This window comes from Ovis aries, chromosome 21, assembly GCF_016772045.2.
Source record: "Ovis aries strain OAR_USU_Benz2616 breed Rambouillet chromosome 21, ARS-UI_Ramb_v3.0, whole genome shotgun sequence".
Taxonomy (NCBI): Eukaryota; Metazoa; Chordata; class Mammalia; order Artiodactyla; family Bovidae; genus Ovis; species Ovis aries.
In genome coordinates this window covers 12,290,196-12,434,374 of record NC_056074.1, presented here as the reverse complement: position 1 = coordinate 12,434,374, position 144,179 = coordinate 12,290,196, and the positions used below count along the sequence as shown (strand labels likewise).

General features: G+C 39.6%; 2 protein-coding genes across 8 annotated transcripts; one reads left to right on the top strand and one right to left on the bottom strand.

The window, feature by feature from the left end:
- Positions 1 to 33,449: 33,449 nt before the first annotated feature.
- On the bottom strand, positions 33,450 to 121,141 carry PRCP (prolylcarboxypeptidase). 3 transcript variants are annotated; one of them, XM_004019422.6, is made up of 10 exons: positions 120,675 to 121,141; positions 119,543 to 119,725; positions 78,272 to 78,412; positions 69,617 to 69,718; positions 65,819 to 66,000; positions 65,400 to 65,557; positions 64,481 to 64,653; positions 45,341 to 45,505; positions 44,213 to 44,400; positions 33,450 to 34,195 (listed from the first exon to the last, which is right to left on the bottom strand). In XM_004019422.6, the coding sequence occupies exons 2-10, from the start codon at positions 119,708 to 119,710 to the stop codon at positions 33,979 to 33,981; spliced, it is 1,494 nt and encodes a 497-aa protein (XP_004019471.2). In that variant the 5' UTR covers positions 119,711 to 119,725; positions 120,675 to 121,141; the 3' UTR covers positions 33,450 to 33,978. The 3 variants fall into 3 exon arrangements, with proteins under 3 accessions (XP_004019471.2, XP_042094215.1, XP_027815058.1); XM_042238281.2 differs by having other exon boundaries at positions 120,709 to 121,141; XM_027959257.2 differs by lacking the exon at positions 120,675 to 121,141 and having other exon boundaries at positions 119,543 to 119,738.
- A 73-nt stretch (positions 121,142 to 121,214) lies between these two features.
- On the top strand, positions 121,215 to 139,278 carry DDIAS (DNA damage induced apoptosis suppressor). Of its 5 annotated transcripts, XM_012101700.5 has the most exons (7): positions 121,215 to 121,289; positions 121,401 to 121,520; positions 125,898 to 125,998; positions 126,273 to 126,401; positions 133,945 to 134,106; positions 135,166 to 135,283; positions 136,379 to 139,278. In XM_012101700.5, the coding sequence occupies exons 4-7, from the start codon at positions 126,289 to 126,291 to the stop codon at positions 138,983 to 138,985; spliced, it is 3,000 nt and encodes a 999-aa protein (XP_011957090.3). In that variant the 5' UTR covers positions 121,215 to 121,289; positions 121,401 to 121,520; positions 125,898 to 125,998; positions 126,273 to 126,288; the 3' UTR covers positions 138,986 to 139,278. The 5 variants fall into 5 exon arrangements, with proteins under 5 accessions (XP_011957090.3, XP_042094212.1, XP_042094214.1 ...); XM_042238278.2 differs by lacking the exon at positions 121,401 to 121,520; XM_042238280.2 differs by lacking the exon at positions 126,273 to 126,401.
- The last annotated feature ends 4,901 nt before the right edge of the window (positions 139,279 to 144,179 follow it).

Sequence of the window (144,179 nt, the reverse complement as noted above, 5' to 3'; positions counted from 1 at the left end):
AAAATACATATACATGGAAAAATAATTCTAAAGGTATGAAAGATTGCAACAGAAAGGAAATTCTGCCTGTTCCCAAGCCACTCACGTTTATCCCCTCAAGTCACTACCAGTTTCTTGTTTATCTCTAAAAGTGAATATATTATCTTGGAAAAATATGTTCTATACTAATAAAATGTTGTTTGTTTAATTCCTTTTATTTACAATGATGTTATACTATATCAAACATAAAGAAGAACTAATACCTTTCCTTCCCAAACTATTCCAAAAAACTGAAGAGGACGAAACACTCCCAAATTCATTCTGTGAGGCCACCATTACCCTGTTACCAAAAACTGACAAAAGTCCTACAAAAAAGGAAACTTACAAATATCTTTGATTACTACAGTTGCAAAAATCCTCTACAAAATACTAGTAAACCAGATTCAACACTATATAAAAAGGATCATATACCATGATCAAATTGGATTTATTCTAGGGTCACAAGGATGGTTCAATATTTGCACATCAATCAATGTGGCACACCATATTAACAAAAGGGAAGACAAAAACTTCATGATCATCTCAATAGACACAGAAAAAGCATTTGACAAAATTCAACTGCTATTCTTGGAGGAAAAAAAAGTATCAGAGTGGGCATAGAGAGAACATATCTCAACATAATAAAGACCATTTATGACAAACCCACAACTAACATCATACTCAATGATGAAAGCTGAATGCCTTTCCTATAAATTCGGAAACATGACTAGAATGCCCACTCACACCACTTCTATTTGCCAAAGCATCGGAAGTCCTAGTCATTGCAATCAGACAGAAAAAGAATAACAACAATACAAATGAAGGGAAGAGGAAAACTTATTTTTGCAGATGACATGATACTTTATACAGAAAACCCTAAAGTCTGCACATACAAAAAACCTTTTAAAACTAGTAAATGAGTTTGGCAAAATTGCAGTTATATAAGCTTAATATAAATAAATGTTTCTTTTCTGTACACTAATAATAAACGACCAGAAACTTTTTAAAAATCCTGTTATAATCACATCAAAAAAGAATAAAATAGCTAAGAATAAGCTTAACAAAGGAGGTGAAAGACCTATACTCTAAAAACTATAAAACATTATTGGGGAAATTAAAGATGTTATAAAGAAATGGAAAGATATCCTGTTCTCTTGGATTGGAAGAATTAATATTGTTAAAATGGCCATATTGCCTAAAGCAATCTATAGATTTAATGCAATCCCTATCAAAATAATGATGACATTCTTCACAGAACTAGAACAAATAATCTTAAAATTCATGTGGAACCATAAAACACCCTGAATTGCCAAATCTTGAGACAGTAGAACAGAGCTGGAGATATCACCCTCCCAGACCTCAGACTATACTGCAAAGCTATAGTAATCAAAAGAACATGTTATTGACATAAAAACAGATACATAGATCAACTGAGCAGGATAAAGAGCCCAGAAATAAACCCATACACTTATAGTAAATTAAGCTATGACAAAGGAGGCAAGAATATATAATGAGAAAAGACAGTCTCTTCAATAAGTGGTGCTGTGGACAGCTACAGGTAAAATAAGATTAGAACATTTTCTCATACCATATAAAAAATAAACTCAAAATAGATTAAATACCTAAATATAAGACCTAAAACCATGAAAACAGAAGAGCACATAGGCAGAACACTCTTTGACATAAGTTGTAGCAATATTTTTTAGATCTGTCTCTGAATGCAAAAGAACTAAAAGTAAACAAATATGACCTAATTAACCTTAAAAGCTTTTGCACAGCAAAGGAAACCATCAACAAAACAAAAAGATAACCTATAGAATGGGGAAAAATATTTGCAAATGATATGACTGATAAAGGGTTAATATTCAAAATACACAAACAGTACATACAACTCAATATCAAAAAGCCAAACAACTCAATTTAAAAAATGGGCAGAAGACCAACAGCCATTTTTCCAAAAAAGACATGCAGAAGGCTAAAAAGCACATCAAAAGACGCTCAACATCACTCATTATTAGAGAAATGCAGATCAAAACAAGAATAAGACACCACCTCATACCCATCAGAATGGCTATCATCAAAAAGTCTACAAATAACAAATGTTAGTGAGGATGATGAGAAAAGAGACATCTTGTATGTTGTTAGTGGAAAAGTAAATTAGTGCAGCCACCACAGAAAATAGTATATTTCCTTGAAAAAAATGAAAATATAACTACTACAGTTCAGTTCAGTTCAGTCACTCAGTTGTGGCCGACTCTTTGCGACCCCATGAATTGCAGCATACCAGGCCTCCCTGTCCATCACCAACTCCTGGAGTTCACTCAAACTCATGTGTATCAAGACAGTGATGCCAGCAAGCCATCTCATCCTCTGTTGTCCCCTTCTCCTCCTGCCCTCAATCCCTCCCAGCATCAGAGGCTTTTCCAATGAGTCAGCTCTTCGCATGAGATGGCCAAAGTACTGGAGTTTCAGTTTTAGCATCAGTCCTTCCAAAGAACACCCAGGACTGATCTCCTTTAGAATGGACTGGTTGGATCTCCTTGCAGTCCAAGAGACTCTCAAGAGTCTTCTCCAACACCACAGTTCAAAAGCATCAATTCTTCGGCACCCAGCTTTCTTCACAGTCCAACTCTCACATCCATACACGACCACAGGAAAAACCATAGCCTTGACTAGACGGACCTTTGTTGGCAAAATAATGTCTCTGCTTTTGAATATGATATCTAGGTTGGTCATAACTTTCCTTCCAAGGAGTAAGCGTCTTTTAATTTCATGGCTGCAATTACCATCTGAAGTGATTTTGGAGCCCCCCAAAATAAAGTCTGACAGTGTTTCCCCATCTATTTCCCATGAAGTGATGGGACCAGATGCCATGATCTTTGTTTTCTGAATGTTGAGCTTTAAGCCAACTTTTTCACTCTCCTCTTTAACTTTCATCAAGAGGCTTTTTAGTTCCTCTTCACTTTCTGCCATAAGGGTGGTGTCATCTGCATATCTGAGGTTCTTGATATTTCTCCTGGTAATCTTGATTCCAGCTTGTGCTTCTTCCAGTCCAGCGTTTCTCATGATGTACTCTGCATAGAAGTTAAATAAGCAGGGTGACAATAAACAGCCTTGATGTACTCCTTTTCCTATTTGGAACCAGTCTGTTGTTCCATGTCCAGTCCTAACTGTTGCTTCCTGACCTGCATACAGGTTTCTCAAGAGGCAGGTCAGGTGGTCTGGTATTCCCATCTTTTTCAGAATTTTCCAGTTTATTGTGATCCACGCAGTCAAAGGCTTTGGTATAGTCAATAAAGCACATGATCCAGCAATTCCACTCCAGAAAAAACAAAAACATCAAAAAAAATGCATCTCAATATTCACAGAAAGATTATTTACAATAGTCAAGATAAGGAAGCAACCCAAGCATCCGTTAACAGATGAATGGGTGAAGAAGATGTGGTACATATATACAATAGAATATTAAATCAGCCTTAAAGCCAATGAAATAATGCCAATTGCAGCAACATGGATGGACCTAGAGAATATTATGCTTAGCGAAATGTCAGGCGGAGAAAAACAAATACTCTACTGCTCATATGTGAAAATCTAAAAAATAAAATGAACGAATATAGAAAAACAGATTCACAGATTTGAAAAACAAAGTAGTAGTTACTAGTGAGGAGAGGGAAGAAGGAAGAGACAAGATAGAGGTGTGGTGTTAAAAGATACAAACTACTAGGTATAAAATAGATTAGCAATAAGAGCATATTGTATAGCTCAGGAAAATACAGGCATTATCTTGTAACAACTTTCAATGGCATATAGCCTGTAAAAATACTGTATCACTATGCTCTATGCTGGAGACTACTGGTGGCTTACAGTCCATGGGGGTCACAAAGAGTCAGACATGACTGACTGACGACTAACACTTTAGGGCTTCCCCAGTGGCTCAGATGGGAAAGAATCCACTTGCAATGCAGGAGACATGGGTTCAACCCCTGGGTCAGGAAGATCCTCTAGAGGAGGAAATGGCAACCCATACCAGTACTCTTGCCTGGAGAATCCCATGGACAGAGGAGCCTGGTGGGCTACAGTCCACAGGATCACAAAAGGGTCAGACACGACTGAGCAATTAACACACACACATACTCGCTCTATGCCTGAGACTACTATAATATTGTAAGTCAACTATACTTCAATTTTTTAAAAAAAGGAGTGAAATTGAGAAATTGGTTTAGAAGAAATCAACCTGCTGTCATCTCAAGCCAGTGAGTCCTTAGGCCCAGGGTAATTCCTATGAGTTTTGGGATCCCTTGGAGAATGCTGATAAAAGGAGTTTCATTTATCCAGATAATTGTCTTTTAGAGAATGTACCCTTGGCTGTTCTTGCTCTGTCCTTTCTCCCTCCTGCTCTTTCCCTGACCCAGTACCACTAATATATTTCATAAGAAAAATAACTGAGTGATTTAATTTCCAAAGGATATAGAATTTGAAAAAATCACTTGAATTCCAATCAAGAACAACTTTTCACTTGCCCATCAAGATTGGGAAATCAAGGCTCCATACAGTGACTCATACAGCTTTTTTCCATAGTACACAGACGCCAAACATTTGACCTTGGTTCCCTTCTCTGTACTCTTTATACTGTTGGGGAAATATAACTAAAAACAAAACATCTTCCCCTGCCCAGAACACTTCTCCATAAGGGCCAAAGAGAAAGAAAGCAATTTTATTATTGAATAAGTACTAAACCAGAATATGATGTAAGCACAGACAACCCATTAAAGAGTTTACTGAGATAGAAAGAAATCTCACCCATTTATACAGTTGTTAGGAGCTGAATCTTTTTCTCTTCAAAATTTAAATGTTGCAGTCCTAACCCCTTGAACTTCAGAATGTGACTATATTTGGAGACAGGGCCTTTTAAAAGATGATTAAAAGGAGGGCCCGTATCTAATCTGACCAATATCCTCGTAAGAAGAAATTTGTTTTAAAAATTGTTTCACAATGTTGTATTGGTTTCTGCTATACAACATGAATCAGCCATAAGTACATATATATTGCCTCCCTCTTGAGCCTCCCTTCCACCTCACCCTCATCTCACCTCTCTAGGTTGTCCCAGAGCACCAGGCTGAAGCTCCCTATGTTATACAGCAACTTCTCACTGGCTACCTATTAAACACCTGGTAAGATTCAGCCAGTCCATCCTAAAGGAAATCAGTCCTGAATATTGACTGGAAGGACTGATGCTGAAGCTAAAACTCCAATACTTTGGCCACCTGATGCGAAGAACTGACTCCTTGGAAAAGACCCTGATGGTGGGAAAGATTGAAGGCGGGAGGAGAAGGGGACAACAGAGGACAAGCTGGTTGGATGGCATCACTGACTCTATGGACACGAGTTTGAACAAGCTCCGGGAGTTGGTGACGGACAGGGAAGCCTGGCGTGCTGCACTCCATGGGGTCTCAGAGTCGGATTTGACTGAGCAACTGAATAGAACTGAATTTTTGTATTTCAATGCTACTCCCTCAATTTGTCCCACAGAAAAGGAAATTTGAACACACAAAAAGCCACAAGGCTGTGCGTGTGTACACAACGGAAAACCACGTGGGGACATGGCGAGAAGGCGCTATCGTCTGCCAGAGGCCTTGGAAGAGGCCACACTGGCCAAGGCCTTAGCTCAGACTCCCAGCCCACAGAACCCGGAGGAATTGATTTCTGTCATTCTGCCATCCTGTCCGTGGGGTTTTGTTATGGCAGCCCTAACAAACCAAGAGCCAAGCAGATGCAATCCGTTTCAAACATGTTCTCAGGTGAAACAAAAGCTAGTCCTCACATCAGAGGACTTGTCACACATAGTTTATCTTAGATTCACCTGGTAATTGAGGTGGCCATCTATAAACATTTGCTAACTGGCTTTATCCTAAGGAAAAATAAATTTCTCAAATCTTCATGAAAGAAGGTAGTTTTACAACTTGGAGCAGGGCACCCACTGAGGTTAGGCTCTTACCTTCCCCCAGAAACTGGGATGGACGGAGGCTGTCTCCCTTGATGGTTACCTGTTAAAGAGAAGGCTGCCAGGATGGGTGGTGCTGCCAGTACACAGCAATAAGAATATACTTAATGCCGCTAAACTACTCCCTTTAAAAACTTTAACATATTATATTATATATATTTCACCACTTTAAAAAGAGAGATGTTTTCCAAGTACTTGAAAGACATGCCTGGCAAAATGCTTTTTAAAAAGATTTATATACATCTCAAAGGGGTAGAGAATGAACTTATAATTTTTCTAAAGAAGGTGCTCTAAGGAAAAGGAAGGGGAGAAGTCTGTCTTCTTACTCTCAATAGGGAGAATTAAGTTCCTTGTTTTTAATTCGTATGTGTCACGAGTTGCAAAAGAAACAATCAAAAAAAATGTAAAGGGAAGCCCTGGATTAGGGAGAAAATATTTGCAAACCATACATCTCATAATAGGTTAAAAACCAAAAATATACAAGAAACTGCTACAAATCAGTAGCAAAAATACAGATAACCTAATTGTAAAGTGGGCAAAAGACCTGGATAGACATTTCTTCAGAGGAAAAAATATGTAAGATCATAACAATAAGAGTTCAACTAGAACACAAGCCATTAGAGACAGGAGACAGGATGCATGGTAATCTTTCTCAACAGGAGCCCCCTGATAAAATTAAATCTGTACATGGAAGAACAGACTGGTTTCAAATAGGAAAAGAAGTACGTCAAGGCTGTATATTGCCACCCTGCTTGTTTAACTTACATGCAGAGTATATCATGAGAAACGCTGGGCTGGAAGAAACACAAGCTGGAATCAAGATTGCTGGGAGAAATATCAATAACCTCATATATGCAGATGACATCACCCTTATGGCAGAAAGTGAAGAGGAACTAAAAAGCTTCTTGATGAAAGTGAAAGTGGAGAGTGAAAAAGTTGGCTTAAAGCTCAACATTCAGAAAACGAAGATCATGGCATCTGGTCCCATCACTTCATGGGAAATAGATGGGAAACAGTGGAAACAGTGTCAGACTTTATTTTGGGGGGCTCCAAAATCACTTCAGATGGTGACTGCAGCCATGAAATTAAAAGACGCTTACTCCTTGGAAGAAAAGTTACGACCAACCTAGATAGCCTATTCAAAAGCAGAAACATTACTTTGCCGACTAAGGTCCATCTAGTCAAGGCTGTGATTTTTCCTGTGGTCATGTATGGATGTGAGAGTTGGACTGTGAAGAAGGCTGAGTGCCGAAGAATTGATGCTTTTGAACTGTGGTGTTGGAGAAGACTCTTGAGAATCCCTTGGACTGCAAGGAGATCCAACCAGTCCATTCTGAAGGAGATCAGTCCTGGGTGTTCTTTGGAAGGACTGATGCTAAAGCTGAAACTCCAGTACTTTGGCCACCTCATGCAAAGAGCTGACTCATTGGAAAAGCCTCTGATGCTGGGAGGGATTGGGGGCAGGAGGAGAAGGGGACAACCGAGGATGAGATGGCTGGATGGCATCACTGACTCGATGGACGTGAGTCTGAATGAACTCCGGGAGTTGGTGATGGACAGGGAGGCCTGGTGTGCTGCAATTTATGGGGTCGCAAAGAGTCGGACGTGACTGAGCAACTGAACTGAACTGAACTGAACCGAAAAAAATTTTTCAATGACCTTCTTTTAAATTATCTTAAGGATGATGCATATCTAGGGCCATTTCTAACTACAATGGAGAAAAGTTAATTTATTACACATAATGGATACTTTAAGTATTGGGGCATAATCCCCTCATTAAATACATTTTTTTAAAGACTTAAAGTAAGAATCTGAGGAAGAGAGAATGGTCAAGAAGGAAGACCAAGCTTCAGGCTTGGCACCTGAGAGGCTAGGAGTTCTATTCACTGAAACAAGAAACACAGTCCTCAGGCTTTGCAAAGTTCTGCTGCACCTAGAATGATATTTCTTGCCCTTTCAGCCCAACCTGCCTGGATGTTCCACAAGCAGAATCACTCTCATGTCCCAAAACCAAGTTCTCATTTTCCATTTCCCTATTACCTCTTTCTAACCTCAGTTGGTTGGACTTTGACCTGGTGATGACAGAAAGTCGGTGTTTTCTAATCATCATTTCAAGGGCAGGGTCTATGCAGATGTTTCTGTGCAATCTCACAGTGCCTGCCACAGGGCAGGTGCTCTCTGTATATTCAGTTCGGTCACTCAGTTGTGTCTGACTCTTTGAGACCCCATGGACTGCAGCACACCAGGCTTCCCTATCCATCACCAACTCCTGAAACTGCTCAAACTCATGACCATCGAGGTGGTGATGCCATCCAACCATCTCATCCTGTCATCCCCTTCTCCTGCCTTCAATCTTTCCCAGCATCAGGGTCTTTTCCAATGAATCAGTTCTTCACATCAGGGGGCCGAAGTATCGGAATTTCAGCTTCAGCATCAGTCCTTCCAATGAATATTCAGGACTGATTTCCTTTAGGATTGACTGGTTTGATCTCCTTGCAATCCAAGGGACGCTTCAAGAGTCTTCTCCAACGCCAGCATCAATTCTTCAGTGCTCAGCTTTCTTTATAGTCCAATTCTCACATCCATACATGACTACTGGAAAAAACCATAGCTTTGACTAGATGGACATTTGTTGGCAAAGTAGTATCTCTGCTTTTTAATATGCTGTCTAGGTTGGTCATAGCTTTTCTTCCAAGGAACAAGTGTCTTTTAATGTCATGGCTGGAGTCACCATCTGCAGTGATTTTGGAGCCCCAAAAAACAATGTCTGTCACAGTTTCCACTGTTTCCCCAACTATTTGCCATGAAGTGATAGGACCAAATACCATGATCTTAGTCTTCTGAATGTTGAGTTTTAAGCCAACTTTTTCACTCTTCTCTTTGACTTTCAACAAGAGGCTCTTTCTTTAGTTCTTCTTCACTTTCTGCCATAAGGGTGGTGTCATCTGCATATATGAGGTTATTGATATTTATCCCAGCAATCTTGATTCCAGCTTGTGCTTCCTCCAGGTCAGCATTTTGCATATAGGTTAAATAAGCAGAGTGACAATACACAACCTTGACATACTCCTTTCCTGATTTGGAACCATGTGTTGTTCCATGTTCAGTCCTAACTGTTGCTTCTTGACCTGCATACAGATTTCTCAGGAGGCAGGTCAGGTGGTCTGATATTCCCATCTCTTGAAGAATTTTCCACAGTTTGTTGTGATCCACACAGCCAAAGGCTTTGGCATAGTCAATAAAGCAGATGTTTTTCTGGAACTCTCTTGCTTCTTTGATGATCCAATGGATGTTGACAATTTGATCTCTGGTTCCTCTGTCTTTTCTAAATCCAGCTTGAACATGTAAAAGTTCATAGTTCACATACTGTTGAAGCCTGGCTTGGAGAATTTTGGGCATTACTTTGCTTGCATGTGAGATGAGTCCAATTGTGTGGTAGTTTGAACACTCTTTGGCATTGCCTTTCTTTAGGACTGGAATGAGAACTGACCTTTTCCAGTCCTGTGGCCACTGCTGAGTTTTCCAAATTTGCTGGCATATTGAAGGCAGCCCTTTCACAGCATCATCTCTTAGGACTTGGAATAGCCCAAGTGAAGCTTTGTTCGTAATGAACAAAGGCCCACTTGACTTCGCATTCCAGGATGTCTGGATCTAGGTTGGTCATCACACCATCGTGATTATCTGGGTCGTGAAAATCTTTTTTGTACAGTTGTTCTGTGTATTCTTGTCATCTCTTCTTAATATCTTCTTCTTCTATTAGGTCCATACCATTTCTGTCCTTTATTGTGCCCATCTTCGCATGAAATTTTCCCTTGTTATCACTAATTTTCTTGAAGAGATCTCTAGCCTTTCCCATTCTATTGTTTTCGTCTATTTCTTTGCATTGATCTCTGAGGGAAGGCTTTCTTATCTCTCTGTGTTATTCTTTGGAACTCTGGATTTACCTTTCCTTTTATCCTTTGCCTTTCACTTCTCTTCTCAACTATTTGTAAGGCCTCCTGAGACCACCATTTATTTTGCCTTTTTTCATTTCTTTTTCTTGGGCTGATCTTGATCACTACCTCCTGTACAATGTCACAAACATCTGTCCATATTTTCAGGCATTCTATCAGATCTAATCCCTTGAATCTATTTGTCACTTAGATGATAGCTCATGGTGACTAGACCTACCTGGTGGCTCACATGGTAAACTGTCTGCCTACAATGCGGGAGACCCGGGTTCAATCCCTGATTGGAAGATCTCCTGGAGAAGGAAAAGGCAACCCACTCCAGTATTCTTGCCTGGAAAATCCCATGGATGGAGAAGCCTGGTAGGCCACAGCCCATGCGGTCCCAAAAAGTTGGACATGACTGAGCATCTTCACTTTATGGTGATTAGTGATCTAAGAAGAAGATTTAGCTTTGGAACCATGGACCAGGCTTGATCACTCAAGAGCTTTTGTGTAGCAGAGTTTTATTAAAGTATGAAAAGGTACAGAGAAAACTTCTGACATAGACATCAGAAGGGGGACAGAGAGCGCTCCCCTGCTAGTGTTAGCAATGGAGTTATATACTTTTTAATTGGTCATTGCTGCTGCTAAATTGCATCAGTCATGGCCGACTCTGCAACCTCAGAGATGGCAGCCAACCAGGCTCCCCCGTTCCTGGGATTCTCCAGGCAAGAATTCTGGAGTGGGTTGCCATTTCCTTCTCCAATGCATGATAGTGAAAAGGGAAAGTGAAGTCGCTCAGTCAGGTCCAACTCTTAGCGACCCCATGGACCGCAGCCTACCAGGCTCCTCCATCCATGGGATTTTCCAGGCAAGAGTACTGGAGTGGGTCACCATTGCCTTCTCCTAATTGGTCATTGAGTGTGAGTAAAAGTCGCTCAGTTGTGTCCGACTCTTTGTGACCCCATGGACTATGTAGTTCATGGAATTCTCCAGGCCAGAATACTGGAGTGGGTAGCCCTTCCCTTCTCCAGGGGATCTTCCCAACCCAGGGATTGAACCCAGGTCTCCCGCATTGCAGGCAGATTCTTTACCAGCTGAGCCACAAGGCAAGCCCTGATTTATTGTAATTGGTCATTACAATAAACCAAAAGAATGTCTCAAGGTTGTAAAGATCTTACTAGACCCACTCCTATAATTTACATTTTAAGATGACAAGATTAGAATTAACAATAGAAAGATCTTACCAGACTCCCTCCCATAATATACTTTTTAAGATAACAGGATTAGTCAGGTTTTCAAGAAGGAGAAACTGTCCTCAAGCAGGATATGTTGTTGTTATATAATTCTTAGTACAGAGTTTAAACTGAGTTGCTTGTTGTGTAATCATCAGTTTCAGGCTTAAATAAAAAAATGTTTTATGTGACTCAGACTAAGAAATGTAGAGAGAAAAAAAATCCTTTGTCCTTTCCTTCTCCTTGAGAATTCCAGACCTCTATTTCCTCCTTAAGAGCCCTAGGCCCCTTTCTCCTTCTCAGAGACCCCAGACTGCTCATCAACCTGCTGATGAGGAATTGACTATCCTCAACTTCCACTGTAAGGGATTTTATTTAGATCATACCTGAATGGTTTAGTGGTTTTCCTACTTTCTTCAAGTCTGAATTTTGCAGTAAGGAGTTCATGATCTGAACCACAGTCAGCTCCCAGTCTTGTTTTTGCTGACCATATAGAGCTTCTCCATCTTTGGCTGCAAAAATATAATCAATCTGATTTCGGTATTGACCATCTGGTTGATGTCCATGTGTAGAGTCGTCTCTTATGTTGTTGGGAGAGGGTGTTTGCTATGACCAGTGCATTCTCTTAGCAAAACTCTGTTAGCCTTTGCCCTGTTTCATTCTGTACTCCAAAGCCAAATATGCCTGTTACTCCAGATATTTCTTGACTTCCTACTTTTGCATTCCAGTCCCCTATAATGAAAAGAACATCTTTTTTTCGTGCTAGTTCTAGAAGGTCTTGTAGGTCTTCATAGAACTGTTCAACTTCAGCTTCTTCAGCATTACTGGTTGGGGCATAAACTTGGATTACTGTGATATTGAATGGTTTGCCTTGGAAATGAACAGAGATCATTCTATCATTTTTGAGATTGCATTGCAGACTCTTTTGTTGACTATGAGGGCTACTCCATTTCTTCTAAGGGATTCTTGACCACAGTAGTAGATATAATTGTCATCTGAGTTAAATTTGCCTGTCCAGTCCATTTTAGTTCACTGATTCCTAAAATGTCAGTGTTCACTCTTGCCCTCTCCTGTTTGACCACTTCCAATTTACCTTGATTCATGGACCTATATATATATATTGAGTCAATAATTAGTTATGCACTCATGATGATTAAACCATCTGGAACTTAAGCAAGAAAGCCACTTAAGATTTGTATTTAATAGGATTATTCTGGCTTCAATTTGCAGAATCTCTAGAGGTTTTCTTAACCTCAGCACTATTGATATTTGAACTGGTTAATTCTTTGATGCGAGGGACTGTCCTTGCATTGTAGGATGTTTAGCATCCTACATTCCTGGCCTCTACCTACTCATTATTATTAGCTCTCATCCCCAGTTATAAAAGCAAAAATGTCTCTTCAGACATTGGCAATGTTCTCTAGGAAGCAAAATTGTCCCTTGATGAGAACCACTGTCCAAAAGGGAAAAAAAGATGAGGATCAGTCAGAGGCCAGTCACCAGGTAATCTCATAGGAGGAAGAGAGAAATACAGTCACATTGATTGAAAATGTCTACTATGAGCTGGGCACTTTACATATGTTATCATATTCTAAAGAGGGATATGGAATAAGAGAGCCCCACTCCCATACTGACTGCCCCCTGAAACCCCTTGACCTGAGGTCAAGCTCCCAAATGATTAAACCCTAGAACAGACACCATCACTTTCCCTGGCCCCATATGAGTGCAGTGGAGTCTAATTCCCACGCCATGTCAAAGAGGAGTGTTTGACATTGCTCCATGGATATTAATTTGGTATTCTGGGGAGGCCTCAAAATCACTTTCCAGTCAGCTCCTAGGGGAAACAGGGAGAGGTTCTTTGCACACGCTGGTCAAACTCCAGAACTTGGGTATACTATTCTTTTGCCCAAGCCCTCAGGCACCTTTGGGGAGCCTCTCCTGGGGATCACACAGCTGTAGGGCTAAGAGCTGAATGCTAGAGTCAACCAATTTTCCCGGTGAGGTTCAGCTCAGAGGGCCCTGGCAGGTGCCTATGCCTTCATTCAGCAGCCTGGCGACTTGGTTTGCTCTTCTCTGCTCTCACCAACGCCCGCTGATTGTTGCTGGTATTAATAACATAAGCAGCAGGAGGCTTCGCACCAGAATCAGGTCTGTCTGGATAATTATCTAGTGGCCTAGGACCAGTCAGTAAATTACTCTGTGACCTGAGAATTCAGCAGGTTACCACCATCACTCAGTCCTGCTCACTTTATTGCTCTCCCCTCCTGCTGCACTGACATTTATTTGTCTAGTTTACATTCAGAGCATTGATTTCATGCCTTTTGTTTTCTGGCTTAGAGACGAGAATTAGTTCCTTTGGGAAGGCTGGTTCTCAGGTCAGTAGGATGACTGTAGTGAAATGGGGAGGGGAAACATTGGAGTTTTTGTTTAGTGCAATTGTTTCATGGGCTCCCAGCACATCAACACCTGCTCTCTGTGTTACTCCCAAACACATTTGTTTTCGTCAAGAATTGTGACACTCTCTAGTAAACTGCCTGTATATGTAACCTTGCATATTGAAGAAGTTGAGGTCAGAGAAAAAAACTCACATCACCCCCACCTCACACACTACATTTCAGCTATACCAAATAGGAATGGTACAGTCAAACTACTTTTTCCAAATTATTAATACTTGGGATATTTGCATAAACTGTCCCCCTTGTCTAGAACACTCTTTGCCCTCTCCTATACTGCACTCTTGTTCATCTTTCAGGTCCTACTTTAGATGCTACTATCTGCCCACCCTCCACTCCCACCACCATCACAAGGAAGTTTTTCCTCACCAATCCAGAACACAGTTACTCATGCCCCTTCTAGACTGCCATAGCATCCTATACCTTATTTTAATGAGCAGTTCAAGTTGGTTGTGATTACCTGTTTTCTTGTCTGTCCCATCTTTTCAGACTATGAGCTCAATGAGGACAAAAACTAGTTCACATCTGTACTCAGCTCCCATTTAAAGTAGCCAAAAAGATTTAGTAAGTAGATGTAGGAAGATATCCCCTATGTCTATTTTCCAGGCAAACTCATTTTTCAGCTTCAGCTCAGCAAAGACATTCACTTTCATATTCAACACCACTCTTCAAAGAGACCTGTCATGAAGTTCCCAGCGGGGAACCTACAGCTTTGGCTAAGGATTTTATCCCCATTCCCTGGAATTATCTACTTCATCCAATCCTCTTTTCAATTCATTGGTAAACTGAAACTCTTACCCAGCACTATTAAGGGTTTAAACTGTTTGGTTAGCCATATTTGGGACTCTGATTTGGTTCACCACCTACCACTGTGGAAAAATGACTTAAATGATCTGACCAAGCCTCAGCATCCTCAGCTGTGAAATGAACATACTAGTTTCTACCTCATAGAGCTACAAGGATTGAATGAGGTGTAACCTTAGTAAAACGTATGACTCAGCTCCCAGCTGAGTGCTGTATAAGATTTAGTTATCACTATTGATGTCAGGTTAAAATTAATCACTTTTGATGCATTTATCAAGCTGAATTTTACATGCCTGTCTCCCCTACAAGATTGTGATCTCCTTAAAGTTCAGGAACTTATATTCGTATCTGTATTCCCAGACTGTGCCCAGGACATAGTAAGCTACAAACAAATGTTTTGCTATGTCAAATTGAATTATACATTTAGAAAAGAAAGGTATTCTTAGAAGTACAAGAATTTAAAATAATACTTTAAATTATTGTTGTTTAGTTGCTAAGTCATGTCCAACTCTTTACAATCCCATGGACTGCATCACAAGTGTTCTCTGTCCTTCACTATCTCCCAGAGTTTGCTTAAACTCATGTCCATAGAGTCGGTGATGCCATCCAACCATCTCATCCTCTGTCGTTCCCTTCTCCTCCAGCCCTGTCTTTCCCATCGTCAGGGTCTTTTTCAATGAGTCAGCTCTTCACATCAGGTGGCCAAAGTATTGGAGCTTCAGCTTCAGCATTAGTCCTTCCAATGAATATTCAGGGTTGATTTCCTTTAGGATTGACTGGTTTGATATCTTAAGTAGGATTTTTTTAAAAAGTGTACAACATGTTATCTGATCTGACCATACTCTAGAGTGACTGTGACATTTTCACTTTCATGTTCATGTTTTCACTTTGGTTCTCACAGTGAATTCATGTGGCAGATATTACTATTCTGAGTTCACAAATGAGAGAAAGAACCTTGATTTTGCTCCAAATTCAGAGCAATTAGCAGAACCCAAAACTGTTATCACTTTGCTCCCCTCTTATGCTTCCCTTGCCTACCCCTACCCCACACCCTCCCCATAGAAGGAGTAACTCAATCACTCTTAAAAGTCAGGTAAAAGATACTAAGCTTCCCCAAGTGATCCCTCGCCCAGCATCCAAGGAAAGCAGGCACCAGGCATGGGCCCTTCTCCAAGATGCCATTCCTGCTGGTTACTGCAGCCGCCACTTCTCCACAGGCTGGCGGAGAAAGCCTGTGTGTGCTGTATGTCCTGCCCTCAGCATTCAGGAGACACTTGGTTTCTCCCAGTGCTTTGGGCTCCTCCAGGCTTTTCCTGTGCCTTTGTGAAGCTGAGAAGGTGAAGCGTAAGGGTATCAAAAGCTGTAAACAGTCCCTACCTCTGGAGACAGGCATTTACTAGAAGAAAGGACGGACCACTGGCTTCCCAGAGCATTGTTCAGCCACATTAGAGAAAGGATTAAGCAGATACATTCAGCTATTCTAACAGATTTTCTTTAAGCTTTGAATACGCCTCTCACACTCACTCAGATAATCACATTAGTTTTGTCATTAAAAGATCCCTTTTATAGAAAGTACCTAAACCGCTTAAACCACCCAGAGAGGTTGCATACATTATCAAACACCAGGACAAACAAAAGGGATTTTCTATTCCACATCTCAGTTTTTCTTATTCCTCAAAAAATCTGGGAAATTGAGGTAGAAATAATTTTGCAAGTGGACAGTGGCAGGAGAGCAATTCTCACTCCTTCCTTCCCTGGCCAGTCCTTCGGCAATCAGAACTGGGAAAACTAAAACATTTCCAACTACAGCGCCAGCAAAAAACAGTTGTTAAGACAGAGATGAAGATAGCAGGGCAAAGAAGGGGTAGAAAGAAGTGTGCTTGCCTCTCTGACACAGGAAATTGCACTGGAACCAGGGCAGAGTAGAAATGCACAGGACTGGGGGTCAGACCACTGCCATTTACTAGATCTATGGCTAGTGGCTGGGGGTGGAAGAGTCACTTTGTTTTTCTTGGCCTCACGGTCCTTCTTATAAAATGGAAGTAGGTAATATCTGCCTTACTCTCCACACAGGGAGGTTAAGGGGCTCAAATGAGAAAAGGAAGGTGGCAGAGTTCATATAAACTGTGATACAAGCATTACAGAGTAGGTTTCTTTTGGCTTTCCTTTAATAACCCCCATGATGATAGTAACTACGCCTATTCTTTTCAGACATGATGGGTGTCTATCCTTTAGTATATGATGAGTAGAGCTTAATATTTTTTAAAATAGTGCTTTTACTGCCTTTCTCACCAAGCTGTATCCACCCTGCAAACTTCTATCCCTCAAGTCTCAGCTCAAATGTTACTTTTCCTTTAAAGCCTTCCTGAAACATTCACAATAAATTCATCACTTCAGCTTTCATGCTTCCACAAAATCCTGAATGCAACACAAATTCTTAGCCCAAAGCATTTAATCATCTGACATTGTGAACATTTCTCCCCATTAAGAGTGAGATTCCTGAAAACAATAAGGTTTTGCCTTTGAATTCTTACTACCTAACACTGTACAGCACAGAGTAGCCATTCAATACATGGTTGAATGAATCAATGATAAATGAACAAACAATCTCAAGAATTGCAGCTATTTGGCCCTGGGAAGAGAAATTCAAGGGGTAACTTAATAATTAGATTTCAAAATAAAGGTTGTTAAATTTTAAAGATGAATGAGTCTGTACCATACACTTTGCTATTGTGTTGTTTAGAGGGTAAGACTATTGGGTAAACTGAATTAACCACTGGATTTCATTTCCTTTGCTGGGTAAAACTTGAGGAAAGGGCCTTAAATTATAATGGAGAAGATTCAGATTAGACTAGAGTTTCTCAACACCAATATTATTTCCATTTGGGGTCAGATAATTCTTTGTTGTGAGAGGCTGTCCTTTGCATTGTAGGATGCCCACTAAATTAGATGCCAGTACAACCCACCCTCCCATTTCAAACACACACCCCTACTGCTATGACCAGTAACATCTCCAGACATTGTCAAATGCCCCTGGGTGGCAAAATTGACACTAGTTGAAAACCACTGACATGGACCTAAAGCATGAATTCCTGCAGGTGAGGGTTTTGTGGCATCATAAAAGGAGACAAAAGAGATGGTGTGGCTCTGACCATGAGTTCCTTAGAGATAAAACAGATGGTTTCCTTTACTGGTTTACATTGTACCTTCTATTCTGAAGGTAGGCAGATCAGTTAAATAAACTGATATTGTGATAACACATGAAGCGCCTCCTGTCGACCATGAGATTTCTGAAACAAGAATAATCCGATAGCCTGTTGATGAAAAAAGAGGCCATTTATCAAATCACTGTATTGCACTTACTCAAGGGCATTTAATATACATCCACAGTGTCAAAGCATCTTACATATCACCTGATCAAAACGAATCACATGGAGTTTAATATCTTGGAGCTACTGATGGTTTTCTGCATGCCTTTCTTTGGCTATTTACATCTAGATTTCAGGAGCTACAAAACAGAAAAATGGCTAAAGCCACTCTCCGAAAGCTAAAGAGGAAGTCTGGTAACAGAACAGATGCAAACATCTCTGCATAGACACACCTGATTCCCTATCTCTGCTCTGCCACCGCATGGCTGGTGAGCTATCAATGATCCCACAGTTCATCTGTGAGCCAAGTAAGGTGGAAAGTAAGTGAAAGTGAAGTCGTTCAGTCATGTCCGACTCTTTGCGACCCCATGGACTGTAGCCTACCAGGCTCCTCCGTCCATGGAGTTTTCCAGGCAAGAGTACTGGAGTGGATTGCCATTTCTTTCTCTATATTAAGGCAGATCATGAAACACACATACACACACTGACATATATACATACCAGTAGTTTATTTTATTACTTCATTATAGTATAATCATTATCCTTTGTATTATGACTTTCCTTTATACTCAAAGGAAAGTCATATAAGAATGAATATGATAAAGATCATATAAGAATGAATACAGGGAACTCCCTGGTGGTCCAGTGATTAAAACTCCGAGCTTCCAATGCAGGTAGTGTAGGTTTGATCGCTGGTCTGGGAACTAAGATTCTACATGCCACATTGTACTGCCAAAAACCAAAAATAGATAATTTTTTAAAATATGTTTTAAAAACAGAATGAATTCAGTACAATTTAGCAGTATGTATAGAGTCCACCAACTTGATGGACATGAGTTTGAGCAAGCGCCAGGAGTTGGTGATGGAAAGGGAAGCCTGGCATGCTGCAGTCCATGGAGTTGCAAAGAGCTGGACACGACTGAGCGACTAAACTGATAGAGAAACTGAAGATCTTATTCATTACATTTTTATTCTTTCAGTACGTTTCTGTGTGGGAGTCTCCAGGTTGATTGATCTGGTTTTATCTTAAGGACAGTGTGAACTATTTAACTGACTTTATTTTCCTCCTTGCAAATGGTTGATAAAAAGCACAGAAATTTCTTGGCTTCATTCAACAGAAAATGTCGAGAATTCCATGGCAGCATTTCCCGGAGAGTGTTTGGCAGAGCATTAGTTCCTCAAATGTTGTTGGAAAAGGGGCTCTAGATCAAATGAGTATGGGAAATGTCACATTCTTGTCAGTTCACAATGCACATGGCACATAGTTCTGAGAGATTCTGTAGTAAAGATAAATTGTTTAAATTTATTTTAGCCATGTTCAAACAGTTTGATCATGTACCTCTCTTTTATGTAACACCAACTTACATCTGGCCTTACTATCATTCTGTGGAAACTGTTTGACAAATGCTATTTTATGGTTTGCATTCCTGGATCCATTTTACATCAATCATAATCCCTTTTAAATCTCTCTGTCCGATTTATGCTGTGCTTACTATATATATTTAGATCACCTGAAATCCTTTCAGAACAAGATATGGAAAAACTGAAAAACAGGAGGTCAAAATGGCAAAAGAGGAGAATCTGGGGTTCACCTTTCCCCATAAGCATGTCAACAATACATCTGCAGGTAGAACAATTCACAGTGAGTACCTGCTGAACACTTGCAGAGGACCTCAAAAGTAAAAGATGCTCACATAACAAAAGAGAGAAAGGGAAGAAAAAGAAAAGAAGGGAACGAGATGGGTTGCATCCCTGGTGGGTGGAGAGCTGAAGGAGAGGAGAGGTTACCACACCAGGGAGGCTCCCTCACCACCAGTGAAGTACACCAAAATAGAGCGGGGAGCTTCAGGGGCTACTAGAAGAAAGTGCAGCAGCTGGTCTGTGTTGGGCAGGACAGAGTGAGACTTCCACTGATGGTGTGTGCTACAGCCCTGCATGCCCCAGCCTGAGACGTACATCCACCATTGCTGATGGAGGCTGGGTACTGAAGCATGCAGTTAGGAGAGTGGACCCATGGAGAGGGCTGCTGTTGGCTATATGAAGACAGACTAAGGGGATGGGAGAGAGGAGCTCAACTACATGAAGACAACCCGAGAGGATAGGTGTGAGGAGCTCTGCAGCCAGGAATGCTCCTGGAGGACGCACAGGCTGCCTTGGAAGCAAGGGGCCATTGCTGAGTGGTGCACAAGGGGCAGAGCTGCCATTGTAGACTCTCTCCCCACACACCAGCCCCTGCCTCCATGGGCACTAGACAGGGAATCCCACTGGAGCTGAGCACACACACCCCGGTCAGTCACTACCTCTTGCCTTTCCCACATAAGTGAGCAAGCCTGCCCCAGTCAGTCAATGCCTCCACTGCCTCTTGCCTGGGCAGATAACAGATGCCTGAGGGTGGCCCACATGCAGAGGTAGGGTCAAAACCAAAGCAGAAGGCTCAGGGGCTGTGCAACCAAGGAAGAGAGACTGAAATCTCTCTGTGCAGCTGCACAAGCCATGGATTAAACCCCCATGATGAGCTTGGTAAACCAAGCGTCCACAGCACATCTAAATGGACAAGTGCTTCCACAACTGAGACGTATCTAGCTTTAGCAGCTGCTTTGGGAGCATCCAGCTTGAGGAAAAGAGATCACAAAGACAGTAAGTTAGATAAAATGAGATGAAAAAGAGAAATATGTTGGTAAGCAAGGTAAAAACCTACAAGACCAAATAAATGAAGAGGAAACAGGCAATGTCCCTGAAAAAGAATTCAGAGTGATAGTAAACACAGTCCAAGATCTGAGAAACAGAATGGAAGTACGGATCACGATGCAAGATACATTCAACAAGGACCTAAAGTGGTAAACAACCCACTTGCTGATGCAGGAGATGCAACAGACACAGGCTCTATCCCTGGGTCAGAAATATCTCCTGGAGGAGGGCATGGCAATCCACTCCAGTATTCTTTCCTGGAGAATCCAATGGACATCTGTCCCATGGACAGAGGAGCCTGGCAGGCTACAGTCCACAGGGTCACAAAGAGTCAGACATGGCTGAGGTGACTTACTACCTTAGCAGCCCAGGTGGCTCAGTGATAAAGAATTCACCTGTGATGCAGGAGACCTGGGTTCGATCCCTGGGTCAGGAGGATCCCCTGGAGAAGGAAACGGCAACCCACTCCAGTATTCTTGCCTGGGAAATCTCATGGCCAGAGGAACCTGGCAGGCTACAGTCCATGGGATTACAAAGAATCAGACACAACTTGGTGACCAAACAACAGCAACAAGAACTAAAGAACAAACAAACAATGATGAACAACACAATAAATGCAATAAAAAATATACTAGAAGGAATCAATAACAGAATAATTGAGAAAGAACAAACAAGTGAGCTGGAAGATAGAATGGTAGAAATAACTTCCAGGGAGCAAAATAAAGAAAAAGGAATGGAAAGAAATGAGGACTGTCTCAGAGACCTCTGAGAAAATATTAAACATACTAACATCTGAATTATAGGGGTCCCAGAAGAAGAGTAAGACAAAAGGTCTGAGAAAATATTTGAAGAGATTATGGTCAAAAAACTTCCCTAACATGGGAAAGGAAACAGTAACCGAAGTACAGAGTCCCACACAAGAGAAACATATTAATCAAACTAACAAAAATTAAACATGAAGAAAAAATATTAAAAGTAGCAAGGGAAAAGCAACAAATAATATACAGTGGAATCCCCATAAGGTTATCAGTCAGTTTTTCAGCAGAAACTCTACAGGCCAGAGGGAGTGGCAGGATATATTTAAAGTGATGAAGGGGAAAACCTATAACCAAGAATATTCTACCCAATAAGGTTCTCATTCAGATTCAACAGAGAAATAAATATCTTTACAGACAAGAAAAAGTTAATAGAATTCAATACCACAGCTTTACAACAAATGTTAATAGAACTTCTCTAGGCAAGAAACAAAAGAAGAAAATGAACTACAAAAACAAATGAAAACAGTGAAGAAAAAAAGCAACGGGAACATACATATCAATAATTATCTTAAATGTAAATGGATTAAAGGCCGCAACCAAAAGACACAGACTGGCTGAATGGATAAAAAAACAAGACCCATGTATATGCTATCTACAAGAGACCCACTTCAGACCTATGGACACATACATACTAAAAGTGAGGGGATGGAAAAAGATATTGCATGCAAATGGAAATTAAAAAAATCTGGAGTGGCAATGCTCATATCAAACAAAGTAGACATTAAAGACCATTACAAGACACAAGGTAGGATACAACATAATGGTCAAGGGATCTATCCAAGAAGATATAAAAACTGTAAATATTTATGCACCCAATATAGGAGCATCTCAATGCATAAGCCAAAGGCTAACAGCCATAAAAGGGAAAATTTACAGTAACACAGTAATAGTGGAGGACTTTAACACTCCACTTCCACTAATGGATAAAGCATCGAGACAGAAAATTAATAAGGAAACACAAGACAAATGACACATTAGACCAGATAGACTTAATTGATAGTTATAGGACACTGCATCCAAAAGAAGCAGAAAACAATTTCTTCTCAAGCGTACATGGAACATTCTCCAGGATAGATCACATCTTGGGTCACAAATCAAACCTCAGTAAATTTAAGAAAATTAAAATCATATCAAACATTTTTTTCTGACCACAATGCTGTGAGATTAGAAATCAATTACAGGAAAAAAAACTAAAAAACACAAACATATTGAGGCTAAAAAATGTTATTAAATAATCAATGGATCACTGAGGAAATTAAAAAAAATAAAAGGACAACCCAAAACTTATGGGATGCAACAAACATAGTTCTAAGAGAGAAGTTTATAGCAATAAAATGCTACTTCAAGAAGTAAGCAAAATCTCAAATAAACAATCTATACCTACACCTAAAGCAACTAGAGAAAGAAGAACAAACAAAATCCAAAGTTAGTAGAAGGAAAGAAATTACAAATATCAGAGCAGAAATAAATGAAATAGAGACAAAGAAAACAAAAACAAAGATCAATGAAACTAAAAGATGGTTCTGGGACTTCCCTGGTGGTCCAGGGGCTAAGACTCTGAGCTCCCAATGCAAGGGGCCCAGGTTTGTGATCCCTGATCAGGGAACTAGATCCCACATGCTGCAACTAAGAGTTTGCATGCTGCAACTAAAGATCTTGCAAGTAGCAACTACAGATCCTGTATGCTACGCCACAACAAAGACTGAAGATCCCACGCTGCCACTAAGACATGGAGCAGCCAAATAAATAATAAATATACCATCCCGCCCTCGCCCTCTCCCACAGAGTCCAAAAAACTGTTCTATACATCTGTGTCTCTTTTGCTGTCTCATATACAGGGTTATCGTTATCATCTTTCTAAATTCCATATATATGCATTAGTATACTGTATTGGTGTTTTTCTTTCTGGTTTACTTCACTCTGTATAATAGGTTCCAGTTTCATCCATCTCATTAGAATTGATTCAAATGTATCCTTTTTAAAGGCTGAGTAATACTCCATTGTGTGTATATACCACAGCTTTCTTATCCATTCATCTGCTGATGGACATCTAGGTTGCTTCTATGTCCTGGCTATTATAAACAGTGCTGCGATGAACATTGGGGTACACATGCCTCTTTCAATTCTGGTTTCCTCAGTGTGTATGCCCAACAGTAGGACTGCTGGGTCATATGGCAGTTCTATTTCCAGTTTTTTAAGGAATCTCCACACTGTTCTCCATAGTGGCTGTACTACTTTGCATTCCCACCAATAGCGTAAGAGGGTTTCCTTTTCTCCACACCCTCTCCAGCATTTATTGCTTATAGACTTTTGGATAGCAGCCATTCTGACTGGCGTGAAATGGTACCTCATTGTCATGTCGATTTGCATTTCTCTGATAATGACCCAGAGGGATAAGATGGGGAGGGAGGGTTCAGGATGGGGAACATGCAACTAATCTACCATGTACACCCATGGCAGATTCAAGTCAATGTATGGCAAAACCAATACAATATTGTAAAGTTAAATAAAAGCTGGTTCTTTGAGAAGATAAACAAAATTGATAAACCTTCTGCCAGATTCATCAAGGAAAAAAGGGGAAGGACTCAAATCAATAAAATTAGAAATAAAAATGGAGAAGTTATAGTAGACACCACAGAAATACAGAAGATCATAACAGATTATTCAAACAGCTATATTTCAATAAAATGGACAACCCAGAAGAAATGGACACACTTTTAGAAAGATACAACCTTCAAAGACTGAACTAGGAAGAAACAGAAAATATGAACAGACCAGTCATAAGTACTGAAATTGAAACTGTGATTAAAAATCTTCCAACAAACAGAAGTCCAGAATCAGATGGCTTCACAGGCAAATTCTATCAAACATTTAGAGAAGAGTTAACACCTATCCTTCTGAAAATATTCCAAAAAATTGCAGAGAAAGGAACACTCCTAAACTCATTCTACAAGGCCACCATCACTCTGATACCAAAACCAGACAAAGATATCACACACACACACACAAAAACAAAACTGCAGGCCAGTATCACTGATGAACATAGATGTAAAAATCCTCAATAAAAAACTAGCAATATGAATTCAACAATGCATTAAAAGGATTATACACCATGATCAAGTGGAATTTACTCCAGGGATACAAGGATTTTTCAGTATATGCAAATCAATCAATGTAATACACCACACTAACAAATTGAAGAATAAAAGATATGATCATCTCAATATATGCAGAAAAAGTTTTTGACAAAATTCCACATCCATTTATAATAAAAACTCTCCAGAAAGTAGGGTTAGAGGGAACTACCTCAACATAATAAAGGCTATATATGACAAACCTACAGCTAACATCATATTCAACGGGGAAAAACTGAAAGCATTTTTTTCTAAGATCAGGAACAAGACAAAGATGTCCACTTTCATCACTTTAATTCAACATAGTTTTAGAAGTCCTAGCCACCACAATCAGAGAAGAAACATAAATAAAAGAAATACAAATGGGGAAAGAAAAAGTAAAACTGTCATTGTTTGCAGATGACATGACACTATATATAAAAAACCCTAAAGATGCTACCAGAAAACTATAGAACTCACAATGAATTTGGTAAACCTGCAGGATACAAAATTAATACACAGAAATCTCTTGCATTCCTACACACTAACAACAAAAGATCAGAAAGAGTGATTAAGGAAAAAATGCAATACACCATGTATCAAAAAGAATAAAATGCCTAGGAATAAACCAACCTAAGGAGGCAAAGACCTGTATAGAGAAAATTATAAGATATTGATGAAAGAAATAAAGGATGACACAAACAGATGGAGAGATATACTTTGTTCTTGGACCGGAAGAATCAATACTGTGAAGATGACTATACTACCCAAAGCAATCTAAAGATTCACTGCAATCTCTATCAAATTACCAGTGGCATTTTTTTTTTACAGAATTGGAACAAAAAAATTTACAATTTGTATAGAAACACAGAAGACTATGAATAGCCAAAGCAATCCTGAGAAAGAAAAAGAGAACTGCAGGAATCAGGCTCCCTGACCGAAGACTGTACTACCAAGCTACAATCGTCAAAGCAGTATGGTACTGTCATAAAATGAGAAACAGAGATCAGTAAAACAGGATAGAAAGTCCAGAGATAAACCAACACATTTATGGTCACTTAATTATGACAAAAGAGGCAAAAAATATACAGAAAAGACACTCTCTTCAACAAGTGATATGGGGAAAACTGGACAGCTACATGTAAAAGAATGAAATTAGAACACACCCTAACACCACACACAAAAATAAACTCAAAATGGATTAAAGTCCTAAATGTAAGGCCAGATATTATAAAACTTTTAGACAAAAACATAAACAGAACACTCTCTGACAAAAATTGCAGCAAGATCTTTTTCTATCTACCTCTTAGAGTAATGAAAATAAAAACAAAAATGAACAAGTGGGTCCTAATTAAACTTAAAAGCTTTTGCACAGCAAAGGAAACCATAAATAAGACAAAAAGACAACCCTCAGAATCGGAGAAAATATTTGCAAATGAAGGAACCAACAAGGGATTAATCTCCAAAATATACAAATAGTTCATGAAGCTCAATATCAAAAAAACAAACAACGCAATCCAAAAAATGGGTGGAAGACATTTCTCCAAAGAAGACATACAGATGGTTATAAAGAATATGAAAAGATGTTCCACATCACTAATTATTGGAGAAGGTAAATGAAAACTACAATGAGGTATGACCTCATACCAGTCAGAACGGCCATCATCCAAAAATCTACAAACAATAAATGCTGGAGAGAGTGTGGAGAAAAGGGAATCCTCCTAACTGTTGCTAGAAATATAAATTGGTACTATGGAGAACAGTATGGAGATACTTAAAAAACTGAAAATAGAGCTACCATATGATCCAACAGTCCCACTCCTGGGTATATATCTGGAGAAATCCATAATTCAAAAAGATATATGTGCCCCAATGTTCATTGCAGCACTATTTACAACAGCCAGGACATGGAAACAACCTAAATGTCCATCAACAGAAGAATGAATAAAGATGACAGGAGACACATATACGGTAAAATATTACTGAGTCATAAAAAAGAACAGAACAATGTCATTTGCAGCAACATGGATGGAACTAGAGATTCCCATATTGAGGGAAGCAAGTCAGAGAAAGATAAATATATATCTCTTATAAGTGGAATATAAAAGATGACCACAAGCAAACATACCTACAAAACCGAAACAGAATTAGAGATGTAAAAAATAAGCTTATTGTTACCAGGAGGTAATATGGGAAAATAAATTGGAAGATTGGGATTGACACATACACACCACTATAGATAAAATAGATAACTAATAAGGACCTACTAAATAGCAAGTGAAGTCTACTCAGTACTTTGCAAAGGCCTATATGGGAAAACGCTGGGCTGGATGAAGCACAAGCTAGAATCAAGATTGCTGGAAGAAATATCAATAACCTCAGATATGCAGATGACACCACCCTTACAGCAAAAAGTGAAGAACTAAAGAGTCTCTTGATGAAAGTGAAAGAAGAGAGTGAAAAAGTTGGCTTAAAACTCAACATTTAGAAAAAGAAGATCATGGCATCTAGTCCCATCACTTCATGACAAATAGATGGGGAAACAGTAGAAACAGTATCAGAACTTATTTTTCTGGGCTCCAAAATCACTGCAGATGGTGACTGTAGCCATGAAATTATAAGACGCTTACTCCTTGGAAGGAAAGTTATGACCAACCTAGACAGCATATTAGAAAGCAGAGACATTACTTTGTCAACAAGATGTCCATCTAGTCAAGGCTATGGTTTTTCCAGTGGTCATGTATGGATGTGAGAGTTGGACTATAAAGAAAGCTGAGCACCAAAGAACTGATGCTTTTGAACTGTGGTGTTGAGAAGACTCTTGAGAGTCCTTTGGACTGCAAGGAGATCCAACCAGTCCATCCTAAAGGAGATGAGTCCTAGGTGTTCCCTGGAAGGACTAATGTTGAAGCTGAAACTCCAATACTTTGGCCACCTGATGTGAAGAGCTGACTCATTTGAAAAGACCCTGATGCTGGGAAAGACTGAGGAGGAGAAGGGGATGACAGAGGATGAGATGGTTGGATGGCATCACCGACTCGATGGACATGAGTTTCAGTAAACTCGGGGAGTTGGTGATGGACAGGGAGTTCTGGCATGCTGCACTCCATGGGGTCGCAAAGAGCTGGACACGACTGAGCAACTGAACTGAACTCATATGGGAAAAGAAGCCAAAAAAGAGTGGTTATATGTATATGTATAACAGATACACTTTGTTGTAACACCACAATGTAAATTATACCCCTCAAAAAATTTTTTTAAGAAAATAAGTAATAAATAAACATGTTAGCTATAAACCTTGGGGAATAACTTTCACAGTCCAGGCCTGGGTTAAAGAAGCAAGCTATGTTAAACACACATGTAGAGCTAAATGATCCCAAGACTGCTTTCCAGTCTTGTATCTTGTCTTCCAATATTGTATTTATCTATTCCAGTTCCAATATTGTATCTATCTCCACTATTAAGCAGCAAAATCTATTAAAAACAGACCCTTCCTTCACCCACTTGCTTTAAAATGGGGACCCAGAGAAATCTAGCCATTTGCATGGCTGTTTCTTGTTCAGTTGCTAAGTCATGTCTGATTCTTTGTGACTGCATGGACTACAGCAAACTGTTTCTAGTCAGTGTTTTATTCCAACATAACATCATAGTTATATTCAGCTCCCTTGACAAAAAGTACCAGGCTCATGTAGTGGGAAAAGGAGCCTCGGGCATGAGTAGTTGAAGTGAGGGAAAATCAGTGAGTACAAGTTGTAGATGTGTTGCATACTTGGAGATCCCCTTTCCAAAAATCTAAGGAAGCCTAGAGGAGGAAGTCATATGAGAACATCAGAGCTGTGAAAGATGCTTGGCTACAGAGAGAGACAGAAAGCTTGGCCTCTTCACCTGGAAAGTGTTTTCATATAAATTTACTGAGGGCCTACTGAGACCAGCTGCCTGGCCCCATGCCATTACTGCTGCTGCTGTTGCTGCTAAGTCATTTCAGCTGTGTCCAACTCTGAGCGACCCCATGGACTGCAGCCCACCAGGCTCCTCCGTCCATGGGATTTTCCAGGCAAGAGTACTGGAGTGGGTTGCCATTGCCTTCTCCATACTAGAAGCTGATTACTAGAAGAAATGAGGCCTAGTCCCTGCTCTCAGATGGCTTGGTGAAACTAAAAAGAGAGTGAGAACATTTTGCAATATATCACAATTTGGGGTATGTGTACTAAATTAGAGGTGGTCAGGCACTGTTGAAAGCTACTGAAGATGCAGAAATGAACAAGACAGACAATCTATACCGTGATGAAGTTTACATTCTAGCTGACAACCTAGGTGTGAAACTTGTTCTGTGACAGCATAGATTTAAAAGAACTACTCCTTTGGGGAAGCTGAGAAAGACTTCACAGGAGAGATAATCAAGTTGATCTGGGCTTTGAAGGATGCAAAGTTTGCCAGTGAAAACATACTGCAGGGTAGTGATAAGAAGAGAAGAGTTTTAGAGTAACAGAAAATTTGGTGCGGCTGAAGTGCAGGGTGTTAGGAAAGTGAAAGACAGCAGTAAGAATGGGAAATGAATACAGAGACAGATCCCAATTTTAGCAAAGGTTGTATGAAGTGATGGATTGGCTCAGTGGAGTCAAATGTACTACAGCTGTAGAACTGGAGTGTTCAGAGTTTTCTTAAGAATGTGTCATGGTAGGTACAGTACAGCAGCAGCTCCTGAAGCATATTCCTGAACAGTAGCTCCTTGAGCTCACAGCTCATGCTGTGACTACCATCTATTCACCATGGCTCCCCAGCCCAGACTGGTTTCCAGATCTTTATATTCAATAGTCCAACTTGACAGCTAACGTGACTTGGTTATTTCAAAAGTATATAAAAGTCAGCATGACAAATTGAACTCATAATCTTCCTGCCATACCTGGTCACCCTGTGTAGCTCTCTTTCCAGTGTATGGCACCATCATCTATCCAAGTACACAAGTCAGAAATCATCAGCCTCGACATCTGCCCAACTCCCATCTCAAATGTGATCCATCACCAAATCCCAATGACATTTCTTACCAAATCTCTCTCAAATTCATCTACTTCTCATTTCCACCTCTACCACCCTAGTCAAAGCTTTCTCTTACTTAGACAACTACAACAGTGGTCTTCTATATAACATGCTTGCCCTCTCCAATGCACACTCCAATCTATCTGTGTGTGTGTGTGTGTGTGTGTGTGTGTGTGTGTGTGTGTGTGTGTGTGTGTGTGTTAGTCGCTTAGTCTTTTCTAACTCTTTGAGACTCCATGGACTGTAGCCCACCAGGCTCCTCTTTCCATGGAATTTTCCAGGCCAGAATACTGGAGTGGGTTGCCATTCCCTTCTCCAGGGGATCTTCCCAACCCAGGGATGGGACCTGGGTCTCCTGCCTTGCAGGCAGATTCTTTACCATCTGAGCCACCAGGGACAACCCCAATCTATAGCCAGAGTGGTCTTTTTAAACGAAAATCTGTTCATGTCACTCCCCTGAATAAGGACAGTCCGTGATTTTTCATTCTTTATATTGACTCCTCATCATGGTCTGCTTGAATGAGCTTCCTCCCTATCCAAGTCTCCAGATTTATCTTATGTCATTTTCTCTGTGGTTACATGGTCATGTTCTGTCCCATACAAAGGGCTTCTTTCAGTTCCTTGAATATACTATATTCAGGGCTTTTACACATGCCGTTTTCTCCACTCCTCTTCTAGTATAGCCCCATTTAGATAACACTAAAATGTCACATTTCAAAACAGCATTCTCTTATTCCCACAGACCAGCTCGGATTATTCCTTGCTAAATTTCCGACTAATCCCCACTCTTCATAGCATTTACAATTGTACACACTTTTTGTATAATTTGACATTTCATGTCTTCCTCCCACTGGAATATAAACCTTCTTAGGACAGATAATGTGTTTGCTTTTTCACCACTGTATCCTCTAGGTTTCACAAGAACATCTTATGCCTTGTAGGTGCTCTGTAGGTAAGACAGAGAGAAGTTGTATTCTTGATTACCAATTTGGAAAGTCACAATGCCTATTTACTTTAAAAAAAAAAACCTATTTAACTTTGTTTAACCCATCATTTTCCAAACTTGGATTAACTATGAATCTATTACATAAGTCATGTATTTTTGGGGGTGGGGGGACACCTGTATTCCAAGAAACACTGTTTGGCAGACACAATGAATTGCTTGAACTGCTCTTCCTTCATCCTTATCCTAAACACTGTGTCTCTCTTGCTGCTGCTGCTGCTGCTAAGTCGCGTCAGTCGTGTCCGACTCTGTGCGACCCCATAGATGGAAACCCACCAGGCTCCTCTGTCCCTGGGATTCTCCAGGCAAGAACACTGGAGTGGGTTGCCATTTCCTTCTCCAATGCATCAAAGTGAAAAGTGAAAGTGAAGTCGCTCAGTAGTGTCCGACTCTTAGCGACCCCATGGACTGCCGCCCACCAGGCTCCTCTGTCCATGGGATTTCCCAGGCAAGAGTACTGGAGTTGGGTGCCAGTGCCTTCTCCGGTGTCTCTCTGAAGTCATGCCTTTATGATTGCATCCCTCCCTAACCACCTGAGAGTTGTGAGCTTGTGAGGTGGTACAGTCCAAGGGGCCTGAGGACACCATTCTGGGAAGTCATTGCAGGTCTTCTATGAGCAGAAAAGAGGAAACTGGTGTGCAGAGATGAAGTAGCCATGGGGAAGGAAGAATCTGGCAAGGTTCCCATACTCAAATGGGATCATGTAGTTCAACAGGAGTGAGGAGAATTCTTCTTCCCTGTTAGAAGAAATTCAAATTCAGAATTCTCTTAACTACTGGTTCTTGAAGTGTAATCCCCCAGCATCGTGTGGAAATTTGTTAAAAATGCAACTTCTCAAGATCCACCCCAAGATGTATTATATAAATTCTGGAGTCGGGTTCAACAATCAATGTTTTAACAAGCCCTTCAGGTAACTGTGATGCACAAGCACATTTTAGATTGGTGGCCAAATAATAAGAGAACCAAATCTTACTCACAATTTGACAACTGATGACCTCTGCTGTGAGCAAGAGAAACAGAAAGTAACAATCTTGACTTTTAATGACTTTCCAGATCCTAATTCCATTCTTTCACAATTCCTAGTTACCCAAGTCCTGGAGCTATTCTTACATAGCTTCAATAAACTTTTTCTTTTGTTTCAGCTGGTTTAATGAGGGTTTGTTGCTTTAATTCAAACAAAGACTTAAGCTACACCAATAAAATGAAAACAACAGCAACAACAAAGAAACTGGGATGCAAGGCTTGGTTCTGCTAAAAAATGAGCTGTGAGGCCTTAGACAAGGCCCTTTTCTCTGGGTCATGATGGCATCACCTATGAATGATGTGATTGGCCTGGATGACACCTGCGATGTCTTCAGAACCCTCTAATATGCTCGGCTAGACACTGGCTCCTCTGGATAATCTCTTAACTTCACAGATCCCCTAAGAAAGACCTCGAAGTTTCTTTAGTTCCCATCAGTTCTACCTGTTACTCTAGGTAGTGAGAGTAACAAATACAGAAAATAAAAAACACTCCAACTCTCTCTCTTTCCTGGTCTTTCAAAAGCATCAATCATTAGAGGGATGCTTTAAATAAGGCTTATTTGATGCTTCAGTTGTTTTTCAATTTAAATTTTAAAATGTTAGTATATTATAATTGGGCCAGCTTTAGTTAAGGTTGCTATCTGTCATGAAATGTACATAGAAAAAACATGTACATACAACCAACTTATACTTGCAGAAAAATAGTCATTTGGGAGCAACAAGTCTCTCCACAAAAATGCAGTTCATGCAAACAATCAATATTAAGTGAAGTGGCAATGTATATTTTAAAGATTCTAAGTAAAAAAGGTTTCAATGAAAATATCCTATAATTAATATATCCTAAAATAAATAGTAAGAATATCCTCCATTAAGCCCATAAATGCTGCATTATAAAACTTATTAGTTGGCAAAGAATAAAAAGTAGTACTTTTTATTTTTGACCCTTAAATTCTCACCCCAGTAGACTTCTCTGATGCTGAAATGAAAATAGTGACCAAATGCTTTGATGGACAACTCACTACAATGAGAACTGAAGGCTTCTGAAACCAGATAAAGATTTTTCTGTATCTCCCATATGCCAGGCGAAGTAAGTGAAATATTTTGGTCTCCCATCCAAGAACAAACACTATATCTGCATTTTATTAAAAAAAAAATAAGTGCTTTAGAAATAATCAAGCTCAAGATACAGTTTTTTAAAAAGCAGAAAATGTTACCAAGGCAGAATGAAGAAAAAAAAATTGAGAGAAAATAAAAAGAAACAAGGGGAAAGAAATCTTTTAACAGAGTAGAAACTGTTAGAATCTCTGTGTCCCTGAAAGGTTTTGCTCCAACCCTATTTGTTATCCTAGAAAAGCTCTTCTGAAGAAAGGTCTCAGTGTAAGAACTGCTTAAAAGAAGCCAACCCCTTGGAAATAAGAACGGCTCAGCCATTTATTAATGTCAAATATGCTGCCTGCATGAATTAGTTAGCTTGTCTTTTGGAAGCTATACAGAAAAGTTCTTCTGCACCTGCCTCTTAGTGTCCTGACACTTCTGGCTTTAATGACAACATAACAACCACCAGAAAATGAAATTTAAAAAACAAAACACTAAACACTACTATGTTTTACCTTCTGAATAGCTGATAGATCAATTTTTAAAGGCTTCTTACTGAAGTATCATCAGCGACTGGAGAATATAAAAGCTTGCTTAGATGTAAAAAGAAAACGAAAACAGAGTCATTTTCCTAAACTGGCAAAATGTAACCAAATTACCACAAAACTTACCTTAGAAACAAAGAGAAATGGGGCAGAAAAGGCCAGATTTCTTACTGGCAGTACCAGTGGCAAATATCCCAGAATAAGAAAAGCTGCCAAACAGAAGAGAGAAAATTAAAGGACTTTCCTTTAAAAACAGCCAAGCCCAGCACACACAGCATTCCTAACAGCTGGAGCAAGTTTCAGAAGCAACACACAGGTATAAGGTTCAGCCCTATTCTTTATTTACAGCACAGTTCAAAGTCATTGAATCAAGCACAAAAGAAACGACTCCCATTTCCTGATTTGGCATTGGATATCCTTCCTACCAGCTGCAATTACATCATTTTTATCCATCTTCTTTTCCTTTTGGGAGGGTAGAAAAGGGACAAGTGACAAATGGGCCAAAGAGACTTCAACTTCAAAACCAAGAGAAATCCTTGCTTTCAGAGAAATAAAAGAAGGGATTCTCCCTCTTGTGAAAGGCAATCAATACTCTGCTCCAGTTATGAAGGCCGTGGATGGTGTGGGAAAGCTGTGGTGAAGAGATTCTTCCTGGAGGTGGCACAAGGATGGCGAGGACTCGGGTCGTGGGATGGCTGCTATCCCCACCATCATGTTTGCTCTATCTCAGTCTTCACCACACGAAATTTAATGAACAAGGGGAAGTAATTATGCACAGAAAGCCAAGGTGAATGGAAATGTAGGTGGAATGAACTTAAAAGAAGAAACTGAAAATGATCAAAAGTTACTCAGTTCATTTTTCTCAGACGGACATAGAAATCAGTGACCCACTGCTTCATGTATTTAACTTCCAAGGAGCGAGTTAACTGCACACTGACAGGATCCAAGGCATTGCTGGCTCGGAGATCTAGATGATGGGCTCCATTTGGGATGACGATCGCAAGTAAGGTGTCTGTGATATCCTTGGTTACTCCACCTCCTGACCAGGGGTCTAGTTCACCATTGCTAAGTGAGGGAAAGAAAAAAAAAAATCAGATTGCTAGTTTTTCATATCTACATAAAATATAAGATAGGAGAAACCTATTATATGCATAACACCTAAAATTATAAGCTTATGAACTAGGGAATATGATCTGAGGATTTAATCTGTCATATAGAAAGGTGCTTCATCCTGGAGTTTGACAATACTTCTGTAACCAGGGACAAGGAATAGGACCAGAGAACCCTGAAAGGGATGCCCCATCAATCAATTTAGACTATACTGGAACTTCTAATTGAGAAGACTCAATTCTAATCCTGGCTTCATTACTCAAAAGTTGTCTGACCTTACATAAGTTAGCTGTCTCAGTTTACTTATATGTAAAGCAGAGTTAACAAGGCCTACCTCAGGAGGTTGCTTTAAAGGTTAAATCAGATAGTACATGTATATATACTGAATAACTGTTAGGTACGAAGGAGTTCCTCAATTAAAACCTGTTTCCTTCCTTCCTAGAACCCAAATATTAGTGATAAGGGGAAAAAAAAAACACCTATATTTTAAAATGCTAATTATCTCTTCAGTCAATTAGGTCACACAGTTGTGTCTGACTCTTTGCAACCTCATGGACTGCAGCATGCCAGGCTTTCCTGTCCATCACCAACTCCCAGAGTTTGCTCAAACTCTTGTCCATCAAATCAGTGATGCCATCCAACAATCTCATCCTCTGTTATCCTCTTCTCTTCTGCCTTCAATCCTCACCAGCATCAATGTCTTTTCTAAGGAGTTCTTCGCATCAGGTGGCCAAAGTACTGAAGCTTCAGCTTCAGCATTAGTCCTTTCAATGAATATTCAGGACTCATTTCTTTTAGGATTGACTGGTTGGACCTCTTTGCTGTCCAAGAGCTATCAAAAGTCTTTTCCAACACCACAGTTCAAAAGCATCAATGCTTCAGGACTCAGCTTTCTTTATAGTCCAACTCTCACATCCATACATGACTACTGGAAAAACCATAGCTTTGACTAGACAAACCTCTGTCAGCGAAGTATTGTCTCTGCTTCTTAATATGCTCTCTAGGTTCATCAGAGCTTTTCTTCCAAGAAGCAAGAGTCTTTTAACTTCATAGCCGAAGTCACCATCTGCAGTGATTTTGGAGCCCCTCAAAATTAACTCTGTCACTGTTTTCACTATTTCCCCATCTATTTGCCATGAAGTGATGGGACCAGATGGCATGATCTTAGTTTTTTGAATGCTGAGTTTTAGGCCAGCTTTTTCACTCTCTTCTTTCACTTTCAACAAGAGACTCTTTAGTTCCTCTTCACTTTCTGCCATAAGGGTGGTGTCATCTGCGTATCTGAGGTTATTGATATTTCTCCCGGCAATCTTGATTCTAGCTTGTGCTTCATCCAGTCTGGCACTTCGCCTGATGTACTCTGCATATAAGTTAAAAAATAAAAAAGCAAGGTGACAACATACACCCTTGACATACTCCTTTCCCAATTTGGAACCAGTCTGTTGTTCCATGTCTGGTTCTAACTGTTACTTCTTGACATGCATACAGATTTCTCAGGAGGCAAGTAAGGCAAAATATAATAAGACAAGTGCCAGTCCTGAATTCATTGGAAGGACTGATGCTGAAGCTAAAACTCCAATACTTTGGCCACCTGATCCAAAGAACTGACTCACTGGAAAAGACCCTGATGCTGGGAAAGATTGAAGGTGGGAGAAGAAGGGGACAACAGAGGATGAGGTGGTTGCATGGCATCACCAACTCAATGGACATGAGTTTGAGTAAACTCCGGGAGTTGGCAATGGACAGGGAGACCTGGGATGTTCCAGTCCATGGGGTCACAAAGAGTTGGACACAACTGAGCGACTGAACTAAACTGATACAGCTTCTCCACATTTGGCTGCAAAGAATAGAATCAATCTGATTTCAGTATTGACCGTCTGGTGATGTTCATGTGTAGAGTTGTCTCTTGTGTTGTTGGAAGAGGGTGTTTGCTATGACCAGTGTGTTCTCTTGAAAAAACTCTGTGTAGCCTTTACCCTGCTTCATTTTGTACTCCAAGGCCAAACCTGCCTGTTACTCCATGTATCTCTTGATTTCCAACTTTTGCATTCCAATCCCCTATGATGAAAAGGACATCTTTCTTGGTGTTAGTTCTAGAAGGTCTTATGGGTCTTCATGGAACTATTCAACTTCAGCTTCTTCTGCATTAGTGGTTGGGGCACAGACTTGGATTACTGTGATGCTGAGTGGTTTGCCTTGGAAACGAACCAAGGTTATTTGTCATTTTTGAGATTGTACCCAAGTCCTAAATTTCAGACTTCTTGGTTGACTATGAGGGATACTCCATTTCTTCTAAGGGATTTTTGCCCACCATAGTAGATATCTAGTAGTAGAGGTCTTTCTTAGCCACCTCATCAAAAATTCAAACTCCCCCCCAACCCCCACTAACATTTCATAGCCTTCTTCCCTGGTTTATTTCCCCCTACCCCTTAGCATCTATCGCCTTCTAACATTCTTATAAGTGCTATCTTGTTTTTACCCATCTTTCAAACTAAAGCTTCCCAACGGCACGGTTTTTTGTCTGTTTTATTACTGTATCTTCAGTGCCTGGCATACACTAGGAGCTATACAAATATTTATTGAATGAATAAAAAAGAATAATCTAGTTATTTATAGTCTTATATCAGATGCCCTGCACAAAAGATGTCTATACATATATGCTTGTGAGTTCAGGAACATGTAAATCACTACAGTACTTTTTACATGGAAAAGTAGAGTTCACATAGGTAATGTGATTAATGTAAATATACAGACAGTGACATTCAGCTAGGTATAATACTGGCAAGAAACAATGAACTAAGTCAGCAGGTCTAAGTTTTATACCCCAGTAAGCCACATGACTTCGGGTAAGTTATCTGACCCCTCTGAATCTAATTCTCATGTGTATGACCAAAAAAATAACTTTTAAAGATAATGCCCTTCAATCACAGAGACACTGTGAGGTTCCACTTGAATAATACATTTGGAAATAAGGTATAAACTATAAAATACCACACGAATGTGCAGTATTATTATAATTATTATCACATTCTATAAGCATGAGAAGTGTTAATACTTCTGAGAGGTAAATGAAACATGAAAAGGGATGCCACAGCATTTCTCACAGAAATTTGGTCAGAAAAATGCATGCAATCAATTTTCTAGGTAAATGTTCAAGTTAAAAAGGAAATGAGGATTTAGGTACATTAAATATATATATGCTTGAAATACAAGTCTAAAATCCCTGTTCTAGCCTGACCACACTTTTAACCATATTTTTGGTTTTTTAAGAAATTAATTCAATTGCAACTTAACATCATTCTTGGGGGGAGAAATCACTCTGAAATTTTACCTTTTTTGGTTTTATTAAAAACAAGAGGAAAAACTCACATGCAAAATAGGATGTTAGTTTTCAACTATGAGATAAATTTTTTTTTTGAGATAAATTTTTAAAGTAAACTACACAAGGGGTTGGATTTTCTTAAATGAACAAGTGGCCTTTATCATTACTCCAATTTGACAGGACCAACCAAGATAGGAAACTCTCCATTATTTGCAAAACAAAAAAGCCATCCCAACAGCTACATAATAAGCAAACTGCATTTGATTTAAAAGGTCATCTGAATCCACCCAGTGGCTTAGCAACAGTGTTTGGAGTTGCTGAGAGACCTAAAATGCACATGGACTTGAATTTCTTGGTCCTAGACATGAGAAAGCTAAATCAGTCAATGGGAAATTTACAGGAGAAAAAAACCTGGCTTTCATGAGAGAACCTAGATGCGTGCATAAAATTCCCAACAGTGAGCCTCACTTAATTGCTGGCAACAATTAATTTCCCTGAAAAATTATGTTAAATTAACCAGCTTCTCAGGGACTCCTTTTTGAATTTACATTTAAATAACTAAAAATGACCATTGGTAAGATAATTTCTCAACAACTGGGTTTTGGGGAAAAAATAAATCCTTCCAACAAAAATACTGTGGAATAAGAAAATTGCTGAAATGGAACTATTAATAGCTACTATTAAATTCTTATTTGCTCAACATGTTTACTGACTGCCTACTATGTATCAGGTACTGACTCAGTACAGTTAACTCAACTGTGAACAGACAAAAATCTCTACCCTCATAGTGCTCACTTCTATGATTATCTACTCCTTGAAGTAACTCTGGCAGATAGTTATTATTTCTAACTGATATAAATTGGCAATTTGCCTGAAGGCACATGGTTAACAGAAGCAGAATGACACCTAGGTCTCTCCAACTTCAAAGCCCAAGCTCTTAACTTGCAGATATCTAACTCAACAGTTAAAAACAGACTGAACTTTCTAACTAAAAAAAGTAGTCACAGTTGGATGTGTGTGAGATGCCTTAAGGAGAGAAGTATGAACATAAAATATGCTTTCCACATGGTTCCTTGGACATTTTCTTATCGTCAACCATAAATATTTTGTAACTGATGGCCACTCAGTAGACAGAACCTAATGCTGCTTTTTTATTTTTGGAATGTGTTTTCCTCAGAAAAGCAATAGAAAATTTTGAATTTTTAAATAAGGTAAGTTTTACATTGAATTCTTCACACCTAGCAGTACATGGGAAAAAAATTTCTTTTTAAAAGTATATTTGCCACCGCAGGAAAATAAACCAGCATTTTTATATAGTTCTGCCTTTATACTTTCACATGCCTCTGAAGTTTTCCTGAGCTTTATGTCATTTCTCATCCTTATCAACACACACACTAATTGGGCATCTACTATGTGCCAGTCACTGTGGCAGGTGCTAAAGGCACAGAGATGATTAAGAAAAATTCTCTGTCACTGAGAAGTTCATAATCTCATTTCAACAGAGAAATGAGATTTCTCTGTTCTCTGAGAAATGAGTGAGGGGCAGAGAGAAACACAAACAGGTAAATTCCACACAGAGTGCTAAGGGACAGTCACAGGCTTTAGAGAAGCTAAGTGTGTCGGGGAAACATAACCTCCTTGGAGATGTCAGGGAAGGTTTCCTTGAGGATGCCGAGGTCTTAAGAAAAGGAAAAAAAGTGGAAGGAAAAAGACATTCAGAGACAAGTAGTTCCCTGCTAGCTCAAAGCTAAAGTACAGGGCTGTGAGTATACTTCCACTTATTCATTCAATGGGAATTTTTTTGGCATATAATTTGCCAGTTCAGTTCAGTTCACTTCAGTCACTCAGTTGTGGCCGACTCTTTGCGACCCCATGAACTGCAGCATGCCAGGCCTCCCTGTTCATCACCAACTCCCAGAGTTCACCCAGCTCATGTTCATCGAGTTAGTGATGCCATCCAGCCATCTCGTTCTGTCATCCCCTTCTCCTCCTGCCTCTAATCCCTCTCAGCATCAGTCTTTTCCAATGAGTCAACTCTTCGCATGAGGTGGCCAAAGTATTGGAGTTTCAGCTTTAGCATCAGTCCTTCCGAAGAAATCCCAGGGCTGATCTCCTTTTAGAATGGATTGGTTGGATCTCCTTATGGTCCAAGGGACTCTCAAGAGTCTTCTCCAACACCACAGTTCAAAAGCATCGATTCTTTGGCGCTCAGCTTTCTTCACAGTCCAACACTCACATCCATACATAACCAGTGGAAAAACCATAGCCTTGACTAGACGGACCTCTGTTGGCAAAGTAATGTCTCTGCTTTTCAATATGCTATCTAGGTTGGTCATAACTTTCTTTCCAAGGAGTAGGCGTCTTTTAATTTCATGGCTGCAATCACCATCTGCAGTGATTTTGGAGCCCCCCAAAACAAAATCTGATACTGTTTCCACTGTTTCCCCATCTATTTCCCATGAAGTGATGGGACCAGATGCCATGATCTTCATTTTCTGAATGTTGTGCTTTAAGTCAACTTTTTCACTCTCCTCTTTCACCTTCAGCAAGAGGCTTTTTAGTTCTTCTTCACTTTCTGCCATAAGGGTGGTGTCATCTGCATATCTGAGGTTCTTGATATCTCTCCCGGAAATCTTGATTCCAGCTTGTGCTTCGTCCAGCCCAGTGTTTCTCATGATGTACTCTGCATAGAAGTTAAATAAGCAGAGTGACAATATACAGCCTTGATGTACTCCTCTTCCTATTTGGAACCAATCTGTTGTTCCATGTCCTGTTCTAACTGTTGCTTCCTGACCTGCATACAGGTTTCTCAAGAGGCAGGACAGATGGTCTGGTATGCCCATCTCTTTCAGGATTTTCTAGTTTACTGGGATCCACACAATCAAAGGCTTTGGCATAGTCAATAAAGCAGAAATAGATGTTTTTCTGGAACTCTCTTGCTTTTTCCATGATCCAGTGGATGTTGGCAATTAGATCTTTGGTTCCTCTGCCTTTTCTAAAACCAGCTTGAACATCTGGAAGTTCACGGTTCATATATTGCTGAAGCCTGCCTTGGAGAATTTTGAGACTTACTTTACTAGCGTTTGAGATGAATGCAATTGTGCGGTAGTTTGAGCATTCTTTGGCATTGCCTTTCTTTGGGATTGGAATGAAAACTGACCTTTTCCAGTCCTGTGGCCACTGCTGAGTTTTCCAAATGTGCTGGCATATTGAGTGCAGCACTTTCACAGCATCATCTTTCAGGATTTGAAATAGCTCAACTGGAATTCCATCACCTCCACTAGATTTGTTTATAGCGATGCTTTCTAAGACCCACTTGACTTCACATTCCAGGATGTCTGGCTCTAGATGAGTGATCACACCATCGTGATTATCTGGGTGGTGAAGATCTTTTTTGTACAGTTCTTCTGTTTATTCTTGCCACCTCTTCTTAATATCTTCTGCTTCTGTTAGGTCCATACCATTTCTGTCCTTTATCGAGCCCATCTTTGCATGAAATGTTCCCTTGGTATCTCTAATTTTCTTGAAGAGATCTCTGGTCTCTCCCGTTCTATTGTTTTTCCTCTATTTCTTTGCATTGATCACTGAGGAAGGCTTCCTTATCTCTCCTTGCTATTCGTTGGAACTCTGCATTCAAATGCGTATATTTTTCCTTTTCTCCTTTGCTTTTCGCTTCTCTTCTTTTGACAGCTATTTGTAAGGCCTCCTCAGACAGCCATTTTGCTTTTTTGCATTTCTTTTCCATGGGGATAGTCTTGATCCCTGTCTCCTGTACAATGTCATGAACTTCCATCCATAGTTCATCAGGCACTCTATCTATCAGATCTAGTCCCTTAAATCTACTTCTCATTCCCACTGTAGAATCATAAGGGATTTGATTTAGGTCATACCTGAATGGTCTAGTGGTTTTCCCTACTTTCTTCAATTTAAGTCTGAATTTGGCAATAAGGAGTTCACGATGTGAGCCACAGTCAGCTCCTGGTCTTGTTTTTGCTGACTGTATAGAGCTTTTCCATCTTTAACTGTAAAGAATATAATCAATCTGATTTCGATGTTGACCATCTGGTGATGTCCATGTGTAGTCTTCTCTTGTATTGTTGGAAGATGGTGTTTGCTATGACCAGTGTGTTCTCTTGGCAAAACTGTATTAGCCTTTGCCCTGCTCCATTCCGTATTCCAAGGCCAAATTTGCCTGTTACTCCAGGTGTTTCTTGACTTCCAACTTTTGCTTTCCAGTCCTCTATAATGAAAAGGACATCTTTTTTGGGTGTTAGTTCTGAAAGGTCTTGTAGGTCTTCATAGAACCGTTCAACTTCAGCTTCTTCAGCGTTACTGGTTGGGGCATAGACTTGGATTACTGTGATATTGAATGATTTGCCTTGGAATCAAACAGATCATTCTGTCATTTTCGAGACTGCATCCAAGTACTGCGTTTCGGACGCTTTTGTTGACCATGATGGCTACTCCATTTCTTCTAAGGGATTCCTGCCCACAGTCTGGGCTAAATATTTCACTGGGTTAACTCTTTTAAGCATCACAGCAACTCTATAGGGTGACTGGCATTATTATTCTCATTTTACTTAAGAGAAAACTGAGGATCAAAAGCTTAAATAATTTAAGACAATTCACTCTAACTATGCATAGCTCTGTTAGGAAGTCCTTTCTTACACTAGCCAAAAGTTTCTTTTGTTTTTTTTAATGTTGAGCCATATTTTTTACCTACTCTTTCAGTTCTACTCCAAACTTTTTTCAACAAAATCTAACCTTTCCCCAATGATGACGATGACAATAACTTATTTTGATACCTGGAGGAAAATAAGTATAAAAGGATAAATGGGCAACTAAAATACTCATGTAATGGTTGAATCCAACAAAAAAGCAGAAAGTATTTGACCAAAACTCAGATATCAAAACCTTTATAGATAAGACTCAAAGACTTTACTTTACAAGTCAACTTGAACTTCAGCTTTATGAGGTCAAAGCAAATAAGGATGAGCTTATAGCCTCCACATGCCGGAGAAATCCATATAAGTACTATCTGGAGGTAAGTTTCTAAAAACAAGAAAATGACAAAGTATTTCCTTCTCTGAGGGAACAAAGATGAGCTTGATACCCAAGGCTTACATTTAAGCCTTTTCAGTCCTCTCAGTCCTTTCATGTTTTCCTGATTTCAAACATCCTAATTTGGTACAGTTTCCTACCCTAAATATACTTAATTGCTCAACTATCACCTCAAAAAGCTGAGCTGAAAGTATAGTTTTGAAGAATTCTACTGAGGACAAGGTAAATAATTCTAGGGAATTAAACAAAAAGAATCTTTAAGTTTTGCATTTAGTGTCTCACATTTGAGGGAGGGGAGGGTATCCTACACCCAACTCCAGTACTCTTGCCTGGAAAATCCCATGGGTGGAGTAGCCTGGTAGGCTGCAGTCCATGGGGTCGCAAAGAGTTGGACATGACTGAGCAACTTCACTTTCACTTTTCACTTTCATGCATTGGAGAAGGAAATGGCAACCCACTCCAGTATTCTTGCCTGGAGAATCCCAGGGACTGGGGAGCCTGGTGGGCTGCCGTCTATGGGGTCGCACAGAGTTGGACACGATGGAAGGGACTTAGCAGCAGCAGCAGCAGCAGCAGCAGGGTATCCTACTGAGTGAGAAACTAGCATGAATCCAACAAGAAAAAGGTTCTTTTGCAAAATGGGCAGTGTCACTGGCCTACACCCAGAGAGTGATCTTTCAGCTAAAATAGCATTGCTCCTTCCTAAGAGCTTTCAGTCATGTCTCAAAAGTCAAATGTGACTCTGTTTAGAAGAATTTGTAAAAGCATAACGTTTACAATTTAAACAATTGGTTAAGAGATATGTATGGATATCTCTCTACTATTTCCACATAAACTTGGGGAAATTTCTTATTAAATGGTTGCTATTTTAATAACTAACAACCTAATGTTCAAGCCAAAACACGGAAATTTTGAAGTCACAATCAGGCACATTTAGAGTCTACTTGATTAACTCCAATATGAACCAATACCAAATATAATTCTTCTAGAGAAACAGTTTTACAGAATAAACAGTTTTTGTAGTCAGATGGGCCAAGGTTGAAAACTGGCTTTATCACTTGGTAACTAAAACAAAACTGGATAAGTTTTGGCAAGTGACTGTACACACTGACTTTCACTTTCCTCCTCAGTAAAATAGAGACTGTAAAAACTTCTTTCAAAGTTTTTGTGGGAATTAAGTGATTTATTTAAAGTGCCTCATATAGTGCCTAGGACAGAACACAGTGGGCACCTCAAAAGTGTTTGTTAGGTATATACTGAAGATTTTTTATTATCATTGATAACAATAAAAACAATCATGAGATAAACTGAGAACAACAGATGATGCTTCCTTTTCTTTTGAGCACACTTTTAAAAATATTTTAACTTTGCTGCTGTTGTTTTTAAGCCTTTAAACATAGTGCAATCGAACAAAAAATCATATCACCTCTCAGAATCCTTTATCTTTCAAGGAGTAGAAAAATATGATAGATACCACTGCTATATTCTACATTGTTTTAACTGTGCAACATTTTCCTGGTTTTCTTTTCTCATCCATTCTACAAATGTCTCCATCAACCAGAATTTTCTTTGAATCAACAAAAATTCACCTGAAAATGATGTTTGTGTGTGAACTGATGTTCTTGCCTCCATACATAGTAGGGATCCAAGAGGGCCTCGGTCTCACACCCCACTGTTTAAAACAGTCATCAGAATATTCCTTCATGTTCCACGAGTGAGGTTCAAACATGTCATCAACACCATCAGAACAGGTGGGCATGACCATTTCTGTACAGGCCTGAAAAAGCAAATCAGGAAAGATTCTAGTGAGAAAATGAAGCACAAAGAGTGAAATAAATTCCCCAAGGTCATACAGCTCAGAAGCAAAAAAGTGAGGGCTTGAACTCAGCAGTCTGGCTTCAGAGCCCCTGTTCTCTACTCCATACCACCTCTCTTTATTCCTAAGGCTCAGCTGAGAAGTCACAGAAGTTGGGGCTATATATTCCTTCTTCACAAACTATTTCACTTCATATCTATTATCATATTGAATTCTCAAAACAACTCTGGAGGAACATATTGCTATTATTACTACTATTGTCATTGTACAGATGAAAAAAATGGAGGCTCAGATAGAATCAAGTTAGACTCCCTCTTCTTTTCTGTGTCCATAAAATGCTACCCTTATAGGACTTACTAAGATCTATTGTAATATTAGTTTAGCTACCTATATTTTCCACCAAGCTACATTCGATGATTAGATCATATTTTATTTATAATTAAATAAATTTATATCCAATTTGTATAGTTGGAGCCTGGAATAGTGCCTGACATGCAGTAAGTACTCAGAATATATTTGGTGATGTTTAAATACCAAACTGAAGTAGTATATATAGGATAGATAAACAACAAGGTCCTAAGATAGAAGAGGAAACTATATTCAATATCCAGCAATAACCCATAATGGAAAAGAATATGCATATATATAACTGAGTCACTTTGCTGTTTATTAGAAATTAACACAACATTGTAAATCAACTATACTTCAATAAAATTTTTTAAAAATTGAATTGGTATTTAATGAATCAATGAGAGAACTCATCCACAGTCTTGAAGTGTAAGGTAACAGAACCCAGATTTGGATCCAGGTTAGGTGACAAGATCTTGAGGATTCTGTTATAGTATGACCAGACCAAAACAGTGAAAAGTAAGCTCCAATTGGGGAAATTATACACACTTACCTGATAGCTCCAACCCTGGACTCCCAGACTGCTAGTTGCTGTCTCTGAAACATTCAGACATTTAGCCTGGCCTGAATAATTGTAATACACATTCAGAGCTTGGAAAATATTCCGCAGCAACAGGGTATCAGGTACATTGGAATATTTGAAATACTGGCATACTACCTGTCATTTTAGAGAGATAAAAGGGAGAAGAATCAAATATAAATATAAAATCACAGTTTATTAAAACAAAGAAGAAACATGATTCTGACTTGATCATAAACAATCTTTACAATCTAACTTCACTGCTTGACAATTTCTATTTATTGAGTATAACCACTTTCATAAATGAATAAACCTTTAAGATTAGTCCCCATGGGACTTCCCTGGTGGTCTAGTGGCTAAGACTCCACGCTCCCAATGCAGGGAGCCCAGGTTCAATCCCTGTTCAGGAAACTAAATCCCACAAGCCACAACTAAAGAGTTTGTATGCTGCAACTAATGATTCCACATAACCCAATTAAAAGAACCCACATGCCACAACAAAGACTGAAGATCCCATGTGCCACAACTAAAACTAGGCACAGTCAAAAAAAAATTAGCCCCCAAATTATAGAAATAAACCAAAATTATCTGCAAGGTATGCAAAGTCCTCCCCACCTACCACTCTAGTTTCATCTTCCATAGCTTTTGCTCTAGTCTAGCAAAACCATTTCTACCACACCAGCTTCTTGCCCTCCTCATTGCCATCGCTCACACTGAAATGCCCTGTTCCCACTCTCCCAATGCAGTAGTGCCTGGCAAACACCAACTCGTCTTCCTCGATGCAGCTCAAGCATGACCTACTCCTTGAGGCCACTTGCCTATGCCTTCAAGGCAGGAAGAACTAAATCACTTTCTTCTTTGTGCCTCCACTGCATCCTGTGCCTATTTCTATCAGAGCCCCTGTAATGCTGACACCATTTGATTCCTGAATGTCTCCCTCAGCACTTAGCAAGGCATCTGGAAACTAAGTGCTTGCTGATTAAATGACTATCTTTTTATGAAAATGAAAAATTTATTAAATTTCTTTTGGAAAAACTCCACCAAGCTCCTATATCTGTAGCATTATAAGAAGCATCTCAGGCAGCTCCCCAGGTCCAAATACTCCTAACACTTGACTATAGTCAGTGCTAAAAATCACAGGTAATACCTGGGGTTGGGAGTGAAGACAGGACTGACTAGTCAGGGACACAGGGAACTTTCAAGGATATGAAAATATTTCTTATCTGTAGGGGCCTAGTATACAACAAGTAGCACATTTATGATTTGTACATAAATTTCACTTCAAAAAATGATAAACAAATATTGAACTCTAGATAATGTTGTTAAAGCTGAAGTATATAGTCTATATTTCATTTATTTCTGCTCTTTCTTTCCTTCTACTGACTTTGAGCTTCACTTGTTATTTTTCTAGTTCCTTGAGGTATAAATTTAGGTTGTTTGAGACTTTTCTTATCTCTTGAGATAGGCATTTATCACTATGAACTTCCCTCCCAGAAGTGTTTTCACTACATCCCATAAATTTTGGTATGTTACATTTCCATTTATCTCTATGTTTTTTTTTAATTTCTCTTTTAATTTCTTCTTTGATCCATTGAGTGTTCAATAGCATGTTGTTTAATCTCCACATATTTGTGAATTTTTCCATTTTCTTTGTGTAATTTATTTCTAGTTTTATACCACTGCGGTTGGAAATGATGCTTCATATAATTTCAATCTTCTTAAATTTATTAAGATTTGTTTTGTGGCCAAACATTTGATCTATCTTAGAAAATGTTCTATGTGCACTTGAGTAGAATGTATATTCTGCTGTTTCAGAGAGAATGTTCTATAAATATCTATTAAGTTCATCTAGTCTAATGTGTTAAGGCCAATATTTCCTTATTGATTTTATGCTTGGATGAACTATCAATATAAGTGGAATATTAAAGTCCCCTTCTGTCATGTACTGTTGTCTATTTCCACCTTTAGGTCTGTTAATATCTGCTTTACTTATATAGGTGCTCCTATGTTGGGCACATAAATATCTACAAATGTTATATCTTCTTGTTGAACTGACTCCTTTATTATTATGCAACACACTTCTTTGTGTGTTAGTAAAGTCTTTATTTTAAAGTCTGTTTTGTTCAATATAAGAATAGCTACTCCAGCTTTATTTTGGTTTCCATTTGCATGGAGTATCTTTTTCCAACCCTTTACTTTCAGTCTGTGTGTGTCCTTACATTTAAAATGACTCTCTTCTAAGCAATAATATTGATGGGTCTTGTTTTTTTAATTCAATCAGCAACTCTATGTATTTGATTAAAGAATTTAGTCCATTTACATTAAAGTAATTATTGATATGTTATGTGCTTATTGACATTTTGTTCATTGTTTTCTGGCTGTTTATGTAGTTTCTCTAGCTCCTTTCTTTTTTCTCTTGCTCTCTTTCTTTGCGGCTTGAAGATTTTCTTTAGTGGTAGGCTTATATTCCTCTCTTTATCTTTCATATATTTACTGTAAGTTTTTGTTTTGTGGTTACCATGAGGCTTATATATAACAATTTATATCTACAACAGTCAAAGTTGATAACACTCAAGCTTGATCTCACTGAAAAGCGCAACATTATTACCCCCCTCATTTTATGATTTTGAAGTCACATTCTACATCTTTATCTTGTGCATACCTAACAAATTATTGTAATCATAGTTATTTTTATTACCTTTATCTTTTTCAGCCTTCATACTAGCTTTGTACATAATTAATCCCCTACCTTTACTACACAGTAAGTCCCCTACATATGAATCTTCAGATTGTGAACTCAAAGATGTAAATGTATTATAAACCTACTACAGTACAGTACTATGGAGCTAATTGTGCTTGTTGTTTACCTAGGCTAACTTTGTTGGATTTGCAAACAAATTGAACTTATAATTGTGCTCTTAGAATGGAACTTGTTTGAATGTAGGGGACTTCCTGTATGTATTTTTCTTTCCAGTGAGGTTTACTTTTCATATGAGTTCTCATTACTAATTAGTGCCATTTCATTTCAGCCTAAAGAAGTCCCTTTTAACATTTATTCTAAGGCTGGTTTAGCGGTAATGAACGCCTTTAGTTTTTGCTTATCTGGTAAACTCTATCTGTTCTATAGAGTGTTCCTGGTTTAAAGGTTCTTTTCCTTTTAACACTTTGAATATATTGTGCCATTCCCTTTAGGCCTGAAAACTTTCTGCTAAAAAATCTGCTCATAGTCTTATGGGAGTTTCTTTGCATGTAAGAAATTACTTTCTCTTGTTGTTTTTAATATTTTCTCCTTAATAGAACTTCCATATGACCTGGCAGTTTCACTGATGGGTATACACTATAGAAGATCATAATTTTAAAAGATACATGCACTCCAGTGTTCATTGCAGCACTATTTACAATAGCTAGGTCATGGAAACAACCTAACTGTCCATCAGCAGAGGAATGGATAAAGAAGCTGTGGTACATATATACAATGGAATATTACTCAGCTTTAAAAAAGAAGGAAATTGAGCCATTTGCAGAGACATGGATAGACTGAGAGACTGTCATACAGAGTGAAGTAACTTAAGAGAAAAATAAATACCATATATTAACACATATATGGAGAAGGCAATGGCACCCCACTCCAGTACTCTTGCCTGGAAAATCCCATGGACAGAGGAGCCTGGTAGGCGCAGTCCATGGGGTCATTAAGAGTCGGACACGACTGAGAGACTTCACTTTGATTTTTCACTTTCATGCATCGGAAAAGGAAATGGCAACCCACTCCAGTATTCTTGCCTAGAGAATCCCAGGGATGGGGGAGCCTGGTGGGCTGCCGTCTATGGGGTCGCACAGAGTCGGACACGACTGAAGCGACTTAGCAGCAGCAGCAGCAACACGTATATGTGGAATCTAGAAAAATTGTGTAGATGATCTTACTTGCAAAGCAGAAATAGAGACACAGATGTAGAGAACAAATGTATGGACACCAAGGGAGAGAAAGGGGTGGTGGTGAGATGAATTGGGAGACTGGGATTGACATATATACACTACTATGTATAAAATAGATAACTAATGAGAACCTACTGTATAGCACGGGACACTCTACTCGGTGCTCTGTGACCTAAATGAGAAGGAAATCCAAAAAAGAAGGGACAGATGTATACCTATGGCTGATTCATTTTGCTGTACAGCAAAAACTGACAAAGCAGTGCAAATTGTTTTTATACTCCCATTGCCAGTTTTTTTATACTCCAATTAAAAATAATAATATAATCTGTGTAAAAATATGTATAAAGTTCCTTCTTATCTTTAACTTCTTTTTTTTTTTTTTTTTGGTTGCACAAGGTCTTTGTTGCTGTGTATGGCTTTCTCTAGTTGCAGTAATGAGGGGCTACCTTTAATCGCGGTGCACAGGCTTCTCATTGTGGTGGCTTCTCTTGTTGCAGAGCAGAGGCTCTAGATGCATAGCCTTCAGAAGTTGTGGCACATGTGGTTAGGTACCCCATGGCATGTGGAATCTTCCTGGACCAAGAATCAAACCCACGTCCCCTGCATTGGCAGCCAGATTCTTATCCACTGAACCACCAGAGAAGTAAAGACTTTTGACATTTTAATTGTAATTTTTCTTGGTATTAGTCTGTTTGGATACCTCTTATTTGGAACTCTCTGAGATTCCTAGGTCTAGAAGATAGGGAAGCTTTCAGCTGTTTTGTCTTCAAATAAGATTTCTGCCTCTGTTTCTCTTTTTCTTCTGGGGACCCTATGATGTGAATGTTAGACCATTTGATGTAAATGTTAGTCTATAAGTCCCTTAAGCTATTTTCACTTTACTTCATTCTATTTTCCTTCTGCTGCTCTGATTCAGTAAGCTCTACTGCCCTCTCTTTGAGTTGACTGATCTTGTCTTCTGTTTCATCTAATCTGCTGTTGATCTTCTCCAGTGTAATTTTATCAGTTAGTATATTCTTGAGCTTTGTAACATCTTATTTGGTACATTTTTAATATTTTCCATGTCTTTTTTGAAGTTCTGTGTTCATTCATTCTTCTCCCCAGTTCAGTGAGCATCTTCATAATCATTACTTTTAACTCTTTATCAGATAAATTAATATTTCTCTCATTAAGATTTTTCTGAGTTTTATATTCTTCTTTCTTGGAACATATTCTTCTTGTTTCTTCATTCTGTTTGATTCTCTGTTTCAATTTCTATATAGTAGATGAAACAACCACCTCTCCCAGTCTTGAAGGAGTGGCCTCATATAGGAGACAAATCTTGTTGTTCAACTCTGCTTTAACTCTTGGTTGTCTTTCAAATCTCTGTGCTTATCCAAGCAGCCTACTATAGTCTTAATAACTCCAAGTAGTTGAAGACATGCCACAACCTGTCAACATCCCAAAAGGGAGAACCTTAGCTCTTTGATTCAGGCTGACTAGAAGCCAGACTCTCAAGCAACAGTTTTTAAAAATATGCAAATATATACAGTCCTGTGGGACTGCAAGCATGAGTCCTGTTGGCCACCAGAGCTGGATGATCTGTAAGTGTCCACTGGGCAGTCACAAAAAATGGGCTCCAGGTAAGTGTATAAGCTCTTTAATAGGTGATAACAGCAAGGCAGAATGAAAGCACCAAGATGGCATCCACAACCTACATTCTTTAAGAGCAGCCTTGAAGGCCGCTAAATATGTGTCAAATCTGAAGCCTGCCCTGCAGGCAGAAGCCCCAAACTAGCAAAGACGTCTCCTTCACAAAAATACTGGGCAATGTGCCCCAACCTGCTATCTGTGCAGTGCTCTGAGGGTGGCAACCTGTCAAAAATCATACCTCCAATTACACAGTCTCACGGGACCCAAGAATGCAAGCCCTAGTCCATCCCAGCCACCGGGGCCAGGTGATCAAGGGGTGTCCCAAGGGTGGCAGCCATAAAAACTGGAGCATCATATATAAAAATCAGGACACCAGACATATGTAAAACTCTCTTCCAGGAAACACCTGCAGTCTGGAACATGGCAATAGGAAAAAAAAAAAACAAAAAACAAAAAACAACCTGAACCCTTGAAAAGACAAAGAAAATTAACAAGTCTTTAGCCAGCATGACCAATGACCAAGAAAAAAAGAGAGAACTCAAATAAATAAAATAAGAAATGAAAGAGAAGATACTACAATTGATACCACAAGAATACAAAGGAACATAGCAAACAACTATTATAGTTTGTTATTGATGTTATTGATATAACTTAATGATAATTATGTCATCAAATTCAACAACCTAGGAGAAATGGATAAATTCCTAGAAACATTCAACCTATCAAGACTGAATCATGACGAAACAGAAAATCTGAACAGGCTGAATACTACACTAAAGAGACTGAATCGGTAACCAAAAACCTTCCAAAAAAACAAAAGTCTAGAACCAGATGGTTTCCCTAGTGTATTCTACCAAACATTCAAGGAAGAATTAATATCAATCTTTCCTAAATTCTTCCCCAAAAAATAGAAGAGGAAGGAACACTTCCAAGTTCATTTTACAAGGCCAGCATTACCCTGATACCAAAACTAGTAAGCCTGCCACAAGAAAAGAAAATTACAGGCCAATATCTCTGATGACCACAGATGCAAAAATCCTCAACAAAATATTAGCAAACCAAATTCAATGATACATTAAAAGCATCATACACCATGATTAAGTAGGATGTATCCAGGGATTCAAGGATGGTTCAACATCCACAAATAAGTCAATGTGAACCACCATATTAACAAAATAAAGGATAAAAATCATATGATCATCTTAATAGATGCCAAAGAAGTATTTGACAAAAATCAACAGCCATTTATAATAAAAACTCTCCACAAGGTGGGCATAGAGGAAACATACTTCAACATATAAAGGTTATACATGGCAAGCCCAGAGCAAACACCATACACAACAGTGAAAGGCTGAAAGCTTTTCCTCTAAGATCAGGAACAAGACAAAGATGTCCACACTCATCACTTTTATTCAACATAGTACTGGAAGTCCTAGCCAGAGAATGTAAGTTAAGAAAAATAAATAAAAGGCATCTAAATCTGAAAGGAATAAGTAAAACTGTCTCTATTTGCAGGTGACATGAAATTATATATAGAAAATCAAAAAGTCTCCATCAAAAACTGTTAGAGGAAATTCCCTGGAGGTTCGGCACTAGTTCAATCTCTGGTCAAGGAACTAAGACCCTACAAGCTCTGTGGTGTAGCAAAAAAAGAAAAGCTGTTAGAAAAATTAATGAATCCACTAAGAAAACTATGAATTTTCAAGATACAAAATCAAGTTTCAAGATACAAAATCAACATACAAAAATCTGTTGCACTTATATATGCTAATAATGAACTATTAGAAAGAGAAATTAATAAAACAGTCCCATTTACAATTACATTAATAAGAATAAAATACCTGAGAGGAAGTATTTTAGATATGGAAGACCTGTACATTAAAAAAATACAAGGGACTTCCCTGGTAGTCCAGTGATTAAGACTCCACCTTCCAATGTGGGGACAAAGGTTTGATCCCTGGTCAGAGAACTAAGGTCTCACATGCCACAGAGTGCAACCAAATTTATTTTTTATATACAAGACATTAATTTAAAAAATGAAGATAAATGAAAATATATTTCATGCTCATGGACTGGAAGAATTAATATTGTTAAAATATCCATACACAAAGCAATATACAGATTCAATGCTATCCCTACCAAAATTCCAATGGCTTTTTCACAGAAATAAAATTTAAAAATTAGTGTGGAACCATAAAAGACCCCTAGTGGATAAAGCAATCTTGAGAAAGAGAAATGCCAGAGGCATCACACTCTCTGATTTCAAACTATATTACAAAGCTATTTTAATTAACACAATATGGTATTGGCATAAAAACAAAGACACAGAATAGAGAAACCAGAAGTAAACCAATGCATATATGATCAATTAACTTATGAAAAAGTCAAGAATATACACTGGGGGAAAAATAGTCTCTTAATAAATGGTATTGGGAACATTGCACAGCCACATGCAAAACAATGAAACTGGATGTCTATTTTACACCAAACACAAAAATTAACTCAAGTTGAATGACTTGAATGTAAGACCTGAAACCATAAAATTAACAGAAAAAAAAACCACAGGTAGTAAGCTTCTTGACATAGATCTTAGCAATGATTTTTTAAATCTGACACAAAAGCAATAGCAGCAAAAGCAAAACTAAACAAGTGGGATTACATCAAACTGAAAGGCTCCTGCATAGCAAAGGGAACAATCAACAAATGAAAAGTCAACCTACTGAATGGGAGAAAATATCTGCAAATCATATATCTGATAAGGGGCTAACATCCAAAATATGTAAGAACTCAACTCAACAGCCAAAAAACAAAAAAAATCCGATTAAAAAATGGGCAGAAGATCTGAACAGACACTTTTCCAAAGAAGACATACAGATGGGCAACAAGTATATAAAAAGATGCTCCACATCATTAATTAAAAGGAAAATGCAAATCAAGAGTACAATGAGATACCACCTCACATCTATAAGAATGGCTATTATCAAAAGGAAAAATAGTAACAAGTGTTGGCAAGGATGCAGAGAAAAGGGAATTCTTGGGCACTGTTGGTAGGAATGTAAACTGATACATCACTATGGAAAACAGTATGGAGGTTCCTCAAAAATTTAGAACTGCCATATAATCCAGCAATCCCACTTCTGGGCATTTGCCCAAAGAAAAGAAAAACACTAATCTAAAAAGATATATGCATCTCCATGTTCACTGTAGCATTATTTACAATGACATAGGTCTTGGCAATGATTTTCCAAGATATGGAAACAATCTAAGAGTTCATCAGTGCATGAATAAATAAAGGAGATATGGTACATATATACAATGGAATATTACTATGCCATTAAAAAATGAAATCTTGTCATCTGTGACAACATGGATAAACTTTAAGGGCATTACGCTAAGTGAAATCAGTCAAACAAAGACAAATATTGTAAGCTCTCTCATATGTAGAATCTAAAAAATATTCTTTTAATTTAAAAATCTATACTAATAAATAAAGAGAACAGATTAATGGCTGCCGGAGACAGGAGGAGGGCAGCAGCGGAGAGAAATAAATGAACTGGTTTTTTGTTTGTTTAGTTTTAATAAATTAAATTTAAAAAAATAAAATCACATCACAGTATTTAGGAAGAAGTGTACTGATATCTGCAACATACTTTGAATGAATTTAAAAAATAAGATAAAAGGAAGGATAGATAGAGGGGTGGATAAGTGAATATATATATTATAAGCAAATACAATATAGCAAAAATAATATTGTTGTTGCTGTTGTTGTACAGTAGCCCAGTCGTGTCCAACTCTTTGTGACCCCATGGTCTGCAGCACGCCAGGTCTCCTTGTTCCTCACCATCTCCTGAAGTTTGCTCAAGTTCATGTCCATTACACAATGTTACTTACATTTTCACAATAAAATGTTGGGGAAAAATCATAGGCAACAGATTCAGCTGAAATAGAGACAGTAGCAACAACAGCAGTAGCTATTAATTATTGATTGCTGGGTTTACAAATATTACATCATTTAATCCTCCAACAATCTCACTAGATATATATTTGTCTACTAGTTTACATGAATAAACTGATTCTTAGGTTAAATCACTTTATTCAAGGTCATCTAGTTAGTAAATGATAGAACTTAGATTCTTTCAACTCCAGGTCTCTCTGGTTGTAAAACATATCTTATCTATTATGCAGCTTAGGAGGCATCCCCTTATAAAACTGCAAATACCCCAATGGCAAAAAAATACATTAAGCTTGCATGCTCTATTAACATCTTGACATGTATTCAGTGATCTGATCCCCTCTCATTTCATACAGAAAAGATACATACAAAAAGGCAAGTTCTGACAAAAAAGAGACTTGTCCAGAGAAGATGAAGCCAGGCAAGGAAGAACCCAGTTACCCCACTTCAGAGAGAAATTCTGGGCAGCAGGAGCAACAAGGCCTCATCTAGGGACATGTTCCCACAGACAGGAAAGTTGCAAAAGGAGATGAGCAGTCACAAGCAAAGCTGGTCTCTCATCACAGTTCTGATTAGCACCAGCTTCCAGCAACGCCTTCCTGAGAAAAAGGGAAGCTTGAAAAGACAGAAAAAATAAATTACAGGGAAATTTTAATACCTCTCCCCAAATTTATTTGGCACAACAATATGTCTACGGAATGTTAAATGATACTTTGTGAAAAAAGATTTACAGTCAAATAATTTTAGGAAATGTTGTAGCAGCAAATGTGAACAGTATTCTTAACTACAGGATTTCTCAGATCCTTTAACATGCTCAACTGCAACGTGACTTTCCAAAAGCGAGATAGAATGTGATTATTCTCAATAAGCTTTTGGAAATGCTGAGTGTGAGAAAGTCAGAAACTAAGATTCACAAACTTATCAAGCTTAAAGCAATAAGGAAATGAAAGCTGAAGAAAACAAGCAAAAGAGTGGTTTACTATTCTGACAACTCTCCATCATTCATGGTAAGTCAAAAATACCTAATTGTATAGCGCTTTTCTCGACAATGTTCCTGAGACACAAACCAATCAAACTCTCAAGAATATATGAAAATTAAGAACTAATCATAGAATTATTAAACTATCTACTGCCACACAATAGATCATGTATAGATAGCAAAGATCATCATTCTTTCGTGCATGTGGATTCCCCCAGTGGACTTAGCTCTTTCAAAATGCAGCACAAGACTACAGAGCAGACCCATGGAATGCAGAGAAGAGCATTATGTTCAAGCACGGCATGGCAGATGAGGCAGGGTGACAATGCAAGCTGGGCCGAGGGAGAAGGGGGTGCTGATGTGCAGCAACAAGTGGCCTAAAACTCTTGAAGAGAACAGTAACAAGTGAGTGTGACTCACATGCTGGCATCAGATCCCCTCTCAGAGCAAGAACACTGGGCCTCTGTCAGGCAAAGAAAAGGCGTCTCCATGAATAGTCATCTATGCAAACAGCTACTGTCACTCCTTAAAAGACACAAGCATGGCTGGAGACCGGCACCAGCTGACAATACTCGGGTTTTGGCAGCCCCACTTACACAGAGAGAACATCATGATCAGAAACTTGGCCTCTGCTGATAGAAATTCCATGTCCAGATTAAGGGCAATCCTGGGCCCACTGTCCTCTGTGAGGTCAGAGCACCGTTAGAGTACTGTGTCCAGTTCTGAGCACCACACTCTAATAAGGACAATGACCAACATGAGAAACTTCAGAAGGCAGCAATCAGCATGGGGATTTGAGGACAAATTGGTAATTTGTATTATCTCAATCTTTTATTATTACAAGTAAGGCTATAATAAATATCCTTGGGGCTAAATCTATCTATCTACCCTTGCTTTCTTGAGATAAATTCTTAGAGGAATCACTGGCTTGAAAGAAATAAACATTTTTAAGTCTTTTGCTACATGTCAAAGTACCCTATAGAAAGGAAGTATAAATTTATAATGCTACCAGTATGCTAGATAGAAGGCCTGGAAAATATCACTTAAAATTTGTTTGCCATAGATCGATGGCGCTAGTGGTAAAGAATCTGTCTGCCAAAGCAGGAGACATAATCGACACAGGTTTAATCCCTGGTTCAGGAAGATACCTTGGATAAGGAAATGGCAACCCACTCCAGTATTCATGCCTGGAAAATCCCATGGACAGAGGATCTTGGTGGGCTACAGTCCACAGGGTCACAAAGAGCAATACATGACTGAAGCAACTTAGCACTTAGCAAGGCTAGATAGAAGGCCTGAAAAATATCACTTAAAATATGTTTGCCGCAAATTCCCTGGTGGTCCAGGGGTTAGGACTCAGCACTCTCACTACTGGGGCCCTGAATTCCATCCCGGATCAGGGAACTAAAATCCCATAAGCCACACAGTGTGGCCAAACAAAAATTAACTGAAATAAGATAATTTGATTATTTTAGGTGTTTCTAAATTTCCTTTCTAACACAAAGATTCTGTGAATCTAAGTATCATCCTCTAGCTTACAAGACACACTGCCTAACATATCTCTATGTACAGCTGACTCTTGAAAAATACAAGTTTAAACTGAGTAGGTCCATTTATAAAGATTTTTCTCAATAAATATACAGTCAGCCCTCCATATCCACAAGTTTGGTATCCATGGATGGAAATTTCCATCTGAGGCTGGCTGAATCCACTTATGGGAAACCCATGGATAAAGAGGCACACTAACCCTACTTCCTGTTGTTTAGTCGCTAAGTCGTGTTCAACTCTTCTGCAACCCCATGGACTGTCGCCCACCAGGATCCTCTGTCCATGGGATTTCCCAAGCAAGAATACTGGGGTGGGTTTCCTTCTCCAGAGGATCTTCCGAACCCATGGCTCCTGCATCAGCAGGTGGATTCTTTACCAGGGAAGCCCACTGACTGTACTATGCCATTTTATATAAGGGACTTGAGCGTTCATGGATTTTTATAGAAACATGGGCTCCTGGTACCAATCCCCTGAAGTTACCATGGATACTAAGGGAAGACTATATTCCATTAAGAATTTTGGGATAGCCAAGAGTGAATAAAGTTTTCCCCAAAACACGTATATTAGCAAAACCTCAGCACCATTCCCATGTTTATTCAAAAACTGGTAATTCAAAAGAAGTATTCATAAACTTTTGTTAAACTACTATAAGATGCACGAAACACCTATGTAAATGTTAAGCTGAATCATAGGAAATTGCCATGCTTATAAGTCAAACACAAATATTGGCATATTTGGTTCAATCTCATATAATATTTCAGCTTACGCCTGAAATTTGCAATTATTACCCATATGACTTGGTCTGTTAATTGTATACTTAGGGACTGTGATCTAATCAAAGAAAAATTCTCTGCCAACCACTTCTATTCAAAATACTCAGCATTAAGATAGCCCCTGTATTATGAAGTAGAAGAATTGATGCTTTTGAACTGTGGTGTTGGAGAAGTCTCTTGAGAGTCCCTTGGACTGCAAGGAGATCCAACCAGTCCATCCTAAAGGAGATCAGTCCTGAGGGTTCATTGGAAGGACTGATGTTGAAGCTGAAACTCCAATACTCTGGCCACCTGATGAGAAGAGCTGACTCATTTGAAAAGACCCTGATGCTGGGAAAGATTGAGGGCAGGAGGAGAAGGGGACAACAGAGGATGAGATGGTTGGATGCCATCACCGACTCAACGGATATGGGTTTGGATGGGCTCCGGGAGTTGATGATGGACAGGGAGGCCTGGCATGCTGCGGTTCATGGGGTCACAAAGAGTTGGACATGACTGAGCAACTGAATTAATTCATTATACTGTCTATTTATTTTGTAGACACTAACAAACGATGCTTTCTAAATAATTTCTACATATGACATAGCATTCCTACTTAGACCATAAATCCACTGATATGGGAACAGCTGGGGCTGAATCTGCTAGTAAAACTATTGACTATTCCTTGAGCTCAGGTGTTTTCCCTATAGTGACCCAGGGAGAAACATAATAACCATCCCCACTTCACAGAGAAGGAAAAAGCTCAGAGAGGTCTAACTACAGATACACAAATTTAAAATAGTGAATACGGGTTCTGAACCCAGAATCTGGCTACAAACTCTTGGTACAACAATGTCTTCTTGATATGTATATATATATATTATATAGTAACAATCATATGCATATAACTAGCATCAATTTCAGAGAAGGCAATGGCACCCCACTCCAGTACTCTTGCCTGGAAAATCCCATGGACGAAGGAGCCTGGTAGGCTGTAGTCCATGGGGTTGCTAAGAGTCGGGCACGACTGAGCAACTTCACTTTCACTTTTCACTTTCATGCATTGGAGAAGGAAATGGCAACCCACTCCAGTATTCTTGCCTGGAGAATCCCAGGGACAGAGGAGCCTAGTAGGCGGCCGTCTATGGGGTCACACAGAACCAGACACGACTGAAGCGACTTAGCAGCAACAGCAGTATCAATTTAGTGCTTACCATACAGCAGGTCCTATTAAGTCCTCATACCGACTCTAATAAACATTATAGTTCTTTATCCCCATTTTGCTGATGAGGAAACCAAAGCAGAGAGAGGTTAAGAAACTTCTGCAAAGTCATACAACCAGAAAGTAACAGAACTGGGATTCAAATGCAGAAAACTCTGAAGATACCATGTGTAACCACTACACTACACACACTCGACTCTGAAGTCAGAATATGAGTCAAGTAACAACAAAAACAGTGACTAAACATACCTGCAGCCTCAGGCTTAATTTTTTTTTATTCTCACGTTACAGTTTTCTAAGTGCATTTGTTTTAGGTAAAAACTTAGAGAAGGGATTCTGTGGCAATGTAAAATTACAAAAAACTTTTGTAATTAAAAAATAGTAAAAAATAGTAAAAAGAAAACTGTAAAGCAGTAGAGTAAAACGAGGTTTAAGAAATGGACAGATTTAATTCACTATTTCTCAGAACAAATGTGAACATTCAGGAAAAAAACATAACAAGAGCATAAGAGGTCCATTTTAATAATTCTGTTTTAAATAGTGTAGAAATCATGGAGATAGTAGAACACTGTAATGTCCATTCCAAACTGATCAGCTCTTAACCCAAATATAATGCCACGTACACCAGAGAAAGTAAAGATAATGAGTTGTTGAAAAGCTTTAAGTGTCCCTCTACCTATGAAGATAAGTATTTGAATAACAGAAAGAAAAAGAAGGCAAAGAAATGCTTTTAAAGAAGATAGGTCAAAAAAAAAAACACAAAACTATCTCTTCTCAGATAGGATGGCCCATCCACATTAGAGAAAGGATTAAGCAGATACATTCAGCTTTTCTAACAGATTTTCTTTCTCTAAGGCTTCAATACCCCTCTCACACTCACTAAGATAATCACATTAGTTTTGTCATTAAAAGCTCCCTTTTCATAGAATGCACCTAAACCGCTTAAACCACCCAGAGAGGTCGAATACATTATCAAACACCAAGACAAACAGAAGAGATTTTCCATCTTATGTCTTATTATTTCACTGTATCTATCTGCATGCTCAGGACGCTAAGCCAAAAGATTTGGTGAGTTATCAGCTGAAAAATGATTCCAAAATAAACAAACTATAGTATCCTTTACCACTGCTCTTGAAACTGAGAACTGAGAGCTAGCAGTTTTTATGCTGACAGAGCAGTCAAATGACAGAGGGGTTTTCTATTTCCCTTTTCTCCTCTTCCTTGTGTTCTATCAGCCAAGGCCGTGATTATTTCTGCATGAATGTTGCAGCTTCTGTTAACAGTAAACAAAAGCAAATGGAGTCTGAGTGTGCATGGCTCAAAGATAAATTAGAAACAATGATACTTGAGTTGACGTGGAAAATGGCATTCAGACACCCCATATGGATACTTCAGAACCGTGCAAGTCCAGGCAGCACTGGAAATCACCTGCATTTTTTCATAACTATTACATATCATCTCACCATCCTAAGCTTGAGTTACAGACTCAGAAAAGGAACGCTGTTTGTTAGGCCTTTAAAAAGGAGGAAGTGTATCAGAGGGAGGAGGAGTCCTGGTTAAATGGAACTATCCAAGTGAAAGAGCAGTCTCCAACTGGGTAGTGTTCCAGGGATTAGGGGGTTGGGAGAACAGAGAGGGGGTCAAGAAAGGAGAAACAGAATGAACAGTGAAAGAAAGTGATCTGAAACTAAAAGCTTGGGAGGGAGACATGTACTGGAAAAATTCTGAAATCAGATAGGATAAAATTAGAGATAGATGGAGGCAAAGGAAGTTTCTCAAGCAAGAGGCAAAGATAGGTTACTTTTGGTGGGATGCAGGCAGGAAAGAGATTTATAAACATATCATAAACAATCAAGAGTTCCTTAATAAGTCAAAAGAAAGGATAAAGTTGGTAACAAAACAAAAACAAAACAAAACAAAAACTGAAGGAAATGACAAGAACAAGTCCTAGATAAAAGAAGTAAAAGTTAATTATGAGGCAAAGGCACAAAGTTACTTTGCCTTAAAAATAAACTTTTAAAATATGTATAAGTACACAAAAGATAAAACAGACTGTGCTAAATCAAAAACACATGACAAAATATTTGAGATATACTCCACTAATTTTGAGTGATTACTTAGGAGAGACAAAAGACAAGACTATATATTTACAGTTAAGATTCAACAGCAAAATATCTCAAAAGGAATATTAAAGATGCAGAGACAAAACCAGTTAGGCTGTTTACTATTCCAAATCATAAATGAACATTAAAGATGTATTCCTCTGGCACTTATCCTAAGTTGGGTCAGCAAACTACAGGCCCCAGGCCAAAGCCAGCCACTGCCTGTTTTATAAATACTGTTGGAACATAGCCTTCCTCATTCATTTAAATATTGTCTGTGGTCACTTTCTTGCCAAAGCTACAAAGCCCAGTAACTGTCACAGAAACTATACAGTTCACAAAGCCTAAAATATTTACCATGTAGTCCTTTACAAATAAAGTTTGCCAGCCCCTATTCTAAATAACAAAGGAAGTCCCCATATGTTTTTATCATCTGACAACTCATTCTCCAAATGGGCATAAAGATGTAAATGTAATTCTCACTCGGTACACAGACTATAAAGTTAAGTTGTCACACTGCGGCCAGCAATCTACCCAACTCTTCCCTCAAGTCCTCCATTACTAGTTCAATGCAATACGTGAGAAGATCATGGGCTCTGAACAACGGCAGATTCGCATTCAAAACCACTTCCACCACCTCTTCGTAGAGCTTAAATTTCCTCTCCATAAAACTGGAATTATAACTCGACTGTGGGGATTAAATGAGATAGCATATATGAAAGTGCTTTATAAATATAAAATAATATAGAAAGATAAGACATTATTAGCACCTATACATTTATGGCAACTAATGGTTTCAGATTTAGTTTTTTCTCATTATTTTGATTTAGGTTTTCTTACCATGTAAGAGAGATCTACTCTTTAAAATAATTTTGTAGTGTCAAAATTCAATTTAATTCAAATACACATTTACCTCTGACTTACTGTGTGCAAGTTATCCACTGGCTATTCTACTTTTTAGATGAAGAAAAATCTCTCTAGTAGCAAATGATCTTAGTTCATTTGGGTTACAAAGTTTTAAGCACAGTGTGCATTTAATAATTCAAAAGAACAGCTAAATTAAAATTGCTTTTGAAATCTGGTTCTTACATTACCAATTCTTTCTACATTTACAGCACTCATTCTAGCTATAGAATCTGTTATATTTCTGAATTTAATAACCATCAAGTTGGTCAGCCTTTGTTTCTAAAACTATGACGAATGCTCTTTACAAAGGAATGCTTAACAAGAATACATACGATAAAGAATTCTGGCATGAAAAGAACTTTAAATTTTATTGTGTCATGTTTCTTTAAATTTTCCAGAGCGTTTTCACATCCAGTATTTTATTTGATCCTCAGCACAACCCTACTGAGAATGTAAGTATCATTATCCTATTCTGCAGAGGAAGACTTGGGGGCCTAAGAAGAGGAGAGACTTGCCAAAGACCACACAGCTGGTAGAGGGTAGCTCTGGATAAGGATCCAGAGTCAGCACTCTTTGTACTCCACCTTGCTGTATGTATGCAGCCTTTATGATGTCTCTAGTACTTAGATTACATTTAGCAGTTGACTGAATCATAGCACCATGATAGCAGCTGCCATTTATCAAGCACTGACCATGTGAAGAAAGCTGAGCGCCAAAGAATTGATGCTTTTGAACTGTGGTGTTGGAGAAGACTCTTGAGAGTCCCTTGGACTGCAAGGAGATACAACCATTCCATTCTAAAGGAGATCAGTTCTGGGTGTTCTTTGGAAGGAATGATGCTAAAGCTGAAACTCCAGTACTTTGGCCACCTCATGCGAAGAGTTGACTCATTGGAAAAGACTCTGATGCTGGGAGGGATTGGGGGCAGGAGGAGAAAGGGATGACAGAGGATGAGATGGCTGGGTGGCATCACTGACTCGATGGACATGAGTTTGAATGAACTCCAGGAGTTGGTAATGGACAGGGAGGCCTGGCATGCTGTGATTCATGGGGTCGCAAAGAGTCAGACACGACTGAGTGACTGAACTGACCATGTATTACATATAGCTCTATGTGACTCACATATACAAATATACAGCACAGAATTGGGCACATAGTAACTATTTCATTAACAGCAACTATTGTTCTTATTTCTAAGAGTTAGTTTTTTAGTTCTAAGAGTTGTAATTCATACAACTCTATAATCTATGCATTTTACCTCCATTATTTAAATGAGGAAACTGAAGTTCAGAAGAGTTAGGTACCACGTCCAAGTTTGAGTAAAACCAGGATTCCTACCTAGGTTTGAGATTCGATTAATTCCAGAGTCCCTTGTCACTGAGACTTCCTCTGATGCTGAAAGTCAGAGAATACATCAAAAAAAAGAGAGGCAGGGGGTGGGGGCCGGTGAAGAGAGAGAAGTATGTTATTGTAAGGTAGGTAGAATAGGGAAAAGGAGTCCAAAATGGCGGTGGCTAAAAGACAAGGAAGGGAAAAGCCCACGAAAATAGAACAAAAGAAGGTCCAAGGACCAGAGTGAAGACTTCAAGTAGAACAAACAGCACTCCTGGCTAAGCCCAATTTGCATAGGGCAGGCCCAGGTGGAGGAAAAAACACAAAAAGAGGAGCCAAAGCCTTGCTCTCTCTCTCTCTCTCTCTCTCTCTCCCACGTGCGTGTGCTCTTTCTCTCTCTCTCCCACGTGCGTGTGCTCTTTCTCTCTCTCTCCCACGTGCGTGTGCTCTTTCTCTCTCTCTCCCTCTCTCTCTCTCCCTCCCCCACGCACTCCTCCACTCTCTTCTCTTCAAGTCTCTGGGTTGGCATGCCCTCCCGCTTCGAGGATGGATTCTCCTGCTATCTTCTAAATAAAATTGAGCTGTAACACTGATTTGCCTAAGAGCTATAACACGGTTTGTCCTGAGAGCTGTGACGCGCCGAGGGCTTTAATGCCCATCGCTCCAAATCTTTGTTGTGATGAGACAAAGAACCGAGGAACATACACTCGTGTGACATTATTAAAAGTGATGAAAGGATATCTTCCTGTTACCTTGACAGGCCAAGCAGGCAAAGGCTGTAAAAAGTTGGATTCGTAAGGGTAGTCCACCATTGCCAGATTCACCCAGGTTTCAGCAATCCAGTCTTTCAAATGCTGAACATCCTGCAATTTTGTTAATGGAGTGCATAAGTGAAGGGCTTCAGAAAGCCAACGCAAGCCAGGGCCTGAGAATAGAGTCACATTGTTGGAATCAAAAAAGCTCAACAGAAGGGTTTTACAGATCATTTATTCTTCACTTGTGTTTTAGAAAACTCAGTCTCCTATGTAGTTTCTCCAAAAAGGCTTTTTCAACATTCAACAAAATATCTTTAGAGCAACTGGTTAATCTCATGATAGATAAGTTGCCTATTTTCCTGGGGCTTACCAGAGTTAGTATTCTCAATCACTGTCATTTGTAAATAAACAAATGAAACACTATACAGCAAGGAGAATGCATAAACTATACCTAATAAAACAAATGGATTTATCTCACAGTGTTGAGTAAAACACAGCAGAGACAAAAAATACATACTATGCAATTCCGATTATTAAAAAATTCAAGAGTAAGCAAAGTTAATTTACGGTTCTAGAATTCAGTATAGCAACAGGTTTGATGAGCACATAGGTAGTAACTGCAAAGGGCCAGAGGGGATTTGGGGGTGGGGATGGGGAGGGATTTCCTGATCTGCATGCTGAATACACTATGTATTCACTTTGCAAAAATTCACCAAGCTGTATATTTTGATTTGTGTACTTTTCTATATGTTATACTTAAATATGTAAAGTGAAATAAAAGAAAGTGTTAGTCGTTCAGTTATGTATGTTATATTTAAATAAAAAGTTTACTGAAAAAGTGCAAAGTGTTAGATTTAGCACTTAAAAGGTACAAAAAAAAACAAAACATGATTCCATTCTCTTAATTAAAGCTTACCCTTTTTTGCAAGTCGATTAATGGCATCCCAGGACCTGCGGATACTCTCTGAACAATTTGGGCCACTTTGGCTAAAATCTGTAGTTACAATCTTCATAAATACGTCACAAGGCACCAGATCATTAAACTGCCAGATGGGGGCAGAGGATGCAAGAGCTCTAAATGGTAAGAAGACCAAAAGAAAGAGAAAAGAAAAAAATGTAACTCACAGAATTCAAGTTTTAAAATTGAAACTGATACTGAACAAGAGTGGTGAGAAAAATCTACAACTCTTAGTGAAATAGAAATTAGAAATCTCAGTACAATAGAATAGGATATGTTTTACCTTCCTCCTCCACCCACCCCCCCCAAAAAAAACACTCTATGTTCGCTTTGCCAATCATTAAGAAAGTGCTCACATCCAACATAAATGCATTTACCCAACCACCAAATGAGGATACTTCATCCTGAACCAGGCTGCAAGCATGCCACCATAAGAGCCCCCTAGGGCAATGACAGGTTGATTTCTAGCTCCTGGGATTGTTCTTTTCAAGTATTTGATTAACTTTGCAAAATCAGCCAGAGCTTGTTCCGTTGTCAGAAAATTCAAGTGTCTGGAATCCTAAAGAAAAATAACAAAGAACATGGGTATAAATGTGCACATAATAGCAGCTTAGGTATAACACAGATCCAGAAAAAAGCCAGATAAGCTTTTCTCCAAATAGAATTTCTAGGCAACTGAGTTAAAACACCCAGTTAAAGCATTAGCACTGCTAATTTCAACTCATGGAAAGTGATTTTACGTTTGTGGGAAGAAAATAATATATTTTTGCATTCAAATGTAAGTTCTATTAAATGCTATTTACCAAAGATTTTGCTGAGGTAGTAGAAACAACAGAGATAAACCTGAAGTAACATTTAACAACAGATGTGATAGCATACAATACTAATTTTAACAGACAACTATTCTGATTTTTATTTCAAATCTTGAAACATTTACAAAGGCTACCATATAAAGCAAAGGTAAACTAAATCTTGTGAAAAATGGAAGAATCATCCTTCCTCATCAGAAAGATTATTATGCCTGATATACCAACAACTGGAACAAGTCAGCCTGCCTGTTGTACAACTATAAAATTGGAGTTAAGGAAAAAAAAACAAGATATGGAACAACCTTTTTCAGACATTGGAAAAGCAACACAAGACTTTGATTCCTGAGAGAAGAATGTTGTTGTTCAGTCGCCAAGTTGCGTCTGACTCTTCGCAACCCCATGAACTGCAGCATGCGAGGCCTCCCTGTCTCTCACCATCTCCCCGAGTTTGCCCAAGTTCATGTCCTTTGAATCAGTGATGCCATCCAACCATCTGATCCTCTGTCATCCTCTTTTCCTTCTGCCTTCAATCTTTCCCAGCATCAGGGTCTTTCCCAATGAGTCAGCTATTTGCATCAGGTAGCCAAAGGACTGGAGTTTCAGCTTCAACATCAGTCTTTCCAAAGAGTATTCAGGGTTCATTTCCTTTAAGATTGACTGGTTTGATCTCCTTGCTTTACAAGGGACTCTCAAGAGTCTTCTCCAGAACACAGTTCAAAAGCATCAATTGCCTGGCTTTTTTAAAGTCTAGCTCTCACGTCTGTACATGACTACTGGAAACATCATAGCTGTGACTTACTTACTCAGGAAGTAAGTTTCATGATCATCTAGTTATCTGCCTAGGGAGAATTTCCTCACTGCAATGTAGGAAGATGGAATTCAAACGGAGTCCTGGTAAGCTGAGAAGATTAAAGAAGAGTCTCCTTTTTAAAGGTGAAGGCTAATTCTTCCCCCTTTGAACTTGGTCTCAACTTAGTGACTTGGTTCTAACACAAATAGAACGTGGCAGAAATGATATATGACTTCCAAAGTCTGGTCGTAAAAAGCATTGCAGGTGGACTTCCCTGGTGGTCCACTGGGTAAGACTTCACCTTCCAAAGCAGGAGGTGTGGGTTTGATCTCTGCTTAGGGAGCTAAGAGCCCACATATTGCATGTATGCTAAGTCGCTTCAGCTGTGTCTGACTCTTTGTGACCCTTTGGACTGCAGCCCACATGACTTGTGGCCGAAAAACCAAAATATAATACAGAAGCAATACTGTAATAAATTCAATAAAGACTTAAAAAAAAAAAAGCACTGCAGTTTCCACCTTGCTCTCTTAGATGGCCAACCTTGAGGGAAGCTAGCTGTCATGTCATGAAGCCACTCAAGCAGGCCTTTGGAAAAACCCAAGAGAGGACAAACTAAAGCATCTTGCTAACACCTAGCACCAATTTGTCACTCATATGGATCCTCCACATAAGTAGAGAGGGTCCTCCAGCCTCAGTCAAGCCTTCAGGTGACTGAAGCACTAAATGACGTCTTAACCTCACGAGATCCCCTGAAACAGAACCATCTAGTTGAGTCACTCAAAATTCCTTACCCACAGGAACTGGAAAATAATAAATGTTCACTGTTGTTTTAAGCCACTAAAGTTTGAGGTAAATTCTTACGTAGCAATAGATAACTAACACAGCCACATATCCATATCGGACTATCCTATTTAACCTTCATATTTTGGTCTCACCACTCTGACTACTCCCATCACCTGGTATATTTTGGAACCACAGAGGCCCATCTGTCCTCTCTCCTATGCATGTCACTTACTCCTTTAACCTTTCCTCTTATCCAAGATGTATCTTCTCTGACTTCTTAACTTCTCTCTCATGGTCTGTCACTGTTCTTTACTTTCAGTTTTCACGGCACGACATATAGCTGAGTACGGTTTTTTCCCAATCTTACACATTTGCAATATTCCCCCATGCTACTGACAAATTCTGCAAGCACATGAAGGGAAGGAAGCATAGCATAGAGAGCCCTCACCTCCTTTTTCCTAGCAGAGTATGGACCACAGGGAACTAGGAAAGAAGGTTGTGTTTTCATCTGCAACAAACTACTTTCCAATGGTTTCAAAACCTGTCAACTTTCCTAATCAGATAATTATGCAAAATAAACTAAAGAATAGAGTTTCCCATGCAACAATTACTCTGGTTTTCATTTATAACACAAGAACTTTTTATTTATTTATAATATAAGATAATAAAATTTCCGAAAATAAAAAGTTCTTTTAAAACTGGAAGCCTAGAAAATGACTGACCCAAGTTACTCTAACTCAAATTTCTCCAAAAATCACTGTATGGGGATTTCCCTGGTGGTCCATTCACCTTCCAAAGTAGGGTGTACAGGTTCGATCCCTGGTCAGGGAACTAAGATCCCACATGAATTAGGGCCAAAAATATCAAAACATAAAACAGAAGTAGTGTTGTACGAAATTCAATTGAAGACTTTAAAAAAAAGTGACCACATTAAAAAAAAAGAAAGAAATCTTTTTTTTTTTAAATGCCTGGTATGTGTATAAAGGTGGTATACATCATGATCCTAGGTAGTGCACAAATATTTTTAATTTAATACTTGTTTTATTTCAATATAACTTAGAAAAAATAGTACATAAAGCCTTTATTTAAAAAGTACTAAGTTTGAAAAGTGAGTTACTTAAAGAAAAATAGTGAATAATACAGATGGCAAATCCATATAGTCAGAAACACAAGGGTAGTACATAAGTGACTCAGCTGAGGAAAGGGTGTCTTGGCTTACTGAAGTGTAGATCTGTGGCCAAGGCCAAAGTTCCTTGAGAGAAAAGAAAGGCCAGGAGAGAATCTAGTCACTAGTTGACCTCTCTGAATCATAGAGATGATCTGAACTTATTTTATTGAAAAACACCTTACTAAACAAGTATTTGTGTACTCCTAACATTTTTTTCCAGTGATAGACCCAATAATTTACATATATAATTTATAAAGAGGATTATATATTGATATTTTTAAACAATGAAAAGTTCCCTCCAATCTCCACATTCTTAGATTAAGATTTACCTGGCAAAGGCTAGCCTCATCACATTGAGTTAAAGACTGATCAACACTATAAAAATGGTAATAATATGATTTTTCAAATAATTTTTAAAATAATATGATTACTTAAAAAGAATACAGTTTTTTAAATTGAGACTTTAAAATTATATATGAAATTATATACAAAAAGGTTTCAAATTGTATATGAAAAGGTTAAATACAAGTTACTAAAATTTCAGTCAGTTCAAGTTAAAGCTATCATTTTTCTTACAGTGGAACATGTGATTAGAAAATGTTCTAAACTTAAAAGACACACTTACTGAGAAGGAGTCAGCACCAAAGGGTAGGGACTCTCCATAGTACCGATGTTCAGCAAACACCAACATGGCTTTCATTTCCTCAGCTATGTCCCACATGAACCCCTAGAAGGAATTTACAAATTCACAGGGTAAAATTAGGATGCGAAAAAAGTCTTAATTTTTTTGCAACTCATATGAAATGGATGTTAAACCATACCAAAAAGAGTTCTCTGAGAATCTGGACAATTCATATTTGTGCTACAGATAAATGATATAACTGTTTCATTGTTGCACATCCAACTCATACTGTTCAGAATGAAACAATTCAAAATAAGACCACATTGCACAACTACCAATCATTTCAACTCTCCTTATTCTGACACTCTAGCCTCGGAATCAACATTATGTCTAAAATAGCCTTCAAACTGCACTCTATCCCAAAGAATCTAGGAAAGAGCAGGATCAATAAGCTATCTGCATACTCACAAATAACTTTTATTTATAACATAAAAGACAACAGTACAAATAAACATATTTGATTCCCCTGGGTTTACTATTAACTGAGTGCTTACAGTTCATTAAATACCATTCTAAGCACTTTATATGTATCAATTCACTTAATTATCATAAAAATCTAAGACATAGGTACTTTGATTATTAATCTTATTTACATGAAGATAAATAGTAGGTAACAACAGCTAGTATTGAGTGCTTCAGTTCAGTTCAGTTCACTTCAGTCGCTCAGTCGTGTCCGACTCTTTGCGACCCCATGAATCGCAGCATGCCAGGCCTCCCTGTCCATCACCAACTCCCAGAGTTCACTCAGACTTACGTCCATCAAGTCAGTGATTCCATCCAGCCATCTCATCCTCTGTCATCCCCTTCTCCTCTTGCCCCCAACCCCTCCCAGCATCAGAGTCTTTTCCAATGAGTCAACTCTTCGCATGAGGTGGCCAAACTACTGAAGTTTCAGCTTTAGCATCATTCCCTCCAAAGAAATCCCAGGGCTGATCTCCTTTAGAATGGACTGGTTGGATCTCTTTGCAGTCCAAGGGACTCTCAAGAGTCTTCTCCAACACCACAGTTCAAAAGCCCTCAATTCTTCGGTGCTCAGCTTTCTTCACAGTCCAACTCTCATATCCATACATGACTACTGGAAAACCATAGCCTTGACTAGATGGACCTTTGTTGGCAAAATAATGTCTCTGCTTTTGAATATGCTATCTAGGTTGGTCATAGCTTTTCTTCCAAGGAGTAAGCGTCTTTTAATTTCATGACTGCAGTCACCATCTGCAGCGATTTTGGAGCCCCCAAAAATAAAGTTTGACACTGTTTCCACTGTTTCCCCATCTATTCCCATAAAGATAAAAGTGATAGGACCGGATGCCACAATCTTAGTTTTCTGAATGTTGAGCTTTAAACCAACTTTTTCACTCTCCTCTTTTACTTTCATCAAGATGCTTTTTAGTTGCTCTTCACTTTCTGCCATAAGGGTGGTGTCATCTGCATATCTGAGGTTATTGATATTTCTTCCGGCAATCTTGCTTCCAGCTTGTGTTTCTTCCAGTCCAGTGTTTCTCATGATGTACTCTGCATAGAAGTTAAATAAGCAGGGTGACAATATACAGCCTTGACGTACTCCTTTCCCTATTTGGATCAAGTCTGTTGTTCCATGTCCAGTTCTAACTGTTTTTCCCTGACCTCCATATTGGTTTCTCAAGAGGCAGGTCAGGTGGTCTGGTATTCCCATCTCTTTCAGAATTTTCCACAGTTTATTGTGATCCACACAGTCAAAGGCTTTGGCATAGTCAATAAAGCAGAAAGAGATGTTTTTCTGGAACTCTCTTGCTTTTTCAATGATCCAGCAGATGTTGGCAATTTGATCTCTGGTTCCTCTGCCTTTTCTAAAACCAGCTTGAACATCTGGAAGTTCACGGTTCTCATATTGCTGAAGCCTGGCTTGGAGAATTTTGAGCATTACTTTACTAGTGTGTGAGATGAGTGCAATTGTGAGGTAATTTGTGCATTCTTTGGCATTGCCTTTCTTTGGGATTGGAATGAAAATTGACCATTTCCAGTCCTATGGCCACTGCTGTTTTCCAAATTTGCTGGCATTTTAAGTGCAGCACTTTCACAGCATTACCTTTCAGGATTTGAAATAGCTCAACTGGAATTCCATCACCTCCACTAGCTTTGTTCATAGTGATGCTTTCTAAGGCCCACTTGACTTCACATTCCAGGATGTCTGGCTCTAAGTGAGTGAACACACCATCGTGATTATCTGGGTGGTGAAGATCTTTTTGTACAGTTCTTCTATGTATTCTTGCCACCTCTTCTTAATATCTTCTGCTTCTGTTAGGTCCATACCATTTCTGTCCCTTACCGAGCCCATCTTTGCATGAAATGTTCCCTTGGTATCTCTAATTTTCTTGAAGAGATCTCTAGTCTTTCCCTTTATGTTGTTTCCTCTATTTCTTTGCATTGATCGCTGAGGAAGGCTTTCTTATCTCTTCTTGCTATGCTTTGGAACTCTGCATTCAGATGCTTATATCTTTCCTTTTCTCCTTTGCTTTTCGCTTTAATGAGTGCTATGACTTATTAAAAACCATTCTAAACACTTTACATATATTAATTCACTTAGTTATCACAACAATCTAAAAGATAAGCACTTTGATTATCTCTACTTTACAGGCAAGCACACAGTTTAAACAACCTATGACAGTCACAGAGCGAGAAAGTGGCAGAGCCAACATTCAAGCACACGCCACCTAGCTCCAGAATACAATCATCAAGTGCAAACCTCCTTATTTCGACACATAATGCTGGTCACTAATCAACAGCTGCAATTTTTTCACTTACCTAAAATTGTGACCTCAGAATCCTTCTTAACAAAGCATTCTAGGTGGCCAACATCAATTAACTAGATTTAGATTTGCTGTTGTTATTTAGTCTTTTCCGACCCCATGGACTGTAGCCCACCAAGCTCCTCTACCCATGGGATTTCCCAGGCAAGAATACAGGAGGGGGTTGCCATTTCCTTCTCCAGGGGATCCTGCAGACTGAGGGATTGAACCCGCATTTCCTGCATTGGCAGGCAGATTCTTCACTACTGAGCCACCAGGGAAGTCCCAGATTTAGATTTAGCACAGATTACAACTGCTTGTCATTCCTAGTGCACATTATTCCTTTTTAATGAGCTCTTATTCCTTTACAAAGACTGAGTGAAAGTGTTAGTCATCCAGTTGGGTCCAACTCTATGATCCCATGGACTATAGCACACCAGGCTCCTCTGTTCATGGAATTCTCCAGGCAAGAATCCTGGAGTAGGTTGCCAATCCCTTCTTCAGGCGATCTACCCAACCAAGGGATCAAACCTGGGTCTTCTGCATTGCAGATAGATTCCCCACCACTGAGCCACCTGTGAAGATCCTAACAAAGACTAAGACAAATTTTTTCTTTGTCTTGACCAATAAATGAACAATTAAAAGAGCTGTTTAACCTATATTTGTGATGGTTTCAATAACACTATTTTCTCTCTTAACACCTTGCTCTTCTCTACCCCTGCCATGTATCTACAGACATCTGTACCCCAGCTCAAGATGCCCTCCTCTGCCTGCCCTCTTGACTTGCTGACCATGCCTTCCTATCAATACCCCTCTCGACAGGTATGGATCTCTATTACTTTGTTGCAACATTTGCTTCTCTGTGTCTGACCCTACCAGAGTATGAGTTTCCTAACAGAAAGGATCATCCATCAAAGGAATCAGAAGAGTTGACCTCAGGTTTTGAGAGGAAGCAAATGTATTAATTTGGACGCAAGCTACCCCACATCCAAGGTCAGGAGCGGCAGCCATGAGGAGATAACCCACGTCCCAGGTAAGAGAAACCCAAGTAAGACAGCATGTGCTGAGAGAGGGCATCAGAGGGCAGACAGACTGAAAAACCACAATCACAGACAACTAGCCAATCTGATCACATGGGCCACAGACTTGTCTAACTCAATGAAACTAAGCCATGCAATGTGGGGCCACCCAAGATGGATGCGTCACGGTGGAGAGGTCTGACAGAATGTGGTCCACTGGAGAAGGGAATGGCAAACCACTTCACTATTCTTGCCTTGAGAACCCCATGAACAGTATGAAAGAGCAAAAAGATAGAACACTGAAAGATGAACTCCCCAGGTCGGTAGGTGCCCAATATGCTACTGGAGATCAGTGGAGAAATAACTCCAGAAAGAATGAAGGGGTGGAGCCAAAGCAAAAACAACACCCAGTTGTGGATGTGACTGGTGATGGAAGCAAGGTCCGATGCTATAAAGAGCAATATTGCATAGGAACCTGGAATGTTAGGTCTATGAATCAAGGCAAACTGGAAGTGGTCAAACAGGAGATGGCAAGAGGGAATGATGATATTCTAGGAATCAATGAACTAAAATTGACTGGAATGGGTGAATTTAACTCAGATGACCATTATATCTACCACTGCGGGCAGGAATCCCTTAGAAGAAATGGAGTAGCCATCAGAGTAACAAAAGAGTCTGAAATGCAGTACTTGGATGCAATGTCAAAAATGACAGAATGATCTCTGTTCATTTCCAAGGCAAACCATTCAATATCATGGTAATCCAAGGCTATGCCCCGAACACTAATGCTAAAGAAGCTGAAGTTGAATGGTTCTATGAAGACCTACAAGACCTTTTAGAACTAACACCCAAAAAGATGTCCTTTTCATTACAGGGGACTGGAATGCAAAGTAGGAAGTAAAGAAACACCTACAGTAACAGGCAAATTTGGCCTTGGAGTGCAAAATAAACCAGGGCAAAGGCTAATAGAGTTTTGCCAAGAGAATATACTGGTCATAGCAAACACCCTCTTCCAACAACATAAGACTCTACACATGGACATCACCAGATGGTCAACACCAAAATCAGATTGATTATATTCTTTGCCACCAAAGATGGAGAAGCTCTATACAGTCAGCAAAAACAAGACCGGGAACTGACTGCGGCTCACATCATGAACTCCTTATTGCCAAAGTCAGACTTAAATTGAAGAAAGTGGGGAAAACCACTAAGCCATTCAGGTATGACCTAAATCAAATTGCTTATGATTAGACAGTGGAAGTGAGAAATAGACTTAAGGGACTAGATCTGATAGACAGAGTGCCTGATGAACTATGGACAGAGGCTCGTGACATGGTACAGGAGACAGGGATCAAGACCATCTCCACGGAAAAGAAATGCAAAAAAGCAAAATGGCTGTTGGAGGAGGCCTTACAAATAGCTGTGAAAAGAAGGGAAGCGAAAAGCAAAGGAGAAAAGGAAAGATATAAGCATCTGAATGCAGAGTTCCAAAGAATAGCAAGGAGAGAAAAGAAAGCCTTCCTCAGCGAGCAATGCAAAGAAATAGAGGAAAACAATAGAATGGGGAAAACTACAGATCTCTTCAGGATTAGAGATACCAAGGGAACATTTCACACAAAGATGGGCTAGATAAAGGACAGAAATGCTATGAACCTAACAGAAGCAGAAGATATTAAGAAGAGGTGGCAAGAATACACAGAACTGTACAAAAATGATCTTCGCCACCCAGATAATCACGATGGTATGATCACTCACCTAGAGCCAGACATCCTGGAATGTGAAGTCAAGTGGGCCTTAGGAAGCATCACTATGAACAAAGCTGCTGCTGCTGCTGCTAAGTCACTTCAGTCGTGTCTGACTCTGTGCGACCCCATAGATGGCAGCCCACCAGGCTCCCACGTCCCTGGGATTATCCAGGCAAGAATACTGGAGTGGGTTGCCATTTCCTTCTCCAATGCATGAAAGTGAAAAGTGAAAGTGAAGTTGCTCAGTCTTGTCCAACTCTTCACGACTCCATGGACTGCAGCCTACCAGGCTCCTCTGCCCACTGGATTTTCCAGGCAAGAGTACTGGAGTGCGGTGCCACTGCCTTCTCTGATGAACAAAGCTAGTGGAGGTGATGGAATTCCAGTTGAGCTATTTCAAATCCTGGAAGATGATGCTGTGAAAGTGTTGCACTCACTATGTCAGCAAATTTGGAAAACTCAGCAGTGGCCACAGGACTGGAAAAGTCAGTTTTCATTCCAATCCCAAAGAAAGGCAATGCCAAAGAATGCTCAAACTACTGCACAATTGCACTCATCTCACACGCTAGTAAAAGAATGCTTAGAATTCTCCAAGCCAGGCTTCAACAATACGTGAACCATGAACTTCCAGGTATTCAAGCTGGTTTTAGAAAAGGCAGAGGAACCAGAGATCAAATTGCCAACATCTGCTGGATCATGGAAAAAGCAAGAGAGTTTCAGAAAAACATCTATATCTGCTTTATTGACTATGCCAAAGCCTTTGACTTTGTGGATCACAACAAACTGTGGAAAATTCTGAAAGAGATGGGAATACCAGACCACCTGACCTGCCCCTTGAGAAACCTATATGCAGGTCAGGGAAGCAACAGTTAGAACTGGACATGGAACAACAGACTGGTTCCAAATAGGGAAAGGAGTACGTCAAGGCTGTATATTGTCACCCTGCTTATTTAACTTCTATGCAGAGTACATCATGAGAAACACTGGGCTGGAAGAAGCACAAGCTGGAATCAAGATCACCAGGAGAAACATCAATAACCTCAGATATGCAGATGACATCACCCTTATGGCAGAAAGTGAAGAGGAACTAAAGAGCCTCTTGATGAAAGTAAAAGAGGAGAGTAAAAAAGTTGGCTTAAGGCTCAATACTCAGAAAACTAAGATCATGGCATCTGGTCCCATCACTTCATGGCAAATAGATGGCAAATTTATTTTGGGGGGCTCCAAAATCACTGCAAATGGTGATTGCACTTCCAGTGGTCATGTGTGGATGTGAGAGTTGGACTGTGAAGAAAGCTGAGTGCTGAAGAATTGATGCTTTTGAACTGTGGTGCTGGAGAAGACTCTTGAGAGTCCCCTGGACTTCAAGGAGATCCAACCATTCCATTCTGAAGGAAATCAGCCCTGGGTGTTCTTTGGAAGGAATGATGCTAAAGCTGAAACTGCAGTATTTTGGCCACCTCATGTGAAGAGTTGACTCATTGGAAAAAACTCTGATGCTGGGAGGGGTTGGGAGCAGGAGGAGAAGAGGACGACAGAGGATGAGATGGCTGCATGGCATCAGTGACTCGATGCACGTGAGTTTGAGTGAACTCCGGGAGTTGGTGATGGACAGGGAGGTGTGCTGCAATTCATGGGGTCGCAAAGAGTCGGACATGACTGAGCGACTGAACTGAACTGAACTGAACTCCTTAGAAGGAAAGTTATGACCAACCTAGACAGCATATTAACAAGCAGAGACGTTACTTTGTCAACAAAGGTCTGTCTAGTCAAGGCTATGGTTTTTCCAGTAGTCATGTATGGATATGAGAGCTGGACCATAAAGAAAGCTGAGTGCTGAAGAACTGATGCTTTTGAATTGTGGTGTTGGTTAAGACCCATTGCCTTGGCATAGAAGAGCAATTGCACAAGGAAGTGAAAGAGAGACAAGGCAGCTCAGTTGTTTCACAGAATTACAGAGCAGGAATCTGATGGAAAATAAATTCTGATTTTATCTGTCACTCATCTAAGAGAAATAGATATCTAAGATCAGTTCTTAGGGAATTATTTTATTTTCAACTAACATATTTAGACTAATAACATCCTAAAGAATGTTATTTCCTAAGGAAATAATTATAAATATGGAATACAATAACACAATATAATTGGGTTCATATCTTTGCTTTTAATGTAGTTCAGTTCAACATTTACTAAGACCTTTTGAATACCAAGCACCATGTCAGACATTGGCAGTGGAGAAAATATGATTCAGTCCCCACCCTAAGGTAGTTCACAGACTAGCTTTCTAGTATAAAGCTGACATTTTCTAGTCTTAGCTCTGGCTGATTAAAAGGAAAATTTCTTGCTTTCATTTGTCTTAAGTTTTGTTAACAGATTCAAGCATTATTATAAAAGAAGATAGAATATATAGTCAAGAGAAGCAAGCTAACAGCTACAATATTTTTTATCCTCACAAATATAAGAAAAATAGTACAACAGGAAAGCTAAAATATACCTTCATCCATTCCTATTTGAAAATTAAACTTCCATTTTTTTAATTTGCACTGGCTTTGTTTAGATTTTATTAATTAATTCATTTAACAAATATTTATTGAGTACCTGCTATATGCCTAACACAGTCCTGGATCTAGGATACAACACTGAACAAGCAAACAAAAATTCCTGCCCCTGTGTTCTCATTCTAGACTGTAATAATAACAATAAACTATATTTATTACATAGTTATGACATCCCTACTCCCATTTCTCCCATATCCTTGTTCAATTGTGAAATAAGCTGGGATATTTTTTCATCTTTTAAAATTCAGTTGTCCAAAAATAGTATCATATTTCATTCTTTTCACATGTAATTCTTTAAGGCTGAACAGGCTTATTGGATGTCTGTATTTATTCTTTTGTAAACTGCCTATTCACCTACTTTTGCTGTTTCTCTATTATTTGTGAGTTTATCTTTTTGTTTTTTTTTAAAGAACTTCAGAATTATTTGGTCATATATACTATAAAAGATTTTTTTCCAGTTGATCATAATAAAAAAAAATTGAGCACAAGAGTTTCACAAATCTGCACATACCGTGTTATTGCAAAACCAAATAATGTCCCCTTCATTACCAGTGTAGAAAAGTACTGATCCACCATCTTCCTTCCAGTAGTTATCAGCTATTAGGTACCGCTGTTTAAAAGTTCTATCGATATTAAATCCAAAGTGATCAACCTATGACAAAAAAGAAACAGATAAGACATATTTCAAAGGAAAGTAATTAAAAACTAAAAAGTACATATATTATTCTTCCATTCAAATCAAGCTACGCTACAAAAATTTAAAAACTTCAAACTTCATTTGGTTTCATTAGTAGTAGTAATATTGATAGCATATTCAAAAGCAGAGAGATTACTTTGCCGACTAAGGTCCGTCTAGTCAAGGCTATGGTTTTTCCAGTAGTCATGTATGGATGTGAATGTTGGACTGTGAAGAAAGCTGAGAGCTGAAGAATTGATGCTTTTGAACTGTGGTGTTGGAGAAGACTATTTAGAGTCCCTTGGACCACAAGGAGATCCAACCAGTCCATTCTAAAAGAGATCAGCCCTGGGTGTTCTTTGGAAGGAATGATGCTAAAGCTGAAACTCCAGTACTTTGGCCACCTCATGCGAAGAGTTGACTCATTGGAAAAGACTCTGATGCTGGGAGGGATTGGGAGCAGGAGGAGAAGGAGACGACAGAGGATGAGACAGCTGGATGGCATCACTGACTCGATGAATGTGAATCTGAGTGAACTCCAGGAGTTGGTGATGGACAGGGAGGCCTGGCGTGCTGTGATTCATGGGGTCACAAAGAGTCGGACACAACTGAGTGACTGAACTGAACTGAACTGAACTGAGTAACATTGATATTATTTTGAAATCATTTTCTTCATATTTTAAGATAAAGCAATATTATTGGTCAAGATTTTCAGTGTAAAATATATAATTATAAAATCAAGTAGCCACTTAAAAATACAATAATGTTAAATTGGAAATAGTAATATGAACTTAGTAATTTTTAAAATACAGACATTCCTTACTACTTGAATTTTCATTATTGAAACATTCAATATTGAAATTCAAGGACTAGAAAGACCATTGAAGAGGTCTATAAACATTGTCATCCCAATAACAATTGACATTGCAAGGGCCAGGATCTTGGTATCTCATACTATACAAAGGACTGTCATTGGCTGAAGTTTTAATTAATTGAACATGAAACAAATGAAACATAAAAAGAATAATGATTGTAGCTAATTAAAACATTTGATTTCATATTTTAATTGATTCATGAAAATCCATTATTCCATAAGGATATCAAAAAAGAGAAAGCAAGAAAAATATTTATTCTTCACCATTTATTTATTAAGCCAACTCCTCATTTAGAAGTTGTAAATAAAAAAACAAAGAACTCAACATTTAACTTGCCTTTCCAACAGAACTGTATTTCAGGGTACTAAATAGTCCCAACTGATGAAAAACAGCTCTGTTTTATTAAATGTCAGCAAATGCACAAGCAATGACAGAATTAGAAAAATGGTATTTGACAAACCTAGTCCATATTTAAATTAACCCAGTTGTCCCTAAATCGTGATTTATATCTTATTTGTTCAAACTAGGATTTATTAACATTAATTTTCTTAGAAGTGATATTGTTTTGGCTACATAAGAAAAAGTTTTTCTATTTTACAGCTGTATATAAAGGATTTAGAGAGAAAATATCATGCTGTTTTAATTTACTTGAAAATACTTCAGCTTAGGACTTCTCTGGTGGCTCAGTGGTAAAGAATCTACCTGCCAATGCAGAGGACACAGGTTTGATCCCTGGTTGAGGAAGATCCCACATGCCTCAGAACAAATACTGAGCCCACATGCCACAACTCCTAAAACCTGTGCTCAGCAATGAGAAGCCCACACACCGCAACTAAAGAGTGGCCCCCACTCGCCACCACAACAGAAATGTCCGTGCACCAATGAACACCCAGCACAACCAAATAAATGAATAAAATTATTTAAGAAAAGAATAAAAAAATACTTCAGCATAAAAAAAGTGAAAAGGTAAAATGGGAACGTCCTAGACTGAGCCAGCAGTTAAGACTCGCACTTCCACTACAGGGAGCACAGGTTCAATCCCTGGTTGGGGAACTAAGATCCTGCGTGCTGTAAGATGCAGCCAAAAAGTATTTTTAAAAATTGTTTTTAATTTTTGTTAAAGTAAAGTGAATTTAAAGGAAAAAAATTTAATCTATACTAAAAGAGACAAAAAGACACTGGATACTGAGACTTTGCCAGATACAATACAAATTATGTCAAAATGACACAATTTTGAGCTTAACTCAAACTTCACTAAATGAACTCACCACTTAAAAAATACAATTGTTAAATGCTATAACATGGTAAAGTTCACATACAACTATCTGAATTTAAAGAGTTACAACAGACAGAGCCTACCAAGCCTTTAGGATCACAGGGTCTGAATTCCTAAGGACTCCAGAGGGACAGGAGTGAGAATGCAGGGTCTGGTCTGGGGTACACATAGGCTGACCCAGTGTTGCTCCAACCTCCCTGGGGCAGGAGTTAGTTCTGACCTAACCCAGACCGGACACGACTGAGTGACTTCACTTTCACTTTTCACTTTCATGCACTGGAGAAGGAAATGGCAACCCACTCCAGTGTTCTTGCCTGGAGAATCCCAGGGACAGGGAAGCCTGGTGGGCTGCTGTCTATGGGGTCGCACAGAGTCGAACACGACTAAAGCGACGCAGCAGCAGCAGCAGCAGCAGCAACCCAGACCTTGCAAGATTTCTCTAGACCATTCCAAAAGAAATGGAACTCCATCTATACACACACACACACACACACACACACACACACACACGCTTCACATTCATACCACAAGTTCCAAAATGCAAGTTTCTCAACTCTACACCTTATGCACACTTCCCAATGTCCACAATCTTTACCATATATGGTCTTAAAGTATAGGCTATTCTAATATAAAGACTATTTACCATTCAGTAAAATAGCAGTTTGTATGGGGCAGGTATATAATAATGATATCCATGTGCTAAAAAAAAAACAAAAACAAAAAACCCTCCTATGACATATCTTGAAGAGAGCACAGCAACCACTCCAGTATTCTTGCCTGGAGAGTCCCCTGGACAGAGGAGCCTGGTGGGGTCCATAGGTTCAACAAAGAGTCAGACGTGACTGAAGCGACTTAGCAAGCACACATGACATACATTAACTCACTCAATCACTTATTCAACAAGCATCAACTGAATGGGCCAAGTACTTGTTCTAGGCCAAGAAGTAAACTAAGCAACCAGATAAAGAAGTGACTGAGCCACAGCTCCTTAATTTAACTCAAACTAATTCAACTACACTCACTAAGCCTCAAAGTAAAAAAGAGCAAGAGAAATAGACAAACAGTGAAGGAAAGATAGACAAGTGATTCCACTTGCTTCCGTTCAAATTAATATAGTGTTTCTCCATGTAAGGTCCCTAGATACCAGCATCAGCTTCATCTAGGAACTTGTTAAAAATACAAATTCTCTGGCCTACTGGTTAAAAATGCAAATTCCCAGGCCTACTGAATTAGAAACTGTGAGGAGTAGAACCCAGTAACTTGTGTTTTAACATGGCCTCCGAGTAATTCTGGGGCTTCCCAGGTGGCGCTAGTGGTAAAGAACCCGCCTGCCAATGCAGGTAGACTTAAGAGACACAGGTTCAACCTCTGGGTCAGGAAGATCCCCTGTAGGAGGGCATGGCAACCCACTCCAGTATTCTTGCTTGGAGAATCCCCTGGACAGGAGCCTGGCAGGTTGCAGTCGTTAGTGTCACAAAGAGTTAGACATGACTGAAGCAACTTAGCACACATGCACACCAAGTTAACTCTGATGTACAACTAATGTTCTGAGAACAAATGAGTTAAGCCCCTAAATAAGACATGAATCTGCTCTTCCTTCTCTTGATTGAAGTTTCAGAATACTTTTAATATGTAAGCCTCTCACTATGCTGAGACTTGGGTTCAATCCCTGGGTGGGGAAGATCCCTTGGAGAAGGGAATGGCAGCCTACTCCAGTATTCTTGCCTGGAGAATCGCCATGGACAGAGGAGCCTGGCAGGCTACAGTCCATGGGGTTGCAAAGTTAGACACGACTGAGTGACTAACACACACACACACACACACACACACACACACACACACACACACACACACACACACAATGCTGAATGAGACTCTGATGCTCGAAGATGTGAATTACCACCCACCATGGCCCCTAAATACATGCCAACTGCATCATTTGAAGCTCAACAGGAAAAACCATGATCTGTTTCAACAAAGGAAGAAAGACTAGCTGTGCTGGAGTTAAAGAAAGGAAGTACATGGCTCTCTAACAAGATGACTACTTCCTCCTGGTATTCTCAAAGATAATTCTGCCATAGTGATTTTCAATTTACCCACTGACTTTAGAGCCGAGCTTTGAGAAAAGGCTTATATCTAGAATTACAAGAGCCACAAAAACTTTAGAGAAAGCCAAACTTCCTTATATGGCCACTCTCAGGGCAATCCTGCTCCTAGCAATCCCCAATTGTTTAATTTGGGAGAAAGTGGGTGGAACTCTGGTATGACAGAAAGAAAGCAGATTCAGGAGTTAACAGATGTGAACTTGAATTGTTACTGTGAGGCCTCAGGCAAGCCACTTAACCTGTATGAGCCCCATTTTCATCCTATATAAAATAAAGATAATAACACACAACTCAAAGGATTACTGTGAAGATTAAACATAACTAAAGTACCAGGAAGAGTCCCTAATGTATAATGCATGCTCAAGGAATGTTAGCTCTCCACTCCACCCCATCTGCACACCAGTTCCAAGAATGGGATATCAAGATGAGGTAAGTGAGGTGGAGAGTGACGAAGCTCTTCATAGAATTACAGGACATCCCACTAGAACATCAAAACCTCCTATTTCTTGAGTGCTTCAGCTAAATAGTAAAGAGCTAGAAACAAGTAGTGAAATATCCTTTGCAAAATATTCATTTACAGAATTTTCTTGACTCTTCCTAATCATCAGGGATACCCACTTCAGACTATACAACTGTAGACAGATCCCAATACCTAATGGCCTGGCACACTAGGTACAGTGTGCCCTCTGCTGTGGAGAGCTGAGGGCTGCATACCACTTTCAGCTATTTGATCCTGAATAGAAATTTTATAAACAACAACAGAAACAGAGACAAGGGACTTAGAAGCCAGTTGATCTGCACTGTTCAACTGAAAAAAACCAGGCTCAAAGAGGTCAAGTGGCTTGGCCAAGGTTACAAGTCAGAGGCAAACCTGGAATTTTTAATTATCTTTTCAATTTGGTATATTGAGATAACTAAAATAATAGCACCATAAAAGCCATGCAAACATGATCTCAAAAAGGGAAAACACCTCTAGTCACATGCAGCAGTTCTCTCTACAATACGGTCCTATTTCAAGAGATATTTCCCTCCTTCACCTTGTAGAGGATAAAGAGATCCATGAGAATGGGTAGACAGGAAGAAACAAAGGGAACATCCTTTAAATAGTTTATTGTGACAACAATAACTACGTGGACTTTAAAACTGCTCAAAAATAAAATTTACATCCAGAAAAGCCTGTAAGAACATCACACCTACTAGAAGCAGTTTTGGTGGCAACCTGGAGAAAGGTGGGGGAGGTACGTAACACAGAACACCTATTCTGGGTGTGGTACTGTGTTGGTGCTTTACACAGATCACCTTACCATCCTCCCCATCAGTCTCTGGGGCATGTTCATTACACCAGTCCTATAAATAAGGATATGAAAGCTCAGAGAGGTCAGATAACTTGCCTAAGGTAATATAACTAATAAATAAAAGTAAATACAATTCTTCTTCATGTGTGTTTTTCACTACCCAATCCTACCTCTCACAAAATCCAGTCTGCTTTTTTCATTGTAACACACTACTGCAGATAGGGCTGGCTACAAACTTCAATCGTCAGCAGGGGGCACTAGGGCATCTCTCTCCTAGATTTGCAAAATGAAGTACATATTACCACCCATATACTAACAGTTTTACTGAAGAACATGGTGTTTTCACTGACTTAACTCAGTAATTGTTACTATATTGTTTTTAACTCATTTAAATAGGCTACTTATATAAAAAGAAAACAATGATGACTCTTACTCAGTAGGCTTTAGTTTTAGAAAAATTGGTTTATAGTTGATTTCATTTACATATCCAGATATACAATAACAACAAAATTTTACTAAAATACACAGGGCAAAAAAAAGGCACACTTCAAATTAAGGTAGCTTGAAAGAGGGCTCTCTGGTGTCCAGTTCTAGACCAGAGACATTGAAATGAGATAAGACTTCCTTTCCTCCATTTGATGTGCATCTCCTGTAATAATTTTGGATTTATGGCATGACATTCTGTTCAGTTCAGTTCAGTCGCTCAGTCGTGTCTGACTCTTTGCGACCCTATGGATTGCAGCACGCCAGGCCTCCCTGTCCATCACCAACTCCCGGAGTTCACTCAGACTCACGTCCATTGAGTCAGTGATGCCATCCAGCCATCTCATCCTCCGTAGTCCCCTTCTCCTCCTGCCCCCAATCCCTCCCAGCATCAGAGTCTTTTCCAATGAGTCAACTCTTCGCATGAGATGACCAAAGTATTGGAGCTTCAGCTTTATAATCAGTCCTTCCAAAGAACACCCAGGACTGATCACCTTTAGAATGGACTGGCTGGATCTCCTTGCAGTCCCAGAGACTCCCAAGAGTCTTCTCCAACACCACAGTTCAAAAGCATCAATTCTTCAGTGCTCAGCTTTCTTCACAGTCCAACTTTCACATCCATATATGACTACTGGAAAAACTATAGCCTTGACTAGCCGGACTTTTGTTGGCTAAGTAATGTCTCTGCTTTTCAATATGCTATCTAGGTTGGTCGTAATTTTCCTTCCAAGGAGTAAGTGTCTTTTAATTTCATGGCTGCAATCACCATCTGCAGTGATTTTGGAGCCCCCCAAAGTAAAGTCTGACACTGTTTCCATTGTTTCCCCATCTATTTCCCATGAAGTGATGGGACCAAATGCCATGATCTTCGTTTTCTGAATGTTGAGCTTTAAGCCAACTTTTTCACTCTCCTCTTTCACCTTCATCAAGAGGCTTTTAGTTCCTCTTCAGTTTCTGCTCTAAGGGTGGTGTCATCTGCATATCTGAGGTTATTGATATTTCTCCCAGCAATCTGATTCCAGCTTGTGTTTCTTGCAGCCCAGCATTTCTCATAATGTACTCTGCATAGAAGTTAAATAAGCAGGGTGACAATATACAGCCTTGACATACTCCTTTTCCTATTTGGAACTAGAGTTCCTAAATGGAGACTAACATTGTTTCTGGGCAAGCTGGACCTCCCCTGAAGAGGTAGACACCTTCATGGTAGAAGGACGCAACTTCCAGAATGAACCAAAATCTGAAAGGATGGTGGGGTTTTGCCAGGTTCCGGGTCTGTGGGTGGAGAAAAGTGGAGCTGTCCCTCACCCAGGAGGAGCCCCCGAGCTGGGACTAGACGGGAGAGCAAGCTGTATATTATGAATCAGATCATGGGTGACTCTGGGCTTATTTTCACTTGATTATGTCAGAAGATTTCAAGAATCCTTTGAATGTTCTATTGTTGCAGCAAAAACAAAAATGAGTGAACAGCCTTTGTTACATACATACTTGTCAAACAGGCCTGCAAAAATTTAAACAACCTTGGTTATTCTCTAGCTATTACTACTAACAAACACTTATAGCTAGACTTGCCCTTGACAAAGCTAAACAAAACGAATTACTCTCTGATTGTACTTGGCACCTGACATTCTTCTTCCCCCTACACTGTCTTGTAACATTCTGCATTTTCAAAAAGGCCATGGGCTAGAAAACTTCAGTGACACCAGTCCTGGTTGCTGGGTTGCCTAAAGCCAGCTGTGGCCATTTTGAAAACTTGCAGAAGGAAAAAAAATAAATAAATACAAGACCTTCAGAATGATATAAAACTACCTATTGTCGAGGGAAAAGGGGCACAGTTCTTGAGATACTAGACTGCTGTGTATTCCCTTTTGCTGGGCAAAGATAAAGCCATTTTTCTTATCCTTCCAAAACTCTGTCTCTGTATTTATCTTCAGCATTGGTGCAGAGTCAAGATTTCGGCAATACTACCTTTATTCATCTGTATTTTCTAAAGGAGATCGGTCCTGGGCGTTCTTTCGAAGGAATGATACTAAAGCTGAAACTCCAGTATTTTGGCCACCTCATGCAAAAAGTTGACTCATTGGAAAAGACTCTGATGCTGGGAGGGATTGGGGGCAGGAGGAGAAGGGGACGACAGATGATGAGATGGCTGGATGGCATCACCGACTCGATGGATATGAGTTTGGGTGAACTCTGGGAGTTGGTGATGGACAGGGAGGCCTGGCGTGCTGCGATTCATGGGGTCGCAAAGAGTCGGATACGACTGAGTAACTGAACTGAACTGAACTGAACTGATTCTGAAGTTCTTGCTGTTCAGTTGCTCAGTTGTGTCTGCCTCTTTGCAACCCCATGGACTGCAACACGCCAGGCTTCCCTGTCCATTACCAACTCCCGGAGCTTACTCAAACTCATGTCAAGTGAGTTGGTGATGCCATCCAACAATCTCATCCTCTGACGTCCCCTTCTTCTCCTGCCTTCAATCTTTCCCAGCATCAGGGTCTTTTCTAATGAGTCGGCTCTTTGTATCAGGTGGCCAAAGTATTGGAGCTTCAGCTTCAGCATCAGTTCTTCCAGTGATAGGACTGATTTCCATTAGGATGAACTGGTTTGATCTCCTTGCAGTCCAAGGGACTTTCAAGAGTCTTCTCCAACACCACAGCTCAAAAGCATCAATTCTTTGGTGTTCAGCCTTCTTTATGGTCCAACTCTTATACATGATTACTGGAAAAACCATAGCTTTGACTAGATGGACCTTTGTCAGCAAAGTATTGTCTCTGCCTCTTAATATGCTATCTAGGTTGGTCATAGCTTTTCTTCCAAGGAGCAAGCATCTTTTAATTTCATGGCTGTAGTCACCATCTGCAGTGACTTTGGAGCCCAAGAAAATAAAGTCTCTCACTGTTTCCAGTTTCCCCATCTATCTGCCATGAGGAGATGGGACCAGATATCATCATGATCTTGGGCTTCCCTGGTGGCTCAGAGGTTAAAGCGTCCACCTCCAATGCGGGAGACCCGGGTTCGATCCCTGGGTCAGGAAGATCCCTTGGAGAAGGAAATGGTAACCCACTCCAGTATTCTTGCCTGGAGAATCCTATGGACGGAGAAGCCTGGTAGGCTACAGTCCACGGGGTCGCAAGAGTCGGACACGACTGAGCGACTACACCTTCCTATCATCATGATCTTAGTTTTCTGAATGTTAAGTTTTAAGCCAGCTTTTTCACTCTCCACTTTCACCTTCACCAAGAGGCTCTTTAGTTTCTCTTCGCTTTCTGCTATAAAGGTGGTGTCATCTGCATATCTGAGGTTATTGATATTTCTACCAGCAATCTTGATTCCAGCTTGTGCTTCATCCAGCCTGGCACTTCTCATGATGTACTCTGCACGTAAATTAAATAAGCAAGGTGACAAGATAGCCTGGACATACTCCTTTCCCAATCTGGAACCAGTCCATTGTTCCACATCTGGTTCTAACTGTTGCTTATTGTGAAGATACCAGGAAAGACTGGAGGGTAAATTTGACTTAAAGAATTTAAAAGGAAACAGTGTCCCTTGATGACAGAGTGGAGATGGTGATAAAGAAAATCATCACAAGTCCCTCCAAGAGGAAGGTGAGTCTAAGAAACAGGAATGTCCTTCCCTCCCCACAGGGATGCTCCTTTCATTGCCAATCATAGAAGATCTAGTTTATTTTAACAAGGAAGGTGGATGTTTGCTCAGAGATATCCTTCAAATCAAATCATCCTTCTATGTAACAAGATGTGGCATATTTTCAAACATTTTTCTGTGCATATTAATATACACAAGAGAACTGTATTCTTTCCTTCTACATATTATCTGTAACCTGCTCTTAGTCTCAAAGAAGAAACTCTTAGATATAAATTATTTACTTAAAGGTAAAATAACAAACTGGGAAGGGAATAAAAGGATATGAGAGACTCCACTGCAGAAAAAAGTTTGGCTATCCAACTTCCTGCGCCTATAAAGAGATTGTTAGAAAGGCAAGAACACAATAGCTACCATAGTGCCCCTCTACAAGACAGATACTTTATAATTATTAAATGAATGCAGTTCAAATCTTCTAAATGTGGTTTCCCACATTTCTGTGTATAAGGATCTCTTGTTAATGTTAAATTCTCATAGACATTTTATATATCAAGCTAGTGCTTGAGAAAATATAAGAGAAGCTATTACAAACTCAATAATGGTATAAAAAATATCACAACAGCATCTAATTATATTTTTAACAGTACATACTTGGTCGGAAAATGGGTACAGCAAAATTTTACAGTGCTCAGGAAGCCTTCTTTCCCCTAACCAGGACTTTGAACCCCAAAAGGAAAATCATATTCTAAATTACCAAAATCCTATGACATCATAATATTTTGCACTCTAATATTAAAAGATGAAGATATCCTGCCCTTTCAGTTCAGTCAGTTCAGTCGCTCAGTCGTGTCCGACTCTTTGTGACCCCAGGAACCACAGCATGCCAGGCCTCCCTGTCCATCACCAACTCCCGGAGTCCACCCAAACCCATGCCCATTGTGTTGGTGATGCCATCCAACCATCTCATCATCTGTTGTCCCCTTCTCCTCCTGCCCTCAATCCCTCCTAGCATCAGGGTCTTTTCCAATGAGTCAGCTCTTCACACTAGGTGGCCAAAGTATTGGAGTTTCAGCTTTAACATCAGTCCCTCCAATGAACACTCAGGACTAACCTCCTTTAGGATGGACTGGTTGGATCTCCTTGCAGTCCAAGGGACTCTCAAGAGTCTTCTCCAACACCACAGTTCAAAAGCATCAATTTTTCTGCGCTTAGCATTCTTTAGAGTCCAACTTTCACATCCATACATGACTATTGGAAAAACCAGAGCCTTGACTAGATGGACCTTTGGTGGCAAAGTAATGTCTCTCCTTTTTAATATGCTGTGTTTATGTCCTGTCCTTTAGAAGACCCAAAACATTCCAGTAAATCAACACATGTTTTGTCAAAGAATAGTCAAGTGTTCCAGCAGAGCAAGATTCCGGTACCATCTATTGGCTAAACAACTCTATGACAGCACCACACAGTCAATAACTTACTGTGGCTTCAGGAAGCTATGTGCCACTAGAACTACCTGACCACAGCCTAAGCTCTCAAGTTTGAAATCATCTATTTAAATTTTAGGAAATATTACATCATCAGAGGGCACTATTGTATAAGCAATAAAGTGGGAGAACTGTTACGTTTTAAATATTAGAGTCATAAAATTTTAGGACAGGAAGGGAACTTAAATCTCAAGTCCTAAGTCTGAAATGAAAAAAACCTGAGTTATAGAGATGTCAATTATTTTACATCTTTCTTTTCAAACAAAGATGTATTCACATAGCTTAATATCAGAGTTCAAAATACCTGTTGTTAGGAGTCAGAATAGTGATTACTCTTGTAGGCGGAAGGTGACTCTAAAAGAGAATTAGAGGATTCTAGAGTTAAGCTGGTGCATTTCTTCTATACTTGTAAGATAATTAGGGCTTCCGTGGTAGCTCAGTGGTATAGAACCCACCTGACAATGAAGGAGACAAAAGAGACGTGGGTTCGATTCCTGGGTCAGGAAGATCCCCTGGAGGAGGGCATGGCAACCCACTCCAGTATTCTTGCCTGGAGAATCCCATGGACAGAGGAGCCTGGCAGGCTACAGTCCATGGGGTTACAAAGACTTGGACATGACTGAAGAGACTTAGTAAGATAATTAGCAAATAGATTTGTAAACACTTGAGACTACATTTAAGATACATTTTTTATTTTATAATGTACATGCCTGTATTTCTACCTCACTATGTTGTTCTTTAGTCACTAAGTCGTGTTCCACTCTTTTGCAACCCACATGTACTGTAGCCCACCAGGCTCCTCTGTCCATGGGATTTCCCTGGCAAGAATGGGTTGCCATTTCCTTCTCCAGGGCATCTTCCCAATCCAGGGATTAAGCCTGGATCTCTTGCACTGCAGGCAGATTCTTTACTGTCTCAGCCACCAGGGAAGCTCCTATTTCACTATAGTCATACGTAAATTATACTAAATCACATCTATATTTAACTTCTCTTTCACTTAAAAATGTGTATTGAGTACTCATTAAGTAACAGGCATTAGGAAAGAGAACTAAGACACAATTCCATTTCTCAAGTTTTTAATCTAAAAAAGTGATGAGCATAACTAACAGTCACAAGATGGTAAGTTCCACATACAAAGTATTGTGGGAGCTGATAGGTTACAGTCTGACCCAAGGGAATCATGGAAGGCTTCACTGAGGAAGTGATACCTGAGTTGAACTCTGAAGAGTAACAAGAATTTTTTCAAGTACAGAAAAGCGTGTCAAGCAAAGAGTATGATGAACTCTGCAGAACAAGCATATTCAGGAACTACTGTTGTTTGTAGCAGAGGATACATAATTTAAGAGATGATGAGATTAGATTCACCAGGCTAATACCTAAAATCTCCCTATAAAGAGAAACCTGAAATCTGAGATTGCCTCTCTAAACCAACAGTAAGTGAAATAGGTACATGAGCAATAGAGCTTCAATGAGGCAGAGATTTTTGTCTGTTTTGTTCACTGCTAAGACCCCAGTGAGTAGAATAAGGTCTGGCACATGGTAGATCAATGAATAGGGATTCCCCTAGTGATTCAGGGGTTAAGAATCTACGCTACCACTGCAGGAGTCCTGAGTTCAATCCACTGTCAGGGAACTAAGATCCTGCTTGCCACAGGATGCCACCAAGGCGGGGGGAGGGGGATCAATGAATACACATAGAATGAATGTACACATCCTAGCTCTGCAATTGGTATTAAAACAAACCCAACACAGCTTCAGAGAAAAACATGACTCAAAGCAATGAGAATGCAAATCAAAGTTCCCAGGGTCAAGTCTGTGCAGGTTCATTTATTGCAAGGGTCTGTTACTGCCTTTGGAAGAGTTACAGAATGCTGTAGTCAGATGTACCTTTTGCCCAGACAAATCACATCTCTGAGGGAGAACCCAAACATAAAATCTAAACCTGACTCATAATAGTTTAGCTTTACCCAGGCAGCTGAGGAACCAGAACTGTATGCCCTCTGCTGGGAGGAGAAACAGGAAGATAAATAAGTCCAAATTAATGCAGGCAAATCTGATTAGATGGGCAGGGGAAGGACTATTCAGCATTTTGCTGAAGTATATAAGCTAAAAGGTTAGGGGTGACTTTGAGACAGGGTTTTTGTTGTTCAGTCGCTCATGGTGTCCGACTCTTTGCGACCCCATGGACTGCAGCATGCCAGGCTTCCCTGTCCTTCACTGTTTCCTGGAGCTTGCTCAATCTCATGTCCATTGAGTCAGTGATGTCATCCAACAATCTCATCCTCTGTTGTCCCCTTCTCCTCCTGCCTTCAATCTTTCCCAGCATCAGGGTCTTTTCCAATGAGTGGGCTCTTCACATCAGATGACCAAAGTATTGGAGCTTCAGCTTCCAGTGAATGTTCAGGGTTGATGTCCTTTAGGATTGACTGGTTTGATCTCCTTGCAGTCCAAGGTACTCTCTCAAGAGTCTTCTCCAACACCACAGTTCAAAAGCATCAGTTCTTCGGTGCTCAGCCTTCTTTATGGTCCAACTCTCACATGCATACATGACTACTGGAAAAACCATAGCTTTGACTATGTTTTTTTGGACCTTTGTTGGCAAATAATGTCTTTGCTTTTTAATGAACTATCTAGGTCTGTCGTGTATTCTTGGGCTTCCCTTGTGGCTCAGCTGGTAAAGAATCTACCTGAAATGCAGGAGACCTGGGTTTCATCCCTGGGTTGGGAAGATTTCCTGAAGAAGGGAAAGGCTACCCATACTTCAGTATTCTGGCCTGGAGAATTCCATGGACTGTACAGTCCATGGAGTTGTAAAGAGTCAGACAAGACTGAGAGACTTTCACTTTTACTTCTTCCAAGGAGCAAGTGTCTTTTAATTTCAGGCCTGCAGTCACCTTCTGCAGTGATTTTGGAGGCCAAGAAAATAAAGTCTCTCACTCTTTCTACTTTTCCGCCATCTACTTGCCATGAAGAGATAGGAATGGAACTGGATGTCATGATCTTCATTTTTCTAATGTTGAGTTTTAAGCCAACTTTTTCACTCTCCTCTTTCACCTTCATCAAGAGGCTCTTTAGTTCCTCTTCACTTTTTGCCATAAGGGTGGTGTCATCTGCATAGCTGAGGTTATTGATGTTTTTCCTGGCAACTTGATTCCGGCTTGTACTTCATCCAGCCCGGCATTTCATGTGAGGTACGCTGCATATAAGTTAAAATAGTAGAGTGACAAGATACAGACTTGACATACTCCTTTCCCAGTTTGGAACCGGTCCGTTGTTCCATGTCTGATTCTAACTGCTGCTTCCTGACCTGCATACAGATTTCTCAGGAGGCAGGTAAGGTGGTCTGGTATTCTCATCTCTTAAGAGTTTTCCACAATGTGTTGTGATCCACACAGTCAAAGGCTTTAGCATAGTCAATGAAGCAGAAGTAGATGTTTTTCTGGAAATCTCTTGCTTTTACTATGATCCAACAGAGAGATGTTGGCAATTTGTTCTCTGGTTCCTGTGCCTTTTCTAAATTCAGCTTGAACATCTGGAAGTTCTTGATTTATGTACTGTTGAAACCTAGCTTGGAGAATTTTGAGCATTACCTTGCCAGCTTGGGAAATGAGTGCAACTGTGCAGTAGGTGTGACAGGGTTATAGTCACATTTTCTAGTGCTGGAAAGCACTTAAAGCTGTGGTTCTTGACCACTGCACAGCTATTTAACCTGAATGACAGCTTCCTATAAAATGTCTATCATACTGGCTCATTCAGCAGCATACTGCTGCTGCTGCTGCTGCTAAGTCACTTCACTTGTGTCTGACTCTGTGCAACCCCATAGACAGCAGCCTACCAGGCTCCCCCGTCCCTGGGATTCTCCAGGCAAGAACATTGGAGTGGGTTGCCATTTCCTTTTCCAATGCATGAAAGTGAAAAGTGAAAGTGAAGTCACTCAGTCATGTCCGACTCTTCACGACCCCATGGACTGCAGCCCACCAGGCTCCTCCGTCCATGGGATTTTTCAGGCAGGAGTACTGGAGTGGGGTGAGCAGCATACTAGTGTTCAGTTAATCAAATGTGCTGCCAAACGTCGATTTGATCAATGTGTAAGATACATTTTTCCAGCAAAGAGTTTACAAAGAAGAAGAAACATGGGAGAGGTATAAGGTACAAAGGCAAAAAGTAATTAGAGGGAATAGTTAAGACTCTAGGTGGGAGGGGGATTAGTAATGCCTGGAGATTCTAAGGAGACACAAGAAAATGGTGCCAAAGACACAGACGGAGGGATTTGATTTGGATAGGAGGAACCCCTCCTCTGCTGGGAAACAGATGGGCGCAGAAGGAATTACATCTCTAGGTGGAGAAGGAAGAAACTGAAGGGGTTATAGCTAAAACATCTCTCACACAACAACAAAGTTGTTTAATCAGTGAAGTAGGGAGCAAAGCTATCTATTAAAGGAGAATAGAAGGGTACAGTGTAGCAATGATTTGAAGATAAAAGTACACCATGGAAGAAGGAACTGGTGCTCAGGCCTCCACTGGATCCCTGAGTTCAGAGGCTAAATTTGCAGGCAAACTTTTCAGTTGTGGGATTGCTTCAGCAAACATCCACCACCCAGGATAGTAAAGAAGTTTAGTGGCTGGATAAAACCCGGATGGGAACTTCCTAAAGTACTGTGACATAATACACAAGAGACAAGAGAGTTGAGGTCATCCCTGATGTCCTTGCAACCATGAATACCCAAAGCCATGAGGTCCTCTCCTTCATAGGCAAATACTGCCAAAATGTCATTGTTGAATTGTAAGGGAATCTAAATTATGTTATATTTATTCCATTTTAAAAAGTGAAAAATCTTGCTGGAACCCAAAGGATGTCAGAAACTGCAAATAATGCTGAATCCTATAGAGTCAGCAAACCCTATACGGTCAGCCCTTCATATCCATGGGTGCAGAATCTACAGATACGTAGAGCCAGTTGTAGTATGCCATTGTACAGTATGATATCTAAGGACCCTAAGCATCCATGAATTTTGGTATCCTTAGAGGGGTTCTGGAATCAATCCTCTGTGGATCCCAAGGGAATATATTCTATGTTTTTTTTCCTATGCTAACAAATAGACAGCATATACAGCATGAATATGCTGGACATAGGGATGATTCAGGTCCTGGAAGGATGGAGCAAAAGGTGTGAGATTTTATCACACTACTCACTCAGAACAGCATACAATTTAAAACGTATTGTTTATTTCAGGAATGTTCCATTTAATATTCTTGGACCAAGGTTGACTGCAAGTAACAAACTGTGGAAAGAAAAACTACAGATGAGGGGGACAGTATATAAACATTTCATTAATAATCTTTTAAAAATGATATAATATTATCAAACGAAGCTTCACAGGTTTATATTCTCTTACTTTGTCAAGTATGGTATGGCATATTACTAATATTTTTCTTTCTTCATGATGGAAGAGATGAGGCTGGTATCTAGTCAAATGTAATGGATAAAGACCCCCAACCCTAAAAAGATGAAACCATGCTTCTAAAGTTCAGGATACAGACCTGCGATACAAGTAATCTATAATCCAGTCTTCTATATCCCCTCCTCTGAAGGAAGGTCCTCCTGCAGGGGGCCATGAGTACTTCCCAGATCTACACCTCTCCAACTGAGCAAAACCCCAGTTCTTATCCATATAGCATGATTTCTAAAATCCTCACAACTCCATTCACGTCCTAGTACACTTATCTTCCCTCTCACGGATGGCATACCCAGAATTGAGTGTTATACGTGAAATGTGGTCTAATGAAGTGCCATGCTCACCCATGGCTAGAAACCAATAACTCTGTGAGTATGTTTATAGGTATAGCTCCACCAACACAGCCTACTTTAAATTGAGAGTCAGGGAAGGTGTTTTGGATTGAACAATCCCCCAAAATTCATGGTCTTCCTGGAACCTCAGAATGTGACTTTATTGGAAATTGGGTCATTACAAACATAATTAATTAAGATGAGGTCACGCTGGAGTAGGCTTGGCCCTTAATCGAATATAATTGGTTACCTTTTTAAGAAGAAAAGAAACACAGACAGACACAGAGAGAAGGCTATGTGAAGACAGAGAAGGACTACAAAAGACAGACAACAACGTGATGACAGAAGACACTGGAATTATGCAGCTACAAACCACTAAGCATTGCCAGCAACCACCAGAAGCCAGGAGAGAGAGAGAACAGATTCTCCCTAGGAGGAACCAATTACACCAACACCCTGATTTTGAACTTCTGGCCTCCAAAACTGTTAGAAAATAAATGTGTGTTATTTTAAACCTCCCAGTTTGTTGTACTTTGTTACAGCAGCCCTAAAATACTAACAGAGATGGTCCTCCATGGAGGCGGCATTGAGAGTAAAGCCTGAAGGAGCCAGCCAGTGGAAGAACTCTGGAGAGAAGTAACAGAAAATACAAAGGCTCAGAGACTTGGCATGTTGTTAAAACAGGAGACTAGAGTCTCTCTAACATGGTGAACAAGGGGAAGCACTGCGGAATGGAATGAGACTCAGGGCCAGGCAGGCCACAATATGGAGCTTAAATTTAACATGAAGAGCAATGACAAAGTGTTAAAGAGTTATAAGACTTATTCTCATTTGTATTTTAAAGAGATTGTTCTGGCTATACTGTAGAGACTGGCCTGTAGAATGAGATGACGAAAAAAAGGCGGGGAGAAGGGTAAACAGAAGGCTACTGAAAGTTCCAGGTGAGAGATTATGGCAAGGCTAGTAAGCCAGGTTTCTTTATATATAACACATATAACATAATACACCACTTTCTAAAATCATAAAACACCCAGGAAAGATCACAGTTTAGAAAAGGACCCAGTGTATGACATCAGCAGTATTTGCAAAACAGCAAAAAGGAAGTCTTCTGAACAGCTGTAACCACCACTATCATCCTTTAATAACTGATTCTGCACTGACTCTGTCCACTATAAATATAAGAACTCCAGTAAATGGTGAAAGAGTTCCAAGGCCATCAGGCTCCCAGTAGCACTTAATGGAAATTAACAAAGCAGATTTTACTTCTACCCTTTTTATTCAAAACCTATTTCAAGAAATTATACAAAGTGAGAATCTAATTTTTCTCAAACTTGACTGTCTCTGTTTCTCTCTGGTGAGATAAAAGACATCAGGGGCCACAATCTCTACCTAGTTACCTCTGCCAAAACAATAAATAAACTATTGTTTTTTTAAGTAATGCATACAATAAGATACTACTACACAATGCTAAAATACAACTCCTCCTGCCCCACAAAGGATCTTCTGTGAATAATACTGTAAGAACTGCTGAAACAGACAACTTACAGCATTCTCTCTTTAGAGATTACTTAAAATAAGTTTTTCTTATATTAACTAATACATGACTTTAAAGGTTTTTAGCATTCCAAATTAAACTTTACAATATGTCCACATGAAGATCCTCCACAAAAGAAAGCAACTGAAGAAAGTAGCAGCAGTTTTCCTCCGGGGAACTCCAACATCCAATTTTCAGTCCCGGTGTCACTATAAAATGGGTTCTAGAGACTCTTAATCATCACCTTAAAAATATACTCTATAAACTACTCATTGTTTTCAGCAGTCATCCGGTCTGAATGATAAGGGCACTGTAAGAAAGATAAAGGAAAGGAAAAGGATATCCTCAGCTGAAACCAAAAAGCTCAGAACAATGACAGCAAGTTCACGCATGACCGAGTAGCTCCTTTGATTACTTTCAGGTGCTTCTGTCACTGTGCCACCATCCTGTATAGCAACTGCCCTGGTGCTAATAGGATATACAGATAAATGACAGTCAGTGGTTAAAGACATTCATTCATTTAATAAGTATTTCTCTAGTGCCTACCAATGGTTAGTGCTAGAGATAAAACAGTGAACAAGCTAGATATGACTACTGCCTTCACACAGCTTATAACCTAATGAAAGGCAAGTAATAAAGGAGCAAATATACAATAAAGAAATACTAAGAAACTGTAGTTTTGCACAGAATATAACAGAGAGCTTAATTTTAATAGGGTGGTCAGAAAAGAGGTCTCAGAGCAGGCAAAAGTTAATGAAGCCTTTAATCTCCACAGCCTTTCAGTCAGGTATGTCAACTGTGTAAAAAGGGGATTTTATTCAACGCCACTTCCTACACGAAGCATTCCTTTGCCTTCCTGCTTTGTGTGTCCATGGTACTTTTAGCTCTATTATAATGCTTTTCAAGCGTAGCTTTTGCTCTGTAGTTAGTTATTTACATATGTTGTACACCTGCTATACTATTAAAAACTCTAAAGTAATCCAATAAGATGCTAGAATCTATTGATTAAAACCATGCGTGTTATTCCCACCTGCCCTGTGAATAGGGTAAGGACTGCACTAAGGGCTAAATGTACATTCTTTCATTTGCTCATCAAAGGAAGTAAAGAGGCTGCATTTTTCCCACCATGCCATACTGTCTCCCCTTACTTGTTCATGCCTGAACCCCACAGCAAAAAGTACAATGGGCATAGGACTTGCTTCATCAATGACTGTTGAGCTCAATTAAGGAGAAAAAGGGAGAAGTGTGATGTAACATCAAAAGACCAAGTAACCCAGGCTGGGCGAGGGCCACATCAGTTAACACTGCTCTGGGCCCCTGGAGCCACCAGTAAGGCTCTGTTAGCTTTCTATCAGGTGTGTTAGCCTTAGGAGGATCTACCCTGATGGCTCAGATGGTAAGGAACCTGCCTGCAATGAGGGAGACTAGAGTTCAGTCCCTGGGTTGGGAAAATCCCCTGGAGTGGGAAATGGCAACCCACTCCAGTATGCATGCCTAGAGAATTCCATGGACAGAAGAGTCTGCAGGCTACAGTCCATGGGGTCACAGAGTTGGACACAACTGAGCAACTAACACACATAACATAACCTCAGGAACTGTGAACAGATCCTAAAATTATCAAGTTAAAATCCTGCTCAACCTTGAAAGGGTAGAAGAGCAGCAAGTACATGGCTACACTAGATAGAAGAATAAAAGGTACAATCTTTGCTCTCAAAGAGGCCAAGGTCTAGTCTGCTACAATGTATATAACCAAGAAAAGCTTCACTTCAAAGTCTCATTTGATTTAAAAAAATAAAGAACGAAGGAAAAGGGAGGGCTTCCCTAGTGGCTCAGTGATAAAGAATACGCCTGCCAATATAGGGGACATGGGTTCGATCTTTGATTCTGGAAGATCCCACATGCCAAGGAGTAACTATGACCGTGTGTCCCAACTATTGAGCCTAGGATCTAGAGCCTGGGAGCCACAACTACTGAGCCTCTGAGCTGCAACTACTGAAGCTGGCAGGAATGAACACCCAGCAAAGCCAAAAATAAATAAATTTAAAAAAAAAAAAAGAAAAGGAAAAAAATCAATAGAAAATAAAATCTTCTGAGGGAAATTACTCAGGAGTAGGAATTCAAGTCAATATTACTTACTATACAACATTCCCTCCCTTTAAAACTACAGTTCAAGAAGCTTACAGTGAAAAGGTAAATAACACTCTTCGCAAGTGATGGTGTTTTCATCTCAGAGCCTAGTACCTCTTAAGAGTTTCCCATTTTAAAAAGTTTTTTTTGGTTCATCCACAAAATGGATGAGTCTAAAACAAGAAATAAATCTTCTCCCTTATGGTATTCTGCTTTTGCTTACTGGTGCACTGGGATGACCCAGAGGGATGATATGGGAAGGGAGGTGGGAGGGGGTTTCAGGATGGGGAACACATGTACACCCACTGCGGATTCATGTCAATGTATGGCAAAACTAATATAATATTGTGGGGTAATTAGCCTCCAATTAAAATAAATAAATTTATATTTTTTTAAAAAACCATGTGAAACATCAATATCCTCTGACAGTTCTGTAATTGATATGAATGCAAAATATCCTGCGTCTTGTGATTAAAAACAATAAACAATATGAGAAGTCAAAAAAAAATAGAAATACAATTCACATCAGGAAACTTAAATTACAAGTCCTGTTATTATACAAGCACATAAATGTTGAAGAGGAAAATAAGACAATAAGTAAGTAAAGAGTAAATGAATATGTATTATTCTCGCATGCCCTTGTGAAAAGAAAAAAAAAAAAAAAAAACCTGATAGGGACTATTTAACTACCAAAGGAAAAATCTGTAAGGGATACCAAAGTCCCTTCTTCCCCAAAGAGACTCATCTTCCTACAGTAGGAAGCAGCTTTTACCCTGAAGTTCTCTCTCCTCTGAACTACCCTGCTACCTACCATGCCTGCAATACTTTACACTCACCCTGTAGTAAAGATTTTTGCTTCCAGGACTTAACCTCTCCATTACAGGAGAAAGATTCATCTTTGTAAGGCCCATATAGTTTACTGTTTTATAAAATGGAGGTTGTGATCTAATAGTGGACTATAAACTCAATTTAGTGGGTCACAGTCAGCATTTCTCTTTAACAAAACTGCACATTATTCAGAAAGCCAGCTACAGAATTTATGTCTATTAAGAAATTTTTTTAAATCTATAGCCTGAATCATTATGCTCTTGTGGGTATATTAATTCTCAGACGTTCTACTTGAGGGAGAATTACCTATTAAATCATATTCCAAGATGTAAATGCAATTCAGGCAACAAGAGCCATTTCACAACGTAGAGCATAGCTAACAGCCAAACAAATATTACAGACATTAAGTACCAGGGAAGCCCAGAGAAGGATAGCTCATGCTAAGCTGAGTCAATTATGGAAGGCTTTCCTGAGGAAGTGAGGCTTAAAGAACTCCCAGTGAGACCTGCATTAGAAAACAGGAGAAGAGGGTTAAAAAAAAAAAAAAAACAATGCCAGCTAGCCTGGACTGAAGCGGAAAGAACAGAGAAACTCAAGAGGCTAATATAGTAGTTTACTTTGGGCCCATACAAGGTAAGAACCCTGGGGGTGTAAAGGAAGGGGCAAAAACTAGAAAGGAATCATGGACAGTCTTGGTGATTGACTGGATTTTGGGCATAAAGGCAAAAGTGAGGCAATCAAATAACTCAGAAGTTTTTTATCCTGCATGACCAGGAAGAGAGTGGTGCCATTAACAGCAACGTAAAAAAAAAAAAAAAAAAAAATCAAAGGAAATTTAGAAGGGAGTCTTATGCAATCTGTAATAAAACATTAATGCTTGTTATAAAAGTTTATCTTGTTCTGAATGCTTATACCCCTGAGTTGTACCTCCGTAGCCATGTGAGGGCTACTAAGCAATATAAGCAGCATACTATTCTTAGGCACTCACTATCTGGAAGAACCAAGGCTTGACACTCAGCCAGTTCTTAAGATACTGAAACACCATATCTGTTGGCAAAATAATTACCTTAGCACCTCAAGTGATGCCGTCCCAGTTTCTTCTCCACATCTGCAGACCTAAAGAATTAACCTTTTGCAAGATGTCCCAGCTCTATGACTCATTTCTGCTTTGACTGGGCAGTATCTATGCCATGTTGGTAGCACTAGGTAAAATATAATAACAAGTGCCAGTCCTGAATATTCATTGGAAGGACTGATGCTGAAGCTGAAGTTCTAATACTTTGGCCACCTGATGCGAAGAACTGACTCGGAAAAGACCCCAATGCTGGGAAAGATAGAAGGCAGGAGGAGAACGGGACAACAGAGGATGAGATGGTTGGATGGCATCACTGACTCAATGGATGTGAGTTTGAACAAGCTCCGGAATTTGTTGATGGACAGGGAAGCCTGGCGTGCTGCAGTCCATGGGGTCACAAAGAGTCGGACACGACTGAGTGACTGAACTGAACTGCTATGTTTTTAAAGGTTAAGCCTAAAATTCATTTCCATTTTCTAAGCCTACACGAGCTAAGCAAGGGATGAAACAGTCAAGATATCCTGAGAGGCATGGGGTCAGTCAGTTTATTATTTTAAAATGAAGTAACATGGAATCCACACATCAACTAGAGTTGCCTGTACTTGTTAGATATATGTAATCAAAGATAAGAGTAGGACAGTAAATGAACTGGAGTATGCATTAGGAGCAAAATAACAACAGAGGACATCACTACTTTTCCATTAGTTTCCTGAAAGGGGAACTTTTTTTTAACAGAAGGGAACAAGTGAGTGTTAAACAGACCAGATACATTCAAAATTGAAGAAGTATTTCAAGAATAAAGCTTTGCAAGAAGACCAAAAGGAAAGAGTAAGTATGTCTGGGATATGGAGTGGAGAAAGGTCACATGAAGAAGAGAGACTACAGATAAATGACTAACAATGCAAATTACTAAAAGGGTTTAGCAATGTTACAACATTTGACTGCAAAAACCCTTTCTGGAAATCTTTAAAGACCATGATCCATATTTTTTGGAAAGTAATTCCCCTGGAATCTCAGCCAACATCTATTTCACCACAGTAACACTCACATTCTCCAGAGATAGACCAAAGCACTGGGGGTATATAAGTAACAGCAACAGATCCTTCCACACCTTGCCTAAGGTCAGATATTTGCATTTAATGTTTGCAATAAAACAGGACATAACATGCAGTTTCACTGCATCAGCTCAGTCTCACATGTACAGAGCTTGGTGCTGTGTCCTCTCAGATCCACAGATTAGCGAAATTCAAGGTTGCCTTTGAGGAGACCATGGAGAGATACTCAGTAAATATGAATTCCCTTCTCTTTTAAAGTGTGGTCATTTTCTGAATATTTAAATAGTCCAGACTATATAAGAAGAAAAAAAAAAAGCCTGCTTTGCTCTGCACTGGCTGTGCCAGACATTGTCGAGAGAAAGGAAGCATCCGATGCCAAGGAGAAGGGAGTCATCACCACTGCTTTCCAAAGTTGTTGTATGAGCGGCGCCCTCAAAGGAAGAGGCCATCAGCGCTCAGGAAGTGACAGAGGTTTCCGACAGTTTTCAAGCACGGTGTCTGCAGTGTGACCCTTGGTTCAAACTGCATAAAAATAAAAATTAACGGACAAATGATAACAAGTACTTCCTCACTTTCCTATCTGCTGAATCACAGCCATTGTTTGGGTTGCAGCTCCTTGTTTAAATTAGGTTATTATATCACAATGATGCTGACCAAACATGCCAGTCATATAACAGGAAAACTTATCAAAAATGCCAAAGTGTGTCAAGGCCTAAACACACATACACAAGTGCTTTTGCACTAATAAAATCTAGCCAGTACCAAGCACATCTTTCAAAAATCTGGGTTGTTTTTTTTTTTAACCTCCTAAAAATCACAAATGTTCTGTGATGAAGTGGAAAGCGAAGGGAATCTGAAGACAGATTTGAGTTGAATGTCAGTTCCGCCATCGATTAGAGGTATCTGAACTTCAACAAGGTACTTCATATCTTTGGGCTTGTCTTCTTAAAAGTAAAATTAAAAATAATAATGACTATCCCAGATGTTTTTTTAATTTTTAAATTTGAGTATAATTGCTTTATGATATTGTGTTAGTTCCTGCTGTACAACATGAATTAGCTATAAGTATACATATATCCCCTCCCTCTCAATCCTTTTTTTTAAATTTTATTTATTTTTATTGGAGGCTAATTACTCTACATATATTGTGGTGGCTTTTGCCATACATTCACCTGAATCAGCCATGGGTGTACATGAGTCCCCCATCCTGAACCCCCTTCCCACTTCCTCCCTGTCCCATCCCTCTGGGTTGTCCCAGTGCACTGTCTTGTGTGTCCTGTTTCATGCACTGAACCCAGATTGGTCATCTATTTCACATATGGTAATATACATGTTTCAATGCTATTCTCTCAAATCATCCCACCCTCACCTTATACCACAGAGGCCAAAAGTCTATTCTTTATATGTCTCTTTTGCTGTCTCACATATAGGGTCATCATTACCATCTTCCTAAATTCCATATACATGTGTTAATGTACTGAATTGGTGTTTTTCTTTCTAACTTACTTCACTCTGTATAATAGGCTCCAGTTTCATCCACCTCATTAGAACAGATGAAATGCATTATTTTTAAAAATGCATTATTAAAAAGAAATGCATTCTTTTTAATAGCTGAATAATATTCCATTGTATATATGTACCACAGCTTTCTTATCCATTTGTCTGCCAATGGACATCTAGGTTGTTTCCAGGTCCTAGCTATTGTAAACAGTGCTGTGATGAACATTGGGGTACACATGTCTCTTTCAATTCTGGTTTCCTCAGTGTGTATGCCCAACAGTGGGATTACTGGGTCATATGGCAGTTTTATTTCCAGTTTTTAAGGAATCTCCACACTGTTCTCCATAGTGGCTGTACTAGTTTGCATTCCCACCAACAGTGTAAGAGGGTTTCCTTTTCTCTGCACCCTCTCCAACACTTATTGTTTGTAGACTTTTTGATGGCAGCCATTCTGACATGCGTGAGATAGTACCTCACTGTGGTTTTGATTTGCATTTCTCTGATAATGAGTGATGTTGAGCACTTTTTCATGTATTTGTTAGCCATCTGTATGTCTTCTTTGGAGAAATGTCTGTTTAGTTCTTTGACCCATTTTTTGATCAGGTTGTTTATTTTTCTGATATTGAGCTGTATGAGCTGTTCGTATATTTTTGAGGTTATTTGTCAGTTGCTTTGTTTGCTATTATTTTTTCCCATTCTGAAGGCTGCCTTTTCACCTTGCTTATAGTTTCCTTCGTATGCAAAAGCTTTTAATTAGATCCCATTTGTTTATTTTTGCTTTTATTTCCATTACTCTGGGAGGTGGGTCATAGAGGATCTTGCTGTGATTTATGTCAGAGAGTGTTTTGCCTATGTTTTCCTCTAGGAGTTTTATCGTTTCTGGTCTTACATTTAGATCTTTAATCCATTTTGAGTTTATTTTTGTGTATGGTGTTAGAAAGTGTTCTAGTTTTGTTCTTTTACAGGTGGTTGACCAGTTTCCCCAGCACCACTTGTTAAAGAGATTGTCTTTTCTCCATTGTATATTTTTGCCTCTTTTGTCAAAGATAAGGTGTCCACAGGTGCATGGATTTATCTCTGGGCTTTCTATTTTGTTCCATTGATTTATATTTCTGTCTTTGTGCCAGTACCATACTATCTTGATGACTGTAGCTTTGTAGTATTGTCTGAAGTTAGGTAGGTTGATTCCCCCAATTCCATTCTTCTTTCTCAAGATTGCTTTGGTTATTCAAGGTTTTTTTGTATTTCCATACAAATTGTGAAATTATTTGTTCTAGTTCTGTGAAAAATACTGTTGGTAGTTTGATAGGGATTATATTGAACTATAGATTGCTTTGGGTAGTATACTCATTTTCACTATATTGATTCTTCAGATCCATGAACATGGTATATTTCTCTATCTATTTGTGTCATCTTTGATTTCTTTCATCAGTGTTTTATAGTTTTCTATATATAGGTCTTTTGTTTCTTTTGATAGATTTATTCCTAAGTATTTTATTCTTTTGGTTGTAATGGTGAATGGAATTGTTTCCTTAATTTCTCTTTCTGTTATCTCATTGTTAGTGTGTAGGAATACAAGGGATTTCTGTGTGTTAATTTTATATCCTGCAATATATTCATTGATTAGCTCTACTAATTTTCTGGTGGTGTCTTTAGGGTTTTCTATGTAAAGGATTATGTCATTTGCAAACAGCGAGAGTTTTACTTCTTCTTTTCCAATCTGGATTTCTTTTATTTCTTTTTCTTCTCTGATTGCTGTGGCTAAAACTTCCAAAACTATGTTGAATAGTAGTGGTGAGAGTGGGCACCGTTGTCTTGTTCCTGACCCAGATGTGTCTTGTGATGATTAACTTGGATAATAAATTCATGCAAGTGCCCACCAAGGGCCTACAGGAAGTAAGAACTTGGTATATTTATATATTTTGTTGTATATTATTAGCATTCACCTCCCAAGTCTGAAACCACTTTTAAACACACACAGAAACATACACAATGATTTGTGTCATGTGTTTAATATTGCCACTTAGGAGGAAGAAATTAGTAATATGAAACCTTAGCAATTTATTCTTAGTGTTCACTTAAAAAACCATGACCTTGGACTGCCCTGGTGGTACAGTGGATAAGAACACGCCTGCTAATTCAGGGGGCACGAGTTTTGATCCCTGCTCTGGAAGATCCCACATGCCATGGGGCAACTAAGCCTGTGCACCACAACTACTGAGCCTGTGTTTAACTACTTAAGTCCAAGCACCCAAGCACCCAGAGCTCTACAACAAGCGAAGCCACTGCAATGAGAAGCCCACATATCACAATGAGGAGTAGTCCGCGCTTTCAGCAACTAGAGAAAGCCCACATACAAAGCAACAAAGACCCCAGCACAGCCAAAACTAATTTAAAAAAAAATTTTTTTTCAATGATCTAACAAAGTAAAATTTAACAAAAACAAACTTTTCAGCTCTCTTGGGTAGTGACTTGGTAACATTAAGAGCCTCTTAAACACCAAATATGTTGTGGTCTAGTATGGGATATGCTTTTGCTTTTGACTTTCTGTCCAATCACCAGTAACCAGTGCTACAGCACAATATATTTTAGTATGCAAAGTGAAAGTCGCTCAGTCATGCCCAACTCTTTGAGACCCCATGGACTATCCAGTCCATGGAATTCTCCAGGCCAGAATACTGGAGTGGGTAGCCAGTCTCTTCTCCAGGGGATCTTCCCAACCTAGGGGTTGAACTCAGGAGTACACGTTCATTGCTGTACAAATAATGTAGCTCTGAGGAAAGGTACATACTGCAGCAATGAAACATGGCAATTTTAGATTTTTGAACTGATTTATAAAGAAATTAAATAATCTGTGATATCCTCTTCATCACTTCATATGCTAAAGATTATAAATCCCTATCTCAAGGAACTACTTATTTCCTCCCAGGTGGGAAAACAATGGCTCAAACAGCTGGACTTCTCATAAAAGTGATTAAAGAGATTAGCTTAAATTTTCAGTCTAACATCCTTTAAAACAATAACACTTTATTAAATAAATGGGAGAATAGTACTATTATTCTAAACACTATGTTTAAAGATGAGACTAATATCCAGACTTTTAAAGAAAACAAAATACTTAGGTAGAATTAATTGGACTTGACTCCCTAATCCATGGACTGGGAGACTTTCAAAAGCAGAGTGCCAAACAGTGACCTGTGTCCTTTGGAGTTATTGGGTAGGAGGGGGGACATTCAAGGACCTCTGCAAGTGGAGTGGAAAAGATATGCCAGGGACTAGTCCATGTAGCATAGATTAGGGACCTTTATAGGAACTCTAATTAACTTATTCCAAGCCAAATTTTGTACATGGACTGCTTAAAAAGCTTAAAATGGAGGATCTGTTAACGCATTTATGGTAAACTACATTAAGTGCCAAGTTTAAGGGGACAAAATTCTACAGTAGTGATCTTATTTCTTTATTCCCATGGAGAGAGAGAGAGTGAAGTAGCTCAGTTGTGTCCAGCTCTTTTCGACCCCATGAACTCTAGCCTGCCAGGATCCTGCATCAGTGGGATTTTCCAGGCAAGAATACAGGACTGGGTTGCCATTTCCTTCTCCATGGAATCTTCCCAACCCAGGTATCGAACCCAGTCTCCTGCCCTGCAGGCAGACTCTCTACTATCTGAGACATCAGGGATGTCCTCTTATTTCCAGAGTGCCTTTTAGTGATCATCAATGGATGTCTCTTAACATATTTTGCTCTAGAATGTATACAGTCACCCAAATATATCTCCTAGTATGTTTTACCCTAGGTGGCATAGTCCCTTTCTGCTACTAAAATAGTTCCCATTCATTTTTTAAATTAATTTTTATTGGAGTATAGTTGATTTACGATGTTGTGTTAGTTTCAGATGTACAGCAGAGTGAATCAGTTATACATATACATATATCCACTCTTTTTTACAGTTCTTTTCCCATGTAGGTCATTATAGAATATTGAGAATTCCCTGTGTTATACAGAAGGTCCTTATTAGTTATCCACTTTATATATAGTAGAGTGTATATGTCAATCCCTTATCTCCCAATTTATCCCTACCTCGCTTTCCCCCCTGATAACCATAAGTTTGTTTTCTACATCTGTGACTATTTCCGTTTTGTAAATAAATTCATTTGCAACATTTTTTTAGATTCCACATATAAATGATATCATATAATATTTGTTTTTCTCTGACTTAACATCACGCAGTATGACAATCTCTAGGTCTATTTATGTTGCTGCAAATAATATTATTTCATAGTTTTTTATGGCTGAGTGATATTCCACTGTGTGTGTGTGTATGTGTATGTGTGTGTGCGTGTATATATATGCACACACACCATGTCTTTATCTGTTCTTCTGTTGACGGACATTTAGGTGACTTGGAGTACATGTATATTTTTGAACTATGATTTTCTTCAGGTATATGCCAAGGCATGGGATTATAGGATCATATGGTAATTCCATTTAAAATATAACTATCATATGATCCTTCAAATTCATTCATTTAAATTCTTCTTTCCATAACATAAAACCAAGGCCAGAAGAAAGTTCTGTATTGTTAAAACCTCTGTTATGATTTTTTTTACTCTCCAAAATTACCCAACTTGCTAGTAAAAAAGATAATAAGACATTATTTATTAATGTCTAATCTGGATTTCCTTACAAATGTGACTTCTACAACTATCTCTAAATCATAAATTATAAAATCTTCTATCTATTCCAGAAATACAGCTAGTAAAGAGGCAAAGTGAAATACAGGCTTTGATGACACCAAAGCTCAGTTTAAATTCTGATGCTATCATTTATCAGCTATGTGATCATGGATAAATTTACTTCATCTCTGAGCCCTTTATTCCTCTGTAAAAAGATGCAGTAGCTCTGTGCAGGGTTAAAGATAAGCATATGAAGAGCAGTACCTGTCACAAGGTGACTGTGTCATATCCTGGTGAACAGAGCAGTGCGATGTCTCACAGCAACTCAACACCAAGTCATGTTCTTAAAGTCAATGAAAACTTCAAAGAAGGAATATCCACACCACGAGTGTGTAAGTGGAAATAGTAACATTGACTTCACAGTGTTGACTGCCCACCTCTTGCCTCATCACCTCTGCCCTGTCTCAGTCTTACTGACCTCCTTTCAATTCCTCCTACTCATTTCTAAATTAGTATCTTGTACACAATATATCCTCTACTTGGACAGAAATCTCAATCACCTCCCTTCTCCTGGCCAATAATTCCTCCTCAGCTTCCTGCCTCTGCTTTAACACCATTGCTGATCAGAGGACTTCCTAATATCCAAGACTCAGGACCCTACTGTGGCTCCCACAACATATTATTTCCTTAAAACACACATCATAGTTGTAATTACTTATCACTATCTTCTTTCCCATTAAAATGTAAGCTTCATGAGGTATGTCTTTGCTTTCCCCTTATCCCTAACTACTGAGAATATGGCACATAGGAAGAGTTCAATAAATACGTGTCAAGTGAATATATAACTGTGTTGCTTTACTAATGTTAGATTCATAACTTCTATTATAGTTATACTTTCAAACATGTAAATTCTATCACACAACCAAACTGCAGGGCCGCTGTGGGAAAGTTCCTAAAGAAATCTGACTTTAATAAAACTGTCTTTTCCTTATGCCATGTGGACAGTTCTCACAATATAAATAGCAAGAAAGAAAACATCATGAGCCTGACAGAGACACAGCAGTTGTTTCTCTCCATTCACAGCACCACAGGCAACTTGGAACTAACTGACTCATACACAACAGATAGCAAGGATTTACAAACACACATGGTTAATTAGCCTCTGTTTGCAAATGAAAAGCAAAAAAAAAAAAAAACAACAACATAAAAATACTGCCTTTACTTTAGCTCTCTAAACAAAGGCAAGTGTCACAATCACCACAGAAGTAGCTTTTAAGGAGAAATTGTTCCTGAAATGTTCATTCTTCACCCTTCCTCAGCCCACATTCATATACATATAGGGACTGCTGCACTCCCTCCCATGACCCTTCTCTGTAGACATGCTGAGAAAAAGGTCAGTACAGTTCACCTCCAGATCATCAAAATAAGAGGATGAAAACAAGTAGGACTGTTATTTGCCTGGCTTCCTACCTTGTTCCATCAAAGCATCTTAGAAGATTAGGAATCAAGTTTCCATACTCTTCCCTTCCCTATGCATACACACCCCTTCCTTACCTCAATGTGCAGGGAAGCAGGAAAAGGGAAGGAGAGAGATATTGATTCAAAAAACATTTGTGCAGACGATATTCTAAGTAAAACAATTGGCAAAGGGCTGTGAAGGGGTATGGATACTTACAAGACACGCTTCCTGCTTTGAAAGGGGAACAAAAGGTTTTAACACAAGGCTAGAGTTAAGACAAATGCCATGAGAGAAGTACAAAGAATGATCTGACCAATCACACACTTTCTGGCCCCTGGAGGAGGAGTGTCTGAGATGGAGCTTAAAAAATGGAAGGGGTTGATAAAGGAGGAAAGAGGCTCGGGAGAGGCATTCCAAGCAAAGGGAACAATGTGGGTTAAAACACAGAAACAGGATGGGCATGTGTGGAGAACAGATTAGCAAACTGGAAAGGTGGGTTGGAGCCAAAGAGTGGAAGGCCTCAAACACTACAGGATTTTTTTCTTGAGAAAGCAAAAAATCAGGAAACATTGCAGGTCCTGAGAAGAAGAGTGGTTTGACTGAAGGGGAGGTGATTAATGTGGCCCATGGGGACTGCACTGGAGGAGGAACAACAGGTTTCAAGGAGGACCAGTTAAGACTCTTCCAGGGACTTCCTTGGTGATCTAGTGGATAAGAATCCACCTTGCAGTAGAGAGGATATGGGTTTGATCCCTGGTTGGGGAACTAGGATCCCACATACCACAGAACAATTAAACCTGCATGTCACACCTAAGACCTGATACAATTATTAAACAAATATTTTTTTAAAAAAAAGATTCAGGGAAACCTTACTGAGATAAGCCTTTCCATTCCACTGTACACCCATATGTATATATACATATCACCTTACTTATTTAACCTATATGCAGAGTACATCATGGGAAATGCCAGCCTGGACAAAGCACAAGCTGGGATCAAGACTGCCAGAAGAAATATCAATAACCTCAAATATGTAGACGACACCACTCTTATGGCAGAAAGTAAAGAGGAACTGAAGAGCCTCTTGATAAAAGTGAAGGGACAGACTGAAAAAGTCAGCTTAAAACTCAACATTCAAACAATGAAGATCATGGCATCCTATCCCATCACTTCATGGCAAATAGATGGGGAAACAATGGAAACAGTGAAAGACTATTTTGGGGGGTTCCAAAAATCACTGCAGATGGTGACTGCAGCCATGAAATTAAAAGATGCTTGCTCCTTGGAAGAAAAGCTATGACCAACCTAGACAGCATATTAAAAAACAGAGACATTACTTTTCCAACAAAAGTCCATCTAGTCAAAACTATGGTTTTTCCAGTAGTCATGTATGGATGTGAGAGTTGGACCATAAAGAAGGCTGAGTGCCAAAGAATTTGATGCTTTGAACTGTGGTGTTGGAGAAAACTCTTGAGAGTCCCGTGGACTGCAACCAGTTTGATATGGATCAAACCAGTCCATCCTAAAGGAAATCAATCCTGAATATTCATGATTATTATCCTGGAGAAGGAAATGGCAACCCACTCCAGTACTCTTGCCTGGAAAATTCCATGGATGGAGGAGCCTGGTGGGCTATAGTCTATGGGGCCGCAAAGAGTCGGACATGACTGAGTGACTTCACTTTCTTTTTCTTTTCCTGAATATTCATTGGAAGGACTGATGCTGAAGCTGAAGCTCCAATACTTTGGCCACTGATGGGAAGAAGTGACTCATTGGAAAAGGCTCTGATGCTGGGAAAGATTGAAAGTGGGAGGAGAAAGGGATAAAAGAGGATAAGATGGTTGGATGGCATCACTGACTTGATGGACAGGAGTTTGAACAAGCTCCAGGAGTTGGTGATGGACAGGGAAGCCTGGCATGCTGCAGTCCATGGGGTCGCAAAGAGTTAGGACACAACTGAGCAACTGAACTGATCACCTTGCTTCCCAGGTGTCACAGTGGTAAAGAATCCTCCTGCCAATCAGGAGCCACAGGAGACAGAGATTCGATCTCTGGGTCAGGAAGACGCTCTGGAGTAAGAAATGGCAACCTACTCAAGTATTCTTGCCTGGAAAATTCCATGAACAAATGAGCCTGGTGGGCTATAGTCCATGGAGTCACAAAGAGTCAGACAAAACCGAGCACACATCACCTTGCTTATTTCCTTCAATGCAATCATTACAGTCTATAATTATCTTATTTACTTAATGTTTATTTGCTTATTATCTACTTCCTAGCCAGAAAATAAGTTCCACATGAGCAGTCCAACTATTGTCTCAAGAACCATGCCTGCCATATATATAGACTCTCAGTAATTCTTTCTTTTTTAATTTTTATTTTTACTTTATTTTGCTTAACAATACTGTATTGGTTTTGCCATACACTGACATGAATCAGCCACGGGTGTACATGAGTTCCCAATCCTGAACCCCCCTCCCACCTCCCACCCCATATCATCTCTCTGGATCATTTAAAAAATGGTAACAGTGCCACAAGGAGAAAGTCGTCATTTAACCAGATGAGTCCAGTTCTGAGTCAGAACTATAGATCCAGGAGAAAAGGGAATTCTCCTACACTGCTGGTGGGAATGTAAGTTGATACAGCCACTATGGAAGAAGTATGGAGATTCCTTAATAAGCTAGGAATAAAACCATCATGTGACCCAGCAATCCTACTCCTAGGCATGAGTGCCAAAACTGAAAAAGACACATGTACCCCAATGTTCACTGCAGCACTATCTATAATAGCTGGGACATTGAAGCAACCTAGATGTCCATCGACAGATGAATGGATAAAGAAGCTGTGGTACATATATACAATGGAATACTACTCAGCCATAAAAAGGAATGCATTTGAGTCAGTTCTAATGAGATGGATGAACCTAAAGCCTATCATATAGAGTTAAGTAAGTCAGAAAAAGGAATATAAATATTATATACAGATGCATATAGATGGAATCTAGAAAGATAGTACTGATGAATTAATTTTCAGGGCACCAATGGAGAAACAGACATAGAGAACAGACCTATGGGGGGAGGGAAGGAGAGAGAGAGTGAGATGTACAGAGATGGTAACATGGAAACTTATAATACCATATGTAAGCTAGATAGCCAACAGGAATTTGCTATATGACTCAGAGAACTCAAACAGGGGCTCTGTAACAATTTAGAAGGGTGAGATGGGGAAGGAGATGGGAGGGAGGTTCAGGAAGGAGGGAACATGGGTGTACTTATGGCTGATTCTTGTTGATGTATGATAGAAAACCACAAAATTCTGTAAAGCAATTATCCTTCAATTAAAAAAATTAAGTGACAAAACAAATCCTAAAAAAAAAAAGAACTACAGATTCAAGTAGAAATATTAGGAGGCAGAGTGAGGTAGTGATTAGAATACACTTGGTACCTCAGTTTCTCCATCTGTAAATTGGGAATAACAGTACCATAACCACATGAGATCAACGGGAGAATTAATGAGCTAATATGTGTGAAATGTTTACATAAACATAAATACAATGCTCTATGTTATAAATATTGTATCAGTGGGAGAGCTAATTTTTAATTTAAAAAATATTTTACATGATCTGAGTCTGTATCTTACTCAAAGTTGAGATGGAAGAATCGTTTAGGTCTCACCTGTCCACAGGGTCGCACAGAGTCAGACACAACTGAAGCAACTTAGCATGTATGCATACACCGGAGAAGGAAATGGCAACCCACTCCAGTATTCTTGCTGGAGAATCCCAGGGACAGAGGAGCCTGGTGGGCTGCTGTCTATGCGGTAACACAGAGTCAGACACAACTGCAACGACTTAGAAGCAGCAGCAGCATTTACCAAAGACAATTAATGGTAAGGCAAAAAACAGAACTTGTGCCCACATCCCTACCTGATATATTAATATATATCCACTCTTGATATAATTCCCTATAGATAGGAGGCACTCATGAACAGAATTACAGGTGCATCAGAGATCAGCAGATCTAATATTTTCATCTTACATATTAGTACACTGAAATCTAGAGTGAAGCAACTTGCCCAACATAGTAATACAAGTTAGTAGCAGGGCTGATACTAGCAACCAAATTTTGAAAATGTTGTGTTTTATGTACCTAAAGGATAAAATCCCTGTAATATGCATATAGATATAAACATGCATGCTTAGTCACTCAGTGTGTCCAACGCTTTGTGACCCCATGGACTGTAGCCCACCAGGCTCTTTTCTCCACAGAATTTTCCAGGCAAGAATACTTGAGTGGGTTGCCATTTCCTACTCCAAGTGATCTTCCTGACCAAGGGATCAAACCTGAGTCTCTTGTGTCTCCTGCATTGCAGGCAGATTCTTCACCATTGTACCACCTGACAGTATAAACTCTAAAATTAACTTCTGCTGAAACTACATTTTAGCATTAATTGGTAAAATATTAAAAACTCAGCTATTAGAAAGACAGTGTTAGATTTAGTATTATCAAGGAGGTATTTGAAAAAATCTGAAAGGATACAATTATTATCATACATTTTTCTCTCCACAATTTACCAAAACTAAAAATAGTATAGGAAAAAAAGTGGAATTAGCTTCATATGCCATTTTTTATGTATCAGTCTTATGTGAAAGAAAATAATTTCAGTGAGGAAAAAAGTTAATTTCTATGCCTTATTTACAAGTGTACTATACTACATCCCACTGGAAAAAAAAAAAAAAAGAAACATTTGTACTAGTTAAGCAACAGAAAAGAATTCACAAAGACTTTCATATTTACCAGAATAACTATTTTAGATATGATACGGAATGACTTATATATTTTATTCTGAGTGGAGAGGAGGTACGTGCTCAGTTGCTCGGTCATGTCCGACTCTCTGTGACCCCCTGGACTGTAACCCACCCTCCTCTGTCCACAGGATGATCCCGGCAAAAATACTAGAGTGGGTTGCTATTTCCTCCTCCAGAAGATCCTCCCCACCGAGGGATCAAATCCCCAACTTCTGCAGCTCCTGCGTTGGCCGGCAGATTCTTTACCACTGAGCCACCTGGGAAGCCCCCAGAGAAGAAATTAAAGCCATATGAAAAAACTGCAAGATAAAATAAAAATAGCATTTACCATTTACTAAGTGTTTACCAAGGGATCTAAACTGTGCTAAATAAACACTTTACACATATCAGCTTATTTCACAACAAATCTGTGAGATGAATAGTATAATTGTCCCTATTTTGCTGATTACAAAAATAGAAGCTCACAGTAACTTGTCTGAAATTACTCAGGTAGTGTTAGAAACAGAATGCATTCTCAAACCTGTATGACTGTCAAGCTCTATCAAGTTCCTAATCCTCAAAAGTTTTGATCAAGATCAATTTATCATAGCTTAGGGGTGAACTACATGACCCCCTCTGACAATGATTCTGTGAATAAAAATAGAAATCAGTTCAGAATTCGTATAATATTTGTGGCAGTATGCGCCAGGCTTAAGGAAAAGGTCATCAATAGATGAACCAGTAAGAAGAGGAGAAAGGAAAAATGAAAAGAAGAACAGGAGGAGAAAAAGCGATAGGCCGTTCCAAGGCACCTGACACAGCTCCATTTTACTAGACATTCACTAGGGCCACCATGACAAGAAAGGGAAACCCAGAATAGGAATTGAAAGTAGAACTGTAAGGGTAGAAAGGAGAACTGTAAGCTATAAATCAAAATTGCTTCATCTACCATGATGGTCTCACCACAGACGAGGAAGGAGCTGTAGGAAGGCCCTGCAGGAGTCAGCAGCCATGAGCTCAGTGCTGGGCCAAGATGCACAGTTCTCACATAAACACTGGTCAGTAGTTAAATAAGAATAGTTGAGTATAGATGACTGACCACTAGGTTTCTAGAAGAGGCATTACCACAAGTGTCAGCATGTAGATCAACCTGAAACGCATGGCACTACAGACAGTGTGGTTTAAAGACAGAGTAGCGGAGGAACCACCATTTACTTCATTAAGATCCTCAATTTCCTAATGTTCCAGGCACTGTGCACGTGCTTTCCTGAATTACCATATTTAACGCTCACAACAGCCGTAGGTAGATGTAACAGTTAATTTTACATGTCACCTCAGCTGAGCCGTGGTGCCCAGAATGCTCAAACATTCTAGATGTTTCTGTGAAGGTGGGTTTTTTGGATGGGATTAACATTTAAAACAGTAGACTTAGAGTCTGGCAGCTTTACCCTCCATAATGTGGGTGGGTCTCATCCTATTAGGTGAAGCCTGAAGAGCACAAAAGACTGACTACTCCTGAGCAAGGAATTATGCAAGTTGACTGCCTTGGGACTCAAACTGCAGCTCTTCCCTGGGTCTCCAGTCCACCAGCCTATGCTGCAGCTTACAAAGCTCCTCAACAACATGAGTCAATTTCTTAAAATAAATCAATCTCTCTCTGTGAAGAAAGAGATATACACACACACCCTACTAACTGTTTCTCTAGAGATCCCTGACTAATAAGTAGATACTGATTTCTATTTTCACCAGTGAGGAAAGTAACAGCCTGAAAAGACCCATTCTCCTTCCCCATTACATCACACAGTAAAATGCCTTCAGGATTCACATTCAGATCTGAGGGACTAGCATGGGAGTAAGAGAGTAATGAGAACCATGGAAATGGAATAAACACAAGTCACGCATCTCAAGGATCCCTTTACAACATTCGCATCACACGAGTGAATGAGTGAGTGAAAGTCAGTCAGTTAGGTCCGACTCTTTGCGACCCTATGAACTAAAATACAGTCCATGGAATTCTCCAGGCCAGAAATACTGGAGTGGGTAGCCTTTCCCTTCCCCAGGGGATCTTCCCAACCCAGGGATCGAACCCAGGTGCAGATTCTTTACCAGCCGAGCTACCAGGAAAGCCCAAGAATACCGGAGTGGGTAGCCTATCCCTTCTCCAGAGGATCTTCCAGACCCAGGAATTGAACTGGGGTCTCCTGCATTGCAGGCAGATTCTTTACCAGCTGAGCTATCAGGGAAGCCCTATCACACATACATGCAGAGCCCTTGATGTGCCCAAATGATGTGTTATCCTTTCTCTGGTCTCCTGACTCAGTTATTTTTGATTAAAAAAAAAAAAAATCAAACATTCCTACTAAATCAACATTTGAAGACTGTGAAAGAAAAGGAAATATAAATGGTAAAAAAAATTAAAAGGAAAAGATTAAAAAGGAAAATAAATAGATGATTTGTGTCATTAATTAAATGACAGTAGACCTTGTTCGGGCTTTTTTTGGGTAGTCATCCATTTAATTCCTCAACAAATATTTATTTTGTACTTTATATTTTCATGGGCTCTTCTGGGTAATGGATAATGCTGTCTAGCTGAGGAGACACAAAATAGTAAATGTGAAAAAAGTCCAACTAAAATCAGGAAAGTTTCACAGAAAAGGTGATATTTCAGCTGGGACAGAGGTATGCATTTAACTAGCGGAAAAAAAAGGGGGGTAATTCCAGACAGAATTTCTGACACAGTAAACTTCAATTGAGTCTATGTTCTATGTTGCTAAAAGTGTGGAGAAGGTGGAAGGAGGTGGGGATCTATGGCAGGATATGAAGCTGAAAGACCAGCATGCGATAAGAAAAAATACGAAGGACTTTGACCTTTATTCTGCAAGTAATCAGAGTTACGAAGGAGGGCTAAGCCTTTATACTGAGACCATTCATGGAGTTTGCATGAATATAATAACAATTGGGAATAGCTTAGACAGATATAACACAGATAAAGAAATCATTATAAAGTTGAATGAAAATTAAACCTTGAATAAAGACTAAGTCTTAAGTACAATAATAATGTTTATCATTAAAAGGCATGAAAGTACTTCATCTGCTCTAACTTAAAAAAAAAATTAAAGTTGAGTTTACACATACTTTTCAATCCCAACTAAAAATTTATGGTGCAGAAAAACTGGCAATTACTATAAAACGATTATTGTGCAATAATTATTATACAACACATTTGTATATATGTGAAAGTCTTTCTCAAAACAGTGAAATAAAACTCAATTGGAGTTGATGCAAATAAAATTACTATTATGGTAATAAATCCATTTGTGGAATCTGAGTCCTAAAATGTGAACTAAATATAAGCCAGAGGGCAAAACATGGCTGAATAAGGCCAAACAGATCTTGTAAATCACCACAAATGGAAAAAGAACTGGCCTTTTATATCTAAAGAGTGAAGTGGTCAAGAAAGAAATTTACAATGAAGAAATATAAATTAGGACCTAAGAGATCATTCAGTCTCTTCTACCTTTTCATTCTCCCTCTTTTCTGCTGACAGTTCTCTCACCATTCCTAAAAGGATTATAGATATCCATTCCAGTAGTTTCCCTTCAACTTAACTTTAGTTATGGAACTCTGCAAAATCCCAGCATATAGCACAAATAAAAATATAAATCTCAGGCTGAAAGAAGTCAGGGGGAGGGGTTCTGGGGTACCCTAACTTGGTTTCCATATGGGCCTTCACCATCCCTCTGAGACAGCTCTCCCAAAGCCTTAATTTTTCAGTAAAATGTGAAACACATTGGTTCTTGTCCAAACCTCTCAATTTACAAATGAGGAAACTGAAGCCTAGAGAACTGCCTAAGAAAAAGATGTTTCCTAGTACTCCTGCTAAAACTAGAATGCTTTCTCTTCATAATCTCTAAATTTCTGGGTTAAAAATGATTTCTTATACTAGAAGTTCACGTCATCCCTCTCTATCAAATTCCCATTCAAAACTGACTTGGGTTAGGAACCATCAATTTACTAAATGTCTGCTCGAGACCAAATACTTTGTTAGGGATATGTCATCTATTCTCATTTAACCACCACCAAATCCCCCAGAGGTCAAGAAACTGGGCTCAGAGAGGTATATGAAACTTCCCAAGGTCAGAGAGCTAGTATTAATAGATTGGAATTCTGATCTATCTAACTCCTAAAGCCAAACCTCAGACTCTTGAAGTTCTAATCCCAATGTTTCCCAAATCTTTGCCTATCTTTTCACATGCATGCACACATGCATGCTCAGTTGCTCAGTCGTGTTCAACTCTTTGAGACCCCATTGAATGTAGCCCACCAGGTTCCTGTGTCCTCGGGATTTCTCAGGCAAGAATTTTGGGGTGGATTGCCATTTCCTGCTCCAGGGGATCTTCCCCCACCCAAGAATCAAACCCCCGTCTCTTTTATCTCCTGCCTTGGCAGGCAGATTCTTTACCACTGTGCCACCTGGGAAGGTCATTTATCTTTTCACAGGCTCCCAGAACTGTAAATGATATTGTCATTTCACAAAAGATGTACTTCCTCATTCAGGCTTCTCAGGGAACACCTACCTCATGCTTCAGCCAGGCACAAAGGCATCATGCCTACCTTAAACCTCTGAACTCAAAATTCAGAACTATAGAGATGCTCACCTTCACTCCCCACTCCAAATTTTGACAGACTCCTACAACTTCCAAGGAAAGATGAAAACTCTTAATAAAAGGGCTACAAAAGCAACTCTGAGCTGAGCATAAGACAACAGACTGACATTTTAGATTGAAAAAATATTATATATTATCTGGTAAGATATTAGAAACTTGAACTTAGGGGCTGCTTTGGGACAAAAAATGACTGTCACCTCGAAGTAGGCTCCAGAGCTGGCATTAAATAATTTGAATTTGGCGGGAGGTCAAAGGAATTTTAGGGCATCCTCTGCAAGCAGGAGTTGAAGTGACTGTGATGGTCAATCACAGAAGGGAGTGTAGAGCCAGAAATGACAATAAATTATTGGTGATGGAAGGTGAGTTTAAACAGATGGGACTTGGGCCACCGGACAAGTCTTCAGCATTAGGGTTCTACAATTTCAATGAGCTTCGGTGCCTGAAAACCACAAAACCCCAGTCCTCGCCACCCACTCGGACACCCCAACCCTTTTGGCCTTACCTTCTGTTGGATGTAGCGAATCGAATACTTCGGGGTAATAGTAGGGCGAGATCCGAAGCTCGTTGACCAGGGTAGGCTGCTAGGGGCCCTCAGTGACGGCGATACGGGGCTGGCGGCCCCAGGAGTCAGGGAAGCTAGGAGCAGGAGCAGGAGGGAGCAGCGCCCCATGGCTCAGGACCGTGGCTGCAGAGCGGGTAGGAGGGAGACAGGCAGATGCACGCAGCGCCGCCCAGCCCACAGCTCCTGCCCCGAGACAGGCCCCTCCTTCCCGGGGGAAACCCAATGCTACCCCGCCCCTCAGCAAAGCCTCTCAAATTCGAGTTGCCAAAGCCATTCCAAACCCCGTCCCAGTCCCACAGGGCGCCGCCAGGTTTCATTTCCCTCTTTTACCGTCCCCTCTTTATTATATAGAGTTCACCTTTATTCCCTTCCAACTCAAAGCCTACCTTTACCATCCCAGGGCCCCTCCTATCTGACCTCTGAACCCCATTCTTAACTATATCACCCCCACACACACACAAACACTTTCTCCGCACCCTATATCCTCCCCCTTTATCGTCACTGCCAAACCCTGCCCTGTCCACCTCTATTTCATCGCCACATCCTTGTCCTCCGCAAATCCTACATAATAATAGTGTGTGCATGCGTGCAAACGTGCCAGGCCGCTTGGGTCGTGTCCAACTCTTTGCGACCCTATAGACGGTGGCCTGCCAGGCTCCTCTGTCCATGGGATTCTCCAGGCAAGAATACTAGAGGGAGTTGCCATGCCCTCCTCCAGGGGATTCTTCCCAACCCAAGGATCTGACCCAAGTCCCCCACATTGCAGGCGGATTCTTTAGCGTCTGAGCCACCAGGGAAGCCCCAGGAAGGGCTACTGCCAACTTAAAACTGGCACTCGCCACCAGCTCTACAAGGACTAAATCATTCACTAGTCACTCAGCCCTGACAGTCAAAACACCCTGAAAAGAGGAGCTCAGGGTACAGAGCTGCTCCTCCTGACTGGCAGCGGCATCTGCCAATCCGTGTTAATGTGTTCATACCCTGCCTTTTTCACTAAAATCATGTATACTACTAAGCTATCCCCACTAGGTCTGGCTCCTTTGCACCGCCACCTCCATGTCAGCCTAATCACCTCCTAGGGCACTCTGTCGGTTAGTCACCCCTACACATGCGTGAAATCCACACAGTCCACTTCTCAACGGAGGTCGCCCCGGAATCCCACTAGGTCCCGGTCCCTGCTTCCAAGCTACGCCCCCTTCCGTCTTCCGGCACCCAGCTTCGGACCCCGCCTTCCCCTCTCCTTGGGAGCAGTCCCAGCCCCAGCGGGCGGAGTCCCTTTCGGTCCTCGTGACTCCCTCACCACCAACTTCCGCTTCTACTTCCAGTCAGCCAGGTGAACCTCGGTCTGAGGGGCGCTCCCACCCACTACCACCTACGCCTGGCTGGCTCAACGCTGCCTCAAAACCAACTGTACAGACTGTACTACTGCTCAATCAGTTGGGAAAGGACACTTGCCTAAGCCTCTCGGACAAAAATGGTTGTTCCCAAAACCTCACAGGTTGTCGAGCTACATCGCCAACCTGGGCGGTGTCGTCTTCTGATTGGCTCTAAGGCCAGACGGTCATGGCGTCACTTCCGGCGGAAGGAGGCGCGGGAGATTCGATTGGAAGACACTCTCTAGCCGCTTGAGTCTTGGGGTCCGCGTCACTGAGCTTCGCCCGGGCAGGTTCCTGGTCCTCTGCCTCAGGTGAGAAGGTGCGGGAGGAGATTCTCGGGGAGCAAGGGCCGGAGACTCCTAGGAAGACCCTTGAACGTCGTTCTGAGTGAGCATTCGGAGCATTCTATGTTTTTTTTTCAGGAGTCAGTCTCGTCTATAAACGGGCGGTTGTGAGAGAAGAGTGAGGTCAGTTCTTTTCATTTTAGACGGTGCTGTTGCAGTCAGTCAGAGAGCGTTTGTGTGCCACCGACCTGGAAACGAGTAAGTGTCTGGAACCCGAAATACAGGGAGGAAAAAGGTGCTACTGCAATTTTTGAGGTGCTCGGAGGCTCGTACACAGCGGGCGGCTATGCCCAGTAGTACCTGCTGAAAAGGGATCTTTTCCAAACTGCTTTGATGACTCAGAGGGACAAGTGCTCACTGAGCAGAGTGTTCAAACCAGAAACAAGTTTTCTAGGTACCTTCCTTGTCTCTCACATCAAGCCACACCAACCTCTTGAATATCTCAAACCATACGCTTCTCGCCAGTTTTACTTTGGTTCAGCACAACTGCTTCATAACTATGACTGTAGCCTCCCAGCTGATTCTTTCAATTTCCTTACGTTCCAATCCAGTCTCCACGTTGCTAGGCTGATAAAGTACAAATCTGATGAGGACACTCCCCATTAAAAACCTTTCCTTTGGTCACTCCTGTTTGCCCTCAGGTTTAAGTCTAAACTCCTTAAAGTGGTTAACAGGGCCCTTCTTGTCTGGCCTTTGCCTAGTACTCCAGCTCTTTTTTTCACCCCTCCAGCCCTATGCTCCAACCACATGGAATGTCCTTTTGAGTCCCTCAAATGCACCATTCTCCCTCACCTTCAGACCCCATCTGAATCCCATCCCACCTAGTTCTTAATCATTGTTTAGGTCTCAATTTATGAAGCTTTCTATCAGGAGGCCTTTCATCATCCTGCAAAATTGGGTCAGAAAGCACCCAGTAGTTACTTACTCATTCTACAGATAGTTTTTTTAACTGTCTCCCTCTGTGCTAAGAACTTCTAAGTACTAGGATCACAATGGTGAACAAGATGTGAGAATCCTTCGGAACTTAAACTTTTTGTGTGTGGGCTTAAAAAGAATGAAGTGGAATCTATTTGAGTTAGGTTTGTTTGGAAAGGCCTCTGAGGAGTTGACACTTAAATTGAGGCCTAGAAGATGAGAATGATCTAGCCATGCAATAGAAGAAAGGAAGAAAATTCCAGAGTGAACAGGTTATGTAAAGGCCTTAAAGCAGGAAAGAACTTAGCATCTTAATGTTCAAGAAACTAAGAAAAGGCCAGTGTTGCTGAAATGTATTCAGAAAGGACAGCTGCATGAGGTGATTTTTTTCTATCTGTAACCCTGTCCCCTTCCCCATCTCTGGAACTTTACCTGTCGTAAGTGCAATGAACTGTGCTTGATACTCACTAAGAGTTTCCTGAGTAATGTTTTAAAAATATTTTTCATCAGTATTTCTCCAAACAAAAGAGGTTTTGTCTTTTTTGATTTTTTTTTTAATCTCCTACCTCCCTCTCCCTTTTCCAGAATTTTCATTTTAATGTCAGAAGATCATTTCTCAGGGACTTGTTATGACTGCCTTTAGAAAGATTAGACAAATTATGCACCCTTGGAGGGAGACCATTAGACAGCTTTAATAAAGCAACTCAAAGTAACTACCATTTCCATAGCTAAAGAGTCTGTCCTATAATATATGAAATGAGAAATCTGAGAGCAACAGAATGACAAAGATTTTCTTGCAAAGCAAGAGCAGTTTGAGGAGGAATGAAGAAAGGGAGAGGAGTTAGTCACATCTCCTTTTCTGTATGCCGTTAGAAGTGTGGCCCAGTGTTTTAAAGGAGTGATTTCATCCTTTGGTCACAATCTTAGACTAAATGAGTCTCCTGTTGTAGTTTTCTCATGGTATAATGTACTTTTCCTGTATAGAATTTTCTACCTATCTCTTACTAGGCTATAGATCAAGTGACCAGGTAGAGACCTTGTCTATTTTGTTGATCACTTATATTATTCCCATCAGCTGGTATTTATCAGCTGCACAATAAATTGATAAATAAGTATATTGAACTTGGACTTCCCAGGTGATACTAGTAGTAAAGAATCTGCCTGCCGATGCAGGAAACACAAGTCGCAAGTTCAATCCCTGGGTCTGGAAGATCTCTTGAAATAGGAAATGACAACCTGCTATGGTATTCTTGCCTGGAAAATTCCATGGACAGAAGAGCCTGGTGGGCTACATCCATGGGACCACAACGAGTCAGATGCGACTGAGCACATATTGAACTTATTAAATTGGAATATGGTTTGTTGACTGTGGTGGAACTGAAAGCAATATAATGCTGTATTACCATCCTCCCCAATAAAATCAAGAAGAAAGATAAACCGCAGGTAGATACCACATATGGAATGTTCCCAAGTCTGAGATCATGTTTTCCTAACTTTAGTGTTTGCTCATTCCTCATGCTTCATTCAGTTGTCCATCAAACATAAATTCAATACTTGAAATCAGACACTAGAGAGAGAGAGAGACAAAACAAACTAGATGACCAAAATCATAAGGAAATACTATGAAAACAGCAAAGGGAATGACTAATAGTGACTGCCTAAAAGGATCTGATTTCATATTTGTCCACTGCCAATGGATGGAAAGTCTTTTTGCCGTTTGCTGAGTCTACCAAATGAAACGCAAATAATAAAAATATCTTAATGACCTTTTACATTTCAGTTCTCAAATTTACCATTGTTATAGTTTTCTGAGCCTATTTCTCCACTAGAGGGCAATAAACCCTTAAATAATAAGTTTAACCAATTTCTTGCCTTTAAAATATAGCAATTAGTGCTTACACAATTAATTTAGAAATTAATTCCCAAATATTTCTGCATATATATGTTTTGCATTTACTGGTGACTTGATAGACCAGGCCGCCATCTTCATGAAACTTTCAGACTAATGAGGGTAGAACTAACAGAAACAAGGGAGCATATGTACATTTTCATGATGGCATATATCACAAGTGTGGTTAAAGGAATAAAATGGATGATATCATGGAAACCAAGCAGAAGAGAGTATTTATTGAAATGAAAAGGGGCTCTCTTCAGGTTAACATTAAAGATTTAATGACGAGAATGAGAGCCAACTATTTGAAGAACTAAGGGAAAAGCCTTATAGACAAAGAGAAAAGTAAGAACAGAAGCCTGAAAAGAGAAGTTATTTTGTGCATTTAAGGAGCAGAAAGAAGGCTGGCTTGGCTTGAAGTGTAGTGATTAAAGAGGGCAAGTGGGACAAGGTGAGGTCAAAGAGGTGGTGCTAGATGAGCTAAGGCCTTACAGGCATTGTGGGGAATTGAGGCTTCATTTCAAACTACAAGATTTTAAGCAGATAAAAGACCACATTTTCAGGAGGGAGTTTTGCCCTGTTTTATCTCCCCTAGCTCATATATGGGCTTCTGCTGTGGCTCATGGTAAAGAATCTGCCTGCAGTGCAGGAGACACAGGTTCAATTCCTGGGTCAGGAATCCCTGGAGGAGGAAATGGCAACCCACTCCAGTATTCTTGCCTGAAGAATCCCATGGACAGAGGAGCCTGGTGGTCTACAGTCCATGGGGTTGCAAAGAGTCAGGTATGACTGAACAATTAACACTTCACTTTTTAGCACATAGGTAGCTGTACCACCATATTAACACTGTACCCAAACTGGATTTTAGAGATGTTCAGAGAAGATGCATTTACTGATGTACATTCCATCATTTGCCACTTGGCAAGAAGGAACTTGAAGTCAGTAGCACTAATAATAGCAGTGTTCCCTGGCCTGCCTTTATACTGTGTCACCTCTTCTACCTTATCCTTAGAGATTGCCATGTGGCCTCAGGTGACAGCCAAATCTAGGAATACATATCTGCTTTTGGTAGAACCTTATTAGTCATGTATACCTAAGGGTACAAAAGCAAGGACTTCAACAAGAATTAAGCAGGGTGAAATGTCTTTGTTTTTTCTTTTTTTTTTGTTTCCTATGCCCCCTTTAATAACATAAACCAGTGATTTATGTAAATCCATTTATCTATAATCTTTGTAAGTTTCCATCTTACTGCCTTCAGTGGCAAGATTTTTATTTTCACAGAAATATTCTGATTGATAGACAGGATTAATGTCACTTTAAAATATCCATTCCAAAATCACACTTATAAATTTGCGATCATCCTCAGGATGAGCTATATGTAAAAGATTTTTTTATGATTTTAGACTAATGACTTCCACTTTATCAAAATTTACTGATGCCAGTCTCAGAATGTTTCACCCATTTTCAGAAATTGAAAGCTTTTGCCATGTGTTTACAAGTGAAAATTTATTGATATAGCTTTATCTTGAACATCTACAGAGACGTTTATTTCAGAGCATTTACATTATGCTGTATATAAACTAATCAGTTTTAAAATTTTGATAAACCAACATTTGAATTTTTAAAAAAATATAAAAGAGGTGAATTGCTATTTTATTGTTTTACTTCTCTGATGTGTTTTATACAAGGCTCATAAAGCACTTTGAACTCTCTTTTGATTTTTATTTTTCTATTTGTACACTCTAAAATGTCTTTTTTTCCCTCTTCAGGTTGTATAAAAATGTACCCAGCCCAAATACTGAAATCTAATGAAGTGATATTTTCCCGCTAAAAAGAACTGTTTCCCGCCAGTTCAGGTTTAAACATTCATGTAAGTTCATTTACGTTCTTTCCTGTTAATGGTAGGAACAAGTTCTGTATAGCTCTTCTTTCTTAAATTACCAATATTTGCTTGAGCTACTCTGTTTTAAGTCTTACTTTCTTAACTATGTAGAAAAAGAAAATTAGTTTTCCAATATACTGACGCTTACTACAAAAAACATCTATTGACTTTGTAGTGAAGGTTAGGTGATTTTCCTAAGAATTGAGTTATTCACATGCAATTAAAGATTTGCCATTCATCCCACGGCTACTTTGTTTTGCAGACCACAGTGGGAACACATGAATAGAAGAAGAAAATTTCTTCTTGCCTCAGTTCTTGCTCTCCAGAATTCTAGTTTTATATATCCTTCATGTCAAAAGTGCTTTTCTCGGATAATCCTGGTCTCCAAAAGGTAAAAATAAAGCCTGAAAGTTTGAGAAGGAAAATATAAGAATTCAACCAACCACAGAATATACAGTACCATAGTATTCACTGTTGGGGTGGGGGGGGGGGGGGAATCCATTTTTAAATATACCTCTGCAGTTCAAACCTGTGTTGTTCAAGGGTCAGCTGTATAAAGTTAGTTTGGGGGGAACTTCCCTGATGGTCCACTGGTTAAGAATCTGCCTTCCAATGCAGGGGATGCAGGTTTGATCCCTGGTCGGAGAAGTAAGATCCCCATGCAGTGGGGCAACTAAGCCTGTACACTACAACTACTGAGCCTGCGTGCTCTAGAGGCCGCACACCACTTCTACAAAGAAGCCTGCTTGCTGCAGCTAAGAACTAACACAGCCAAATAAATCAAAACTTAAACGAACCCTCAAAATTTTTTTTAAGTTTGGTCCTTCATTTGAGAAGATTATCATATTCATATATGTGTGTGTGTGTATGAATATGATAATTTCATATGAAGGAACAAACTTAACATATACATAAATTACGAGCAAAGAAGGCAACTCATTTGTCCATATAAGCCATCCACCCAGCTCAAACTAGTAATTGTTATTTAGTTGCCAAGACGTGTCTGATTCTTTGCAACCCTGGATTACATCACGCCAGGCTTCCCTGTCCTTCACTGTCTCCTGAAGTTTACTCAAATTCATGTCCACTGAGTTGGTGATGCTCTATCTAATTACCTCACCCTCTGCTGCTTTTTTCTGCTTTGCCTTCAATCTTTCTCATCAAAATCTTCTCCAACAAGTCATCTCTTCACATTAGGGGGCCAAAGTATTGGAGCTTCAGCTTCAGCATCAATCCTTCCCATGAACATTCAGGATTGATTTCCCTTAGGATTGACTGGTTTGATCTTCTTGCAGTCCAAGGGACTCTAAAAGAATCTTCTCCAGCACCACAGTTTGAAAGCATCAATTCTTCAGCTGTCAGCCTTCATTATGGTCCAACTCTCAACATCTGTACATGACTAGTGAAAAGACCATAGCTTTGACTATATAGACCTTTGGCACAAAGTGATGTCTTTGCTTCTTAATATGCTCTCTAGGTTTATCATAGCTTTCCTTCCAAGGAGCAAGTATCTTTTAATTTGATGGCTGCAGTCACCATCCACAACAATTTTGGAGCCCAGGAAAATAAAATCTGCAACTGTTTCCATTGTTTACCCATCTATTTGCCATGAAGTGATGGGACTGGATGCCATGATCTTAGTTTTTTGAATGTTGAGTTTTAAACCAGCTTTTTCACTCTCACCCTCATCAAGACGTCCTTTAGTTCCTCTTCGATTTCTGTCATTAAAGTGCCATCATCTGCATATCCGAGATTGATATTTTTCCTGGCGGTCTTGATTCCAGCTTGTGAGTCATCCAGCCTGGCATTTTGCATTATTTATTCTGCATATAATTTAAATAAGCAGGGTGACAATATACAGCATTGATGTGCTCCTTTCCCAACTTTGAACCAGTCAGTTGTTCGAAGTCCAGTTCTGTTGCTGCTTGACCTGCATACAGGTTTCTCAGGAGACGGGTAAGGTGATCTGGTATTCCCATCTCTGAGAATGTTCTAGTTTCTCGTGATCCACATAGTCAAAGGCTTTAGCATAATCATTGAAACTAAAGTAGATGTGTTTTTGGAATTGCCTTGCTTTTTTCTGTGATCCAACAGATGTCGGCAATTTGACCTCTGGTTTCTCTGACTTCTAAATCCAGGTTGCACATCTGGAAGTTCTCAGTTCATGTACCGGTGAAGCCTAATTTGAAGGCTTTTAAGCATAATCTTGGTAATGTGAAATAGGTGCAATTGTACAGTAATTTGAGCTTTCTTTGGGATTGGAAGGAAAACTGACCTTTTCCAGTCCCTTGGCCATTGCTGAGTTTTCCAAATTTACTGGCATATTCAGTGCACTGCTATTCCATAACAAGTGACATTTTGGGTATAGGAGTTAAATTAAATCAGGGACTGTGACTTGAATGTGTTGTCTCTACCCTTGATTCTCAAAATGTGGTCTGAGGAACAGCTGCATTGGCATCACCTGGGAGCTTGTTAGAAACGCAGAAACTTGGGCCTTGTCCCAGAATAGTGAATCAGGATCTTTGTTTTTAACAAGATCCCTAGGTGTTTGGAGAAGGAAATGACAACCCACTCCAGTGTTCTTGCCTGGAGAATTCCAGGGACGGGGGAGCCTGGTGGGCTGCCGTCTATGGGGTGGCACAGAGTCGGACACAACTGAAGCGACTTAGCAGCAGGTGATTGGTTTGCGTATTGAAGTTTGTAAAGCTCTAATCTACTCCACACTAACATTTATTTCAGTTAAGGCTTAGCTTATTCCCAAAAGGATTAAAGGAAATTGTATAAATAAATACCTTCATTTTACTTTTAATATAAAAATATATAATTTAGTGTATATATATTCATAATTGCTAATAATGCATTAATGCTAGTAATGTGCTAATCCTAGTCTTTCTTAGGCTATCGTTGATATTCTCTATTTATAAGATAGTTCATTCTTAACCATACCATTCTTATATTTATCATCCAAGAAAGAACTCCCGGCAAAGAATCCAAAGACTTGGATTTCGTCATAAAAATCACTAACTTTGTCACCTTGGGTAACAATTCACCACAATTTCCCAGTTATATGAATGGGGCTAAATGCCTTGTTTACCTGTCAAAAACAAATAAAATATGTAAGTTCAGTTCAGTCGCTCAGTCATGTCCGACATTTGCAACCCCATGAACCACAGCACGCCAGGCCTCCCTGTGCATCACCAACTCCCGGAGTTTACCCAGACCCATGTCCATCAAGTTGGTGAGGCCATCCAACCATCTCATCCTCTGTCGTCTGCTTCTCCTGCCTTCAGTCTTTCCCAGCATCAGGGTCTTTTCAAATGAGTCAACTCTTCACATCTGGTGGCCAAAGTTTTGGAGTTTCAGCTTCAACATCAGTCCTTCCAATGAATACCCAGGACTGATCTCCTTTAGGATGGACTGGTTGGATCTCCTTGCAGTCCAAGGGACTCTCAAGAGTCTTCTCCAACACCACAGTTCAAAAGTATCAATTCTTTGGCACTCAGCTTTCTTTATAGTTCAACTCTCACATCCATACATGACCGCTGGAAAAACCATAGCCTTGACTAGACAGACCTTTGTGGACAAAGTAATGTCTGCTTTTTAATATGCTGTCTAGGTTGGTCATAGCTTTCCTTCCAAGGAGTAAGCATCTTTTAATTTCATGGCTGCGATCACCATCTGCAGTGATTTTGGAGCCCCAAAAAATCAGCCACTGTTTCCCCATCTATTTCCCATGAAGTGATGGGACCAAATGCCATGATCTTCGTTTTCTGAATGCTGAGCTTTAAGCCAACTTTTTCACTCTCCTCTCACTTTCATCAAGAGGCTCTTTAGTTCTTCTCTTTCTGCCATAAGGGTAGTGTCATCTGTGTATCTGAGGTTATTAATATATCTTCCAGCAATCTTGATTCCAGCTTGTGTTTCCTCCAATCCAGCGTTTCTCATGATGTACTCTGCATATAAGTTAAATAAGCAGGGTGACAATATACAGCCTTGATGTACTCCTTTTCCTATTTGGAACCAGTCTGTTGTTCCATGTCCAGTTCTAACTGTTGCTTCCTGAACTGCATATACGTTTCTCAGGAGGCAGGTCAGGTGGTCTGATATGCCCATCTCTTGAAGAATTGTCCACATTTTATTGTGATCCACACAGCCAAAGGCTTTGGCATTGTCAATAAAGCAGAAATAGGTGTTTTTCTGAAACTCTGGCTTTTTTGATGATCCAGCAGATGTTGGCAATTTGATCTCTGGTTCCTCTGCCTTTTCTAAAACCAGCTTGAATATCTGGAAGTTCACAGCTCACGTATTGCTGAAGCCTGGCTTGGAGAATTTTGAGCATTACTTTACTAGTGTGTGAGATGAGTACAATTGTGCGGTAGTTTGAGCATTCTTTGGCATTGCCTTTCTTTGGGATTGGAATGAAAACTGACCTTTTCCAGTCCTGTGGCCATTGCTGAGTTTTCCAAATTTGCTGACACATTGAGTACAGCACTTTCACAGCATCATCTTTTAGGATTTGAAATAGCTCAACTGGAATTCCATCACCTCCGCTAGCTTTGTTCATAGTGATGCTTCCTAAGGCCCACTTGACTTCACATTCCAGGATGTCTGGCTCTAGGTGAGTGATCACACCATCATGATTATCTTGGTCATGAAGATCTTTTTTGTACAGTTCTTCTGTGTATTCTTGCCACCTCGTCTTAATATCTTCTGCTTCTGTTAGGTCTGTATCATTTCTGTCCTTTATTGAGCCCATCTTTGCATGAAATGTTCCCTTGATATCTAATTTTCTTGAGGAGATCTCTAGTCTTTCCCATTCTATTGTTTTCCTCTATTTCTTTGCATTGATCTCTGAGGAAAGCTTTCTTATCTGTCCTTACTGTTCTTTGGAACTCTGCATTCAAATGGGTATACCTTTCCTTTTCTCCTTTGCTTTTCGCCTCTCTTCTTTTCACAGCTATTTGTAAGGCCTCCTCAGACAGCCATTTTGCTTTTTTACATTTCTTTTTCTTAGGGATGGTCTTGATTCCTGTCTGCTGTACAATTTCACCAACCTCTGTCCATAGTTCATCAGGCACTCTATCAGATCTAGTCCCTTAAATCTATTTCTCACTTCCACTGTATAGTCATAAGGGATCTGATTTAGGTCATACCTGAATGGTCTAGTGGTTTTCCCCACATTCTTCCATTTAAGTCTGAATTTGGCGATAAGGAGTTCATGATCTGAGCCACAGTTAGCTTCCAGTCTTGTTTTTGCTGACTGTATAGAGCTTCCCCATCTTTGGCTGCAAAGAATATAATCAGTCTAATTTCGGTGTTGGCCATCTGGTGATATCCATGTGTAGAGTCTTCTCTTGTGTTGTCTGAAAAGGGTGTTTGCTATGACCAGTGCCTTCTCTTGGCAGAACTCTATTAGCCTTTGCCATGCTTCATTCTGTACTCCAAGGCCAAATTTGCCTGTTACTCCAGGTGTTTCTTGACTTCCTACTTTTGCATTCCAGTTCCCTATAATGAAAAGGTATCTTTTGGGTGTTAGTTCTAAAAGGTCTTGTAGGCTTTCATAGAACTGTTCAGCTTCTTCAGCATTACTGGTCAGGGCACAGACTTGGATTACTGTGATGTTGAATGGTTTGCTTTGGAAACAAACAGAGATCATTCTGTCATTTTTAAGATTGCATCCAAGTACTCTATTTTGGACTGTTTTGTTAACTATAATGGCTACTCCATTTCTTCTAGGGGATTCCTGCCTGCAGTAGTAGATATAATGGTCATCTGAGTTAAATTCACCCATTCCAGTCCATTTTAGTTTGCTGATTCTTAGAACGTCGACATTCACTCTTGCCATCTCCTGTTTGACCGCTTCCAGTTTGCCTTGATTCATTAGGACCTGACATTCCAGGTTCCTATGCAATATAGCTCTTTACAGCATCGGACCTTGCTTCCATCACCAGTCACATCCACAGCTGGGTGTTGTTTTTGCTTTGGCTCCACCCCTTCATTCTTTCTGGAGTTATTTCTCCACTGATCTCCAGTAGCATATTGGGCACCTACCAATCTGGGGAGTTCATCTTTCAGTATCCTATCATTTTGCCTTTTCATACTGCTCATGGGGTTCTCAAGGCAAGAATATTGAAGTGGTTTGCCATTCCCTTCTCCAGTGGACCACATTCTGTCAGACCTTTCCACCATGATCCATCCATCTTGGGTGGCCCCACACAGCATGGCTTAGTTTCATTGAGTTAGACAAGGCTGTGGTCCGTATGATCAGACTGGCTAGTTGTCTGTGATTGTGGTTTTTCAGTCTGTCTGCCCACTGATGCCCTCTTTCAGAGCCTACCATCTTACTTGGGTTTCTCGTACCTTGGATGTGAAAACGTTTGTAAATTGTAAAACACTGATGCATATTAATTCTAAGATTTGCTAAGAATTTTGCATTAACTCTAATGCATTATTAATACATAATTTCTGAACAAGTTCTAATATATGTTTAAAACATTTAAAACACTAATTCATTTCACTAAAGCTTGGTACTGGTGAGGTTTTATCACCCTAGTAAGTGGATTACCTTCACTTATTCTATGACCAGAATACAACACAAACTGCAGCCAGTTTGGTTAAGATTATATGAATGGATGTCACAGCTCCATTATCATTGTGGATAAAAAAATAATTAGCACAGATATAATGAAGGTGAATCAGTAACTTCTATGAAGGATTAACCTTTGTTCAAATAGTCAACCTTGTGAGTCATGGAATTTAGGCTCCCCCTAGTGGCTATCTCAGAGAAGGCAATGGCACTCCACTCGAGTACTTTTGCCTGGAAAATCCCATGGATGGAGGAGCCTGGTGGGCTGCAGTCCATGGGGTCGCTAAGAGTTGTACACGACTGAGCGACTTCACTTTCACTTTTCACTTTCATGCATTGGAGAAGGAAATGGCAACCCATTCCAGTGTTCTTGCCTTGAGAATCCGAGGGAGGGGGAGCCTGGTGGGCTGCCGTCTATGGGGTCGCACAGAGTTGGACACGACTGAAGCGACTTAGCAGCAGCAGCAGTGGCTATCTGGAAGCAATCAAATTTATACAGCTGTCTTTTAACATTATTTTCTGTTTGCACTTTTCCACCTTTTTTAAGCCAAATCATTAGCGACATGAAGAAAAAACATTCTAGGATTAACAATTCCCATAGATGTTTTAAGGGGTCAGTTTGCTAAACTAAGAATGTTAAAGATGGATAGCAGTACAAACAACTGGAAAAGAGGGAAACAGAAGCAGAAGTGGCAGGAAAGCAATGTTTAATTATAAGAGAGCAGCAGACTAAACACAGTAATTTGACAAGATCTGTACTAGACTCTTTAACTTTCTTTTCTTATGCTTTGCCTCATTTTATCCTTCTTCAATCCTGGATTTCACAGGTGATTAAGTTTAAGTTTAAAGATCTTAATATGTATCCCGAGACTAGAGAGCTAGTACATTACAGTAGTGTTATACTTAACACAGTATTTTTTTATAAGAAAGACTTTGACCATAATTGCAACATAAGTTAAACAAGATGTTTTGTACCTAGTTTCTGTAATCTAATAAATTCTCAACATATTTCAATGAATTTTTAAAAAGTTAAGTTATCCTTATCATAGTGAGAAAAATATGACTAGGAACGTTATAAATATTTAAAGATTACTCATTGTTCTTTGAACAGAAGATAGACATTAAATTTTAGGTCTTCTCTTGGTGTGGCATTTACTTCACTATATTTAGTTTGCCCCCACCAGTAAAAGTAACTTAGAGAAAATTTAAAGGAGGTTGATCTGAAATCATTTTACAATGTAAGTTGTACATTTTGTACAGAAAATATTTTTAACCTTTACTTTGCCAGATTTATTTTACATCACAAAAAAAGTTAGTGAACATCTCTTTTTTCCCCGCACTTTTCCAGGTCTAACTGTCCAAAATGTGGCTCTACTGGTGAAGCTGAAAATGCCATTTACAGATACAAGCTTTCCTTAAAAGTTGCAGAATCAGACAAATTATTTGGCATTACTGTGTTTGGAAGCTGCTTAGATGCATTTTTTGGTCTCACGGCCACTGGTTTGCACAGGTAAGAATATTTAAAGCATTCTTTTTCCTAGCCGCATACGTCAAGTTTGAAGATATGTGTTTTTAAAGTAATATGCATTTAATAAACAGATGACCACTCAACCTCAAATCATCAGTTCATTTAAAAAGATAAGAAAGAAGGAAAAAGATGTTTATTTTCTGAATACATATTGTGATGATGTTAAACCATGCTCCTTTTATTCAGACCAACTAAACGGTAATTAGAGTATTAAATTACAGAACTTTGATCTGAGTTAGAGAAATACAGATGAAGAAAGTAAAATCATTTCAAACTGAAGGATTATTCAAATCAAGTGGCTAAGGTCTCTTGAGGAAGAAGAAGCTATTTGAAGGAACATTTACATATCAGAAGTAGAAATTTTGTCATTTATTTCATTTGCGTTGCAACTTCATCTGCATAATTGGACCTGTTAAGATGGTGTCCTGACAGTGTAAGTGTATAGAGAGAGAGAGAAAATCTCTGTCCATCTCCTTGTAGCTGTGAGCAGACTGATTTGAAGAAAGGAAAAGCCGAGGATCACAGCCAGGATTGCCAGTGATGAGGAAAGACTTCCCTCTGCATTGAGGAGAAGGGCTAACAATCCCACCACTTCTCCCACTGCCACTTTTGGAATAGTTGTTAGGCCTGGTTACTAGACAGGCATCTACTTTATTCACACTTGATCAACTGCTTTTGTCTTTCTGCTGCTAAGCTAAGTCGCTTCAGTCGTGTCCGACTCTGTGCGACCCCGTAGACGGCAGCCCACCAGGCTCCTCCGTCCCTGGGATTCTCCAGGCAAGAACACTGGAGTGGGTCGCCATTTCCTTCTCCAATGCATGAAAGTGAAAAGTGAAAGTGAAGTCGCTCAGTCGTGTCCGGCTCTTTGTGACCCCATGGACTGCAGCCTACCAGGCTCCTCTGTCCATGGAGTTTTCCAGGCAAGAATACTGGAGCGGGGTGCCATTGCAGAACACCTAGCTGTTAAACTCACACTTCTTTTTTCTATATGTAACTCAAAAGTTTCATGCTTTCCCATTTTTTATTTTCTTTTCAATTAAGGTACATTCAGGATCCCAGTGAAATTCCAGAAACTCTGGGCAGTGATACAACTCAAAACCTATTAACTAAAGCAGTGGAAACTTGCTTTGTTGGACAAAACTTTGTTTTTGGAGTGACGGTAATTGAGACTAGTTTTGTTCTTAGTATTATGCTAATATTTCCATTGTAATGAAACTATTTTAATTTTCTAAATAGTTTTTAGGAGTCATAAATGTGAGGGCCTGTAGAAACCCTTTAAACTACATAAAAATAGGCTATAAGTGATCCTTTAAAACATCATGTATATGACAAGTTCCTCTTTCAAAAGCTAGAAGAGCACTGCTGAAAGGCTTTCAGAGCTTTAGAAATCTAAGTTTATTATAAATTCACAAGTGTTAGATATTTTGTTTTGATATTTGGTATTCACTGTGCTCTCTAAATTCGGTTTAGATTCTATAGTAAAACTTTCATCAACTCTTATCTACAAAAAGGAGGAGGGAAGTAACATTAAAAGCAAAGTAACTGAGTACTGATAACTCTCAGAATAGGTTAGGAGGGATGGTCTTAAATATAAAAGTACTGTAGAAAAGGTCTAAAGAATGTGCTGACTCTTAAGGAATAATCCTTTTCTGTCTCTTGTATGCTGATGGGAGCAAATGAATATTTTGCCTGTATTGCAATCAGGGCTTTAAAAAAGGGAACACAGCACTTCACAACTGAACAGTGAGAAAACCCAAAGGGAAGTTGAAACTAGGAGCTACAGAGGTTTTCTGTGTTAAAATCTTAGATGCCTCTTTTTCTCCTTTTTTGTTTTTAACAATATAAGAACATTCCTTTAAACATTCAAAGCTAGTGAGAAATGTAATAGTAACTACCATTTATTGAACAACTACTATTTGCTAAGCACCACAATTTTTTGTATGTTATTGCTAATATAATAATCCTGCCTTTTTATCCTTATTTTATGAATGAAAAAACTGAGGCTCCTAATAACTTATCTAAAGTCCCCACATTAGGAAATGTTTGGAACAGAATTTGAAGACAAGTCTCTTTACTCCAAGGTTTATTTCCCCATAATTACAATTCCCTATATAACCCTATCATGCTAGAATAATTGAATTATGGGGGTGAAAGTTATAGCTACATCTGTTTTAGCCTTTTAAATCCCTGTTTCATGTTTAAGTCAAAGGGAAAAAAATTTATTCTCATTTAAATTCATTTCCTTCTTTCACAGAATTTTGAAAACCAGCATGGAAATGGTTCAGGTTCCAGTAACTTCTCAGAGCAGTGCTCAGACCGCAAGAGAGTAGTTAAAGCACTCGTAGCTTGCCAGATCATTCCACCAGACCCAAGTGTTGTAGGCTTCACTGTCATTGACTATTTCCGTCGGCTTTTGCAGCTTTCTGCTGTCAGGAAACTTCACTGTGGCTCCCAGACACCTAATAGCCACTTACTTGCTTTAGAAAGTTCAAATAGCGATCTCAGCAACTTATGTGGCCCTGACAGCAGTTCTTGTTTTGAGCCCCATGACAAAGATTATTTTCCAGGATTCTGGCAGCTATCACTAGAACTCACTTCTGTTGTTTCACAACTAACAGATGATGGTTTTTCAGCTTCAGAACAAAGCAAGGCCATTGGTACTCTTCACCAGAACAGAAAGTGCATCTCCTCTGCAGAGGCCACTGGTTCCAATAGCTGCCTTGATACCATTCAGGGTTCGTGGAGCCTTGTTTCACATATGGACAAAAAGAGTTCAGCACAAAAGTTAGATGAAGAACCTGGCCTACAGGCTAATCAGCCAAGTGCAGTTCATAGCAATCATCATGAAATTGGAGTTCCTGACTCTAATTTATTCCCTATGAAAGTACAGGAGCGATTTGAACCAAGGAATACAAAATCCTTCCACAGTGCAGTGGAAGTTACATATTCTCAGCATGAGATAACATGTCACCAGAATCAGGAGGTAGATACCCCCACCACGTTTCAGCAGAGATGTATGTGTTATCCATCTTCATCACTCAGACTTGAGGAAATAGCCAGTGGTTCCCAGGACTGTGACCTCGAAATCTGGGATGACCTGCCACTCTCTGAAAGCCTAAACAAATTTCTGGCAGCTATCGAAAGTAAAATCGCTATAAACCAGACAGATGCCAGTAGCAGGAAATGTTGTCTAGATAATGACATCAGTAAACTACATGTGGACCACAGCAGGTTATCATTGACTCCACAAAGAACCCCTGGAGCCTTGCATACACCACATATAGCCTTAAGGTCACCACCAGCAACAGTCAAAGCAAACTCCAGCAGAGATAACTTCCTTTCCAACCATGAAGCAAATCCAAGTCCTAGCGTTCATAAGGAATCACAGCCAGAGAACAGAGCAGAGGCTCTCTCATTTAGTGGTAATAAAAGAGATATTTCTGAACATTCTCTACCAAATGTTCATCTGTCAGCTCTGTTTCCATCTTCAAAAGGCTCAGGCACAACAGTTGCTCTTAAGTCTACGAGAATTCTACCACATGAGACTGAAATTTCCTGTAAGCAGAATATTTCAGAGGCTGACCGTTCTTGTCTCAGCAGCAAATATAATAATGGATGTGGAGAAAAATCACTTTCAGAAATGAGTGAAAAGTTGACAACTTTGCATTCTGGGAGGTATAATGTTGTTTCCAACTTTCCCAGCTTAGAAAATAAACAATGCTGTAGGTGGCCAAAGAATCAGGGCAACAGTTTGACAATTTCCAGGAAACTCACATATCCTTTAGAAGCTCTTCACAGTACTCCAGACAGAAGTATGAATACATTGAGAGCAATGCTTTATGAACACACTGGTAATAACCTAACACAGAACTGTTCTACTGGTCATGAAGGCAATTACAGTGCTTCTGTGGATCTTTTTGATGATAGTCCTAAAGAGATGGACATTGTAACAGAAATGACCAAAAGGTCACAGGATATTTTATTACAGTGGGGAAAGTCTTTGGCAGAAAGTCATCATATAGAATCTGATTTTTCACTGAGATCACTTTCTGAAAATTCCAGCCAGTCACCACAAAAATTATCCTTGCAAAACACATCTGCCTCTCTCTATCCAAGAACCTGTCCCTCTCCACCTCATTTTCAGTCAGATTCAGAATATGATTTTGAATATAGCCAAGACTTTGTTCCATGTTCACAGTCAACTCCAGTTACTGGATTCCACCAAAGTAGGATTCATGGGATGAAAGGAGCTTTCCAAAAATTACCTGCTTTTTATTTGGACCTTGATGCCAACTATAAAAAAACAAGGATTTCCTCTGCAAATGATGCACAGCAAGCCACCCCTATCTGTCAAAAAAATATAAAGACACCTAGCCAGAAATCCAGAAACCCTACTGTATCTGGTATTACACCACCAGAGATCTCCAACAACCATCCTGTCACTGAATGCCTTGAAACTGATGCTGACGAATGGGTCCCTCCTACCACACAAAAAGTGTTTCCTTCAGAAATGCTTGGATTCCGGGCCATGGGTCTAAAGAAATGCCATGCTGCTTATAATTCTCCTGATCAAAATGAGTTACCAAGAAAAAAACTGAAATATGTAAAGCAAAGAACTGGTAAATGCTTAATTAAGAAGGAGTTAAATTTAAAGAATATGCTTACAGCAGCAGTTATAAAACAGAAAACTCCTGACTGTAACAATATAAGGTCAGGCTGGATTTCTAAAGAGTCAGTTTTGGGACGTGGTTCTTGTGCGGAAGTCAAATGTTGCCTTCCATTTTCAGAAAATTGGTCACCTTCAGCACCTGAAGCTAAAAGTGCTTGGTCTCCTGAATTGTTCTCACAAAATATCACCTAAACCCAATTTCTGAGCTTTTAAAGGTACGTCTCTTTGGAAACTCTGCCTCCAATGTCATGGAAAGCAGACTTACCATTTTGAAGACTTGACGCAAATAGAAAAGAGGTGCTATTATGCCTATAAACAGGGAAGCCATTGTTTTTCCTAGCGTTTTATCCAGAATGATCTGATTTCAGATAATTTGGCACTTTATCTTGTATTGATTGTACTTAAGTAATATTGTTAATTTTGCTTGTTAAAAGTATTTGTTAAATCACACATACATGCAGAAATAAAGCTTTTGCAGACCAAAACTTAGTCTTTCTAAGTTCTTCAACTTAGATCAGAAAATGCCTGCCAGCTACTGTTGGGTTTATGATACAAAGCTACAAGATCACTGATCTCAAAAAGATTTTAGTCTACTAGGTAAGACAGAAATATAATGGACAATTTCAATGTAATACAATAAACACAATGATGGAACTTTTTTAATGGATAGTACATTTATGTTGCTCTGGGGGCATGGTAGATAATCAGTTAACCCAGCAGCATCTGTGGGCTTTGACTCAGAAGAATGGTCAATAAAGACAATTAAATGTGAAACTGACACTATTTTATTTAGTCTGTATTTTTTGAATCCTTCGGAGGAGCCTGCTAGGCTATACTGTCCATGGGATTACAAAGTCACACACAACTGAGCAACTCCACTTTACTACATGCTAGGTGCTGGGAACTCAAAAGTCCAGGCCCTTTACCTCAAGGCCCTTCTTCATGATCTAGAAGAATAAACAAGCAATTAGTATCAATGAGTTCTATGATAGGAAGATATTCTTAAAGGGCTAATAATGAGCAAAAATGAGGAATAGTTTCCAGACGTTCAAGTCCTTAGCATCACATCACCTGTGCCCTGTAAAGATCTCTTGCTGTGCACAAGTTTTCTGTAGTAGCTGAGCAGGGGCTGCTCTTCATTGTGGCGCACAGGCTTCTCACTGCAGTGGCTTCTCGTTGCAGAGCACGGGCTCTGGACACACAGACCACAGTAGTTGCCGCACTCAAGTTCAGTAGTTGTGGCACATGAGCTTAGTTGCTCCGTGGTATTTGAAATCTTCCCAGACCAGGGATCAAAACCTCATCCTCTGCACTGGCAGGCAAATTCTTATCCCCTGTACCACCAGGGAAGTCCATGCACCCCATAAAAATTTATGTGTCTCCGGTCAGCTGCTTTTGCCATTCCCCACAGCAGCTACTCCAAATCTTCACTCTTCATGCCACCGACCAACCTACTCTCCTTGCCTCATACTTCATGGAGATCACCTGGTATTCCCTTGCCTTCTCACACCCATGCTTTGCGACTTGTCTATATCTCCTCACCCACAACTTTTATCCTGTAATCTCCGAAAATAATGAACACCGCCTCCTGCCTTTCTGTTTGGGCTGTTGCCATTATACCCATCTTCAATATTATCTAATGTCTAGCCCATATTTAAGTTTTTTTACTTGTCCCTACATCATCTTGTAATTGTTGATGTTTAACCAGGATTTCATTAAAGTAACTCCATGGTTTTCAGTTACGTCTCGTCTCATTTTCTAGAACATAATTAGATTTAGGATTTTGGCGGAGATATTTCATAGGTTTATGTTGTGCCTTTCATATTGTATTACATTAGGAGACACAATGTCAAGTGGCCCCACTATTAGTGATGTCAGATAATAAGATTGCTTGCTTACTATGTTGCCCACCAGATCTCTCTTGTTTGGGTACTTTTTTTTAAGAGTAAAGAGTCAGGGGACTTCCCTGGTGGTCCAGTGGTTAAGAATCTGCCTTCCGGTGGAGGGAACACAAGTTTGATCCCTGGTCAGGGAACTAAACTCCCACATGCCATGGGGCAACTAAGCCCAGGCATGCTGTGAAGACTCAGCACAGCCAAAAAAAGAGTACAGTCAGTATTAGAGAATTCCCTGGAAGTCCAGTGGTTAGGATTCTGCACTTTCACTCTGAGGACCTGAGATTCAGTCCCTGATTGGGGAGCTAAGATCCCACAAGTCACACAGCATGGCCAAAAAAAAAGCTACAGCTGTCTACCAGTGGTAGATGAATCTGTTTTTCCCACTCTCCATCAGTATTTACTCAGGAATTTTTATTTTCTCAATGATATGCAGTCAATTTCACTCATTATTCTTTTTGATGCTCCATGTAATAGTTGCTCCCACATTTCTGCCTATTATTGTTTATAGCTGGTGGTTTAGTCGCTAAGTCGTGTCCAGCTCTTGCGACGCCATGGACTGTAGCCCACTAGGCTCCTCTGTCCATGGGATTTTCCAGGCAAGAGTACTGGAGTTGATTGCCATTTCCTTCTCCAGGGGATCTTCCCAACCCAGGAATCAAACCCAGGTCTCCTGCATTGCAGGCAGATTCTTTACCAACTGAGCTGTGAGGGAATATATAGCTAGTCTTGACCAAAAAAAAAAGTCACTGTCAAATTTCACGTCACTCACTGTTCAACCTACTGAAATTTGTTCTCTCTCCCCACCTCCAGTGGCTATGGTGTTAGTAGTTTTCTAACCCTCAAATCCAACGGATTTGTCATTCCGTATTCTATTTGATCTCTTTGCACTCTGTTTCCAAGATAACATTTTTTTGGTTTCTGGTTTCTCCTAGACTCTAATCAGGCATGCCTGCAGGGTTTTTTGTTTTCTTTTTACAGGGCTTTTATAAACAATTTGATTTTTAAATGGACAATAAAATCCATGGTCCCATATAAGGTATAGTGGTTTGTCAGTGAATATTTAGAATAATGGATAAGGAAAAGATGTATGTTTATTGCCCAATCAGTGATGTGAAGGGTCTTCCTAGTATATAGGCCAAGGATATAGTCTCTTCATGTTCTTTATTATCAAATGTGCCATTCCTGGCTAATTTCATATCTCCCACTGTGATTAGAGTAGTAGTACAGTTACTATTGTACTGAACTATATAGATCTTAACTCTGCTGCTGCTAAGTCGCTTCAGTCGTGTCCAACTCTGTGCGACCCCATAGACGGCAGCCCACCAGGCTCCCCCGTCCCTGGGATTCTCCAGGCAAGAACACTGGAGTGGGTTGCCATTTCCTTCTCCAATGCATAAAAGTGAAAGTGAAGTCACTTAGTCGTGTCTGACTCTTGGCGACCCCACGGACTGCAGCCTACCAGGCTCCTCCATCCACGGGATTTTCCAGGCAAGAGTACTGGAGTGGGGTGCCATTGCCTTCTCCTAGATCTTAACTCTACGGTTCCCTAATATCATTTATTTAATGCTGGTTACATCTTTACTCAGCTTTCCTGGTGGCTCAGAGGTTAAAGCATCTGCCTGCAATGCAGGAGACCTGGGTTCGATCCCTGGGTTGGGAAGATCTCCTGGAGAAGTTAGAAATGGCACCCTACTCCAGTATTCTTGCCTGGAGAATCCCATGGATGGAGGAGCCTGATGGGCTACAGTCCATGGGGTCACAAAGAGTCGGATACGACTGAGTGACTTCACTTTCACTTTTACATCTTTACTCATGATGATGCATCCATTGTGCCATTATGAGTACTGGCTTCCAGTAACAAAGATTATTACTCTGTTTCATCGATAATTACCAAAAATGCAAGTCTTACCCAGAGAATGCAGGAAAATGTGAATAATAGGTCATTTCCTAGTTATATTTAGCCATTGGACTTTTCTAACATAAACATAGAATATGTATTCTAATCATGTCTTCTCTCGAACTTCTTAGGCTATAGTTATTGCATTCCTAACCTGTGACCTCTTAGCTGCACCCAGGAAGAATAATCCAGAGGTACACGGGTGAAGCAAGAATGGTTTCATTTGTGCAAGGAATGTCCATTTCTCCATCAGCAAGGCTTAAGCCCAAGCCTAGAGAGCAAAATGTCACCATCAGTCTAATGTCTAATGTCGCATGTTAGAAATAAGAGGACACTGATTGGAAGAGCCAGTTGGCATAGCAGAGCAACAGTCTTGAAAGGCTTTGGATAAGGTGGCCTGTCCTGACACACAGTGCAGAACCTGCAGAGAGGGTAGAGTGATGTCCCTGGTGCTAGTGATGGGACGCAGACAGAGTTAAGAACAATGTCCCTAACCTCACAAATCTGGGGTCTGTAGACGAGAGACAGTACAAGAGTTGGAAAACACAGACCAATGGGAGCCAAAGCACAGACCCACACAACTCAATTTCAAGGTTAAAGTCTTGTTTCATTGCTATTAATGCTTTTTTCCCTAAAATCTAATAATTAATGTACTACATTAGTTTTGTCTTTGTTCATATTTGTTTTGTTTTGTTGTCCCCTAAGCATATTGTTTTATGGATAAATTATTTGTGAACATATTATAACATGTCACCTTCCATGAGTTACCATTTAGTAATAAAAGTCCCAGGATTTTTACTCTTTTAGATAATTTTTAAAAACCACCCTCAAAGTTGCAACTACCGTTATTAATCTGTTAAGACAGTTATTTCAGTTCTAAATAGTGGGTTTCATCAGTTCTTAGTATTTTCAACCTGGAAGGAACCATGGAAAACATCTGAATTAGTGGTTCTCATCCACGGGCTTCTTCTTTAAATTACTTGGGACCAAAAAAGAAAAAAGAAAATAACTTGGGACCTTTTAAAATTATATTGATGACTAGATCCCATCCCAGACCAGATTTATCAGAATTTGTGAGGGTAAATCTCACATATCAGTAGTTTTCTCAAAGTCTCTAGGTGATTCTAGTGTGAAGCCAAGGTTAAAAAGCACTGATCTAAACCTTAGATCCAAAGGTGCTAAAAGTCTTCCCAAAATGCACATTTACACAAAGTTGAGGTTAGTATGTGAGGGACCATAACTCTTAACTCCCAGAGTCTATTACCCCATTCTGCCTCCTTTATTATTGAATGTTAAATAAAGACTGGCAATATCATTTCTTTTAATTCAAGAATTCATACAACAAACATCAATTGTTTTCTGTGTACTCTCCATTGATGATAGAATGATTCAATGGAAAATGACTCATAGAAAAACATTCTGGAAACTTAAGGTTGGAGAGAAAGCTGATGGAAAACTTTGAGTATTATCTAGTTAGCATTTGTCCTTTAAAGTCACTGCCTATTCTGGATCCTCTACCCAAGGTACAACAAAATTTTTTGTTTATAATTTCATATGAGGGTGGGGAGAGACGTCTCCTATTAAAACTGAT

Excerpts from the sequence above, each read along its gene's own strand:
- PRCP (XM_004019422.6), bottom strand. The coding sequence starts at position 119,710 with ATGGGGCGCTGCTCCCTCCTGCTCCTGCTCCTAGCTTCCCTGACTCCT. Across the intron at positions 45,506-64,480 it reads TGCCTGCTTGGCCTGTCAAG|GTAGTATGCCAGTATTTCAA; the intron begins GTAACAGGAAGA and ends CTAAAATGACAG. Across the intron at positions 34,196-44,212 it reads CACACAAACATCATTTTCAG|CAATGGTGAACTAGACCCCT; the intron begins GTGAATTTTTGT and ends TCCCTCACTTAG.
- DDIAS (XM_042238278.2), top strand. The coding sequence starts at position 126,289 with ATGAATAGAAGAAGAAAATTTCTTCTTGCCTCAGTTCTTGCTCTCCAG. Across the intron at positions 126,402-133,944 it reads ATAATCCTGGTCTCCAAAAG|GTCTAACTGTCCAAAATGTG; the intron begins GTAAAAATAAAG and ends GCACTTTTCCAG. Across the intron at positions 134,107-135,165 it reads ACGGCCACTGGTTTGCACAG|GTACATTCAGGATCCCAGTG; the intron begins GTAAGAATATTT and ends TTTTCAATTAAG.